This window comes from Liolophura sinensis, chromosome 6 (genome assembly GCF_032854445.1).
Source record: "Liolophura sinensis isolate JHLJ2023 chromosome 6, CUHK_Ljap_v2, whole genome shotgun sequence".
NCBI lineage: Eukaryota > Metazoa > Mollusca > Polyplacophora > Chitonida > Chitonidae > Liolophura > Liolophura sinensis.
The window spans coordinates 81,885,020-82,029,198 of NC_088300.1; the positions used below are offsets into that span (position 1 = coordinate 81,885,020).

The following is a 144,179-nucleotide window of genomic DNA, read 5'->3' on the forward strand; positions in this document are numbered from 1 at the left end:
AACGCTTCATAATTAAAAGAGATGGAAACCTGATAAAAACGAGCACTTATATAATGACTTTTAACAGACCTTCCCTTCCGTCATCTATATTTGTCGGACCGTATAGTGTACGAGTGGAGTTGTTTATACCTAACCCCACCCGGTGTTTCTCCTGCCAGCGGTTTGGCCATGGCAGGAGTCAATACCGCAACACACTGGTCTGCTTTAGATGTGCGGAAGCAGGTCACGAGGGCTTTGACTGCACAAAAACAACAAAATGTTTCAATTGTAGCGGAGCCCACATGGCCTCTTCCAAGGACTGCCCTCTTTTCAAAAAAGAAATTATAACCTTAAAATGTTAAAATAATATATCCTATCAGGACGCGAGCGTATGGTCTCTGTCACGCATGGCCTTACAACATCTACATTTGCCAATGTTGTAAGGAAAACCACTGTTTCTGTGGGTGTCCAAACGACTTTTACTTGGCCCATTGGCAAAGAACAGCCACAGAAACTCGTTAAGAAACCCGTAAATAAGACATCCAGCTCCTCATCTCAGACTGATATCAACCTATCCAAAATACCTAATACGTTACCTGATTATCCAGCACTTTCTTTATCTGACAACACATCATGTGATAATCAATCTAAATCTAATAAACCCGTTGATTCTTCACAGAAAACGAGTGACAAAAATAAATCTGAGAAAAATCATAAAAAGGATAAACCTAGTGGCCCCCTGGAGCGTCCCTCTAAGGCCACTAGGGACCCAATCCAAACTTATAATAAGTTTGGATCGTTGGAGGACGTTGATCCTTCAACTTCATGTGCAGACCTGATGGATACATCATCTGCACCTGGGAGGTCTCCTAGTAGATCTCCCAAAAAGGGTCGTCCTCGGTCACGACATAAATCCCCAATACGTCTTCCTCCATAATGGCGATATATGATAAAATTATACAATGGAATTGTCGAGGTCTTAAGGTAAATTTTATTGAAATAACACAGCTAGTTCAATCTTTAAATCCAGTAGCCCTCTGTTTTCAGGAAACTCACTTGAAGACATCTGACAAAGATACAGTAGCCCTTAAAAATGATTCATTATATAGTACTTATTCAAATGAAGAAGAGCGAGCTGCAGGCGGCTCCTCGATATTCATAAATAACAGTATTATCCACAGCCCTGTTGCTCTGCATACAGAGCTTCAGGCTGTGGCCGTTCGTGTTTCATTGTGTAAAACAGTCACATTATGTTCGGTGTATATACCTCCGAACACTTCTTTGTCAGCTTCTCAGTTACATAATCTTACAAAACAATTGCCTAAACTGTTTATTATAATGGGAGATTTTAATTATCATAACCCTCTATGGGGCAGTAATAACATAAATAATAAGGGCAAGATAGTCGAAGACTTCTTTTGTAAGGAAGAACTGTGTTATTTCAATGATGGTTCTAATACCTATTTACATCCGGGTAATGGCACTTATTCTGCTATCGATCTCACTATCACGGATCCATCACTTCTCACAGATTTTTCTTGGAAGGTGAATGACGATCTTTGTGGTAGTGACCATTTTCCTATTATCCTAGAGCATATCACTTCTAATTCTTTAGAACGTGTAGCTAGGTGGAAATTCGATAAAGCAGATTGGATCGCATTTGAGATGTTCTGTAAGGCTGATATCACTCCAGAGACTCTCTATGTAGCAAATGATCCTATATTAAAATTTAACGAGCTTGTTTTATCAGCTGCCGATAGAACTATCCCTAAAACCTCGACAAATCCAAAATCCGGAAGCAAACCCCGGTATGATAAGGACTGTCGCAAAGCCATTAAAGACCGCAAAAAGGCCGAGCGAAATTTTAATATATGTCCTACTGATAATAATTTAAACTAGGTTCGTATTTTTAGAGCTAAGGCTCGTCGATTACTCAAGTCCAAGAGACGATCTTGTTGGCGGAACTTTGTTTCGGGCATTACGTCAAAAACACCCATGCGTAAGGTCTGGAACATGGTTCAGAAACTTAAGGGCAAAAATAATAAAGCAAAAGTTCAGCATTTAAAGGATGGAGATAATATATTAACTTCTCCACCCGATATAGCTAATAAACTAACTGAAACAATTTCAAAGAAATCTTCTGAGAATTATACTAAAGAATTCCAACGTATTAAAAATCTGAAGGAGAAAATTAAATTGCCCTTTTCTTCTAAGAATTTAGAAGATTATAATTGTCCTTTTAATATCGAGGAACTTAAGACTGCATTAAAAAAGGCCCACGATACTGCTTGTGGTCCTGATAATGTATATTATAAGTTTCTGAATCATTTACCACCTGAGCCACGGGAGACTCTCTTGGACTTGCTTAATAATATTTGGATAACTGGTAATTTTCCACCGTCAAGGAGGGAGGCGTGTATTATCCCGGTTCCCAAACCGGGTAAGGATCATAATGATCCAAATAATTACCGTCCCATAGCTCTTACCAGCTGTGTCTGTAAGACTATGGAACGGATGATTAATGATAGACTTGTTTGGTTTCTTGAAACCAACAAGTTACTCTCTAATATTCAATGTGGTTTTCGGCAAGGTAGATCTACCATGGATCACCTTGTTCGATTCGAAACCTTTATTCGCGATGGCTTCATCAGTAATGAACATGTGGTGTCCATATTTTTTTGACCTTGAAAAGGCCTACGACACCACATGGAAATATGGTATTTTAAAAGATCTCGCGAATATGGGTCTTAAAGGTCGCTTACCTATATTTATATCCGAATTTTTATCTGATCGTCAGTTTAAGGTACGGGTGGGTTCCACTCTTTCTGACTCTTATGAGCAGGAAATGGGTGTACCCCAGGGCAGCATTCTATCACCAACTCTGTTCAGCATAAAAATAAATAGCCTAGCAAAAACATTAACATCTGGCACAGAGGGTTCTTTATACGTGGATGATTTCCTTATATGCTACCGAGCTAAGAATATGAATAATATCGAACGTCAGTTGCAGCTTTGTCTCAATAAAATCGAGAAATGGGCAACTGAAAACGGTTTTAGATTTTCAACGTCTAAAACCGTCGGTATGCATTTTTGTAACAAACGGAAACTTCATCTTGATCCTCAGCTTAATTTTTGTGGTGAACAGGTTAAAATTGTTGGAGAAACAAAATTTTTAGGTATAATATTTGATAGTAAACTATCTTTTATACCTCAGATAAAAATGCTTAAGGCTAAATGTACAAAGGCTCTCGATATAATTAAGGTCGTGTCTAGCACCGATTGGGGTGCTGACCGATCAGTTTTACTTAATTTATATCGTTCTCTGGTGAGGTCTAAATTGGACTATGGATCCATCATTTACGGTTCCGCTAGAAAGTCGTATATTAAAATGTTGGACCCTGTTCATCACCAAGGTTTGAGGCTCAGCCTTGGTGCTTTTAGAACCTCACCAGTAGAAAGTTTATACGTGGAGGCTAATGAGTTTTCCTTATATAACCGACGTATAAAACTGAGCCTTCAATATGCTACAAAGCTTAAAGCACATCCAACAAACCCTGCCTGCGACTGTGTTTTCAATCCATTATATGTAGACAAATATACTAAATGTCATAACAAGATCCCATCGTTTGGTCTTCGCACACGGGACCATATTGTGGGAGCTAACATCAAGCTGGAGGATATAGCTTCGGTGTCTTTCCCGGAGTCTCCTCCATGGCTTCTTCCACAACCTAAACTAATATTTGATCTACGTAAATATAATAAATCAAATACAAATCCTCTTATAATTCAGCAAATTTTTGCTGAAATCAATTATATTATATGGACTATAAATTTATATATAGTGTCGGGTCAAAGGATGGGGACAGGGCTGTCTTAGAGCAGCGGGTCACTTCTATACGTCTGCCACCTTCATCTTCTATCTTTTCTGCAGAGGCCAGGGCTATACTCCTGGCCTTATCATATGTTTCCTCTGGGCATGCCCAGAGGGCAGTGATATGCAGCGACTCGCTGTCTTGCCTTTTGGCGATTCAGAATAATAAATTTAAAAATCCATTTATACTTGAGATCATAGCCAAACACCGAAAACTAATTAAAAGAGGTAAAGATATTATATCCTGCTGGATACCAAGTCACACTGGTATCCATGGAAACACAGTCGTGGACAGGGAAGCGAAAGCTGCCCTATATAAACCTGTATCTCGAGTTAAAATCCCTTATACTGACGTGAAGTCTAATATTCTTAAATATATTCGTCGCCTTTGGCAAGGTGAATGGGACTTGCAGATCCACAATAAACTACATGCTATTCACCCGGTCATTGGCTACAATGCCTATACTTGTCAAATGTCTCGCAGAGACCAAATAGTTTTAACGAGGTGTCGTATTGGGCATTCTCATCTGACACACAATTTCATCTTAGATGGGAGCAGTGCTCCAGAGTGTGTTGGATGTGATCTGAATATGGCATCAAACATATCTTGGTTGACTGTGTAGACTTTGCCCATGTTAGGCAAAGGTTCTACACGGCCAACTCCATGAATGATTTATTTGACAGCATCGCTGGCGATGTTGTCATAAAATATTTGAAGGCCATTGGCCTATATCATAAAATATAAATTTCAATTGTCTGAAATATTTATAGATAAAAGTTATATACATACAGCTTTCCAGATATACTATTTTTAAATATGATGGTTTTCGAGTTTTAACTGTTTTCGTTTTTTTTATCTGATTTTAAACATGTCTGTACTTTTTGTTTTATTTTTGATGTTCTCACCATCATTTCGAAAACCTTAACCGTCTCCTGTTTTCACCTTGTTCTCGCCACGATATGGCTGAAATATTGCCGATGTGGCGTTAAGCCATAATCATTCATTCATTCATTCCTTAGGATTGGTGGAAGACGGACCGATATAATAAATTGATAAACCACTCTTAGGCTGGGTGGATGACTAGCTGATATAATACGTTGAAAGGCCATCCTAGTGGATGTAATTAGTGGATTACAGACCGATATAATACTTTTATAGGCGTTCCTTAAAATGTGTGGATATAATATGTTGATAAGCCATCTTTAGGATGGGTGGATGAGGAGCCGTACATTACAGAGGTCAAGTTTATGGGCGCAGAAATTAAACCCTGATGATCGGAGTAGGCCTACATAACTGACCGCCGGGTATATACAGATTTCCAGGCTTCATGTCGCAGTCGAAACACAGACCCTGGTGGAGGTAACGCATATATAAGTCAAGACAACCGAGCACATAAAACATGTTAACGGAATCCCCAGCACGGTGGAGGTACCCCGTATATAGGACACGACAACCGAACATATAAGGCATGACAAAGGGAGGTACCGTGCATATAAGACACGGCAAAGGTTCCCCGCATGGTGGAGGTACCCCGTATAAAAGGCACGACACACGAACATAAAAGACATGACAACGGGGTCCCAGCACGGTGGAGGTACCCTGTATATAAGGCATGACAACGGGATCCCAGCACGGTGGAGATACCCCGTATATAAGACACGACAACCGAACATATAAGACATGACAAAGGGATCCCTGCACGGTGGAGATACCCCGTATATAAGACATGAAACAGGATCCCAGCACGGTGGAGGTACACCGTATATAAGACATGACAACGGGATCCCAGCACGGTGGAGATACCCCCTATATAAGACACGACAACCGAACATATAGGACACGAAGACGGGATCCGACTTGGTGGATGAACTGTGTATATCAGGCACAACGGGATCCCTGGGTGGTGGAGATACTGTGTATATAGGAGACGACAGCGGGACCCTCTCACGGTGGAGGTATCGCGTATATATTTGTTAATTTATTTATTTGATTGGTGTTTTACGCCGTACTCAAGAACTCATTTATTCGACGGCGGCCAGCATTGTGGTGGGTGGAATCCGAGCAGAGCCCGGGAGAAACCCACGCAGATCTTTCCACGTACGACCGGAGAGGAAGCCAGCATGAGATTGAACTGGACTTGAACTCACAGCCACCGCATTGGTGAGAGGCTGCGCTAGGGCGCTAACCAACTGAGCCACGGAGGCCTCGCGTATGTAAGACACGACAAGGAGATTCCCGCATGGCGGAGGTAAAGTGTGTATAAGACACGACAACGGGTGCCCCTCAGGGTGGAGGTACCGCATACACAATATACGACAACGGGATCCCCACATGGTGGAAGTACCGTGTAAATAGGGCACGACAACGGGATCCCCACATCGTGGCGGTACCGTGTATCTAAAACACGACAACAGTATCCCTGCATGGCGGAGGTATCGTGTACATAAGACACGACAACGGGATCCTCGCAGGATGGCGTTACCGCGTATATAAGACACGACGACGGGGTCCACGCATGGTGGTGGTATGTACAGAGCATATAATACAAGGCAACGGGATCAGCGCATGTTTGAGGTGCACCGTGTATAAGACACGAGAACGGGAGCCCGGGCATGGTGCATAGATGTACCTCGTAACGCGTATATGAGACACGTATATGACGCTTGTCTTGTACGATTTCGCACAGTTAGATCACACGGGTCAGGGATTGTAGTATTCAGTTTTCGAAGTCTATGTTTAATTGACAACATGATTAAACGAAAATTGATTTCATTATATTGATCTTAAGTTCTAATGTTTTATTTGGATAAAAAACAAGTTAAAACTGACATTTGATATGCAGTCATGCTAGTCTACCGTCCCATTCAGACGATGGCGCAAAAAGGACACAGAGGCAATCTGATTGGCTCGACCAGAACGAGGCAGCAGAAGACAATATGGCCGAATGTAAAAGCTAAACGTGAACAAACGAGTTTTATTTACTTTTTGTTTAGGCCTTTGTGCTTCCAAATAACTTGTAATCATGGCAGAGGCGAGCCAAGATGAAGAATCCATCGTGTCCGACAAGATCTGCAGAGTTTGCAAGCAGGAATATTCGGCTGAGGCGTATCCGAAGTTGTTACCGTGCCTGCACACGGTATGCGGGCCGTGTGTGTCGGACCTCCCTAGTATTGAAGGTAAGGGCTCAGGCTTCCCGATTTTCTGCGTCCTCACTCAAACCTTGGCCGTCAGCCCTCTCAATAAACATCGACCATAGCCTGTAAAACACAAAGCCATCCTCACGTAACTCTGTCAATCTCAGGCTCAATTTGCAGTGGCTGTGTAGATCAGTACTGGTTAACGTCCAGCCAATTTTGTCTCGCAGAATGTGTCGCATGTACCCCGAATTCTTAGCAAGAACTTGACAAGCAGCAAGATTACGTGCCATTGTTACGCTGTCGGTATCACAGCCTTGAGCAGACAAGTTCTAGTATTAGTCTTTCTAATTTCCATATCGGAAGATCACTGCAGTCTGAAAAATGTTCACGCCACCCACAGGAAAGACTGCTTTGTGGGTGGAAGCGAAGTTTTATACCATTTGTTTGCCTACAAGCCGTAACACATTGGTAGTTTAGTGTACTGCTTTGATAAAGTGCACATTAGTTAAGGGGTCAGCACATACCACAGATGCTACATTGGCATTCCTAAATGCCAGGTCAGTCTCAACCACCCCATGTTCTCCTTAGTTAAATAGATTTGGCCAAAAACTGTAAATCTTCTTCACTCATCAGAGTAGCACCAGCAGTGGGTTTAAACATTACTTTTCATAATATCGGTACCGATATGTGAGTTAGATTTTGATTTTTTTGATTGTACTGGAAAATTAAAGTATATGTTACTAACTTATTAGTATCACTCACAACTTTATCATTTCTTCTTGATCCATTCTATATGAGTTATACGCTGTGATTAGGCAATAATCTTGCCTGTTCCTGAGTATTGTAGCTCCCATGTTATACTTCAAACTGCTTTGCAGTCGCAAAATTTAATATGAATGTCCGTGACAAGGCTTCTCTCTACATGCATGTGGATAATCATCTCAGCTCCCTCAATTCCCATAATCACCTTAAATCCTTCAAAACTGGGATGACCATGTCAAAAAATTGGGAATTAGTTGAGCTGGGGTTGCAGTCATCTCGTAGAGTGCCATCTGTTCATTGAAGAATTTTACGTTTGCTTTTTCATAGTTTCTAGTAGACTTCCCAATTTTCTACCCCCAAAAAATAAAACAGCAACCTGGCAAAGAATATGGCAGTAGATTGTGATCTTTTCTGTCTGTACAACAGAACTCTCTCATAAATTTAGCCAGGGTGAAGTATATTGGTGTAGTTGTGAGCTCTTTGTTAGCATTGTCTGAAAATGACACAGTATTTACTGTACTGTACAATTTCAGCATCAGGCTTCTACATCAAAAGTTTACACCCTCTGTACATATCTTCTGTGCTACACATATAACATGAACTGTTACCATCTTACATGCCTTACGTCATCACATCACCAGTTTGACATCTCCTGTCCTACATGTATAACCTGAACTGTTACTATCTTACGTGCCTTACATCATCACATCACCAGTTTGACATCTCCTGGGCTACATGTGTTATCTGACCTGTTACCATCTTAACATGCCTTATGTCATCAAATCACCAGTTTGACATCTCCTGTGCTACACGCATAACATGAACTGTTACTATCTTACATGCCTTATGTCATCACATCACCAGTTTGACATCTCCTGTATTATGCGTATAACCTGAACTGATACCATCTTACATGCCTTACGTCATCACATCACCAGTTTGACATCTCCTGTCCTACATGTATAACCTGAACTGTTACTATCTTACGTGCCTTACATCATCACATCACCAGTTTGACATCTCCTGGGCTACATGTATTGTCTGATCTGTTACCATCTTACATGCCTTATATCATCACATCACCAGTGCTACACGTATAACATGAACTGTTACCATCTTATATGCCTTATGTCCTCATATCACCAGTTTGACATCTCCTGTGCAACAGGTATAACCTGAACTGTTACCATGATACATGCCTTGCGTCATCACATCACCAGTTTGACATCTCCTGTGCTATACGTATAACCTGAACTGTTACTATCTTAGATCTTAAATGCCTTATGTCAGCATAATACCGGTTAGACACCTTCTGTGTAATTAATGTTTTTAACTCTTTACACATAAGTGCATATCAGCAGTTTTACACTAAGACGACAGATCATATTTTTACCCTTTTACTTATGTTACTTGCCTATGGGTATATTACTTTATTAGAGTAACCCACACAAGGTTGGCAGCCATCCTCAGCTACCACAAAACAGAAGTCGTGTTAATTGGTAGAGCTGCCGCTTCCCAGGTTGTTTAAATATATGTCCATTGGGAAACAACATAATGCTGGCCGCCCCCAGAATCTGCCCGGCTTCCTGCCACCATAATGCTTCCCGTCACGGGATCTGCCCGGTTTCCTCCCACCATAACGCTGGTCACCCCGCGGATCAGCTGGCTGCATCCAGGGATTTGGCCGGTTTCGTCCCACCCTAATGCTGACCACCGTCATATTAGTTTAATATTCTTGAGTACGACGTAAACATCAATCAAGTCTATCTCTTACTTTAAGGAAGTCACACAGTCTAGTCAGGACTGATAAATAATACATGTATGGTTGGGATTTCTCATCTGCAGTCAGACGTTGCAATCGATGAAGGTATTGCCAATATTCGATACAAAGTAAACATTACAAATATTGTAATTCCATATCTCTGTGCAACGTTGCGATATCTCATCTGCAGTCAGACGTTGCAATCAACGAAGGCATTGTCAATATGCGATAAAGTAAACATTACAAATGTTGTAATTCCATATCTCTGTGCAACGTTGCGATTTCTCATCTTCAGTCAGACGTTGCAATCAATGAAGGTATTGCCAGTATTCGATACAAAGTAAACATTACAAATATTGTAATTCCATATCTCTGTGCAACGTTGTGATATCTCATCTGCAGTCAGACATTGCAATCAACGAAGGCATTGCCAATATGCGATAAAGTAAACATTACAAATGTTGTAATTCCATATCTCTGTGCAACGTTGCGATTTCTCATCTGCAGTCAGACGTTGCAATCAATGAAGGTATTGCCAATATTCGATACGAAGTAAACATTACAAATATTGTAATTCCATATCTCTGTGCAACGTTACCTGAAATATAGCATCTAAACTTACACTGAATAATAAGCAATGCTTACAATTCAACATATCTGAATATCTTTTAAGAAATAAACAACACAATCGGCTACACTAACATTAGCAGGTAAGTGTTAGTATGCTTTTCACTGAATTTCAAGGGAAGTTAGTCTTGACACAGCATGACTACAAAACAGCCTTACCAAGGGGAACAACTCTGACCATTACTGTTATGGTTATGCATAATTCGAGTAATCTTCACATTTTTAGTACTTTTGGACACAGTTTGCCGTAAAACTACATATCATCAAGATTCTAGGAGCATGTCTTTTGATGACATAACCCATAATACTCCCGTGCTCAAGTGGCCTAAAGAGGTCTGAAATCTGATCATTGCTCATCTGCATAATGTTCATGTCTGGGCAACCTAATTCTTAAGCCACTTTTATAAAAATACAAAAAAACACATAAAGAAGAATGCTATGACAATCTTAATACATTGTTCACTGACCAGTTTAGAACTTTATGCAAAAGAGATTCCAAGTAACAAAAGACATTTGAATGGCTGGTACAGTAATGCTTAAACACTTATGATTTTCTTTTCATTCTTGTTTTTTAAATAAAGTTCATGGTCCGTATAGCTGCTGTTGTATTTTCAGGGGAGAAGCTCAAGTGCCCAGAGTGTGGTGTCGTGTTTAACAGAAAGGATGTGATCAAACACTTGTTCATGATGGAGACCTTAAGCGAGGTGGGCAAGAGTGAAGAGCAGGCAGGCGTGGAAGAGAAGGCACACACGTGCACTGCCTGCGAGGAGAACCAGGATGCCACCTCCTTCTGCACTGAGTGCATGGAGTGGTTGTGTGAGCAGTGTGTGCAGGCTCATCGCCGCGTCCGTGTCACCAAAGACCATTTGATACAGGCCAAAGAGAAGGTGCAGGCGCAGGGCAATGGGCATAGCAGTCTGCAGGGCAAAGATCGCTTCATGGCATGTAAGCTGCACCAGCATGAGCCGTTAAAACTGTACTGTGAGACGTGTGACACGCTGACTTGCAGGGACTGCCAGCTTCTGGAGCATAAAGAGCACAAGTACCAGTTTGTGCATGAGGCATCAGAACTGTGTAAGCAACAGCTGCTTCAGTTTACAAACAAACTCCGCGAAAAGCGCAAGTGTATAGAGAACTTCAAACAGCTGATCGCCAAACGACAAGAGGAGATAGTCTCTCGAGAAGAAGTAGTAGGTGAGGAAATAAAAAAGACAGTTGACAATCTGGTGGAAGAGTTCAAGAAACGTGCGCAGGCTATATTGACAGACCTGAACCTGGTGTGTACAGCGAAGAAAGCTCAGCTAAGTCAGAAGAACCAAGAGGTGACAGAGCTGGTTACCCGGCTAGACCACTGTGTGGACTTTGTCCAGTCTCTAGTGGACAGTGGCTCAAATCTCTCCATCCTTCACACTAAATCCATTATCATCAGACACATGCGCTCAATGGCGCAGACTAGGTGTGAGGTGCCCAACCCCAGCCATATTGTTGACATCCGCTACAGCCAAGATTGTAATATATTCCTCAAAAACATGCACCACCTTGGTTTTCTCTACGTGGACGGTGTTCCATATCGACCCAGTATGAAACCTGGATCTTCCGCAGGCTCTAACCCAAATCTCCATCCTGAAGTGAATGGTTCTCATCCTGGTAGGAACTACCTGCAGGAGCTGCAGAAGTTGAGTTCTGAGCAGCGCAATGCCGTGTTTGTGCGCATGATGCAGATGCAGCGTCGTCAGGCAGGCCAACAGAACCAGATAGGGAATCCCACAGGGAGCCCTCAAGTGCCAGGTTCTCTTAGCCAGCCACCCCCTAACAGAGTGGTCAGCGGTCACAACCAGGTAAACTCTGCAATGAATCGCCCTCCGTACAGCCAGAACAGCTTTCCAGTCCGCTACAGTAACGGCCCCATGGACCAGATCCCTCCTGTGTGCTCCGCACCATCCGGGGGAGGAGCTGGCTACGGGCCAGCCTCAGTGAATCAGCTGTCTAATCAACCCCCGTTGATTTCTCTGTTCCAGTTACAGAACCAGCGTGGGAATGGCCATCCTGTACCTGCAGGACGGCCTATGCCGCCATTGATGCCTCGACCCACGAACAACAGTATTCCACAGCCAGGATCCATACAAGCCACACCTCTTCATCCGGGTCAGCCCCGGCCCTCAATGGGCAATCACCCAGTCCAACCATCACAGCAGCAGAGGGAACGACAGTGGCGCTGGAACTACGTAAACATGCAGAACATGCAGTCCCACCCTCAGCCCACTTCAGGTAAGGTCCTAACTAAATAATCATGCAGAACATGTGGGTCACTCTCTCAGGTAAGGTCTTAACTACATAAACATGCAGAACATGTGGTCACACCTTCAGGTGAGACCTTCACCACATAAATGTGCAGAACATGTGCGTCAATTCCTCAGGTAAGGTCCTAACTACATAAACATGCAGAACATGTGGTCACACCTTCAGGTGAGGTCTTCACTACATAAACATGCGGAACATGTGGGTCACCCCATAAGGTAAGGCCCTAACCACAAAAACATGCAGAACATGTGGGTCACCCCCTAAGGTAAAGTCCTAACTACATAAACATGCAGAACATGTGGGTCACACCTTCAGGTGAGGTCTTCACTACATAAACATACAGAACATGTGGTCACTCCCTCAGATAAGGTCCTGACTATATAAACATGCAGAACATGGTGTCACCCCCTCACAGACCCGTAGCTAGGATTTGTTGGAGGCATGGGGGAAGAGCATTTCAGCCAAATGAGCCGGGCGTCCGGGGCTGCATCCACCGGAAAACTGGCATTGCTGGAAATGTTTTTGTCGCGTCAAAGCGTAATTTTATATCTAACTTGAGGATAAGTTAAATGGCCTAAAATATTGTATTTTAGTAAGATTTGTATTCCTCATAGTCAAACGGGATCCTTAATGGCAGAGACTTGCTGCTGTACCCGATTCAATAGATATGACATCTAACCATAATTACTCCCGCGGGTTGTAGTGCCAGACTTCCATGCCGGTGACCAGGGTTCGACCAGGGTCACCATGGCAGGGAATTTTCCCATTCCACCGCAGGCAATTTAGTGGTTAATTTAATGGGATTTGGTTATTCTTGAGTACGGCATAAAACACCAATCAAATAAATAAATAAATCATGGGATTTGGTTGCGAGGTGGACGCCGCCGCTTGTAGAACTGTTCAAACGGGGCTGCTGTAAGGCAAGTGGGGAAGTAGTGAAGTAGATGATCAGTGGTTTACCCCGGTTTCTTCCAGGGGATACCTGCACCAACCTGACAATACTGAACCACTGTCATATGAGTAAAATACTCATGAGTATGGCATAAAACAACATTCAGTCAGTCAGTCAATCAAATATCTTACAGGATAATAAAATGTTAATTGAAACTGATTTTTGAAGCCCACCATTTGAGTAGTTGCTGTGACAACAAAATCTTTCATATATTATCATTCCAGCCTTAAAAAATGTATTTTAACTAACTTCTGTTTTCAACTTTCTTTAGTTCAAAAGAAACAGGATCTGTTACTTTTTAAAGTAAATCGGGTTCGCCATCCCTCCAAAGCAGCAAAAATTCCCGTAACAGAAAGCAGACTGTTTATCAGGGGTCATGCACTGTGGGTGGACTGAAAATAACTTCATACATCAAAATTGTGTAAGGTTTAATGGTAATCTGGGACTCAGTATTAAGCTGCAGTAAAAGTCAGTGCACCGGCATATTTGACAAACTTTCACTTGAAAACACCCATTTTCAAAGCCAATTAAAAGGCTGAAATATTGCCTCTGGAGGTTAAACTGAAATTTTACATTGGGAAATCACTCTGCCTTCAAAACACTGTTCTAAGATGAACTGACGCTTCCTGGACAGAATATCTGAACTCAGCATGTTACTATGTCAAGTGCATCGCCATTCTAGGTGCTACATGCGTAATTTAAGATTTAATAGACCATAGACTGCCATTAATTTTTCATAAGAGACAGTGTAAGTTCAGCCCCAAACATGCTGGGGCCAATAAGTTTTGGTTCATACCTGGCCCAGCCTGTGAGAAAGAAGCCATAAAAATCTTGACATAGGTTGACCGTCAAACTCCGGACCTTTCTATGCCGGCAGCTGGGAGGGGTGCCTAGCAATGTCAAGGGGACGTCACTCGCAGCCTCGTCACATCCTTGTGTCTTCTCGCCTAGAATTTCAAACTTTCATCATTAAAACTCATACATGCCCAAAGCTTAGACAATTTCCATCATTTTGATACCAAGCATGAACCTGTACACCAAGAACGGCAGGCTGGCAGCAAAAAAAGACTTTCCACCCTGAAATGCACAGAATTACATTCCAGAAAAATGGAAGTTGCAATGGGGTCTGTGTCCAGTAAGCAATGGTTTGGCCAGGTCACAAAATTTGAGCGTTTGCACAGACATTTGTGCAGCCATTTGTGCAGCCAGCCTTTTTCTGGCACATCAGAAATCATGCATCAGGCATTCAAGATGTGTTAACTAACAGGTTTCCAATTTGAAAGTAATTCTCGGGAATTGGAAGCGAAAAATAACTGCACGTATGTACGAGATCATATTCCGATGGAATTATAGTGCATAGCATTGTTTTATTCGACAGAAAATTAAAATACGGAACAAAAAGTACTTTACAAAGGACATTTTTAGGCATGGCGCTAGGTACTGCGGATTCAAAGAGGCATGGCGGAGTGCCACTCAATAAAATGCTAGCTAGGGCTCTGCCTCAGGTAAAGTCCTAACTACAAAAACATGCAGAACATGGGGTCACTCCTTCAGGTAAGGTCTTACATACGTAAACGTGCTCAACATGTGGGTCACTCCCTCAGGTAAGGTCCTAACTACATGAACATGCAGAACAAGGGGTCACTCCTTCAGGTAAGGTCCTAACTATGTAAACATGCAGAACAAGGGGGCACTCCTTCAGGTGAGGTCCTAACTATGTAAACATGCAGAACATGTGAGTCACTCCTTTAGGTAAGGTCTTACATACGTAAACATGCAGAACAAGGGGTCACTCCTTCAGGTAAAGTCCTAACTATGTAAACATGCAGAACTTCGGGTCATCCCCTCAGGTAAAGTCCTAACTACAAAAAAATGCAGAACATGTGGGTCACTCCCTCAGGTAAGGTCTTCACTGCATAAACATGCAGAACAGGGGGTCACTCCTTCCGGTAAGGTCTTAACTACATAAACATGCAGAACATGGGGTCACTTCCTGAAGTACTGTCTTATCTGCAAAAACGTGCAGAACATGGGCTCACACCTTCAGGTGAGGTCTTCACTACATAAACATGCAGAGCATGGCATCACTTCATCAGGTAAGGTCCCAACTACATAAATATGTAGAACATGTGGGTCACTGTCTCAGGTAAGGTCTTAACTACAAAAACATGCAGAACATGTGGTGGGTAACTCCCTCAGGTTAGGTCTTAACTACATAAACATGCAGAACGTGGGGTCACTGTCTCAGGTAAGGTCTTAACTACGTAAACATGCAGAACATGGGCTCACACCTTCAGGTGAGGTCTTCACTACATAAACATGCAGAACATGGGGTCACACCTTCAGGTTAGGTCTTCACTACATAAACATGCAGAACATGTGGTCACACCTTCAGGTGAGGTCTTTACTACATTAACATGCAGAACATGTGGTCACACCTTCAGGTAAGGTCTTAACTACATAAACGTGCAGAACATGTCACACCTTCAGGTGAGGTCTTTACTACATTAACATGCAGAACGTGGTCACACCTTCAGGTGAGGTCTTTACTACATTACCATGCAGAACATGTGGTCACACCTTCAGGTGAGGTCTTAACTACATAAACATGCACAGCATGGTGTCACTTCATCAGGTTAGGTTTCAGCTACATAAATATGTAGAACATGTGGGTCACTGTCTCAGGTAAGGTCTTAACTACAAAAACATCCATAACATGTGGTCACTTCCTCAGGATAGGTCTTAACAACATAAACATGTAGAACGTGGGTCACTGTCTCAGGTTAGGTCTTCACTACATGAACATGCAGAACAAGGGGGCACACCTTCAAGTTAGGTCTCAACTTCATAAACATACAGAAGATGGGGTCACTCCCTCAGGTAAGGTCCAAACTACAAAAACGTGCAGAACATGGGGTCACCTCCTCAGGTGAGGTCTTAACTACATTAACATGTGGAATATGTGGCCATCCCCACATGTCAGACTTTGAGGTCTTGGATTAGCTCCTCAGTATGGTGTTTTTGGCATTTCTGTTAGACATTTTACCTGCCATGAGGTTCAGTTTGCAGCACATTTTTAAATGTGATTTATCTAAGATTGTGCCTTGATGAAAAGTGCTGGTTTTTGCACCGTCATCTTGTCTGTGTAATTAACAGGTCCTGCTGGCGCAGAGCAGCGACCAGGTTCTACAAACTCTGCTCCTGACACCTGTAGAACATCCCCTGCAGGAAACACAGTCCGACCCTCAAGTGCCGACAGGTAAGGCCTCGTAGAAATAAGGTCACACACAAAATACCATAATTTATTATGGATTGCCACAACTTGTCATGTAATGTCATGACATGTATTACATTATATTGTGTTGTGTAATGCCATATTTATTTATTTATTTGTTTGATTGGTGTTTTACGCTGTACTCAAGAATATTTCACTTATACAACGACGGCCAGCATTATGGTGGTTGGAAACCAAGCAAAGCCCGGGGGGAAACCGATGACCATCTGCTTACGGCCGGAGAGGAAGCCAGCATGAGCTGGACTTGAACTCACAGCGACCGCATTGGTGAGAGACACCTGGGTCATTATCCTGCGCTAGCGCGCTAACCAACTGAGCCACGGAGGCCCCTGTGTAGTGCCATTACTTGTTTTACCATATTGTGTTGTGTAAAACCACCACTTGTATTACCATATTGTGTTGTGTAATGCCATACCTTACTGTGTATAATACCGTAAATAGTCCTACACATCCAGATATGTGAATTACCTACAATATTGTGCAGCAGTATCCACTGTAAGGAATTACATGTGATGATATTCCAGGTTCTGTGCAAACCATGCATGCAACATTTGTCCAGCTTGTTTACTGTCCTATGTCTGTCTGTCCAGCCTGTTTACTATCCCCTGTCTGTTTGCCCAGCTTGTTTACTGTCCCATGTCTGTTTGTCCAGTGTGTTTACTGTCCCATGTCTGTTTGTCCAGCCTGTTTACTGTCCCATGTCTGTTTGTCCAGCGTGTTTACTGTCCCATGTCTGTTTGTCCAGCGTGTTTACTGTCCCATGTCTGTTTGTCCAGCCTGTTTACTGTCCCGTGTCCCAATTCTGTGTCCCAAAAGCAAAATCTAGCACATGGACATGTGGAAAACCAGCTGTATACACACTGTATGAGTTAAGTCTGAACCATTGCTGAACTATGGATGAGCATAGTGAACACCAGCACCTCTACAAACTGACATCTTATTGATATAGACCTTGCCGCTTGGTACATTTCCATTTACAACCTATGTTGCTTTTATTAAGTTACTTTTATTAAGATGGGAGTAATTTTTCCTTGGCGAGTATGAAACAAGTTCCTGTTACTATAAACAGCACTTGAGATGTGCTAGTGCTGCTACGTCATACTCACCTGTCCACTGTCAAAGACAAATTAAATTTTATTTACCTTAAATTATTAATGACATTTGTACAACCTATACATGGAAGTGACTCTTGTTGATATTGTTGTTGCAGAGGAAGTCTTCCATAAACCCACATCTTGTCAAAAACGACATTTTCTCGTGATATTTAACATGGTCAGTTCACGCAAGTTTATTACATTACACAGAACTCAGTGGGCTTACAATGGTTTTGTTTTACCTATCTCAATATGAACATGTAGTTTGCTGGTCATCTCTTCCGGGTGTAGGAGAAGTTTGCCACGTCATGTCAGCTACATGTAGGTGGAAATTACAATGAGCTGTAGCCAAGTCAGGCTTTCCAACTGCAGTGAATAGTTTTTCTTTGTCATCAAAAAGAATTTCTGCATGAGTTTTTCCTCAAAGGCTGGGGATCATTACGGTAATTTTTAGTTGATACCTGTATGTTGTTTTTTTTTTCTCCACAGTGTGCAGGTCAAAAAAGAGAAGGATACTGATTCTGATGGTTATGGGGCATTTCCCGCCTCCTGTAGTTTCGCAGAGAAACAGAATTCTGTGGTAAGACAGTCACGTATCTTGTAAAAATAATTTTATAATACTGGATTTCAGCTAAAGCTTGGTACATAAAAATGTGCTTTTGGAAACATGTAAGACCTTAAAATAATACTTTTGATACCAACACTCAAGTTTTTCTAATAAGTAATTAATCAAACTTCATAAAGACCTTCTTAAGTGGCCCATACACATACAGTCAAACCTGTACCTACGGCCACATGTAATCTGCCGCGACGAAACAATTTTCCATGTTCAACGACCTGTAATATGCAGGCACCTGTCCAACGCGTCCAGCGGCCAATATATTTCTATATCCAAATTCTATATCAGCCTGTCCGGAGCGGCGAAGACTTTCAAAAGTAATGATGATTGCCGTATCGGACATTCAAAAATTTCAAAATGGCGACCACCCGATTTCAATAGTTTATGTAGTGATTAAAAGTTACAACCTGCCACTTTGTGATGACAAGTGAAGTGTGAACATTATTGGTCAGTAGCAGTGACTATTGTTCTTTAATCAGGTGTAGCTGGTTATTGTCCGGACACCCCTGCACTGTGGCAGTGGTTTAGCTCCATGCTGAGGTCCGCGCTATGAATGCCATAAACATCGGGCAGACTCCGATATAATCAGATATAATCTGACCTCCTGTGGCTCCTCCCATGAATGGTTTCTTTGACAAATTATCTGGCTTGCTTGTCCATTGTCTTTGCAGGCAAATGGTGCTGTGTTTTCATTTCGCGTGGCCAAAATATTGCCTGTACCGAACACATGGAGAAATTCTTCCTTCATTTGTACATGTTGTTGTTGTTGTTTCACTGATAATGGCAGATATGATTGAACTTCTCAGCAGTCTGCCATTTACAACCCAAAACTTTGTTAGAATAGTCATCTATAGCTACGTAGGCCAAACTAGCACATGGTTTTTTAGAGCTTGACAATGATGGGAAGAAAGTTCTCCTGTCATGCGTTCCCTCACCTGAAACTCTTTCTGTAACTGGCTGTTAAATGCGTGAGATCCATAGGTCTGCCCCACAAAGCTTGAAATTATTGAGTTATTATTTTACTACAATTGTTGTATTTCTATGAAATTTATGTAGCTGACCAGATTAGTGCTTAACAATTATGTATAAGATTATTATGTAGGCCTACATGTGTACATCTCCTGAAACTTAATTCAGTTGTGATTTGGCTTGGTCTTCACAACCTGTCTTATGTGGCCAACTGTCATATGCGGCCACTTTTTACGTGTCCCTTCACTGGTCGCCTACAACAGGTTTGACCGTATATATATGGGTGTAAAAGTAAGATTTTCCTGCTGTGGAGAAATGATATAATAAAAAAACAAATAAACCTTCTCAACTTTCTATATCTTTGTATTCCGAGTGCTGATTTGAACATCTTGTTCTTATCAAGGATTGAAGCATAACAGTTCGACAGGCTTTATATACGGAGATGTTTCCAGGGAGTAAATCGTCACTGGGACTAACAGTTAGACAGGCTTCATATATTCACATGTTTCCAGGGAGTAAATCGTCACATATATATATATATATGTATGTATATATATATATATATATATATATATATATATATATCCAGAGTTAATGTTCATTTTGGCTGTTGTGATGTGTATTGTGATCTTTTTCTGGGATCTTTACCGACAGTAGGCCTAAAATCTTGGGTTCGTTGGATACATTGAGTGTATCACACATCAAAACATGTCTGTTTTAGCCTTCAGAAACCTCCAGTCACAACTCGCATGGTGAATCTCAACCAAATGTCCCCTGGCGAGTAAACAATACCACTGACCACCTACCATCAGCTTTACTCCCTGAATCTGTAAGTTTCATATACTTCTGAATTTGATTTCCAGCTTTGAAAAAAACATAGAAAGTATATTATAAACCACCATGATTACTGGTATAGCTCATGCTGTGTGAGGTAGATTTGTACTGGCATAGCTCATGCTGTGTGAGGTAGATTTGTACTGGCATAGCTCATGCTGTGTGAGGTAGATTTGTACTGGCATAGCTCATGCTGTGTGAGGTAGATTTGTACTGGTATAGATCATGCTGTGTGAGATAGATTTGTACTGGCATAGCTCATGCTGTGTGAGATAGATTTGTACTGGCATAGATCGTGCTGTGTGAGATAGATTTGTACTGGCATAGATCATGCTGTGTGAGATAGATTTGTACTGGTATAGCTCATGGTGTGTGAGATAGATTTGTACTGGTATAGCTCATGCTGTGTGAGGTAGATTTGTACTGGTATGTGAGTTGATGCTGTGTGAGGTAGATTTGTACTGGTATATGAGATGATGCTGTATGGGGTAGATTTGTACTGGAATGGATCGTGCTGTGTGGGGTAGATTTGGACATGTACTGGTATGTCATGAATATGATGTCATGCTGTGTGAGATATATTTGTACTGGTATAGCTCATGCTGTGTGAGATAGATTTGTACTGGTATAGCTCATGGTGTGTGAGATAGATTTGTACTGGTATAGCTCATGCTGTGTGAGATAGATTTGTACTGGTATAGCTCATGGTGTGTGAGATAGATTTGTACTGGTATAGCTCATGCTGTGTGAGGTAGATTTGTACTGGTATGTGAGTTGATGCTGTGTGAGGTAGATTTGTACTGGTATATGAGATGATGCTGTATGGGGTAGATTTGTACTGGAATGGATCGTGCTGTGTGGGGTAGATTTGGACATGTACTGGTATGTCATGAATATGATGTCATGCTGTGTGAGATATATTTGTACTGGTATAGCTCATGCTGTGTGAGGTAGATTTGTACTGGCATAGCTCATGCTGTGTGAGATAGATTTGTACTGGCATAGCTCATGCTGTGTGAGGTAGATTTGTACTGGTATATGAGTTGATGCTGTGTGAGGTAGATTTGTGCTGGTATATGAGTTGATGCTGTGTGAGATAGATTTGTACTGGTATAGATGATGCTGTGTGAGGTAGATTTGTACTGGCATAGCTCATGCTGTGTGAGGTAGATTTGTACTGGTATAGATCATGCTGTTTGAGATAGATTTTTACTGGCATAGATCATGCTGTGTGAGATAGATTTGTACTGGTATAGATCATGCTGTGTGAGGTAGATTTGTACTGGTATAGATCATGCTGTGTGAGGTAGATTTGCACAGGTACTGGTATGTCATGTATATGAGTTGATGCTGTGTGAGGTAGATTTGTACTGGTATAGATCATGCTGTGTGGTGTAGATTTGCACATGTACTGGTATGTCATGTATTCGAGTTGATGCTGTTTGTGGTAGATTTGTACTGGTATAGATCATGCTGTGTGGGGTGTGTATATGAGATGACTAGTATGTCATGTGTACGAGGTGATGCTGTATGAAGTAAAATCATTGTCGTAGATATTCTGTCAGATGGAGGCTTATATTGGGATACTGTGTCCAGTTGTAGGAAATTTGCCTGGTTGTAATATTGTTAAGTACTGTGAAATCATTTTCCAGTATAGACTTTTCTTTTCTAGTCAATAAAGCTTCTATGAAGTATGTATTCAGTTTGGAAGTTCACTGGGAGGCAAGTGCTGGTAGAGTATGGGTAATATTAGCAATCTGCAGTGTTTACAACCAATATCTATCCCATGCTTCGCATGTTTGTACAGATGTCGGAGGATAACCTAGAGGCAGCCTTGCGCTCCTTGTCTGAAGATGGGCTGTCATTCGGTATGGCAGGCCCTGGTGGTGGAGGGACCCAGGCCATGCCCCACCACCTGCCGGCCCCTTCCAAACACATGGACTCGCCAGACCCCAGTGAGGATTACTGTGCCTGCTGTCATAATGGGGGAGAGCTACTGTGTTGTGACTACTGCCCCAAGGTGTTCCACTTCCAGTGTCACATACCTGCTGTTACTGTGGCACCCAGGTAAATCAATCTCATTCCAGTGTCAAATACATGCTATTGCTGTAGCACCTAGGTAACTACATCATTCCAGTGTCACATACCTACTGTTACTGTGGCATCGAGGTGACTACATGTACCTCATTCCAGTGTCACATACCTCCTGTTATTGTGGGGCCTAGGTAACTACATATACCTCATTCCAGTGTGACATGCATGCTGCTACTGTGCCATCCAGGTAATTACCGCATTCCAGTGTCATATACCTGGTGTTAATGTGGCACCCAAGTAACTACCTCATTCTAGTGTCACATACCTGCTGTTACTGTGACACCAAAGTAATTACCTCATTCCAATGTCACATACCTGCTGTTACTGTGGCACCTAAGTAATTACCTCATTCCAGTGTCACATACCTGCTGTTACTGTGACACCTAAGTAATTATCTCATTCCAGTGTCACATACCTGCTGTTACTGTGGCACCTAAGTAATTACCTCATTCCAGTGTCACATACCTGCTGTTACTGTGACACCTAAGTAATTACCTCATTCCAATGTCCTCAGTCGGTTAGCGCGGTAGCGCAGCGTAATGACCCAGGAGCCTCTCACCAATGCGGTCGCTGTGAGTCCAGCTCATGCTGGCTTCCTCTCCGGCCGTAGGTGGGAAGGTCTTCAGCAACCTGTGGATGGTTGTGGGTTTCCCCCGGGCTCTGCCCGGTTTCCACCCACCATAATGCTGGCCGCTGTCGTATAAGTGAAATGTTCTTGAGTACGGCATAAAACACCAATCAAATAAATAAATCATTCCAATGTCACATACCTGCTCTTACTGTGGCACCTAAGTAATTACCTCATTTTAGTGTCACATACCTGCTGTTACTGTGACACCTAAGTAATTACCTCATTCCAGTGTTAAAAACCTGCTGTTACTGTGGCACCTAAGTAATTACCTCATTCCAGTGTTGAATACCTGCTGTTACTGTGGCACCTAAGTAATTACCTCATTCCAGTGTTAAATACCTGCTGTTACTGTGGCACCTAAGTAATTACCTCATTCCAGTGTTAAATACCTGCTGTTACTGTGGCACCTAAGTAATTACCTCATTCCAGTGTTAAATACCTGCTGTTACTGTGGCACCTAAGTAATTACCTCATTCCAGTGTTAAATATCTGCTGTTACTGTGGCACCCAAGTAACAACCTCATTCCATTGTCACATACTGGCTGTTACTGTGGGGCCTAGGTAACTACATATACCTCATTCCAGTGTCACATGCATGCTGTTACTGTGACACCTAAGTAATTACCTCATTCCAGTGTCATATACCTGCTGTTACTGTGACACCTAAGTAATTACCTCATTCCAGTGTCACATACCTGCTGTTACTGTGACACCTAAGTAATTACCTCATTCCAGTGTTAAAAACCTGCTGTTACTGTGGCACCTAAGTAATTACCTCATCCCAGTGTTAAATACCTGCTGTTACTGTGGCACCTAAGTAATTGCCTCATTCCAGTGTTAAATACCTGCTGTTACTGTGGCACCTAAGTAATTACCTCATTCCAGTGTTAAATACCTGCTGTTACTGTGGCACCTAAGTAATTACCTCATTCCAGTGTTAAATACCTGCTGTTACTGTGACACCTAAGTAATTACCTCATTCCAGTGTTAAATACCGGCTGTTACTGTGGCACCTAAGCAGTTACCTCATTGCAGTGTTAAATAATTACCTCATTCCAGTGTTAATTACCTGCTGTTACTGTGGGACCCTGATAACACCTCTGATATGTAACCCAGACTGTCCCCTGATCATGCTTCTCTCCTTTGTTACAGTGGCAGCTGGCGATGCACCTTAAGTGTACCAGACTGATAACTCTTCTGATATGTAACCCAGACTGTCCCCTGATCATGCTTCTCTCCTTTGTTACAGTGGCAGCTGGTGATGCACCTTAAGTGTACCAGACTGATAACTCTTCTGATATGTAACCCAGACTGTCCCCGATCATGTTTCTCTCCTTTGTTACAGTGGCAGCTGGCGATGCACCTTAAGTGTACCAGACTGATAACTCTTTTGATATGTAACCCAGACTGTCCCCTTATCATACTTCTCTCCTTTGTTACAGTGGCAGCTGGCGATGCACCTTAAGTGTACCAGACTGATAACTCTTCTGATATGTAACCCAGACTGTCCCCTGATCATGCTTCTCTCCTTTGTTACGGTGGCAGCTGGCGATGCACCTTAAGTGTACCAGACTGATAACTCTTCTGATATGTAACCCAGACTGTCCCCTGATCATGCTTCTCTCCTTTGTTACAGTGGCAGCTGGTGATGCACCTTAAGTGTACCAGACTGATAACTCTTCTGATATGTAACCCAGACTGTCCCCGATCATGTTTCTCTCCTTTGTTACAGTGGCAGCTGGCGATGCACCTTAAGTGTACCAGGCTGATAACTCTTTTGATATGTAACCCAGACTGTCCCCTTATCATACTTCTCTCCTTTGTTACAGTGGCAGCTGGCGATGCACCTTAAGTGTACCAGACTGATAACTCTTCTGATATGTAACCCAGACTGTCCCCTGATCATGCTTCTCTCCTTTGTTACGGTGGCAGCTGGCGATGCACCTTAAGTGTACCAGACTGATAACTCTTCTGATATGTAACCCACACTGTTGCCTGATCAAGCTTCTGTCCTGCATTACATTGACAGCTGGTGATGCACCTTCAGTGTACCAGACTGATAACTCTTTTGATATGTAACCCAGAATGTCCCTTGATCATGCTTTTTTCCTGTGTTACAGTGGCAGCTGGCGATGCACACTCAGTGTACCAGACGATCAGGTCCGCATTGAGAAGGAAGAGTCCCGACAGATCATTAATGCAGGCAACAAGCGCAAGTCCCTTGTGGGGCTCACAGATAAGGAGCGTAGGGTGAGACTTTCACAACCTCACAATTGTGGGTAATTTGTGCAAATAGATATAACAAATTTGAAAAATACTATTTTTAAACTTTTATTTTTTGGGGTCTTCAAGTCATCTCCTTGAAGGGTAAAAAAAAATGAGATCCAGAAGGCTTTCTGTGAGCACAAACCACCACCGCAGCCAAGTAAAAAAATGTGTCAAGGGGACAATGTGGTGATACTGTCCATTACTGATGTGTCTGTCAGTGATGGGAGTGGTACTAAAAATTAAGACAGAGGAACAATACTCTCTGTTACTGTCTTGTCTGTCAGTGGTGAGGAATGGTGCTAAAAGTTAAGACAAAGGAACAATACTCTCTGTTACTGTCTTTGTCAGTGATGGGAGTGGTGCTAAAAATTAAGACAGAGGAAAAATGCTCTCTGTTACTGTCTTGTCTGCCAGTGGTGAGGAATGGTACTAAAACTTAAGACAAAGGAACAATACTCTCCATTACTGTACTGTCTGTCAGTGGTGAGAAATGTTGTTAAAAATTAAGACAAAGGACAATACTCTCTGTCACTGTCTTGTCTGTCAGTGGTGAGGAGTGGTACTAAAACTTAAGACAAAGGAACAATACTCTCCATTACTGTCCTGTTTGTCATTGGTGAGGAATGCTGTTAAAAATTAAGACAAAGGATCAACACTCTCCATTACTGTCAATGGTGGGGAGTGGTCTTAAAAATTAAGACAAAGGGACAGTACACTCCATTACTGTCCTGTCAATTGTGAGGAATGGTGCTTCAGACTTCTGGATCCCAGTCCAGATGACCCCCAAAATTGGATGGATTGGTCCTTAACCCAAGACTAACCTGTGCACAAAACTTCATCCAAATCTCTTCGTCATGTAAAGCAGACAGTGGTAGATACAGCATACAGATTGATACACACAGACAGACAATGGCAAATACAGCATACAGATTGATACACGCAGACAGACAGTGGCAGAAACAGCATACAGATTAAAACACAGATAGTGACAGATACAGAATACCGATTCATACACACAGACAGACATTGGCAGATACAGCATACAGATTGATACACAGACAGACAGTGGCAGACACAGCATACAAATTGATAGACACACAGACAGTGGCAGACAGCATACAGATTGATACACACAAACAGTGACAAATACAGCATACAGATTGATACACACAGACAAACAGTGGCACATACAGCATACAGATTGATACACACAGACAGTGGCAGATACAGCATACAGATTGATACACACAAACAGTGGCAGATACAGCATACAGATTGATACACACAAACAGTGGCAGATACAGCATACAGATTGATACACACAAACAGTGACAGATACAGCATACAGATTGATACACACAAACAGTGGCAGATACAGCATACAGATTGATACACACAGACAGACAGTGGCACATACAGCATACAGATTGATACACACAGACAAACAGTGGCAGACACAGCATACAGATTGATACACACAGACAGACAGTGGCAGATACAGCATACAGATTGATACACACAGACAGTGGCAGATACAGCATACAGATTGATACACACAGTGGCAGACACAGCATACAGATTGATACACACAGACAGACAGTGGCAGATACAGCATACAGATTGATACACACAGACAGACAGTGGCAGACACAGCATACAGATTGATACACACAGACAGTGGCAGATACAGCATACAGATTGATACACACAGACAGACAGTGGCAGACACAGCATACAGATTGATACACAAACAGTGGCAGATACAGCATACAGATTGATACACACAGACAGCGGCAGATATAGCATACAGATTGATACACACAAACAGTGGCAGATACAGCATACAGATTGATACACACAGACAGACAGTGGCAGATACAGCATACACATTGATACACACAGACAGACAGTGGCAGATACAGCATACAGATTGAAATACACTAACAGTGGCAGATACAGCATAGAGATTTAAACAGACAGACAGTGGCAGACACAGCATACAGATTGATACACACAGACAGACAGTGACAGACACAGCATACAGATTGATACACACAGACAGTGGCAGACACGGCATAGAGATTTAAACAGACAGACAGTGGCAGACACAGCATACAGATTGATACACACAGACAAACAGTGGCAGACACAGCATACAGATTGATACACAGACAGACAATGGCAGACACAGCATACAGATTGATACACACAGACAGACAGTGGCAGACACAGCATACAGATTGATATGCACAGACAGACAGTAGCATATACAGCATACAGATTGATACACACAGACAGACAATGGCAGATACAGCATACAGATTGGTGCATACAGAAAGTGTAAGACACAGCATACAGATTGATACACACAGACAGTGGCAGACACAGCATACAGATTGATACACACAGACAGACATGAGCAGATACAGCATACAGATTGGCGCACACAGACAGTGTAAGACACAGCATACAGATTAATACACACAGTGGCAGACACAGCATACAGATTGATATACACAGTGGCATTCACAGCATACAAATTGATACACAGACAGACGAGCAGATACAGCATACAGGTTGGCGCACACAGACAGTGTAAGACAGCATACAGATTGATACACACAAACAGACAGTGACAGGCACAGCATACAGATTGATACACACAGACAGTGGCAGATACAGCATACAGATTGATACACACAGACAGACAATGGCAGACTCAACATACAGAATGATACAGTCAAACAGAAAATAACATACAGCATACAGATTGGTGCACACAGACAGTGTAAGACACAGCATACAGATTGATACACACAGACAGACAGTGGCAGACACAGCATACAGATTGATACACACAGACAGTGGCAGATACAGCATACAGATTGATGCACACAGGCAAGATGACGTAAAGCTGAGGGACAGACCCAAAGAGAGATAAATACAGAGACCCCCAGATGTAAAACTGAGGGACAGACCCAAAGAGGGTTAAAAAAAAGAGACCCCCAGACGTAAAGCTTAGGGACAGACAGCCAGAAAGATGGAGACACAGAAGAACCAGATGTAAAGCTTAGAGACAGGCCCACAGAGACCCAGACCTATAGGAGAGGGACTGGCCCACAGAGAGATGAACCCATATGATGAGACACCAGACCTAAAGTTGAAAGACAGGCCCACAGAGAGATGGGCACACAGAGACACCAGACATAAAACTGAGAGACAAACATACATGCACATACAGAGACAGCAAGTAACACATAACCTTGGCACCTTTGCAGCTTCTTGAGGCCAGTTCTGTTTCCACACGTCTGTGATCTCTGTGTACAATTAAAAAATGGTATGTAAAGCATATGCATATATTATATGTCTAAAGTTTACCAAAGGGCAAATAATGCCCTCCATGTACATGTACTGTCAGCTGAGCACTCAAGGATCTGAGTAATCCTCTGTTCCTAGGCCTGTGAGAGAATCCTGTTAGAGTTGTTTTCCCATGAAGCAAGTACACCCTTCCATGAGCCAGTCAGTAAATCGGTAAGTCATTCAATGGTGGATATTACAAGCTCTCAGCAAATCTAAATTTAACATTTCTGTCCCATGTATTATTAGTGTGTAGTGCTCTGATCAGTCAGCTCACTGTTGATCATACATGCATTTGCGTTTTAATAAAGGAACATCATCATTCAGGAAGGCTTTGACTCGGGAATTACAATGTAAACTGTTTCACAAGCATATAAAAGCCTTGAAATCATACTTTTGAAACCAACATTTGTGTTTTTTTGATAAGAAATCAATCAGAATTCAAAAAAAATAAAAAGAAAGTGGTGGATGAATCCATCATAGTAAAGCAAAATGTGTCACTTAACTTCTCTAGCTGAAACTAGCTGAAACACATTATCTCAGTTATTTTCATTTTGCTTTGAGATGCAGTTCATGTAATGGGAAGTTAAGCCTCTCGGAATTATAAGACTGACATGAACTTGAGCCTATCTGAGAAGATGCAAATCTCTGCAAAGTGTAATTTTGCCCAGCATGAATTTTACATCCTTGTCTGAACCTCCTTGTCAGCCTGTTCACCTGTGAGGGTTTTCTCTTGGCAGATCTCGGGTTGTTCACTTGTGAGAGTTCTCTCCTGGCATAGAACCAAAATGTCACTTGGTCACTCATGAGAGTTGTCTCCAGTCATAGAGCCAATATGTCAACCTGTTCACTTGTGAGAGTTCTGTCTTGGTATAGAGCCAAGATGTCATCTTGTTCACTTCTGAGGGCTCTCTCCTAACATAGAACCAAAATGTCACTTGGTCACTCATGAGACTTCTATCCTGGCATAGTGCCAAGATGTCAACCTGTTCACTTGTGGGAGTTCTGTCCTGGTATAGAGCTAAGATGTCATCTTGTTCACTTCTGAGGGCTCTCTCTGACATACAGACAAGATGTCTGTGTGTTCACCTGTGAGAGTTCACTCCTGGTATAGAGCCAAGGTGTCAGCCTTAACAATCTGTGAGGGTTCTCTTGTGGCATAGAGCCAAGATGTCATTTGTTCATCTGTGAGAGTTCTCTCCTGGCAGAGGGCCAAGTTGTTGTTTGTTCACTTTTGATTTATTTATTTGATTGGTGTTTTACGCCGTACTCAAGAATATTTCACTTATACAACGGCGGCCAGCATTATGGTGGGAGGAAACCGGGCAGAGCCCCGGAGAAACCCACAACCATCCGCAGGTTGCTGGCAGACCTTTGTTCACTTTTGAGGGCTCTCTCTTGGCATAGAGCCAAGATGTCATTTGTTCACTTTTGAGGGCTCTCTCATGGCATAGAGCCAATATGTCATTTGTTCACCTCTGAGGGTTCTCTTGTGGCATAAAGCCAAGTTGTCATTTGTTCACCTCTAAGAGGTCTCTTGTGGCATTGAGCCAAGGTGTTGCTTGTTCATTTGCAGAGTTTTGCAGTCTGTCTAACACATACATTTTACCTCTCCTTTGCAGGTTCCCAACTACTACAAAATCATCACAAACCCAATGGATTTCACCAACATCAAGTGTAAGCTCTCCCGTCAGCACTTCAATCATTACTCGACAGTGGGCGAATTCTTGTCCGATGTCAAACTAGTCTTCACCAACTGTGCTATTTACAACTCTGTAAGTATCTGTATGTGCTGTTGTATATTTATGTTGGCGGTAGATGCCTCCAGTTTATCCTGTGATAAACATAGGTGTCAGTTCAAGCTAGACAGGTGAGAGGGACTTCCCCAGCTCTGTTTGTGGGGCCTTGATGGTCGATGAGGCTTGTGTGGCTATTTCCACATTTTATGTTTGTTAAAGGCCATTTGTGCATACTTGAACATGTATATGTAGGTTACACATGGAGGAGTAACTTGCTAAAGGCTGGTCATCTGTACTTAACACTCTTGCTATTACTGATCTTATGATGACCATTGACTGATCTTGTGATGGCTATTAACTGATCATGTGATGACTATTAACTGATCGTGTGTATTTGTAACTATTGTGTTTGGTTATGTGACAGGAACTGTCAGAGGTGGGACGTGCAGGGAAGACTGTGTTTGCATTCCTTGAGAAGCTGGTGGATCGGTTCCTACCTTACTATGTAACCATGTTGAAGAGTGACCAGATGTCAGAGCCCTCTGTACCTGCTCAACTATCAGCCACGCCCCTCTCCTCAGCCCCAGTTCTCGCCTCTGCACCGCCTTCCACACACACTCCGCAGGCAGAGAGCGACCAAGTCAAGGGGGCCAAGAGGCGCAAGATGGACAAGCAAAATGTCATTCATTACCACTGATATAGGGTGCTGCTGTACACAGCCAGCTTCTTGTACAGAAGTTACTCTGACAGATCATCCACACTGCAATCATTCTGTCTGGTAGGTCATGCTAATCATTCAAACTGCAATCACTCTGTCTGGTAGGCCGTGCTAATCATTCACACTGCAATCATTCTGTCTGGTCAGCCATGCTAATCATTCATACTGCAATCACTCTGTCTGGTAGGCCATGCTAATAAGTCACACTGCAATCATTCTGTCTGGTGGGCCTTGCTAATCAGTCACACTGCAATCATTGTCTGGTAGGCCATGCTAATCATTCACACTGCAATCATTGTCTGATAGGCCATGCTAATCATTCACACTGCAATCATTCTGTCTGGTGGGCCATGCTAATCATTCACACTGCAATCATTCTTTCAGGTAGACCATACTAATTACTCTGACAGATTATTCATGCTGCAGCCATTCTTACTGGTAGGCTATGCTAATCATTCACACTGCAATCATTCTGTCTGGTCAGCCATGCTAATCATTCATACTGCAATCACTCTGTCTGGTAGGCCATGCTAATAAGTCACACTGCAATCATTCTGTCTGGTGGGCCTTGCTAATCAGTCACACTGCAATCATTGTCTGGTAGGCCAGGCTAATCATTCACACTGCAATCATTGTCTGATAGGCCATGCTAATCATTCACACTGCAATCATTCTGTCTGGTGGGCCATGCTAATCATTCACACTGCAATCATTCTTTCAGGTAGACCATACTAATTACTCTGACAGATTATTCATGCTGCAGCCATTCTTACTGGTAGGCTATGCTAATTATCTGACAGATCATTCACGCTACAATCATTCTGACTGGTAGGCTATGCTATTGACTGTGACAGATTTTTCACATTGCAGTCATTCTGAGTGGTAGGCCATGCTAATTCCTCTGACAGATCATTCACGCTGCAATCATTCTGTCTGGTAGACCATGCTAATTTCTCTGACAGGTCATTCACGCTGCAATCATTCTGACTGGTAGGCCATGCTAATTACTCTGACAGATTATTCACGCTGCAATCATTCTGACTGGTAGACTATGCTAATTGCTCTGACGGATCATTCACGCTGCAGTTATTCTGACTGATTATTGATACCTTCATTGGTGTGCTGGTATTTTATTTTTCTCCTACAGTTGACAGTGAATCCATTATTAGAGTTGATAGTTCATGCTTGTCACTGCGATGGATGGACCATACATCTGTAATTTCCCAAATGGTCTATACATCTGTCGTTACCACTAATGGCCCATACATAATCACTAGTGGATCCTACATCTGCCATTATCACTAATGGTTCATACATCTGTCGTTATCACTAATGGTTCATACATCTGTCATTATCACTAATGGGGGCCTCCGTGGCTCAGTCGGTTAGCGTGCTAGCGCAGCGTAATGACCCAGGAGCCTCTCACCAATGCGGTCGCTGTGAGTTCAAGTCCAGCTTATGCTGGCTCCGTCTCTGGCCGTAAGTGGGAAGGTCTGTCAGCAACCTGCGGATGGTCGTGGGTTTCCCCCGGGCTGTGCCCGGTTTCCACCCACCATAATGCTGGCCGCCGTCGTATAAGTGAAATATTCTTAAAACACCAATAAATAAATCAATATCGCTAATGGTCCATACATCTGTCATTATCACTAATGGTTCATACATCTGTCGTTATCACTAATGGTCCTTACATCTGTCATTATCACTGATGTCCATACATCTGTCATTAGCACTAATGGTCCGTACATTATAACTTATGGTTCATATATCTGTCATTATCACTTATGGTCCATACATCTGTTACTATCACTAATGGTCCACACATCTGTTATTATCACTAATGGTCCATACATCTGGCATTTATCTCTAATGGTCCATACATCTGTCATATCCACTGATGGTCCATACATCTGTCATTACCGCTAATGGTCCATACTTTATATCTGTCATTACCCTAAGTATATTTACATATATATGCCCATTTTTTTGTTTCCTTTAAATTCCTCTAAAAAGAGTGGGAGTTGTTGTACGATGCAATTATGAATTATCTTGTAAATTTATACATTTAATTGGTATCACAAAGAAAATGGATAAATTATGGCTTAGTTGATGTGTAAGAAGCCAATTGTACAGTGGTAAATCGGAGATGTCTGATGCTGCATTGAGCTGACAGTCTTTGTTTCGCCTTAGTTTACTCATCATTGACAAAGATGTACTGGTAGTTCTGTACAAAGTTATTTTCAGTTGTTTACTTCAGTTGCCTTCTTGTTATTAGTGAGTTGTGTTAAGGTTTCAGTTGAGAAGTCCCATCTGGCTATTGCCACAAACCTCGGTCTACAAATGTACATGTACTGTAACCGTCAGCAGAAACTCATGGTCATGATCAGAAGTTGTATATTGTTACCTGTATGTATAGGTATGGCTGTCCTTTGTATGGTACTGGGGAGGGTTATGACTTCTATTGACTTATGGTGGCATCATTCTGAGGCAGGTACATGTACTTGAATTATGTGACCCAACAGTCTGCCCATCTAGCCACTCCCTCTCACCACCCACTCCTGCTGCCACCTATGGGCAGGCTATGTCTAACCTGAATAGGCAATAGGTCACCAACCTCACCAGAATATTTCCTGTACCCAAGAGTGTAACTGCTGTAGTGTGACAGGGAGGTAATTCAGTGAAGCCCTGTGGTCACTAACCCTATCAGAATATTTCCTGTATCTAGAGTGTAGGCTGTGGTGTGACAAGGAGGTAATTCAGTGGAGCCGTCTGGTTACTAACCCCATCAGAATATTTCCTGTATCTGAGTATGGTCTGTGGAGTGACAAGGAGGTAATTCGGTCAAGCCCTCTGGTCACTAACCCTATCAGAATATTTCCTGTATCTAGAGTGTGGGCTGTGGTGTGACAAGGAGGTAATTCAGTGGAGCCCTCTGGTCACTAACCCCATCAGAATATTTCCTGTATCTAGAGTATGGGCTGTGGTGTGACAAGGAGGTAATTCAGTGAAGCCCTCTGGTCACTAACCCTATCAGAATATTTCCTGTATCTAGAGTACGGGCTGTGGAGTGACAAGGAGGTAATTCAATGGAGCCCTCTGGTCACTAACCCCATCAGAATATTTCCTGTATCTAGAGTATGGGCTGTGGAGTGACAGGGGAGGTAATTCTGTGGGGCCCTCTTGTCACTGACCCCATCAGAATATTTCCTGTATCTAGAGTATGGGCTGTGGAGTGACAGGGGAGTTAATTCTGTGGGGGATTAAACACCAGTTAACTCATTGGCTCATCTCTGTCTTGAGGGAAGTAAACTGCCAGTAAGCAGGACATGGTAAAGATGACTCGTTTATAATGCTTCCTTTCTTTCCTTTAGCAATCTTTCAAAAATGACATCAGGAGAAACAGTATGCACAGGTATCATGAACAATAAAACCACCTTTGTGTGAATATATGTATATACTTATGACTATATTTAAGCCATATATGATTATATATTTTTAAACCACAGTGTACCAGCATGTGTTTTTAGTATTTTATGTGTAATCCTTATGAGGTGAACCTTGTTGTATTTAAGTCTGCTGCAGTTAGTATTAGTATACATGTAGAACATCTTAATTGAGCAAGATTGTTTGACCCTTCATGTGTGCCTGGGTGTGTGTGCGTGCAGGTGTTTGCAGTTGTATGACCAGCTTCATATATGTATTTATTTGATTGGTGTTTTGCGCCGTACTCAAAAATATTTCACTTATATGCCGCCGGCACATCCCAGGGGAACCAGCTTCATATAAAAATTCCCTCCAGTGATAACTTAGACACTGTTAAGCTAACTTCAATGCATTCAGCCAGCGAAGTATGTCTGTTACGACCAGCAGAACCATTTCCAAATTTGGTGAGGATCCAGAGGCCTGCCCTAGAAAAAAATGTGTTATATGGGACACTACATGTACATGTCCACATTGAGTTGTGCGACACAATGTATGTCCACGTCTAATTTTGAGATATCGGTACACAGAATCTGTATAATGCCATGCATGATTCAGGATGTTATAACCATTCAGAAAAGTAGGATATTAGTTTTGACCAAAAAGCCAAGGACTTCTCTAAACTAAATGTAATGTGCATATTAGAGTGAAATCTGTGTACACATGGCATTATGGGACAATGGGGCTAAGTGGTTCCATTTGACCACATCAACTTCAGATTTTTGAGCACATAAAAGACTCGTCTTCAAATATCATATAGTGTTGAGGTTTTCCAGAAAACCAGGCTGTAGATGATAGACTGTCTGATTGACTGTTAAGATTTTGGATGTGTGACTTCAGTATGGGCGTGTTTTGTCTGTAAATCTCTCAACATCTGTAAGATGTTAATATTTGTGACTGCAGACCACTGGAGTGAGGGTGGGTAATAGACTGACTGTAGGAATGGAGTGTCCGTGCAGGCTGTGTAAGAGTATCGAGATAGGAGTAATTTCTCAGTCAGCAGGTTATGTTTGTACTAGAGCTACATTTGTCTGCTGTACACACACTTTGATCACTTAGATGTATAATCTATATTGTGGACTTACCAACAGCTTTGCTTTTATTAGCCATGAATATATATTTTGAAGCCCCCATTCCTCAAACACACACACAAATTCAAAACTGATATGATATTTTGTAAGGAACTGTGTATATACTTTTAATTGTACCGTATGCAGTTTGGTCACGAATAAAGTTTCACCTTCTCTGTACAAAGCTATGTTGTTTTAATAAAAAGATTGGGAGCCAGGCCTTAAGAGCTGTTGTTCTGTGGGTTTCATACCAGCTGGGCATAACCTAATTCTTCAACCTATTTCCACCGCCTCTGCAACCACTAGTCTGAAACATTATGAAAGAACATGGAACGTAGAGAAATAGTTTCATGAACCTTACATCTTTAGTGACACAAACAAATCATTTTAGACATGTCAGCTGTTCAAGCTAAGATAACACTTAATGGACAGTCCATGACATTTCAGCTGTTCAAGCTAAGATAACACTGAATGGGCAGCCCATGACATGTCAGCTGTTCAAGCTAAGATAACACTGAATGGACAGCCCAGGACATAAGCTGTTCAAACTAAGATAACACTGAATGGACAGTCCATGACATGTCAGCTGTTCAAGCTAAGATAACACTCAATGGACAGTCCAGGACATCTGCTGTTTAAACTAAGATAACACTGAATGGACAGTCCAGGACATCAGCTGTTCAAACTAAGATAACACTGAATGGACACTCCAGGACATGTCAGCTGTTCAAGCTAAGATAATACTGAATGGACAGTCCATGACATGTGAACCATTCAAGCTAAGATAACACTTAATGGACAGTCCATGACATATCAGCTATTCAAGCGAACACTTAATGGACAGTCCATGACGTCAGCTGTTCAAGCTAAGATAACACTGAATGGACAGTCCATGACATTTCAGCTTTTCAAGCTAACACTCAATGGACAGTCCATGACATGTCAGCTGTTCAAGCTAAGATAACACTCAATGGACAGTCCATGACATGTCAGCTGTTCATGCTAACACTCATGGACAGTCTATGACATGTCAGTTGTTCAAGCCAACACTGAATGGACAGTCCAAGACATGTCAAGCTAAGATAACAAGGAACTGACAGGCACAGCACTAGGCACCATAACCTAAATGAGGTCCTGACATCAAATGTGTTGACAAATCTGCACTGACATAAGCTGGTTTGCTGACTTATTTATTGATGTGAAGACATCACCCATAACACTGACTGCCATCGTAAGAGTGAGACAGAGTAGGACTTTAAACAACCTAATAAATAAAAACTAGGAGACAGCAGGCTGGTCTTATTAGATTTAAGCTGTGTAAGAATATCAAGAGGAGATTCATGTTCAACCTGGAATGTAAAGCTATATGTTTAACTGTGACAATAATAACATGTTTGTTATTTATCAGTGTTTCTGTCTTATGAAGACTTACATGTACTCAGCTGTATTAAAAAGTGTATTTAAAACTTAATCCAGGCATTAACTTTAGTCCAGATTAAAGTACTATGTCTGTTTTGGATTGGTAGACCAGTATTAAGATTTAATTCTGGATTAACTTTAATACACTGCTGAACAACTGGCCCCAGGTCTATTCCATTAATATCTACATTCTTACTTTTAGGCTTAGATTTGATGACTGATAGATTGCTACTGTTAGGCTTACTTTTGATGACTGATAGATCGTTACTGTTAGGCTTACTTTTGATGACTGATAGATCGTTACTGTTAGCCTTAGTTTTGATGATTGATAGATCGTTACTGTTAGGTTTAGTTTTGATGACTGATAGATCGTTACTGTTAGCCTTAGTTTTGATGATTGATAGATCGTTACTGTTAGGTTTAGTTTTGATGACTGATGGATTGTTACTTTTAGGCTTAGTTTTGATGACTGATAGATAGTTACTGTTAGGCTTAGATTTGATGACTGATAGATCGTTACTGTTAGGTTTAGATTTGATGACTGATAGATCGTTACTGTTAGGTTTAGTTTTGATGACTGATAGATCGTTACTGTTAGGTTTAGTTTTGATGACTGATAGATTGCTACTGTTAGGCTTAGTTTTGGTGACTGATAGATCGCTACTGTTAGGTTTAGTTTTGATGATTGATAGATCGTTACTGTTAGGTTTAGTTTTGATGACTGATAGATTGCTACTGTTAGGCTTAGTTTTGGTGACTGATAGATCGCTACTGTTAGGTTTAGTTTTGATGACTGATAGATCGTTACTGTTAGGTTTAGTTTTGATGACTGATAGATCATTACTGTTAGGTTTAGTTGTGATGACTGATAGATCGTTACTGTTAGGCTTAGTTTTGATGACTGACAGATCGTTACTATTAGGCTTAGTTGTGATGACTGATAGATCGTTACTGTTTAGTTCTGATGACTGATAGATTGTTACTCTTTGGCTTAGTTTTGATGACTTACAGATCATTACTGTTAGGCTTAGTTGTGATGACTTATAGATCGCTACTGTTAGGCTTAGTTTTGATGACTGATAGATTGTTACTGTTAGGCTTAGTTTTGATGACTGATAGATCGTTACTGTTAGGCTTACTTTTGATGACTGATAGATCGTTACTGTTAGGCTTAGTTGTGATGGCTGATAGATTGTTACTTTTAGGCTTAGTTTTGATGACTGATAGATCGTTACTGTTAGGCTTAGTTTTGATGACTTTTAGATCGTTACAGTTTGGTTTAGCTTTGATGATTGATAGATTGTTAATATTAGACTTAGTTTTGATGACTGATAAATTGTAATTGTTAGGCTTAGTTTTGATGACTGATAGATCGTTACTGTTAGGCTTAGTTTTGATGACTGATAGATTGTTACTGTTAGGCTTAGTTTTGATGACTGATAGATCGTTACTGTTAGGCTTAGTTTTGATGACTTTTAGATCGTTACTGTTAGGTTTAGCTTTGATGATTGATAGATTGTTAATATTAGACTTAGTTTTGATGACTGATAAATTGTAATTGTTAGGCTTAGTTTTGATGACTGATAGATCGTTACTGTTAGGCTTAGTTTTGATGACTGATAGATTGTTACTGTTAGGCTTAGTTTTGATGACTGATAGATCGTTACTGTTAGGCTTAGTTTTGATGACTTTTAGATCGTTACTGTTAGGCTTAGTTATAATGACTGATAGATCGTTACTGTTATGCTTAGTTTTGATGACTGATAGATTGTTACTGTTAGGCTTAGTTTTGATGACTGATAGATTGTTACTGTTAGGCTTAGTTTTGATGACTGATAGATCGTTACTGTTAGGCTTAGTTTTGATGACTTTTAGATCGTTACTGTTAGGCTTAGTTTTGATGACTGATAGATTGTTACTGTTAGGCTTAGTTTTGATGACTGATAGATCGTTACTGTTAGGCTTAGTTTTGATGACTTTTAGATCGTTACTGTTAGGTTTAGCTTTGATGATTGATAGATTGTTAATATTAGACTTAGTTTTGATGACTGATAAATTGTAATTGTTAGGCTTAGTTTTGATGACTGATAGATTGTTACTGTAAGGCTTAGTTTGATGACTGATAGATTGTTACTTTTAGGTTTAGTTTTGATGACTGATAGACAGATTGTTACTGTTAGGCTTAGTTTCAATGACTGATAGATCGTTACTGTTATGCTTACTTTTGATGACTGATAGATTGTTACTGTAAGGCTTAGTTTGATGACTGATAGATTGTTACTTTTAGGCTTAGTTTTGATGACTGATAGACAGATTGTTACTGTTAGGCTTAGTTTTAATGACTGATAGATCGTTACTGTTATGCTTAGTTTTGATGACTGATAGATTGTTGATCATCTAGATCACATTTGCCAGAAGATCATGACATTATTCTTATTTGCAGTCACTGTCTCTAGACCTGAATGGGTAGCTGTTGGCGCTACACTTACCCTGAGCACTTACACAATTTGTACGTATCTGTGAAGATGGCCCAAAAGAGCCACTATAGTTCTGTGACCAAATTCGCTTGACTTGTCATGAAAAAGAAAGAATAGGAGTTCCTGGAGAGTCTTGTTCATCAAAACATCACACTGTCCAAAATCCTGACAGGAACCCAGAGGGTCAGACTGTCCAAAATCCTGACATGAATCTAAAACATCACACTGTCCACAATCATTGCATGAATCAAGAACATCATACTGTACACAATCCAGAACATCATATTGTACACTATCCAGGACATCATACTGTACACTATCCAGAACATCATACTGCACACTATCCAGAACATCATACTGTACACAATCATTGCATGAATCAAGAACATCATACTGTACACAATCCAGAACATCATACTGTTCACTATCCAGAACATCATACTGTACACTATCCAGAACATCATACTGCACACTATCCAGAACATCATACTGTACACAATCATTGCATGAATCAAGAACATCATACTGTACACAATCCAGAACATCATACTGTACACTATCCAGAACATCATACTGTACACAATCCTGACATAAATGTAATCCTCCTAAACCATCAAGTTTCCGATTTTTGTCACTGTCTGTTGCCCCTGTTGCTGTGATCACTGAGAGTACAATGTGTAGCCAGTAGTCAATGGCACACTTTGTAACCAGGCTGCTTATCATGGCTGACTGTTCTGTCATCGGACTTGCTCATCAAAGAGTTTGTGATTACCAGCCCAGCGATGACCTCTGTCACAGTGTGCGGCATGTTTTCTGATATGAACATACATGTTTTTGTTTTTTTTTTCAGCTCTTTTCACATGAGGCTTACGCAATCCTTCCAGTTACATGAATACATGTATAGGATGTTAGTTAGATGTCACCTTCATACAAATGTGACAAATGGCAAGACATGAGCGTTAAGGATCACGCAGAGGCACAATCACACAAGACCCCTATGTGCCAGTGTTGGGGCAAGGTCCTAGGCAGGAAGTGCACGCTACTGCACATGCTTTATTCACCAGAAGGTCGCATTGGTTTGTGAAACTTATGCAAAGATTTGGCCAGTTTACTATAAAATAACCATGTCGCATGGTTCTATATGGCATATTATACATGTACATCAAACTTGGTGTGCTGAACAGAGACTTTCATCAAAATATTTATTCCCTTAAATTGATGAACCGATTTTGCTGTGCAGAGGTACAGAAGGTTCTATATTGCAAGACAAATTTTCCACTTTTCATGGCTAGTATATGTTCAAACAGCTGAAACACAGGGACTGCACCTTTGCTTGCAAACTAGGATAGGCCTATGTCCATAGACAGAAGTGTATGTATGTATTCACACCTTCCGACGATAAACCTGTGCGCCTCAGTGGGTCTCCAACACAGCTCAGTAAAGAGTTTGTCACACGCCAGTGGAACGTTACTCAGAATCTCGCACAGCCTCGCACAGAGTGCACAGCCTGGTGACTACATGTACTCTGTCACAGTGACATTCTGCTGTGATAGTGTGCAAGCTTCAGCCCCATATTGTGCCTCCACGATCACTGTAATCAAAGAGTGTCCAGCCAGGTGACTACTCTGCCATAGTGTAACCTATTCTGCTGTGATAGTGTGCATGGTTCAGCCCCATATTATGTCTCCACGATCACTGTAATCAAAGAGTGTCCAGCCAGGTGACTACTCTGGCATAGTGTAACCCATTCTGCTGTGACAGTGTGCATGGTTCAGCCCCATATTGTGCCTCCATGATCACTGTAATCAAAGAGTGCCCAGCCAGGTGACTACTCTGCCATAGTGTAACCCATTCTGCTGTGACAGTATGCATGGTTCAGCCCCATATTATGTCTCCATGATCACTGTAATCAAAGAGTGCCCAGCCAGGTGACTACTCTGCCATAGTGTAACCCATTCTGCTGTGATAGTGTGCATGGTTCAGCCCCATATTATGTCTCCATGATCACTGTAATCAAAGAGTGCCCAGCCAGGTGACTACTCTGCCATAGTGTAACCCATTCTGCTGTGATAGTGTGCATGGTTCAGCCCCATATTGTGCCTCCATGATCACTGAATCAAAGAGTGCCCAGCCAGGTGACTACTCTGCCATAGTGTAACCCATTCTGCTGTGACAGTGTGCAGGGTTCAGCCCCATATTGTGCCTCCATGATCACTGAATCAAAGAGTGCCCAGCCAGGTGACTACTCTGCCATAGTGTAACCCATTCTGCTGTGATAGTGTGCATGGTTCAGCCCCATGTTATGTCTCCATGATCACTGTAATCAAAGAGTGCCCAGCCAGGTGACTACTCTGTCATAGTGTAACCCATTCTGCTGTGACAGTGTGCAGGGTTCAGCCCCATATTGTGCCTCCATGATCACTGAATCAAAGAGTGCCCAGCCAGGTGACTACTCTGCCATAGTGTAACCCATTCTGCTGTGACAGTGTGCAGGGTTCAGCCCCATATTGTGCCTCCATGATCACTGAATCAAAGAGTGCCCAGCCAGGTGACTACTCTGCCATAGTGTAACCCATTCTGCTGTGATAGTGTGCATGGTTCAGCCCCATATTGTGCCTCCATGATCACTGAATCAAAGAGTGCCCAGCCAGGTGACTACTCTGCCATAGTGTAACCCATTCTGCTGTGACAGTGTGCAGGGTTCAGCCCCATATTGTGCCTCCATGATCACTGAATTAAAGAGTGCCCAGCCAGGTGACTACTCTGCCATAGTGTAACCCATTCTGCTGTGACAGTGTGCAGGGTTCAGCCCCATACTGTGCCTCCATGATCACTGTAATCAAAGAGTGCCCAGCCAGGTGACTACTCTGCCATAGTGTAACTCATTCTGCTGTGACAGTGTACAGGGTTCAGCCCCATATTGTGCCTCCATGATCACTGTAATCAAAGAGTGCCCAGCCAGGTGACTACTCTGCCATAGTGTAACCCATTCTGCTGTGATAGTGTGCATGGTTCAGCCCCATATTGTGCCTCCATGATCACTGTAATCAAAGAGTGCCCAGCCAGTTGACTACTCTGCCATAGTGTAACCCATTCTGCTGTGATAGTGTACATGGTTCAGCCCCATATTGTGCCTCCATGATCACTGTAATCAAAGAGTGCCCAGCCAGGTGACTACTCTGCCATAGTGTAACCCATTCTGCTGTGACAGTGTGCAGGGTTCAGCCCCATATTGTGCCTCCATGATCACTGAATCAAAGAGTGCCCAGCCAGGTGACTACTCTGCCATAGTGTAACCCATTCTGCTGTGATAGTGTGCATGGTTCAGCCCCATATTGTGCCTCCATGATCACTGTAATCAAAGAGTGCCCAGCCAGGTGACTACTCTGGCATAGTGTAACCCATTCTGCTGTGACAGTGTGCAGGGTTCAGCCCCATATTGTGCCTCCATGATCACTGAATCAAAGAGTGCCCAGCCAGGTGACTACTCTGCCATAGTGTAACCTATTCTGCTGTGATAGTGTGTAGGGTTCAGCCCCATATTTTGCCTCCACAATCTAGGGTTCAGTAGGGTTCAGCCCCCTGCTGTGCCTCCATGGTCACTGAGTGCACAGCCTGTTGACTCTTCTGTATCATAGTATAGCCCTTTCTTCTGAGACAGTGTGTAGGGCTCAGCCCCATGTTGTGCCTCCATGGTCATTCTGGTCATTGAGTGCACAGCTAGGTGACCATTCTATGTCACAGTGCAGCCCATTCTGCTGTGAAAGTGCGTAGGGCTCAGCCCCATGCTGTGCCTCCATGGTCACAAAGTGAACAGCTTCGTGAACTCTCTCTGTCACTGAGTACACAGCCAGGTGACTATTCTATGTCACAGTGCAGCCCATTCTGCTGTGACAGTGCGTAGGGTTCAGCCCCATTCTGTGCCTCCATGGTCACTGAGTGAACAGCTAGGTGACCTCTCTGTGTCACTGAGTACACAGCCAGGTGACTATTCTATGTCACAGTGCAGCCCATTCTGCTATGACAGTGCGTAGGGTTCAGCCCCATGCTGTGCCTCCATGGTCACTGAGTGAACAGCTAGGTGACCTCTCTGTGTCACTGAGTACACAGCCAGGTGACTATTCTATGTCACAGTGCAGCCCATTCTGCTGTGACAGTGCGTAGGGTTCAGCCCCATGCTGTGCCTCCATGGTCACTGTAGTCGCTGAGTGCACAGCCAGGAACCAGCGGTCACGGTGACTCTGCTCTATCATCAGGTTGCTCATTAGAGACTTTGTATCACAGCCAGATGAAGACGACATTTTTGAGTTGTCCAGACTCCAGCCTGTGGCATGCAGATACTCGCCCAGCTGTAAGCGGGTGTTACAACCATTCAGCTCCAGCTCCATGAACTCTGTCCCACTCTTCTTCAGCAGTTTCTCCTTACCCTCCTCCCCGATAATCAATGTAGGCAAGGACAACAACACGCGGGCCTGGCCAGACACCACAGTCTTCACTCGTGCGTTCTTCGTGGGAATTGTGGCCATTGAGCCCACACGAACTTCAATCACCTCAATGAAATGTCCACACCTCAAGTATTTCCTGTCCTGCTCAGACTTGAGTCTCTTCACCTCTCTCAGCAGCGGTTGTATTTGGTAAAAGTCGGCCTCGGTCAGCAGCAGGTCAAGGTCCTTAAAATCAGCCGGCAGAGACAGACGTGAAGAACGCAGAAAGTTCAGAACGTACCTGAAAATACTACCATCTCTGTCAATGAAGTAGTTGCCATTGGAGTCCTTTGAGGTGGGGAAAGCTCCGCTGAACATGGCTCCTATCATGGAATCTGGATATCGTGTCAAGGTTAACTTTGTGGTCATGTAAATACATCCTCCCACATTCAGGTGGATTATATCCTGGGCCATGGCACACTCTTCTCACACACACCTTGTCTTCAACAATCCACAGTCACAAAATTCATTTTTAAATGCTTTCATCTTTCAAACACATTATTAATGATGACTATTGTATGCACATGTTTGACCATTATTGTGAGAAACTTCCTGAACAGAGCAGACACAAGTAGTTCTGTACTTCCCATCATCCTCTGCCCTCTCCTGCAGCCATGCACTGCCTTGCCCTGACCAGCTGTGTGATCACCAGGTCCATGTGTCACGATGTGTCATCACCAGGTCCATGTGTCATGATGTGTCATCACCAGGTCCATGTGTCACGATGTGTCATCACCAGGTCCATGTGTCACGATGTGTCATCACCAGGTCCATGTGTCACGATGTGTCATCACCAGCTGAGTGATCACCAGGTCCATGTGTCACGATGTGTCATCACCAGCTGTATCATCACCAGGTCCATGTGTCACGATGTGTCATCACCAGCTGTGTGATCACCAGGCCCATGTGTCACGATGTGTCATCACCAGCTGAGTGATCACCACGTCCATGTGTCACAATGTGTCATCACCAGCTGTGTGGTCACCAGGTCCATGTGTCACGATGTGTCATCACCAGCTGTGTCATCACCAGGTCCATGTGTCACGATGTGTCATCACCAGCTGTGTGTGAATCTAGCTGTGTATTTACCAGCTGTGTGATAGTCCAGCAGTGTAACCACAAGGAGTGTGACAGTCCAGCAATGTAATCACAAGGAGTGTGACAGTCCAGCAGTGTAATCACAGGATATGTGACAGTCCAGCAATGTAATCACAAGGAGTGTGACAGTCCAGCTATGTAATCACAGGATATGTGACAGTCCAGTGGTGCAATCGCAAGGTGTGTGACAGTCCAACTGTGTAATCACAGGATATGTGACAGTTCAGCAATGTAATCACAAGGAGTGTGACAGTCCAGCCGTGTAAGCACAGGATATGTAACAATCCAGCAATGTAATCGCAAGGTGTGTGACAGTCCAGCTGTGTAACCACAGGATGTGTGACAGTCCACCGGTGCAATCGCAAGGTGTGTGACAGTCCAGCTGTGATCTACAATTCAAATAATGTTATAAATATATTAAAGGAATACAGTAAGATGTAAATGTGGACTAACTTGTGACCTCTATCATTGTAAAGGGTGTCATATCAACAAATGGCATCCACCCACTCTCACTATACTAACACCAGTCCCATTCACTCTTAGTATGCAAACACCAGACCTGAAGTCCCATTCACTCTTAGTATGCTATCACTAGACCTGATTGCCCATCCACTTTCAATATGCTAACACCAGACCAGAAGTCCCTCCCACTCTCAGTATGCTTACACCAGACATAATGATCCACCCACTCTCAGTATGCTATCACCAGACCTGAAGTCCCATTCACTTTCAGTATGCTATCACTAGACCTGATTGCCCATCCACTTTCAGTATGCTAACACCAGACATAATGTTCCACCCACTCTCAGTATGCTAACACCAGACCTTAAGTCCCATTCACTCTTAGTATGCAATCACTAGACCTGATTGCCCATCCACTTTCAGTATGCTAACACCAGACATAATGTTCCACTCACTCTCAGTATGGTAACACCAGACCTTAAGTCCCATTCACTCTTAGTATGCTATCACTAGACCTGATTGCCCATCCACTTTCAGTATGCTAACACCAGAGCAGAAGTCCCTCCCACTCTCAGTATGCTTACACCAGACATAATGTTCCACCCACTCTCAGTATGCTAACACCAGACCTGAAGTCCCATTCACTTTCAGTATGCTATCACTAGACCTGATTGCCCATCCACTTTCAGTATGCTAACACAAGACATAATGTTCCACCCACTCTCAGTATGCTAACACCAGACCTGAAGTCCCATTCACTCTTAGTATGCAATCACTAGACCTGATTGCCCATCCACTTTCAGTATGCTAACACCAGACATAATGTTCCACCCACTCTCAGTATGGTAACACCAGACCTTAAGTCCCATTCACTCTTAGTATGCTATCACTAGACCTGATTGCCCATCCACTTTCAGTATGCTAACACCAGAGCAGAAGTCCCTCCCACTCTCAGTATGCTTACACCAGACATAATGTTCCACCCACCCTCAGTATGCTAACACCAGACCTCACACTGTCCCAGGTCTGAAGTCCCACTCAGTCCCGGTATGCTAACACCAGACCCAAAGCTCCATCCACTCTCAATATACTAACACCAGACCTGAAGTCCCATTCACTCTCGATATGCTAACACCAGACCAGAAGTCCCTCCCACTCTAAGTATGCTTACACCAGACATAATGTTCCACCCACTCTCAGTATGCTAATACCAGACCTCACACTGTCCCAGATCTGAAGTCCCACTCAGTCCCGGTATGCTAACACCAGACCCAAAGCTCCATCCATTCTCAATATACTAACACCAGACCTGAAATCCCATCCACCCTCAGTATGTTAACACCAGACCTGAAGTCCCATTCACCCCCAACATTCACTCTCAGTATACTAACACCAGACCCAAAGTTCCATCCACACTCAGTATGCTAACACCAGACCTAAAGTCCCATTCATTTTCAGTATACGAACACCAGACCTGAAGTCCCATTCAATCTCAATATGCTAACTCCAGACCCAAAGATCCAACCACACTCAGTATGACAACACCAGATCCAAAGTTCCATCCGCACTCAGTATGCTAACACCAGATCCAAAGTTCCTTCCACACTCAGTATGCAAACACCAGACCTGAAGTCCCATCCATTATCATAAACAGCACTATACAATAAACATCAGACGTGAAATGGTCTGTTTTAAAACAACCATCTCTCCTGATCTCACTTCAAGTTTCAGCAGCTGGATTGATAATGCTGGATAACCTGGAACAGACTTTATCAATGCCAGTTGTCACAATTGTTTTAGAATTAGATAACTTACTCCTTGATTGGTGTTTGACACCGTGCTCAACAATGTTTCACTGATGTGATGGTGCTCAGGTTTGTTCTTTACAGTGTAATCAGATAAATCAGACTGGAGAAACCAATGTTGTAACACAGGCAGTGATTCATTTGCACGACTACAGCCAATTAACAGCAACTTGCCATCAATAATGGCACAAATCTATGGAAAAAACAAATGGGCCTCAGATGTATGAGTGCAGCACAGAGCGGTAGGATCATTCAGATGTATGAATACAGCACAGAGTGGTAGGATCACTCAGATGTATGAGTGCGGCACAGAGTGGTAGGATCACTCAGATGTATGAATACAGCACAGAGTGGTAGGATCACTCAGATGTATGAGTGCGGCACAGAGTGGTAGGATCACTCAGATGTATGAATACAGCACAGACTGTGGTAGGGTCACTCAGATGTAAATATGCAGCACAGAGTGGTAGGATCGCTCAAATGTATGTGTGCAGCACAGAGTGGTAGGATCACTCACATGTATGTGTGCAGCACAGAGTGGTAGGGTCACTCAGATGTATATGTGCAGCACAGAGTGGTAGGATCACTCACATGTATGTGTGCAGCACAGAGTGGTAGGATCACTTAGATGTATATGTGCAGCACAGAGTGGTAGGATCGCTCAAATGTATGTGTGCAGCACAGAGTGGTAGGATCACTCACATGTATGTGTGCAGCACAGAGTGGTAGGATCACTCACATGTATATGTGCAGCACAGAGTGGTAGGGTCACTTAGATGTATATGTGCAGCACAGAGTGGTAGGATCACTCACATGTATGTGTGCAGCACAGAGTGGTAGGATCACTTAGATGTATATGTGCAGCACAGAGTGGTAGGATCACTCACATGTATGTGTGCAGCACAGAGTGGTAGGATCACTCACATGTATGTGTGCAGCACAGAGTGGTAGAATCGTTCTTGTAGTAACAAACAAGAAATTTCCATGAGACAGAAATTATACTGCTTGGGAAAACTGATCAGCATAAAACTAAAAAATATTATTTGTGATGAGGAAGATGGTTAGGGTTACTTTTTCGATCACTGTTCAGCAACAGGATGCAAATGGTCATCTATTTGCAAAATTTGAGTATGAAGATTTCCACTGCACTTAGTTAAATTATCATATTCATTCTGGGACTAATATAACTGTTACGTTAGTGGCAGACTCTTTGTATGCAAATGAGCTGACTGGCCAATATACAGAACACGGTGGTACCATCGCTCAGATGTATGACTACAGAACAGGGTGGTACCATCACTCAGATGTATGAGTACAGCACAAAGTGATAGGATCACTCAGATGTATCAATACAGCACAAAGTGGTAGGATCACTCACATGTATATATGCAGCACAGAGTGGTAGGATCGCTCAAATGTATGAGTACGGCGCAGAGTGGTAGGATCACTCAGGTGTATCAGTACAGCACAGAGTGACAGGATCACTCAGATGTGTGTGAGCAGCAAAGAGTGGTGGGATCACTCAGATGTATGAGTACAGAACAGGGTGGTGCCATCGCTCAGATGTATGAGTACAGCACAGGGTGGTACCATCGCTCAGATGTATGAGTACAGCACAAAGTGGTAGGATCACTCAGATGTATCAATACAGCACAAAGTGGTAGGATCACTCACATGTATGAGTACAGAACAGGGTGGTACCATCGCTCAGATGTATGAGTACAGAACAGGGTGGTACCATCGCTCAGATGTATGAGTACAGCACAGGGTGGTACCATCGCTCAGATGTATGAGTACAGAACAGGGTGGTACCATCGCTCAGATGTATGAGTACAGCACGGAGTGGTTGGATCACTCAAATGTATGGGTACAGAACAGGGTGGTACCATCGCTCAGATGTATGAGTACAGAACAGGGTGGTACCATCGCTCAGATGTATGAGTACAGCACAGAGTGGTAGGATCACTCAAATGTATGAATACAGAACAGGGTGGTACCATCGCTCAGATGTATGAGTACAGAACAGGGTGGTACCATCGCTCAGATGTATGAGTACAGCACAAAGTGGTAGGATCACTCACATGTATCAATACAGCACAGAGTGGTAGAATCACTCAGATGTAAATATGCAGCACAGAGTGGTAGGATCGCTCAAATGTATGAGTACAGCACAGAGTGGTTGGAGCTCTCAGGTGTATCAGAACAGCACAGAGTGGAACGATCACTCAGATGTAAACTGCAGCACAGAGCGGTAGGATCACTCACATTTATATGTGCAGCACAGAGTGGTAGGATCACTCACATGTATGTGTGCAGCACAGAGTGGTAGGATCACTCACATGTATGTGTGCGGCACAGAGTGGTAGGATCACTCACATGTATGTGTGCAGCACAGAGTGGTAAGATCACTCACATTTATGTGTGCAGCACAGAGTGGTAGGATCACTTAGATGTATGTGTGCAGCACAGAGTGGTAGGATCACTCACATGTATGTGTGCAGCACAGAGTGGTAGGATCACTCACATGTATGTGTGCAGCACAGAGTAGTAAGATCACTCACATGTATGTGTGCAGCACAGAGTGGTAGGATCACTCACATGTATGTGTGCAGCACAGAGTGGTAGGATCACTCACATGTATGTGTGCAGCACAGAGTGGTAGGGTCACTCACATGTATGTGTGCAGCACAGAGTGGTAGGATCACTCACATGTATGTGTGCAGCACAGAGTGGTAGGGTCACTTAGATGTATATGTGCAGCACAGAGTGGTAGGATCACTCACATGTATGTGTGCAGCACAGAGTAGTAGGATCACTCACATGTATGTGTGCAGCACAGAGTGGTAGAATCGTTCTTGTGGTAACAAACAAGAAATTTCCATGAGACAGAATTTATACCGCTTGGGAAAACTGATCAGCATAAAACTAAAAAATATTATTTGTGATGAGGAAGATGGTTAGGGTTACTTTTTCGATCACTGTTCAGCAACAGGATGCAAATGGTCATCTATTTGCAAAATTTGAGTATGAAGATTTCCACTGCACTTAGTTAAATTATCATATTCATTCTGGGACTAATATAACTGTTACGTTAGTGGCAGACTCTTTGTATGCAAATGAGCTGACTGGCCAATATAGCCGCAAAAAAAGTCTACTGCCCAATTAAACCGTTCGGCCCTTGTCGGTGCGGAGTAGGCTGCCATATCCGATACAGAGAAGATGATCGTTCAGTGAACTACAGTGAATATTATTCATCTACATTCAGACTTCTCCAATAATGGATGCTTAATTGTAGTAGCCATTTACCTCGCCACAGCAAGCAACATTTAACAATTTGTTTTATGCTGAAAAGCAACAAAAACAAAAAAATTTTGCTGAGCATTGTAGTTCCCGGCCATCTGAAGTGTACATCCTTGCCCTTGCTGATTTGTTATACTATATAAGCAGACCAGCTATGGTTGTAAGCCTCTGTAGAGTGCAGTGACAAGTGATGATGGCTAGCCATGTACTTCAGTTGGCTGCACACACTTCTGTCATGTGTTCATAATATACCGGTACCGGTACATGTAAATCGGTGCTGACTGCGAGGGGTGTCAAGTCAGGCATAAAAAACATTGACAGAGTCATAGGGCTACAAGATTACCAGCTGTAAAGTTTTACGCCTCAGCCGACTGGTGACAAAACCTTTATCCAGTTTTTTGCAACTCTCCCCAAACTTACTGGACTTGCCATTCTCACTTTTACATGATCATTCGTCATACGGATCCCAAATTTCGTTAGGCCTATAAGGTCAAAAAATTAAAAGCAAAATAATAATCATTTTCTCGCGAACTTTGATATACATGTATTCAAAATAAGTTAATAGGTCATATTCTTACCATTAGTCTTTTCCAAAAACAGAGATTCTATCACCGACCACCGCTCCCACCGCTGTCGACACGGATACAAAAAACAACAACAACGAAATTCCAGCAGGACCAATAGCTCTTAATTGCTTCTTCTTAGCAGAGTAGCGTCCCTTCGACCACAATCCCATGATGTAAGAACGTTTGTATCAACTTCTGATATGCAAACAGCTCGACGTACATTCTATCCCGTTTCATCAGTTTGTATGGATGGATAACTTCTGATTTAGGCCTACTGGTTTGCAAATTTTCACCGCTGTGCCTTTTGACATCGTTTTCTCACAAACCTTTTAAATTTAATTGGCTTTCAAGAAAACAGGACTGGTTGGTCCTGCGTCAATATAAGATTGCTTGGGGTGTCATGCCTGGTGTCTTCATCATGAAATCATCATGAGCCAAGTGTGGTAACTACTAGGTAGTGTATCCATGGAAGCCTGGGTGTGGAGTAGAATACCAGATCGCATGATGGCACCCATGGAAGCCTGGGTGTGAAGTAGAATGCCTGATCTCATCATGGTACCCATGGAAGCGGGGCCTCCGTGGCTGAGTTGGTTAGCGCACTAGCGCAGCGTAATGACCCAATAGTCTCCCACCAGTCGCTATGAGTTCAAGTCCAGCTCATGCTGGCTTCCTCTTCGGCCATAAGTGGAAAGGTCTGTCAGCAACCTGTGTATGGTCGTGGGTTTCCCCCGGACTCTGCCCGGTTTCCACTCACCATAATGCTGGCCTCCGTCAAACAAGTGAAATATTCTTGAGTACGGCGTAAAACACCAATCAAAAAAAAAAAAAACCCATGGAAACCTGGGTATGGATCAGAATACCAGATCACATGACAGCACCCATGGAAGCCTGGATGTGGATCAGAATGCCAGATCACATGATGGCACCCATGGAAGCCTGGATGTGGATCAGAATACCAGATCACATGACGGCACCCATGGAAGCCTGGATGTGGATCAGAATGCCAGATCACATGATGGAAGCCTGGATGTGGATCAGAATACCAGATCACATGATGGCACCCATGGAAGCCTGGATGTGGATCAGAATGCCAGATCACATGATGGCACCCATGGAAGCCTGGATGTGGATCAGAATACCAGATCACATGACGGCACCCATGGAAGCCTGGATGTGGATCAGAATGCCAGATCACATGATGGAAGCCTGGATGTGGATCAGAATACCAAATCACATGATGGTACCCATGGAAGCCTGGATGTGGATCAGAATAACAGATCACATGATGGCACCCATGGAAGCCTGGATGTGGATCAGAATGCCAGATCACATGATGGTACCCACAGAAGCCTGGGTTTGGATCAGAATACCAAATCACATGATGGTACCCATGGAAGCCTGGATGTGGATCAGAATAACAGATCACATGATGGCACCCATGGAAGCCTGGATGTGGATCAGAATGCCAGATCACATGATGGAAGCCTGGATGTGGATCAGAATACCAGATCACATGACGGCACCCATGGAAGCCTGGATGTGGATCAGAATACCAAATCACATGATGGTACCCATGGAAGCCTGGATGTGGATCAGAATAACAGATCACATGATGGCACCCATGGAAGCCAGGGTGTGGATCAGAATACCCGATCACATGACTGCACCCATGGAAGCCTGGATGTGGATCAGAATGCCAGATCACATGATGGCACCCATGGAAGCCTGGATGTGGATCAGAATACCCGATCACATGACTGCACCCATGGAAGCCTGGATGTGGATCAGAATGCCAGATCACATGATGGAAGCCAGGGTGTGGATCAGAATACCAGATCACATGATGGTACCCATGGAAGCCTGGATGTGGATCAGAATGCCAGATCATATGATGGCACCCATGGAAGCCTGGAGGCGGATCAGTGAGCTATTTCTCAAAGGGATCGTAACGTTACACTGGTCACAAATGCCAAGGAGACGTATGCAATTGGCATGCGACGTCATGGTGATTAGGCCAGCGTAACGTTACAACCCCTTTAAGAAACAGCCCCCAGAATACCAGGTCACATAATGGCAATATTTATTTGATTGATGTTTTACGACATACTCAGGAATATTTCATACGATGGCGTCCAGCATTATTGTGGGAGGAAACTGAGCAGATTCTGGACGAAACCCATGACCATTCGCACGTTGCTGGCAGACCTTTCCACATACCCATGATGGCATTAGAATTCTATCAACTATACAAGTGAACACATTTTCTGACTTCTGAGTGACATGTTTTATTTTGTTCTCTTCATATTAATCATAAAATCCCATAATCAGCACCAATGACATCATGCCTCCACTATCATTAAGTTCCTGGGTAGATAGGAAGAGTAGTACTTAAAGACTGATGGAAGGGTAAAATCAATGTAAACCTCCAAACAAAATGCAGGAGACAGTTGTGACCGTGCATCAACCATAACCCATGTGTTTCACAACTGACAAATAACTACCGTCCCAACATCAGGTAACAAAGCACACTTTGCCAAGTTATAGACACAACCTGGGCAAAAATGTGGCCATAATCTGGGTTGTTCTATACCATATTATAAGACAAAGGTCAACAAATTAGGCTGTACAAGAGTAAAGGAAAGCAATGAACGCGATGACAAACACAAACCACCTGTACTCACAGAGCGATACAACACGGCTTGCCTGCACACATTTATGGATATATCAAAAATATATATAGTTGAATATTCAAAGGATAATGTAAACTCTAATACATATAATTGTGATCGCAAATTGATGAAAGTGACAACGAACGCAAACTGCATAGCAGGTATAAAGGCCCAAAAACATGCATAGCTGATAACACACAGTGATGTACATGTAGGCCTACCAAAGAGATAATTCACACTGATACACACTTGAGACCTCATACAATGACAAATTTGATACATACTTCCGTCATATATATCAACATTTAATAAATAATCACAGGTACAAATTATGTAAATTGAGTACAATGTATCTTAAAGGTGAGATATAAGCAGAAATTATGTCGAGGCCTTGGAATCCCCATAAATGATACGGTATTCACCATGGCTGAATAACTTTAAATATCATGTATAAGCATGTCATACAACCAGCTCATGCTGAACAGATCAGTCATACATGGTAACAGAGCATTCATGATTCAGGATCACGTATCTTGGGCACATGGTAACAGGGATCACATCATGATTCAGGATCTGATATCACCAGAACATGGTAACTGAACACACACAATGATTTAGGGCCAAATATCACTGGTACATCATAAATAGGAATTACATCCTGATTTAGGGCCTGAGACCACCAGTAAATGGCAAACAGGGAGTACATCATGATTCAGGTCCTGAGATCACCAGTACATAATAACAGAGACTACATCAGGTTTCATTGTCTGAGATCACCAGTAACCAGTAACAGGACATTCATGATTCAGGACTCGGATATCATGGGCACATGGTGACAGGGCATTCATGATTCAGGACTTGGAATCACGGGCACATGCTAACAGAGATAATGATTCAGGACTCAGATATCATGGGCACATGGTGACAGGGCATTCATGATTTAAGACTTGGAATCACGGGCACATGGTGACAGGGATCATGATTCAGGACTCAGATATCACGGGCACATGGTGACAGGGCATTCATGATTCAGGACTTGGAATCACGGGCACATGCTAACAGAGATAATGATTCAGGACTCGGATATCATGGGCACATGGTGACAGGGCATTCATGATTCAGGACTTGGAATCACGGGCACATGCTAACAGAGATCATGATTCAGGACTCAGATATCATGGGCACAAGGTGACAGGGCATTCATGATTCAGGACTTGGAATCACGGGCACATGATGACAGGGATCATGATTCAGAACTCAGATATCATGGGCACATGGTAACAGGGCATTCATGATTCAGGACTTGGAATCACGGGCACATGATGACAGGGATCATGATTCAGGACTCAGATATCATGGGCACATGGTGACAGGGCATTCATGATTCAGGACTTGGAATCACGGGCACATGATGACAGGGATCATGATTCAGGACTCAGATATCACGGGCACATGGTGACAGGGCATTCATGATTCAGGACTTGGAATCACGGGCACATGCTAACAGAGATCATGATTCAGGACTCAGATATCATGGGCACATGGTGACAGGGCATTCATGATTCAGGACTTGGAATCACGGGCACATGATGACAGGGATCATGATTCAGGACTCAGATATCATGGGCACATGGTGACAGGGCATTCATGATTCAGGACTTGGAATCACGGGCACATGATGACAGGGATCATGATTCAGAACTCAGATATCATGGGCACATGGTGACAGGGCATTCATGATTTAAGACTTGGAATCACGGGCACATGGTGACAGAGATCATGATTCAGGACTCAGATATCATGGGCACATGGTAACAGAGATCACATCATGATTCATGCCACAGCAAAGTTATTCTATGATACACTTCCTCAGGTATCAAAAATATACACCTAATTTCTTAACAGAAATATATACATAAATATATCCATATACATGTACATACAAATATACAACCGAGAAAAATGAAAACACTTCACTAACAAGCAACACTTTATGTGCCCCAAAACAGCATATGCATATCATCTTGTAATATTTATACATCACAGTTTCCAGGCCGCCACCAGCTAAAGGTGACAGATTATGCTGAAGTTGGACTTACATGTACAATGTATGTAGATACATGTACATGGATCTCCAAGAGTAACACTTCCCTCCTAGAGTAGCACACAATGGACAATAACCATCTGTGGAGACACAGATCTACACTTCTGCCAGAGTAACACACACACTGAACAAATCAAACCATCTGGGGAGACACAGATGTACACTTCTCTCCCAGAGTAACACACACATTGGACAGCACAGTTACAGTTATTCTAGTGCATCAATAAAGCATTTGTTAGGATATACCCTATAGAGAAAGCTGACCAATCCTGTTAAAAGGTTTCTTTATAAGACGGTGACCTGATGGCTACATGTAAATAGTACTACATGTAATAACGCCTATAACAACATCAACACAATTGTTCAAATGATGCTAATACACAGAGCAGGATACTTTAAAATATATACCAACCACCCAACAAGACTTATCCATCCTCAACCAATATGCCATAATAGGTACATAATGATATGTACATGAAATGTTAACCAACAAAACAGTGCAGTGTTACCTGTATCATAAGGCCTGATACAGCACAAGGCCAGATACAGCACATGGCCTGATGCAGCACAAGTAGCCTCCCCTTGTACATGTAGTGAGAGAAGTAGGAAGCGATACGATGCCTCATGTACTTATCCATCCCTCAACACACCTGAAATGATCTACTGATGTTGGCCAAATCACAAATCAAGGCTCAGGCAGCCAAACATAATCCTACTGTAAGATAACAAGCAATTACTCTGACTCAAAATCACTTTCAACAGACTGATATAAAATACATTAACCAGCTTGTGCTGCCTTTACTTGTATCCCAAATGTTCACTTGACACATCCATGGCAGGCTACAAGGCACCCACTACTTTGTCCTGTCTACCGTCATCTGACTTGGCATACCATAAGGTATCCAATGCACTGTCTGCTTTCTAGTGACCCATCTGTAGTCAGCGTAATGGGAGGTAAAGAAGGCAAACACGGTCAGATGGTCGTCCACCAGGGTTTTCTTGTGGTCAAAGTCTGGTCCAAACACAGTCACATGGTCATCCACCAGGGTCCCTTCTGGTCAAAGTCAAGTGAAGATCAGTGGTTGAAAGTTTTGAAGACACACTTGTCAAGTTTTGACTTCCAGGAGAAGTAGTGGTCAAATCTGCTTATGGAGTATTCCTGTTTAAAACCAAATACAATAATTCAGGAGAACACAATATACAAGTATGCCCCAGAAAAATAGATTTGTTTGTAATGTATGGGGTAAATGAATACCAGCTCAGCGTTGTGATGAGTATTATTAACTATGACGGAAAGTACTTCATGGGTTTTGATGATTGGTCTTCGTATAAATTGAAATCGAAAAAGTATACATGAAACATCACATCAGTATCTATGTATCCACCAAAGTATAAAATAATTTAAGATATAGTCCGGACACAATTACAGTGAGATAAAAACAGATAGAAAAAAATTACTAAAAAATTACCAAAATCTGCTTCGCCTGATGGCCATGGGTGTATAAAAATAGACCAATGTGAGGCGTGACACATTACATCTGTAAATACATTCATACATCAACCAAAAAACAAAACAGCTGGAGTAGTAGCCGGGACATCAAGTTCGAGCTCAAGCTTCTACAGAAGACATAACATGTGTAAAGTGCCGTGGAGACTAGCTATAGGAAAGTTGCATACTTCTAGATAATGGACTTCTGACAGAATATATAGGGAAACTGGTGATCTAGTAACCATGACAATTGTGGAAATGAACAAATGCAAGTTGATATCAGAGGAGCAGCCCTGCACAAATGCCCAAGTTCCTCACCAGAGCTTATCCCCTCCCTTACCACATCATCAAAGTTGATATCAGAGGAGCAAGCCTCGACGAGTACCCGGGTTCTCCATCTGAGCTTATCCTATCCCTTACCACTTCATCATAGTTGACATCAGAGGAGCAGGCCTTCACGAGTGTCCAGGTTCTCCAACAGAGCTTATCCCCTCCCTGATTACATCATCAAGGTTTATATCAGAGAAGCAGGCCTTGATGAGTGTCCAGGTTCTCCAACAGAGCTTATCCCCTCCCTGATTACATCATCAAGGTTTATATCAGAGAAGCAGGCCTTGATGAGTGTCCAGGTTCTCCAACAGAGCTTATCCCCTCTCTTACCACATTGCTAAACTTGGTATCAGAGGAGCCCTGGTTCCCCAACAAACCTTATCCCCTCCCTGATTACATCATCAAGGTTTATATCAGAGAAGCAGGCCTTGATGAGTGCCCAGGTTCTCCAACAAACCTTATCCCCTCCCTGATTACATCATCAAGGTTTATATCAGAGAGGCAGGCCTTGATGAGTGTCCAGGTTCTCCAACAAACCTTATCCCCTCCCTGATTACATCATCAAGGTTTATATCAGAGGAGCAGGCCTTGATGAGTGTCCAGGTTCTCCAACAAACCTTATCCCCTCCCTGATTACATCATCAAGGTTTATATCAGAGGAGCAGGCCTTGATGAGTGTCCAGGTTCTCCAACAAACCTTATCCCCTCCCTGATTACATCATCAAGGTTTATATCAGAGAAGCAGGCCTTGATGAGTGTCCAGGTTCTCCAACAAACCTTATCCCCTCCCTGATTACATCATCAAGGTTTATATCAGAGAAGCAGGCCTTGATGAGTGTCCAGGTTCCCCAACAAACCTTATCCCCTCCCTGATTACATCATCAAGGTTTATATCAGAGAAGCAGGCCTTGATGAGTGTCCAGGTTCTCCAACAGAGCTTATCCCCTCTCTTACCACATTGCTAAACTTGGTATCAGAGGAGCCCTGGTTCCCCAACAAACCTTATCCCCTCCCTGATTACATCATCAAGGTTTATATCAGAGGAGCAGGCCTTGATGAGTGCCCCGGTTCTCCAACAAACCTTATCCCCTCCCTGATTACATCATCAAGGTTTATATCAGAGGAACAGGCCTTCACGAGTGCCCAGGTTCCCCAACAAACCTTATCCCCTCCCTGATTACATCATCAAGGTTTATATCAGAGGAGCAGGCCTTGATGAGTGTCCAGGTTCTCCAACAAACCTTATCCCCTCCCTGATTACATCATCAAGGTTTATATCAGAGAAGCAGGCCTTGATGAGTGTCCAGGTTCTCCAACAAACCTTATCCCCTCCCTGATTACATCATCAAGGTTTATATCAGAGAGGCAAGCCTTGATGAGTGTCCAGGTTCTCCAACAAACCTTATCCCCTCCCTGATTACATCATCAAGGTTTATATCAGAGAAGCAGGCCTTGATGAGTGTCCAGGTTCTCCAACAGAGCTTATCCCCTCCCTGATTACATCATCAAGGTTTATATCAGAGAGGCAGGCCTTGATGAGTGTCCAGGTTCTCCAACAAACCTTATCCCCTCCCTGATTACATCATCAAGGTTTATATCAGAGGAGCAGGCCTTGATGAGTGTCCAGGTTCCCCAACAAACCTTATCCCCTCCCTGATTACATCATCAAGGTTTATATCAGAGAAGCAGGCCTTGATGAGTGTCCAGGTTCTCCAACAAAGCTTATCCCCTCTCTTACCACATTGCTAAACTTGGTATCAGAGGAGCCCTGGTTCCCCAACAAACCTTATCCCCTCCCTCACCATATCATCAAAGTTGGTATCAGAGGAGCAGCCCTGCATGAGTGCCCTGGTTACCCACCAAAGCTTATTCCCTCCCTCATCACATTATCAAAGTTGGTATCAGAGGAGCAGGCCTTCACGAGTGCCCAGGTTCACCAGTACAGCTTATCCCCTCCCTCACAAAATCATAAAAGTTTATATCACAGGAGCGGGCCTTGACAGGTGCTCAAGTTCCCCACCAGAGCTTATCCCCTCCCTAACCACATCATCAAAGTTGGTATCAAAGGAGCAGGCCTCCACGAGTGCCCAGTAACCCAATCAGAGCTTATCCCCTCCCTTACCACATAATCAAAGTTGATATCAGAGGAGCAGGCCTGGACAAGTGCCCAGGTTCCCCACCAGAAACTGGAAGCAAGAGCGAACATGTCCGTCTCCTGATTCATCTGGGCCAGTTCCTCCGTCTTCACCTCTGAGCTGCCATCCCGTGTCTGGATGTACTCACAGAAGAAAACATACTGTAAATAAAACACAGTAAGGTTGGTAAGTAAAGTGTCTGACAGGATGTGTGTGTGTGTGACTCAAACCCTGTTCAGATAACACATCATCATGCCATGTTTGAAGACACTCAAGCACAAGAATAATCAGAAAAACTGGTCAACAAACCATGTAGAAAGTAGCAAAAAGAGGAATTTTGACAGGTGAAAGCATGTTTCACACCATCGCTATGTGAATATCAAGTAACAAGTGTCCAAAAACATGCATAAAGAAGTGCCATGCACAAAACTTGTAAAACACCAGTAAACCATGTGAGAAAACAGAAACATGTATCCTTCAGTTGGGGATAGCTCACGGCCAATGACCGGTGCTTAGAAGCACTGTTGACATTTCTAGGCCAAAGCCAAATGCATGATCAAAATTCAAGTTGTCTTGTGAAGAGAGACCACATTATTCTTTTTTGGTTTGTTTTACTTGCAAGTCAAATGACACTAAAAAATCAAAAAATGGAATAAATCATAAAATTAAAAATACACCTTTCCATTTTGTGCAGTCTTAAGTTTAATGATTTTCCTACTGTCTTCAACAAGAAAAATTGCTGAGGCAGTACACTTTTCTCATAAATAGGTGAATTTTCACTTTTACTTCTATACCCTCCTCCAACATTTGAAAGAAAAATTCATTCTGCCAATAAAACAACAATTTTTAATTGGTGTGGCCATATAATGTGTTGGTCACATGACCTGTATTTTTCTCATGGTTTATGTGGTGGGCTGTGATCAGGTTGGTCACATCAGACAGCGATGAAAGTGGACAGTGGATAAGGCCATGATGACTGGTCCTAACATTCCCCCAGCATCCAGTGTTAAGAATCCACCATTCTGTTCACAGTTAGCCCAGGTATGTCCAAACACAAAACCAACAAAGCATGAAATGTTAAAAGAAATCATATGGAACGCATGTAATTTTCAAATACATGAAAATAAGTGCAGCCTACAGGATACCATGCTTTACAGCCATCCACTGTCAACTCTCTCAAACATGACCTTAACGGCACCCTATTCCTGGAGGACCCTGGAGCCAGCATCCTAATTCTCCTTAGGCTGGAATCCCAGGCGAGCTGAGGACATCTGGGACCGGCTGAGAAAAAAAAAGGTGTCAGTGATGGGTGCCTTCCGTCCATGTGTCTGGCTGAAGTGGCGGTTGTTGAAGTGGCAGACCTACCTTCTCCTCGAGGCTGGGGTAACTACACGGAGTGTATTTGAAATAAGGAGGTTGATCAACCGTGTAGTCATAGCACCACTCCATCATGTGATTGGCAAAATCAAAGCCCCTGTGGTAGAGGGAGAGAAATCAGAGATGGGCTGATCAGTGAAAGATTACTCTAAGTCAGGTCCTGATGCTTTTCCCAGTCCTACACCTCTCTGTCACACCATGCACATAGCTAACAAACACTTCTGTCTGCAGGTCATGCCCTTATGCCTTGCACTAGTCCTACACCTCTCTGTCACATCCTGCACAAAGCTAACATACATTTCTGTCTGCAAGTCATGTTCTGATGCCTTACTCAGTCCTACACCTCTGTCACATCCTGCACAAAGCTAACATACATTTCTGTCTGCAAGTCATGTTCTGATGCCTTACTCAGTCCTACACCTCTCTGTCACACCCTGCACATAGCTTACGTACACTTCTGTCTACAAGCCAGCATACATGTACACTTCTGTCTGCAGGTCATGCCCTTATGCCTTCCACTAGTCCTACACCTCTCTGTCACACCCTGCACATAGCTAACATACACTTCTGTCTTGTATATGCACACAATACTTACACTCTTGTCCATTCACACAATACTAACACTCTTGTCCATTCACACAATACTTACACTCTTGTCCATTCACACTATACTTACACTCTTGTCCATTCACACAATACTAACACTCTTGTCCATTCACACAATACTTACACTCTTGTCCATTCACACTATACTTACACTCTTGTCCATTCACACAATACTTACACTCTTGTCCATTCACACAATACTTACATTCTTGTCCATTCACACAATACTTACTCTTGTCCACTCACACTATACTTACTCTTGTCCATTCACACAATACTTACACTCCTGTACTCTTGTACACTCGCACAATATTTACACTTTTAATTGTATTACACAATACTTACACTCCTGTAGTATACAGTAGTCAGAAATTGATTTGAAGCCTTTCAGATACACTTGTACGTGTATCCTCAAACACATACTGTTTTTCAAGAACACATGAACAAGTGTAAGATAACACACAAGATGATTTTAAATTCCCAGACTTGTAAGCAATACATGTAAATCAAGCAATATATCATACATGTCTATTTACACCTGAGTAATGATATACAACATAACACAACCTACTTCATTAGTACACGTAATGTGTTAACAAAATAGATACTCCATTTACTACATAAAGTTTGTACAATCTCAAAAACTGCTGATGGACAAAGAACATTGTAACAGGTATATCTATGCTCTTATTGAAAAGAATCTGTTTGCTATCAGAGAATGTTTGCTTGATACCAAGCAGTAAATCTCATTGAAAGACTTTCAACACACAGATTAGTGATTAGTGTCTTACAAAGTACATGTAGTCCATTAGCAATTTTAGTCTTTAATCAATTATCCCACCACCCCAACCTCAGTCTGTAAGAGCTACCTGTAATTGTAGTTACAATAGTCCAAGTCAATGAAGGTCAACACAGGTTCCTCGTCATCTTCCTTCTTTTCAAGCAGGATATTACCTGAAACAATTATTACAGTCATGGTAAATTGGCCATACCTACACACCATGGTACAGTCACATGACCAGCACATTACTGCATGACATGTCAAAGACAAGTACTGTATGAGATGCTAAGAGTTGTTATGGGAGGGCAGGGAACAGATATCAACAGAGAAGAAGGTTCCCCATAGCTAGTACGGCATCAAATCATTAGGCACTGACAAGACAGGAAGACTTTGGACTTCCTGTGAGAGATTGCTCAGCTACACCAGCACACCAGCAGACTTGAGCTGTTTGCTGGTGTGTTTGGTATCACTGCTGACACACAACTGACACTTGGCTCATTGTCTACAGACTGATGTGAGAGATTGCTCAGCTATATCAGCACACCAGCAGACTTGAGCTGTTTGCTGCTGTGTTTGGTATCACTGCTGACACACAACTGACACTTGGCTCATGATCTACAGACTGATGTGAGAGATTGCTCAGCTATATCAGCACACCAGCAGACTTGTGCTGTTTGCTGCTGTGTTTGGTATCACTGCTGACACACAACTGACACTTGGCTCATGGTCTACAGACTGATGTGAGAGATTGCTCAGCTACACCAGCACACCAGCAGACTTGTGCTGTTTGCTGCTGTGTTTGGTATCACTGCTGACACACAACTGACACTTGGCTCATGGTCTACAGACTGATGTGAGAGATTGCTCAGCTACACCAGCACACCAGCAGACTTGAGCTGTTTGCTGGTGTGTTTGGTATCACTGCTGACACACTACTGACACTTGGCTCATTGTCTACAGACTGATGTGAGAGATTGCTCAGCTACATCAGCACACCAGCAGACTTGAGCTGTTTGCTGGTGTGGGAGGTATCTGTGAGGTGAACTACTGACACTTGGCTCATTGTCTACAGACTGATGTGAGAGATTGCTCAGCTTTATCAGCACACCAGCAGACTTGAGCTGTTTGCTGGTGTGGGAGGTATCTGTGAGGTGAACTACTGACACTTGGCTCATTGTCTACAGACTGATGTGAGAGATTGCTCAGCTATATCAGCACACCACCAGACTTGTGCGGTTTGCTGGTGTGGGAGGTATCTGTGAGGTGAACTACTGACACTTGGCTCATTGTCTACAGACTGATGTGAGAGATTGCTCAGCTATATCAGCACACCAGCAGACTTGTGCGGTTTGCTGGTGTGGGAGGTATCTGTGAGGTGAACTACTGACACTTGGCTCATTGTCTACAGACTGATGTGAGAGATTGCTCAGCTATATCAGCACACCAGCAGACTTGTGGGGTTTGCTGGTGTGGGAGGTGTCTGTGAGGTGAACTACTGACACTTGGCTCATTGTCTACAGACTGATGTGAGTGAGTGAGTGAGTGCTCGGGGTTTAACGTCGTACTCAACAATTTTTCAGTCATATGACAACGAAGGAATCATTAGGGTGCATGTACGTATAATGTGCCTCCTTGTTGCAGGACGGATTTCCACCACTCTTTTATTTAGTGCTGCTTCACTGAGATGACTTACCGAAGGCAAGTAAGCCGCCCTGCCCGAGCCATTATACTGATACGGGTCAACCAGTCGTTGCACTATCCCCTTCATGCTGAACGCCAAGCAAGGAAGTTACAACTTCCTCTTTTAAAGTCTTAGGTGTGACTCGATCAAGGATTGATCCTGGATCTACCGGTCCCGATTGATGTGAGAGATTGCTCAGCTATATCAGCACACCAGCAGACTTGAGCTGTTTGCTGGTGTGGGAGGTATCTGTGAGGTGAACTACTGACACTTGGCTCACTGTCTACAGACTGATGTGAGAGATTGCTCAGCTATATCAGCACACCAGCAGACTTGAGCTGTTTGCTGGTGTGTTTGGTATCACTGCTGACACACTACTGACACTTGGCTCATTGTCTACAGACTGATGTGAGAGATTGCTCAGCAATATCAGCACACCAGCAGACTTGAGCTGTTTGCTGGTGTGGGAGGTATTCGTGAGGTGAACTACTGACTCTTGGCTCATGGTCTACAGGCTTCAAGCTTTCAGTGCATATAGAGGGGAAATTTACATCTTTCAGTATAAATCTGCACAAGGTCACAAATATGTAAACGATTTGTCACAGCAAAATGTTGCCATGGTGTTATACATGGATGCTTTGTGTTCTGAAGGTTCTGTGTATGTAAGTTATACAGGAACACACAAGTACCACAGGTCAGTCAGCTACATCCACCACTACATATACATGTATACAGGTACTTATAGTTTTGAAAAAGTGATCGGTTGGTTTTGGAACAGGTTATAAGTGAAAATTGAAGTACACACTTAATTATCAGCCTACAATATGTGGATACAAGACACACGTCTCACACTTAATTATCTGCCTACACTGTGTGGATACAAGACACATGTCTCACACTTAATTATCTGTCTACACTATGTGGATACAAGACACATGTCTCACACTTATCTGCCAACTCTATGTGGATACAAGACACATGTCTCACACTTAATTATCTGTCTACACTGTGGATACAAGACACATGTCTCACACTTAATTATCTGCCTACACTATGTGGATACAAGACACAAGTCTCACACTTAATTATCTGCCTACACTATGTGGAAACAAGACACATGTCTCACACTTAATTATCTGCCTAAACTATGTGGATACAAGACACATGTCTCACACTTATCTGCCAACTCTATGTGGATACAAGACACATGTCTCACACTTAATTATCTGTCTACACTGTGGATACAAGACACATGTCTCACACTTAATTATCTGCCTACACTATGTGGATACAAGACACATGTCTCACACTTAATTATCTGCCAACTCTATGTGGATACAAGACACATGTTTCACACTTAATTATCTGCCTACACTATGTGGATACAAGACACATGTCCCACACTTAATAATCTGCCAACTCTATGTGGATACAAGACAGATGTCTTACACAGCACAGATGATTTACAAGCCACACAGGTGAAACCTGTTCTAACGTGTACTCAACAACAGGTACTTGCTATCATACACATCTCTGTCTCGTCTCAAAGATCTTATGAGACATCTGCATCTCTAATAGAACTGTAGAATGTCCAATCCATAAGACTTTAAGCTGGCTGAAATACGTCAGTGACAGACTTACAGGTGGATGTCATGGAAGTTCATCACAACAACTGCCAATAAGTCTTACCTTCCTGTAAATCATTATGACAGAAGAGCACAGGTGAGTTCTCATTCAAAAGTCTCTGCCTGTAAACAGAGAAACATTGAGTAAGGTACATGTAAGTTTATGACAGAAGAAAAACACGACAAATAGTGTTATCTCTGCAAAAACTAGTAATACACACAAAAAAATATCACATCTGAACAGGGCATACATGGATTTCAACCCAAAGAAAATAAACACCAACAGTTTGACAAAGAGGATGACTTACTTCAGTTCTCTAAACTCCATAAGCAGGTCAAAGGAGAGGTACTTGTGGAGTCTGTCATTGAGAGCCAGTTTGTTGTCATACCTCATGTTATCCACAGCCTGGTCCACCCACCTACCAAAAAGGCCAAACCAAGCCCTATATAGACTGTCAGACACTGCAGCTTACAAACATAGAAGTATTACACTCACACCACCTTTCTCCATCATTTGAACATGGCAAGTCACTTACACATCTCTCTTTTATTCTTCAAATATTGAGCTATGCTTCATTTTATGTTAGATCTGTCGCAGTACTGAACTGTCACAGTAGTTAGAACTGGTGAAATGTAGTACAGGCTATATCAAAGTACCTCTCTAGATTTGCGAAGAACCATGAGGGTTGTTTACATAGCGGCACGCTCAGGCTATGGAACATGGCCAGCTTTCTGGCAATCTGTCGCGAGATCTCTGGTTTGGCCAGCTCTTTGGTCAGGAGAGGGCGGGCCTGTACATAAAAACACACGTTCATAACTACAATAATTACATGGAATGCTTACACGTATATCAGGTATTATGTCTGTATGAAGGTGAACACAAAAACTCTCACCCATGTTCCCATAAATTTGACTGACCCTGTATGAGTTAAATATTAATGACATTAAAGACCACAGCATTAACCCTCATTAGACATGTGATAAGACACTATATTCTGGTGTAATCCATCCATAAGCTACATGTACTCACTGGCTGGGGGACGATTTGGTGTTTCTATAGGAGCCATATACACTGTAGGTGACATTTGGAGATGAAGAGGCTGACTGTCTACTTACCGGCAGGAACTCTTCAACCCTGCCCCTAGGAAAGACACCGAAGAGTTTGGGTCCTAGTTTGCGCTCTGCCAGGATGGAGAAGAGGACGGAGCTGTTGAGAACAAAGGCCATGGACTTCGAGAGTTCTCCGTACACACGGACCAGCAGCCTTCGTGGCTCGCTGCCCTGAAGCTTGCAGTGACTGGGTAGCGTGCAAATGTACATCATGTTTGTCAGGCCACCACTGAAAGAGTAACAGGGTTCATGCACTGACTCCTCAATAAGTCAGTCAGATGTACATGTAAATACGAAAAGATGGGTCTTCAGAATCTGGTGCGAATTTGTGTGCAATAATTAAACTAAAGTGTCAATCCTAAGCTAATTTGCACAGAGTGAAGTCCCTTTGTGCCATGACATAGTCGCTTTACAGCACAGTACGGCCTAACTGGCTTATGTTTGAATTATGTTCTTGGTGGATTTGGGTTCTCAGTACCGGTATTTGACAATAACTGATATTCTGCCTGAAGTCTGATCTATACGACTCGGAAACTAGGATGTTGAAAGATGTTCCAAGTAGTCCTATCCTGTTGTTAAATACCAACGTCACTCAGTTGTCATATAGTGATGTAACTCGAAAACAGCATACTTCAAATTTTGGGCACAACAAAGATTGAGTAAGCTGTATTTGTGCGACATTACTAATCTCAGGCAGGGCCTCCTTGGCTCAGTTGGCTAGCGCAGCGTTAAGACCCAGGAGCCTCTCACTAATGCAGATGCAGTGAGTTAAAGTCCAGCTCATGCTGGCTTCCTCTCCGGCCTGTGGGTTCCCCTGGTTTCCTCCCACCATAATGCTGGCCGCCATCGTATAAGTGAAATATAAGTGCATACGGATTAACACAACAATTAAATAAATAAATTAATTAATCCCAGGCTGGTTAAGGCTTTTCTGAAAAGAACAGAGAATCATTTTAACGCCTCTATGTGCTTCAGATGGTTCCTTGTTTGCTACTAAAAAAAAAAAACAAAAAAAACCCTGTGGTACGTTACCTGAGAGGTGATATTTGGAAGTCTTCCTCTGGCAGATTCGCCCAGGCTCCTCCCACACATGATGTACACCAGTCAAACACCATTTCCCTGATCAGCTTTGGTACCTGGTTAGCCATAGCCCGTGTGGATTGGGGCGGGGCCGGTGAGGGGGATAAGGGCGGAAGAGGGGGGCTTGGTAGAGCTCAGAGAGACTAGGGAGGGGACAGGGTATCTGTCACAGAGATATAACCTAACAACTTTCGTGTATTCTGTGTAGAACCCCTCACAAATGCTCCGAGCAGATGACCTGCGATTTGGCGTGGGTTAGACGACGTGAATGTCAAGCCTCCGTCACCACTAGCGGTACGATTCAAGGCTCAAAATTAGGAACTCTTGGAGTCAATTTGTAGCCTTGAATTTGTTGCTTTTGATCTCTGTGTCTATTACATGTACAGCCGAGGTGAAATCTGTCAGATAACTACAATCTATGGCAATGGTATGTAGCCGAGTTTTCTCCTTGAGCGTTTGTCAGCCTCCCGTAAATCGGCGCGTCTGACAGAATCAATGCCGTGATGATGAGTAGAGCCACCAACAGCGCCACGCGCTACAACTCGGTAGATGCTCGCTGCGTATTAGGCTACACGCTGGCAAAGAATAGGTCAATAAAATAGGATCTAAAAACACGTGTTAATGACGGGTGATAGGAAACAACGCTTAAGACCAGGGTCTAGGGACGAACGGGATCTGCTAATAGCAAACAGTTGGAGTGACTCGCTTCTTGTTGACAAGAGTGATGAACTATTTCAGAAATTATTTATATAGGCTAGTGTGATAGCCAGGCGATAACCGCATTTGGCTGAGTTGTATATAGGCCTACGGAGCGCCGTTTGGTACAAATTTATTTATTATGTATAGCAGTTAACCATTTAATGTGCACAGATGGCATCATTTCCGGCCATTGGCGAAAAATATCCATAAAACAGACAGGTTGTTCAACAATATAACGTGCCTCCAAAATGAAAAAAAAAAATAGTTTTTTTTTTGGCAAAAATGTCTCTCTCTTAAGGATGTTAGAATCCCTCAGGTGTGAAATTTGAATTCACATTTTGATTTTCCATTATCTTGACTTTCCTCTGACTTAAGATGAAAACCTAGTTCGAATCATAGCCTAAATACCTAACTAATTGTTCTGAACCAAAACAGTCAATGGACGATGTTTGCGGAGTTCGGGGATTAACTCAGTGACGTTGTGAACTGACAACCTCTGGTAAATGTTCACACGCCTCCTACTATTTGTCTGTAAACTGTGCTGCTTGTATGGGCTTTATATGCATGTTAACAAAATGAACAGGCTTTACAGTTGTGCCATCGGTGCCATCGGTGAAATCGGGAGAGGGGTTTATCAACACATTCCGACAGGTCTTGATCACCAGTTTAATTGCGCTTCCACGGAGCACCATAATTTTTAGAATTCTACTTAAGCAGGTTGATCTATTAAAAATCTGTGACACGGTTTTTTTGTTTTTGTTTTGTTTTGTTTTTTTAGTTTAAAGGGTAGACTGTGCCCTTTGACATGTAATACCGGTAACGTTTTGCTTTTTTTTAAATTGGTGTAAAAAAGCATGTTGATTAAAATTCATTTCTTTATTTTCACTAATATGAAAGTTAGCAGTAATTTTGACAGCAGCAGGCTTTCAGCTTTCGTAATAGCGACTCACAGGCTATTCGGTTACTGTTTTAGGCTACACAACATGCTTTGTGTACAGCACAACTATAGCTATTACTGTTTTGGCTACATAACATGCCTTGTATACAGCACAACTATATGTATTACTGTTTTGGGCTACACAACATGTCTTGTGTACAGCACAACTAGCTATTACTGTTTTGGCTACACAACATGCCTTGTGTATAGCACAACTATAGCTATTACTGTTTTGGCTACACAACATGCCTTGTGTATAGCACAGCTAGCTTTTACTATTTTGGGCTACACAACATGCTTTGTGTACAGCACAACTATAGCTATTACTGTTTTGGCTACACAACATGCCTTGTGTATAGCACAGCTAGCTTTTACTGTTTTGGGCTACACAACATGCTTTGTGTACAGCACAACTATAGCTATTACTGTTTTGGCTACACAGCATGCCTTGTATACAGCACAACTATATGTATTACTGTTTTGGGCTGCACAACATGCCTTGTGTACAGCACAAATATAGCTATTACTGTTTTGGCTACACAGGTGCCTTGTGTACAGCACAACTAGCTTTTACTGTTTTGGCTACACTACGTGCCTTGTGTACAGCACAACTATAGTTATTACTGGTTTGGGCTACACAACATGCCTTGTGTACAGCACAACTATAGCTATTACTGTTTTGGGCTACACAACATGCCTTGTGTACAGCACAACTAGCTATTACTGTTTTAGCTACACAACATGCCTTGTGTACAGCACAACTATAGCTATTACTGTTTTGGGCTGCACAACATGCCTTGTATACAGCACAACTATATGTATTACTGTTTTGGGCTACACAACATGCCTTGTGTACAGCACAAATATAGCTATTACTGTTTTGGCTACACTAGGTGCCTTGTGTACAGCACAACTAGCTATTACTGTTTTGGGTACACAACATGCCTTGTGTACAGCACAACTAGCTCTTATTGTTTGGGCTAAACAACAAGCCTTGTGTACAGCATAACTATAGCTACTACTGTTTCGGGTTACACAACATGCCTTGTGTACATCACAAGTAGCTATTACTGTTTTGACTACACAACATGCCTGGTGCTCAGCACAACTAACTATTTCTGTTTTTGTCTACACTACGTGCCTTGTGCTCAGCACAAGTAGTTATTACTGTTTTGAGCTATACAACATGCTTTGTGTATAGCACAACTAGCTATTCTGTTGTCCTTCAAAAAATAATCATTTAGGATTCCTTTCCATGTGTCCTTTCTGCAAATTAATTGAGTTTCAGCCAATGTAAATCATACAGAATTACATCAGGTAGACTAAATCTGGAATTTCACATCACATGCTGACTCATTTTGTAACAATCGGCCTCCCATAGTAGTCGCGAACTACACTGACCCACTTCAAGCAACTGCAAACTTTAATCTGGTCGACCTCAGTTTGAATTTGATTCATAATTGTGCTCGCTCGTATATATATATATATATATATATATATATATATATATATATATATATATATATATATATATATATATATATATATATATGATAATATAAGACATGTTAGATAATTGTGAAAGGGCGAAATAAATCTGTGGTCTATGTGCCTTGCTGATATCCTGTTGTTAAGGTTTCATGGATGTCGCCTGGGTGACGCCCAATTCCAGTTATTAAAGTGAAAACGATAAAAATATCTGTTATAATTCTAGTTTTGAGATGAAACGATCTATACACGTGTATTCTGACTCGCTGACTTGATATACTCTGTTATAATTTCCCCTTCGAATACACGCGCAGGCCATTTGGGGATTAAACAGCTCCTGCACCCTGCAGAACAAGACATTCGTATACCAAAGATCAACCATAGTGAACGTTCAAGGTCAATAATCCCTTGCCAATTTTCAAAACAACATTCATGACAAAGGCGCACCAAAGAACTAAGAAGGTAGAGCAGGGCATGGGGATTCAAGTGCCAGTCAACAAATTTCATCAATGCCGGAAAGACACAACGTTCGCGGTGCATAAATTTAGTCAGTATCCAAATCGTGCACTGTGTTATAGCATATATGTTGTTAATCAAATATATCTCAGCTGCGCTTTGAAGGGAGCTGTTCGCATATCCAACGTGGCGATTTTATTTAACACGATGCATATATCCCCCATGACCAAAATGTTGAAGGCGATGTTAAATAACATCTAAAACACAATCTACCCAGTATGTGAAGCCATGAGCCCGCCCACCCTTTTTTGGCTATATGCCCTCCACAGAATAATTAAGGCTATATATTTATGTGCAGGGAGACCGTTTCTGAATTTTAGCGGTTTATCATTGTGAACGAGGGCACACCATACAAACAGTCACACAAACTGACCTAAATGTAATTATAGCTGAGGAGATAAGAACACAATAAGTTCACCTAGGTCAGCCCCGAGCTATCTGCAATCTCACCACATAAACCCTCATCTATGTAAACATACTACCTCTCACAAAAGTTATCGCCACAAATTTCCTGCGTACTATATCTGTTTGAGAAAGGCAATGAACTGGCTCATAATTAGTTTTCTTACATAGACCTATATTAGTATGTCACACGAACTTGACAATGACAACTCATTTAAACATGTCTTATATTATCATGAATGTGTAAATGATGATCAGCACTTGCACCATCACGATCCATGTAGCGTGTCACTGTCTATGAGAGATGAGAACAGCACTATTAATATTTATTCTTATCCGGATATTTATACCCTACGACAGCCGGATGCGTCCATGTTATTATCTAGTACCATAGCTTAAATAACTTAAATAATAGAAATAATATTGATGTTTTGGGAGTCAAGCGGCAGTGTTACAGTTAATAGTTATGTTTGATGAGTTTAAAAAATTTAGGCCTTCGACCTCGCCCATCTCACTATACCTACCCACAGCAGGAGCGCCATCCATGTGTGTGTGTATGGGCAATATGCGTTTGAGATGTTTTGTGACACATATACTTATCACAATAAAACCAAATGTTTTGTCTCTTGTTCGGACAAGAAAGCAAATTAGCCTACTAGAAAGTTTGCCCAGAAAGTGCCCGTCCATACCATTATATTCCAAACCAGCCTTTCTGTCTTTATGTGTCTGTGATGCAGATTCGCAGGCATGCAGGTGAAGCAAGTGTGTGATGTGTTCTGATAGCAAATTGTTTGAAAGTTTGGATGATAGAAATGGTAATTTTGGCTGGTATCAATGGTAGCCAGACGCAGGCGGTAATCAACTCCAAAGCTTCCTTTAAGGGCATTCATTGTATTCATTGAGGGCATTCAGTCTCAGTCTTATGGACAAGTTAAAGTAATTGCTAAAGACGCAGGTAGCACATGCTTCAGATGGACAACTTCTCATGCAGGCTGAAATACAATCGACCCATTGGCGACAGCAACAGTTTTCAATATTCACTGTTATGGCATAGGCATGACATATTGTGATCATTTCAGATGTTAAAGAGCACGAAAAACGAGAAGTGTCAGCATATAATTGTGTAGCCTTTGAGCAGACAAAACAAAACATGCCCTTCCTAAAGACAGTGCTTTTCTGGGTTGATGGACCTTGTAGTCAGTTTAAAAACAGGCACATCTTTTCACTGTTTGAGAAACAGGAATTTGATCTCAAAATCATTTGCAACTATTCTATAACCAGCCAGGGCAAAGGCCTGAATGATGGACCCGGTGGAAATGTCAAACTTATTGTCCAGAGAACAAGCAGTCGTGACTGACGCAGAATCATTTGCCACAAAGGTTATGCCTGCCATCCAGCGAATTTATTTGACCATACAGACCCAGAAGAATATAGAGGACAGGTGTTCACAGCTCGATCTTGACAAGGTTTGGTCAACAATTCCGAAGGTTCCAGGCTCTATCAACATTCTTTACAAGTCAAAATTCTGCGCTTCAGCTGACTGTAGTAAAATACACAACATTGCAAAACGAGGTGAAACCGGACATGGGTCAAAGACAAGGGTCATTGAAGTAGAGTCGGCATCATCTGAATCTGAAGATATCACTCTGGCCCAAATTTCAACTAGAAATGTGGAAATCCGTGTGGAAATTGTGGCTCTATCTTCGGCTCTTCTGATGATCTCCACAAGGCAGAAGATTGGCTGAAATGTCTTTTTGATAACTGGTTTCACAGTTATCTAAAGTCTAAAGTTAGTGGCGCCATTGATGACAATGATTTATCTAATTAACGTTTTGCTCTACACTGCCAGCAACCTTGTGAGTTCCATGGGTGCAGAATGCGCTTCCAAGCCATGGGATTCCGTCACGGAGATTTGAGACCTCTGAATAATAAACAAGTTGTGATATATCACCGGTTTCTTTATAAAATATTCGATTATTCAAGTTTGCGTAGTGATCAGTAGTGATCGGGGGTGGGTGGGTGGGGGTGGGGGGTGTAAGCTAAGCTAACACACATATAATGATAGCGGATCGTAGGCCTATACTCAAATCATCATACATTCATGATATTAAGCGTCATGTCCGACATTCGTATACAATTCGTAGTCCGTAAAGGGCGTTCCAGGTCGATAATCGCAAGACAAAACAACCGGCTCCCAAAAATAAAGGTGTATAAGAAATTATACAAATAGTCCCAGCTATGATATTAGTCCCAGTCATCGTACACAGGCAGCAGTAGGCCATGTAAATTGCTGTAAAACACATCTAGACCGTTTATAAAGATGTATTACGGGTATGTTAGAATTAGCAGCGTAAATATTATAGCGCAGAAGTGAAAAAAGTACACGCGTTTGCCAGCCGGGTTTTAGGTCGTACCCAATAAAGGCTGACAAGATGACGCTGGGAGAAGTTTTTCAAGTTGTCTCCCTTGTTATGCACTCTCTAATTTGTGAAGAGAAGTTTGTGAAAGTTGTACATTGATGCCTGGACAAGTGGATTGGTAACACCCAGGTAAGTTGAGCGTAGAAGTGAACGGTTTGTTCTTTCTTTTTCAAGGACTGCATTTGTTTACATTCTCACTTGTATCACAGACGCCTATATACAGTACATCATCTGGCTTGTTTATGTTAACCCCAAGGGAATAAAGCACGTCATTTACATGCCTCATGGTTTCTCTCATGTAGGTTACCCCAAGTGGCTACTTCAACTCCTCTCTTAATACTGGGCTGGCGGAGTATCGTAGCCACAGGGGCAAACAATGGTAAACCATACACCGATTCACACCATGCCCTTTCTAAATAATGGTTGCGTTCCAGAACTGATGACAACTTTGACTCTTACCTCTCAGCTCGCCTGCACAAGCAACATCTCACGTATATTCCACATGGTTAGGGCCCAGGCTCAGACTCGCCTCACAGTCATTGCTAAAGCAGCAGCCATGTCGCCTTCACCGCAGTTATGGGTCCTGAAAAAGTTATTATTCCTGGATGGCGCATGCTCAATAAACCTGAAAAGACGAACCGAATGGTATAAAAATGGTCTGCCGTGTTGTGGATACAGGGCTGGTGTGCCATGACCGAATGGAATATACCTGGGATGTTGCATGTGAGTTGAGGGCTGAGAGGTAAGTGCCAAAGTCGACAGCATTTTTTGACCGCAGCCATCAGTTAAAAAGGACATGACATGAATAGGTGCATGGTTTATCATTGGGTTCAAAATGTGGTTACGAGGTTTTATTGTAGGTGAAAGACAGGAATTGTGATTTTATGCTTTTGAAATCGTTTACAAAGACTTTCAATTCAAATTTCAACTAAGGAATGCCTTTTTTCATGAATGTATACTATCACTTTTGAGTTATTTTTGGCCATTTGAAAAAGAAGAGATCGTTCCCAGAAACTGTCAAAATTTGTAGGATGTGACTAAGCGACTTTGCCTAAATGAATTAATCGCACAGACAACACCCTAACTTGCATGAGATTTGACAACTTTGTATCATTTCATAATCTGATGGACAGATTAAATCTCTGAACTGTCTGACATTTACAGCTGTTAATAACCCAAAAATTATAATAGTATGTAAGAAAGACATCGCTCCCCCCCCCCCCCAAAAGATAGGTTTTGACATTGTGTGTTGTGTTTTAAATCCCAAGTTATTTAGATAATAATTTCACCACCATGTCTGCATGAGTAAAGTGTGTTGGCAAGAGTAAAATGACAAATTCTATGATAATTGCATTGTTACATTTATACTATTTTTTCATAGTTCTAATGCTAATGACATGTAGGTGATGAAGGCATGTCATAAACACATGAAACACAGTGCAGGCTATTGCAATAAAAATGTAAAATGTTATGACATTTTTGTATATAAAGCAATCTCTGTTATGATAAAATTTGATTTGTCCTGTGAATCTACTTCTGTTGTGAATTATGTGTTCACATGAGAATCACATCTTTTTTGTGTTGAAGCATGTATGTTGTTTCTTCAATGAAAGTATATGCATTACAGATTTACAGATCTGTTGATAGTAGTGTTTCACGATGACACGACACGCTAAGAACTGCACAGCAGGTGCAGTGTATACATATCATGAAAAGAAGAAGGACACTTCAGCTTCAGGATATGGCAGCAAAAACATGCGGGTTGGCAGGGATTCCATCAAGGTAAGGACTCACCTTCTTTCCTACAGAGACATTCAGTGTGATACAAGTCCAGATTTTCACACCATCTTATTCTCTTCTGTGAAATTCATCTGTCGGAATCTGCGCCAGTGAGTACAAAAGCTTACCATGCAAGGTTTCATCACATGCCTACAACAGCTGTATGTTCATGTACAAGAGATACTTGTGACCACAGGACCTGCAAGCCAGTCTTTTTATTGGCATGTAGCGTTGCAGTGCTGCAAGTAACTTTTTGTCAAAGGGAGTATGGTACTTCCCACTTTCCAAAAATGCGGTACTGTAGAACGCATTTTCAAATACTCAACACTTTACTATTTTGGGTCACCAGTAATACACCTGGAAAGTATGAAGTTCATCAAGCGAAGCGGGGGTGAAGAAAAAACATAGGCCTACATGTGCATACATGTATGGATAGGCCGACATGTTCGGAGATTCTTCCCTTTGTAGTTATATAGGACTACCCAGTATACAAGTAGATATAGGCCTTACATATAAATTACCTCAAAACATTCTAGAATAAAGTGATTATTTCAGCTCTTCTCCAAAAGGAATGAATTTGAATGAGTTAATACATTTATTTTGCAACAGGCTGTGTGGGGTTTATTTCATTACCTCACTCACTAACAATTTGATTCTGTGTTTTCCATTCCTTGTGCTTTGCAGTATTATTTTTTATCTATGGTAACCTGCCTGATAGGAGAGGTAAATTTTCTTTTACCTGTCTAAACATTTCTTGGCCTGTCCTTGCTTGTCGTCTTTGAGTCAAAAGATGGTAAAACGATTGTTGATATAGGCTAAATCCAAATGTGGGGCTTACATTAGAAGACAAGAATTTATTATTTTGTGCTTTAATTATTGGCAGTATATAGTACAAATTTGAAGTGTTTCTGTGCTTATGTTGCAAGCTGTTCTCATGATATATTTTATTCCATTGCATTAGCTTCTCTCTTCACGAAATCATAGGTAGATGTATGTCAGGAACTGGACCCTCAATGATACTTTAACACTGCAGACTGACGATTCGTGGGGAATTGAAATCAGACAGCAATATTAGGATGATTTTGTGCAGTCTAGTAACGAAAAAGACCATTTTAAGCCTTTGCTACATCTTCTTTTTTGCAAACACTCGAGAATGCCACAAAGACAATATATCATGGTAGGCATTCTCTACAGCTGAGGGTGGTGACACAGGAGGCTTTGCTGTAGTCTAGAGTGTCTGAAACACATGGTGGAGAACATCAAGCACATGATTGTGCTGTGTATGTTTACTTTTGATTATGACAGGATTGTCTGCTTTAAATCTCGAATGTACACTAGCTTTCAGGAACTAAGGCGTGCACACAAACCTTTGGGCGTATACAGTGGGCTCTGTTTTAATATTAGATGCGTACAATATCATCTAATTTTCCTTACCTGTAGCACGGAAATGTTATGGATGTTATTTGTACTATATTGTCTTTAGTGAATGAAATTGGATTTTTTGTGTTTCTGCACTTCTACTTTTTTTTTTTTTGGAAACAGAAGTCTCTTGATCTGGCTTTACCAGGCAATGTCTTGCTGTCTGACTTAACAGGGCAATGTGTTGCTGTCTGACTTAACAGGGCAGTGTGTTGCTGTCTGACTTGACAAGACAAGACAATGTGTTGCTGTCCGACTTGACAAGAGAATGTCTTGCTGTCTGACTTCAGTGTTGTCAGAATTACTTCGTGAAGTTACATGTATGTTGCCACAATATACATGTGAATTTATTAACATAGATTGATCATAGATTCTTTCACTGTACGGTATTTTATGTTTATTTTCTTTTACATATTTAGCATAATTTTAATGTATGTAACTGACGGTATTGCCTTGTTCTGTTTCTCTTCTAGGAATTTGACTGCTGCTGTTTGTCACTTCAGCCCTGTAACAACCCTGTGGTCACGTAAGTACCTTAAACGCTGGCGAGATAATAAGTGACAAGTTTTCAGCGTGGCTTTGACCACTGTATACCAGTAAGTGACATGTACACACCAGTGTATACTAGTGACAGGTTTCCAGCATGGTCTTGACCACTATATACTAGTAAGTGACAAGTTTTCATCAAAGTGTTGACCACTGTATACTAGTAAATGACATGTACACACCACTGTATATAAGTAAGTGACAAGTTTGCAGCATGGCCTTGACCACTGTATACTAGTAAGTGACAAGTTTCCAGTATGGCTTTGACCACTGTATACTAGTAAGTGACAAGTTTCCAGTATGGCTTTGACCACTGTATACTAGTAAGTGACAAGTTTTCATCAAAGTGTTGACCACTGTATACTAGTAAGTGACATGTACACACCACTGTATACTAGTAAGTGACAAGTTTGCAGCATGGCCTTGACCACTGTTTACTAGTAAATGACAAGTTTCCAGTATGGCTTTGACCACTGTATACTAGTAAGTGATGAGTTACCAGCATAGTCTTGATCACTGTATGCTAGTAAGTGACAAGTTTCCAGCATAGTCTTGACCACTGTATACTAGTAAGTGACGTGTTTGCATCATAGTCTTGACCACTGTATACTAGTAAGTGACAAGTTTCCAGCATAGTCTTGACCACTTTATACTAGTAAATGACATGTACACACCTCTGTATACTAGTAAGTGACGAGTTTCCAGCATAGTCTTGACCACTGTATACTAGTAAGTGACGAGTTTCCAGTATGGCTTTGACTACTGTATACTAGTAAGTGACGAGTTTCCAGTATGGCTTTGACCACTGAATACTAGTAAGTGACGAGTTTCCAGTATGGCTTTGACCACTGTATACTAGTAAGTGACGAGTTTCCAGTATGGCTTTGACCACTGTATACTAGTAAGTGATGAGTTACCAGCATAGTCTTGATCACTGTATGTTAGTAAGTGACGAGTTTCCAGCATAGTCTTGACCACTGTATACTAGTAAGTGACGTGTTTGCATCATAGTCTTGACCACTGTATACTAGTAAGTGACAAGTTTCCAGCATAGTCTTGACCACTTTATACTAGTAAATGACATGTACACACCTCTGTATACTAGTAAGTGATAAGTTTTCAGCGTGGTGTTGACAACTGTATACTAGTAAGTGACAAGTTTTTAGCATGGCGTTGACCACTGTATACTAGTAAGTGACAAGTTTTTAGCATGGCATTGACCACTGTATACTAGTAAGTGACAAGTTTCAGCATGGTGTTGACCACTGTGTACTAGTAAGTGACGAGTTTGCATCATAGTCTTGACCACTGTGTACTAGTAAGTGACAAGTTTCAGCATGGTGTTGACCACTGTGTACTAGTAAGTGACAAGTTTGCATCATAGTGTTGACCACTGTATACTAGTAAATTACATGTACACACCACTGTATATAAGTAAGTGATAAGTGACGAGTTTGCATCATAGTCTTGACCACTGTATACTAGTAAGTGACGAGTTTCCAGTATGGCCTTGACTACTGTATACTAGTATTAGTAAGTGACGAGTTTCCAGCATAATCTTGATCACTGTGTACTAGTAAGTGACGAGTTTCCAGTATGGCCTTGACCACTGTATACTAGTAAGTGATGAGTTTCCAGCATAGTCTTGACCACTGTATACTAGTAAGTAATGAGTTTCCAGCATAGTCTTGACCACTGAATACTAGTAAGTGACGAGTTTGCATCATAGTCTTGACCACTGTATACTAGTAAGTGCCATGTACACGCCTCTGTATACTAGTAAGTGACAAGTTTTCAGCGTGGTGTTGACAACTGTATACTAGTGAGTGACAAGTTTTTAGCATGGCATTGACCACTGTATACTAGTAAGTGACAAGTTTTCAGTATGGTGTTGACCACTGTATACTAGTAAGTGACGAGTTCTTAGCATGGCATTGACCACTGTATACTAGTAAGTGACAAGTTTCCAGCATGGTGTTGACCACTGTATACTAGTAAGTGACAAGTTTTTAGCATGACATTGTCCACTGTATACTAGTAAGTGACGAGTTTCCAGCATGGTGTTGACCACTGTATACTAGTAAGTGACATGTACACACCACTGTATACTAGTAAGTGACGAGTTTGCATCATAGTCTTGACCACTGTATACTAGTAAGTGACAAGTTTGCATCATAGTCTTGACCACTGTGTACTGGTAAGTGACGAGTTTGCATCATAGTGTTGACCACTGTATACTAGTAAGTGACATGTACACACCTCTGTATACTAGTAAGTGACAAGTTTTCAGCATGGTGTTGACCACTGTGTACTAGTAAGTGACAAGTTTTCAGCATGGCATTGACCACAGTATACTAGTAAGTGACAAGTTTCCAGCATGGTGTTGACCACTGTATACTAGTAAGTGACAAGTTTCCAGCATGGTGTTGACCACTGTATACTAGTAAGTGACATGTGCACACCACTGTATACTAGTAAGTGACAAGTTTGCATCATAGTGTTGACCGCTGTATACTAGTAAGTGACAAGTTTGCATCATAGTCTTGACCACTGTGTACTGGTAAGTGACGTGTTTGCATCATAGTGTTGACCACTATATACTAGTAAGTGACAAGTTTTCAGCATGGTGTTGACCACTGTATACTAGTAAGTGATGAGTTTGCATCATAATCTTGACCACTGTATAATAGTAAGTGACAAGTTTTCAGCATGGTGTTGACCACTGTGTACTAGTAAGTGACAAGTTTGCCTCATAGTGTTGACCACTGTATAGTAGTAAGTGACAAGTTTTCAGCATGGTGTTGACCACTGTGTACTGGTAAGTGATGAGTTTCCAGCATAGTCTTGACCACTGTGTACTGGTCAGTGACAAGTTTGCATCATAGTTTTGACCACTGTGTACTAGTAAGTGACAAGTTTTCAGCATGGTGTTGACCACTGTGTACTAGTAAGTGACCAGTTTGCATCATAGTGTTGACCACTGTATACTAGTAAGTGACAAGTTTTCAGCATGGTGTTGACCACTGTATACTAGTAAGTGACAAGTTTTCAGCATGGTGTTGACCACTGTGTACTAATAAGTGATGAGTTTGCATCATAGTCTTGACCACTGTATACTAGTAAGTGACGAGTTTTCAGCATGGTGTTGACCACTGTGTACTAATAAGTGATGAGTTTGCATCATAGTCTTGACCACTGTATACTAGTAAGTGACAAGTTTTCAGCATGGTGTTGACCACTGTGTACTAATAAGTGATGAGTTTGCATCATAGTCTTGACCACTGTATACTAGTAAGTGACAAGTTTTCAGCATGGTGTTGACCACTGTGTACTAATAAGTGATGAGTTTGCATCATAGTCTTGACCACTGTATACTAGTAAGTGACAAGTTTTCAGCATGGTGTTGACCACTGTGTACTAATAAGTGATGAGTTTGCATCATAGTCTTGACCACTGTATACTAGTAAGTGACAAGTTTTCAGCATGGTGTTGACCACTGTGTACTAATAAGTGATGAGTTTGCATCATAGTCTTGACCACTATATACTAGTAAGTGACAAGTTTTCAGCATGGTGTTGACCACTGTATACTAGTAAGTGACAAGTGACACGTTTCCAGCATGGTCTTAATCACTAATCAATTAATCAGTCAAAAGGGACCAACCTTAAAGTGTGTAAGGTTATTTGGATGGGTGTAGTTGTGTGAATGTGGATGGGAGGTGAATGTGCAGGGGTTGAGGTCATGTGCGCATATCGGGGGGTGGGGGGTGGTGATAATCATCAGCATCAAATAACATTTTGGGATGTAGAAGAAATGAGATGTGTAAATGTACTGTATGTACCAAATAGTACATTGAGTATCCATTGTATAGTAACGCCCCAAACAGAGTATGTGTCAGGGAAACACGTCAGTGACTGTAGTTTGTAGTGGTCAGTGAAACATGTCAGTGACAGTAGTCTATAGTGGTCAGTGAAACACTCAGTGACAGTAGTCTGTAGTGGTCAGTGAAACACTCCGTGACTGTAGCCTAGTGGTCAGTGAAACATGTCAGTGACTGTAGTCTGTAGTGGTCAGTGAAACACTCAGTGACTGTAGTCTGTAGTTGTCAGTGATAGTAGTCTATAGTGGTCAATGGAATATGTCATTGACTGTAGTCTGTAGTGCTAAGTGAAACACTCAGTGACTGTAGCCTGTAGTGGTGAGTGAAATACTCAGTGAATGTAGCCTGTAGGTGTGAGTGAAATACTCAGTGACTGTAATCTGTAGTGGTCAGTGAAACACGTCAGTGACTGTAGTCTGTAGTGGTCAGTGAAACACGTCATTGACTGTAGTCTATAGTGGTGAATGAAACATGTCATTGACTGTAGTCTGTAGTGGTCAGTGAAACACGTCAGTGACTGTAGCCTGTAGTGGTGAATGAAACACTCAGTGACTGTAGTCTGTAGTGGTCAGTGAAACACTCAGTGACTGTAGTCTGTAGTGGTCAGGGAAACACGTCAGTGACAGTAGCCTGTAGTGGTCAGTGAAACACTCAGTGACTCTAGTCTGTAGTGGTCAGTGAAACACGTCAGTGACAGTAGTCTGTAGTGGTCAGTGAAACACTCAGTGACAGTAGTCTGTAGTTGTCAGTGAAACACGTCAGTGACTGTAGTCTAGTGGTCAGTGAAACACGTCAGTGACAGTAGCCTGTAGTGGTGAATGAAACACTCAGTGACTGTAGTCTGTAGTGGTCAGTGAAACACTCAGTGACTGTAGTCTGTAGTGGTCAGGGAAACACGTCAGTGACAGTAGCCTGTAGTGGTCAGTGAAACACTCAGTGACTCTAGTCTGTAGTGGTCAGTGAAACACGTCAGTGACAGTAGTCTGTAGTGGTCAGTGAAACACTCAGTGACAGTAGTCTGTAGTTGTCAGTGAAACACTCCGTGACTGTAGTCTAGTGGTCAGTGAAACACGTCAGTGACAGTAGCCTGTAGTGGTCAGTGAAACATTCAGTGACAGTAGTCTGTAGTGGTCAGTGAAACACGTCAGTGACAGTAGCCCGTAGTGGTCAGTGAAACATGTCAGTGACAGTAGCCTGTAGTGGTCAGTGAAACACGTCAGTGACTGTAGCTTGTAGTGGTCAGTGAAACACTCAGTGACTGTAGTCTGTAGTTTTTGGTCGTGACTGAACATAGGTGAAAGCAGCACAGACTTTGCATGGTCCATGAACTAAAACGAACTCAGATGAAAAAAATAAAAGACAAATGTTTTGACGATTCTCAAGACTTAAGGAATGAAATAGCTCTTGATTGGATAAACTATCTTTACTTCTTACTTGACTAGTGTAATATAGGATCATGTTAATCCAGTGCTATGGGATGAAGCTCTCTGTGAGCATCTCTTATGTTGGGAAAGAAGATGGGAGTTTAGGCTGAGAAAGTTGCCTTTGTTATTTTTGTAAGTGTATTACAAGCTTGGTGTTTATGTTTAGGCCTGATGGATACCTATTTGACAAAGAAGCTATTCTGGAGTACATTCTGCATCAGAAACGAACCATTGCCAGGAAGCTGAAAGAGTACGAGAAACAGACAAAGAAAGAAGAGGTAATATGTAACAGTGATCAGAGGTCACAATAACGCCTGTCTACCTGTCAGAGGTAGGCAATTTTTCTCAGTGAAAGGTCACAAAAATATTCACTGTCGCAGCAACAGGTAGGCTGCACATTTTCACATTTAATTTTCACATCACATTTAAGTCAATATTCATGCATGTGTATGTTTCTAAAGTCTGTACATTTATTTTGTGTTACAATTATCAAAATGTTGTTGTAAGACTGGTTGTCGCCAACGATACTGTTATATTTGCCCTTTCATTTTCGAGACCAAACATACCTTCAGCGCTGTAGAACACACTTTGGTTATCATAGCAATTGGATCTAGAAGAAGCCATTTTTGTGAGGAAAAATGCTTTAGTCCTGGCCTCTTCATGTCCCTCTAAAAGGGATATTTGGTCATCAAACATCAGAAAATCTACTCAGCTACGATTGAGTCATCGTTGGCCTTGTGACGTCACAGCAGTACATTCACTGCAGGCATGTGAGGCTTCTCTATGTGTACAACCCAGACCACAGGAAACAATTGGTATAATTTTACAGATAATTTGGAGAGTATTCCATGCTTAAGTGTTGCTTGTGACTGCAGTAACACAGCACAGGATACAGTAAAGTTACACACTTGGCCTAAAAATGGCACAGATTTACAAAATTTGGACCAGATCTCTTCAAAAACATCCTTTCATTTTGGGGGACTTGATGGTAGTCATATGAAATTTGTCAATCCAGCCATAACTTCTAAAAGAAAAGGCCGAAGAACAAACCTTATGATATCCCCCCAAAAAGCCAAACGGAAAAGACGTCCAGATTTTCACCCCCTGAATGCAGAAGTTGTTAAGCTGTTTGCTTGTTTGAAACAGCATGCTGTGAGATGAACTGTAGGGAGGCACAAACATTTGCCCTACAATGATCACGAGGGCGGTCCTCCTACTCAGTTCCCATCTCACGTACATGTCGCTGTGCGCACATGATACTCCACAGCCTCCCTACCTCAAAGCCCTTAAGTTTCAACTCACAATCAATCGGCAGGTCCTTGTGCACGGAACCTTGTGTCACAGCTGGTGTCGCTCTTTTTGGCTGTCAAAATTTATAGTCTGTTAATTGTGAAACCATGCCAAATTCTTAACATGTACTACCATAATTCGGTGGAGGTCCAATTCCTGTCAGGCAGACTGAACGGGAGCACATTTGTGTCATCTATGAGGTTGATGGGTGAGCAAAAATTGGTCATCGTTTTGCCCAGTTCCTATGTTGTATACATGTTTTTCCCGGATCTAATAGGCCTACAACTCAGGTAGACTATCTTTCAAAATTTTTGTTGTAAAACTGTTTTACTTGTATTACTTTGAAGGTGCTAATAAAGAGGTGTACACGTAGGGGTAATTATAGATTAAGTCACACGATAACTTCTGGAAAACTACGGAGTGGGTAGGCCTAATGCATGGATTTAGCTATGCTCCTCAGGGCTTTTCATTATATAATCCCCGAGGGTATTCACTGCATGATGTCACCCAGCCCAAGCTCCGTGGTCAACAAGATGGGCAGAAGGGCCAACTTTAATAGTTTTTTTTAAATGGAATTAGTTAACGTAATAGTTTTTTAATGCGGCTTGCAGACTAACATAGCACAACTTTTGTGTTTAATGAACACTTAGTGTGAAAATAAAGTCGTTGGGTTTCTCCTTTAAACCAATTATTTTTGTAGACTGATATTGCTTCGTCAAGGTGGTAATGTTGATGGAAAATAATTTTGACAAACTGAAATTATAGTCGCAAGTACTTGTACAGAATAGACTTTCTAAAAGTCAGACTGGGGACAGGTACAAAAAATCTACCTGTCTCTGTGAGAGGTGGTTTTACAAAAAAAAGCTCAAACACTTTGGTTCAGTCTTATCATGGTTGACATTGTGTTTAGTTTATACTTTACTGTGTGATTCTTGTAAGAATTACCAGATCAGTTTTCATATGCGCAGGATAATAACATTCTTATGTTTGATAGTAACACAATGCTAATTGTTTTTGGATAGGCTGAATTACAGGAGCTGGCAAAAGCTGAGCAAGAGTCGCAGAAAAACAACTTCATCCAGACAGAGGCAACCTTACCAGGGAAATACATCAGTCAGGAGAAATCAGCTACAGCTGGTAAGGGAAGAGGGAGAGATGGGGTGGATGGGTCTTATAGCCTGGCTGGCATAGGCAGTAGGAATGAGTTTATGTACATGTAGCTGACTGGCAGTAGGAGTCAGTAAGGTGTGTGTTTGTGTGGGTGGCTGGCTCAGGCAGTAGGAGTCAATAAGGGGTGTGTTTATGTAGCTAACTGGCATTGGCAGTGGGAGTTAGTAAGGAGTGTGTTTATGTAGCTTGCTGGTATAGGCAGTAGGAGTCAGTAAGGGGTGTATTTATTTAGCTGACTAAAAGGCAGTAGGAGTCAGTAAGAGATGTGTTTATTTAGCCTAGTGACACAGGCGTTGGGAGTGTGCAAGAGATATATTTATTTGGCTGGCTAGAATAGGCAGTAGGATTGAGTTAAGGGTGTGTTTATGTAGCTGGCTGGTATAGGCAGTGGGAGTTAGTAAGGGGTTGACACAGGCAGTGGGAGTCAGTAGGAGTCAGTAAGGGGTGTGTTTATGTGGCTGGCTGGTATAGGCAGTGGGAGTTAGTCAGGGGTTGACACAGGCAGTGGGAGTCAGTAGGAGTCAGTAAGGGGTGTGTTTATGTGGCTGGCTGGTATAGGCAGTGGGAGTTAGTAAAGGGTGTAGGTGACTGACACAGGCGTTGGGAGTGTGCAAGGGGTATGTTCATGTGGCTGGCTGGAAGAGGCAGTAGAAGTGAGTAAGGGGTGTGTTAATGTAGCTGGCTGGTATAGGCAGTGTGAGTTAGTCAGGGGTGTGTTTATGTAGCTGACATACACAGGCAGTAGCAGTCAGTAAGGGGTGTGTTTATTTAGCTGACTGACACAGGCGTTGGGAGTGTACAAGGGGTAGGTGTACGTGGCTGGCTGGAAGAGGCAGTAGGATTGAGTAAAGAGTGTGTTTATGTAGCTGGATGGTATATGCAGTGTGAGTTAGTCAGGGGTGTGTTTATGTAGCTGACATACACAGGCAGTAGTAGTCAGTAAGGGGTGTGTTTATTTAGCTGACTGACACAGGCGTTGGGAGTGTACAAGGGGTAGGTGTACGTGGCTGGCTGGAAGAGGCAGTAGGAGTGAGTAAGGGGTGTGTTTATGTAGCTGACTGACAAAGGCATTCTGAGTGAATAAGGGATGTGTTTATGCGGCCGACTGGTATAGGCAGTGGGAGTTAGTAAGGGGTATGTATATGTGGCTGACTGACACAGGCATGTGAGTGAGTAAGGGGCGTGTTCATGTAGCCGACTGATACAGGCAGTAGGGCTTAGTAAGGGGTGTGTTTATGTAGCCGACTGACACAGGCAGTGGGATTCAGTAAGGGGTGTGTTTATGTAGCTGACTGACACAGGCAGTAGCAGTGAGTAAACGGTGTGTTTATGTGGCTGGCTGGTATAGGCAGCAGGAATCAGTTAGGGATGTGTTTATGTAGCCGACTGACACAGGCAGTGTGAGTGAGTAAGGTGTGTGTTTATGTAGCTGATTGACACAGGCAGTAGGAGTCATTAAGGGGTGTGTTTATGTGGCTGGAAGGTATAGGCAGTAGAAGTGATTAAGGAATGTGTTTCCACAGGCAGTGGGAGTCTCCACTGGCTATGTCTTCCCATAACACAGTCATTTCCCCCCAGTATCTTTCCTTGAGTCTTTGTCGTCTCATGGCAGTCATTTCCCCCCTCCCCCAGCATCTTTTCCAGTGCCTGTGTGTTCTTATTGCAAAGTCTACCCCCCCCCCCGTGTCTTCCCCAGTGTCTGTGTATTCTCATGGCAAAGCCCCCCCCCCCTCCCCAGTGTCTTCCCCAGTAACTCTGTACTCTCATGGCAAAGTCTCTTCCCACTCAGTGTCTCCCCAGTGTCTGTGTACTCTCATGGCAAAGCCCCCCTCACCAGTGTCTTCCCAAGTATCTGTGTATTCTTATAGCAAAGTCTCCCCCCCCAGTGTCTTCCCCATAACAAAGTCTCCCCCCCAGTGTCTTCCCCATAACAAAGTCTCCCCCCCCAGTGTCTTCCCCATAACAAAGTCTCCCCCCAGTGTCTTCCCCATAACAAAGTCTCTCCCCCCCCCCCCCCCCCCCCCCCACACACTCAAGAGTCTTCCCCAGTTTCTGTGTATTTTAATAACAAAGTATCGGTGGCTTTGTCTCTTGATTGTCTTTCTCTTTGTCTCTAGATTGTCTTTCTCTTCCTCACATGACAAGGATGACCCACATGCCAGTGTCTTGCCTCTTGATTGTTTTTCTCTTCCCTAGATGATAAGGATGACTCCAGTATAAGCAATGTGAAGGATGACCGAGCGAAGAAGCTGCCCAGTTTCTGGATTCCAACACTAACTCCAAGTTCCACACCAACACTGCTCAAGAAGCCTGTAAGTCTTCTGTGGTCAGCGGTTAGGATGGGGATTTCATTTTCATGTTCTGATACATTCCTTTTAAGGATGAGGTCACACTTATGCTTTCCATGGTAATGTTGTAGTACTAACAGTGAAAAAGATCAAAGTCATACCATTTCATATGGGTTTTAAACACATTGCCTAAACATGTTGCTATTTAATTTATGGTTAGGTGTGTCCTTTCCCCTCCATGTCTGCATGGTGTCACTGTACAAGTTGTACAAAACCTGACCCACCAGCCCACTTGTTGTCTGCATGGTGTCACTGTACAAGTTGTACAAAACCTGACCCACCAGCCCACTTGTTGTCTGCATGCTGTGCCTGTACAAGTTGTACAAAACCTGACCCACCAGCCCACTTCTTGTCTGCATGGTGTCACTGTACAAGTTGTACAAAACCTGACCCACCAGCCCACTTCTTGTCTGCATGGTGTCACTGTACAAGTTGTACAAAACCTGACACACCAGCCCGCTTCTTGTTTGCATACTGTTACTGTACAAGTTGTACAAAACCTGACCCACCAGCCCACTTCTTGTCTGCATGGTGTCACTGTAACAAGTTGTACAAAGCCTGACCCACCAGCCCACTTCTTGTCTGCATGCTGTCACTGTACAAGTTGTACAAAACCTGACCCACCAGCCCACTTCTTGTCCGCATGGTGTCACTGTACAAGTTGTACAAAACCTGACCCACCAGCCCACTTCTTGTCTGCATGGTGTCACTGTACAAGTTGTACAAAGCCTGACCCCCCAGCCCACTTCTTGTCTGCATGGTGTCACTGTACAAGTTGTACAAAACCTGACACACCAGCCCGCTTCTTGTCTGCATGGTGTCACTGTACAAGTTGTACAAAACCTGACCCACCAGCCCATTTCTTGTCCGCATGGTGTCACTGTACAAGTTGTACAAAGCCTGACTCACCGGCCCACTTCTTGTCTGCATGCTGTCACTGTACAAGTTGTACAAAACCTGACCCACCAGCCCACTTCTTGTCTGCATGCTGTCACACTGTACAAGTTGTACAAAACCTGACCCACCAGCCCACTTCTTGTCTGCATGCTGTGCCTGTACAAGTTGTACTAAACCTGACCCACCAGCCCACTTCTTGTCTGCATGGTGTCACTGTACAAGTTGTACAAAACCTGACCCATCAGCCCACTTCTTGTCTGCATGCTGTGCCTGTACAACTTATACAAAACCTGACCCACCAGCCCACTTCTTGTCTGCATGCTGTCACACTGTACAAGTTGTACAAAAGCTGACCCACCAGCCCACTTCTTGTCTGCATGCTGTGCCTGTACAAGTTGTACTAAACCTGACCCACCAGCCCACTTCTTGTCTGCATGCTGTGCCTGTACAAGTTGTACAAAACCTGACCCACCAGACCCCTTCCTGCCTGCATGCTGTCACTGTACAAGTTGTACAAAACCTGACCCACCAGCCCACTTCTTGTCTGCATGTTGTCGCTGTACTAGTTGTACAAAGCCTGACCCACCAGCCCATTTCTTGTCTGCATGGTGTCACTGTACAAGTTGTAGAAATCCTGACCCACCAGCCCACTTCCTGCCTGCATGCTGTCACTGTACAAGTTGTACAAAAGCTGACCCACCAGCCCACTTCTTGTCTGCATGCTGTCACACTGTACAAGTTGTACAAAACCTGACCCACCAGCCCACTTCTTGTCTGCATGCTGTCACACTGTACAAGTTGTACAAAACCTGACCCACCAGCCCACTTCTTGTCTGCATGCTGTCACTGTACAAGTTGTACAAAACCTGACCCACCAACCCACTTCTTGTCTGCATACTGTCACTGTACTAGCTGTACAAAACTACATATATTCCATACCAGTGTAACACTGCCATCTCCAAAATGTAATAGATAAAGGAGGTTAGCTTGTCCTGGCACATGCCTTTTCAAACGGAAATAGGCTTATGTCCAAGGGTTTAAAAATTAATGGGCGAAGCTTACGCGTACATGTATAATTAGCATTATGCATTTCACCTGTGGGTTGTGTGCAGGATGAGAAAGTGCGCTGTCCAATGAGTGGCAAACCTCTACGACTGAAGGACCTCATAGACGTGGAGTTCACCCCTATCAAGGATGGAGATCCAAAAACAGCCCTCATATCCAAACAGGTGAGCAGAGCACACGAGTGTGTGCCTGGGATAGCCACAGTCACATCTTGATTGGGAGGGCGATACTGCTTGACTTAGTGTCTCACAGGCACATCATGATGGGAAGGGGATACTGGTTCATCAGTTAGTGTTTTACACTCACATGGTGGGAAGGGGATACTGGTTCATTAGTTAGTGTCCCATTGGCACATCATGATGGGAAGGGGATACTGGTTCATCATTTACTGTCTGATTGGCACATCATGGTGGGAAGGGGATACTAGTTCTTTATTTAATGGAAAAGATACTAGTTTTATAAAGTCACATGATGAAAACAAGGGGATACATGTCAGGGTCAGATCAGACAGGTTGTAGGCTAGTCAGGATGATAACTATGGTGGTATTTGTACGGCCACCAGTCACATGTCAGAGTCAGATCAGGGAGATTGTGGACAAGTCAGGATGATAACTATGGTGGTGTTTGCGCAGTCACATGTCAGGGTCAGATTGCAGAGGTTGTGGACTAGTCAGGATGATAACTATGGTGGTGTTTGTACAGCCACCAGTCTCGTCAGGGTCAGATCAGGGAAATTGTGGACCAGTCAGGATGATAACTATGGTGGTGTTTGTACAGCCACGAGTCACATGTCAGAGTCAGATACGGGAGATTGTGGACTAGTCCGGATGATAACTATGGTGGTGTTCGTACAGCCACCCGCCACATGTCAGGGTCAGATCGGAGAGATTGTGGGCTAGTCAGGATGATAACTATGGTGGTGTTTGTACAGCCACCAGTCACATGTCAGAGTCAGATACGGGAGATTGTGGACTAGTCAGGATGATAACTATGGTGGTGTTTGTACAGCCACCAGTCACATGTCAGGGTCAGATCAGTGAGATTGTGGACTAGTCAGGATGATAACTATGGTGGTGTTTGTACAGCCACCAGTCACATGTCAGGGTCAGATTCGGGAGATTGTGGACTAGTCAGGATGATAACTATGGTGGTGTTTGTACAGCCACCAGCCACATGTCAGGGTCAGATCAGGGAGATTGTGGACTAGTCAGGATGATAACTATGGTGGTGTTTGTACAGCCGCCAGTCACATGTCAGGGTCAGATCAGGGAGGTTGTGGGCTAGTCAGGATGATAACTATGGTGGTGTTTGTACAGTCACATGTCAGGGTCAGATCAGGGAGGTTGTGGACTAGTCAGGATGATAACTATGGTGGTGTTTGTACGGCCACCAGTCACATGTCAGGGTCAGATCAGGGAGGTTGTGGACTAGTTAGGATGATAACTATGGTGGTGTTTGCACAGTCAAATGTCAGGGTCAGATCGGGGAGGTTGTGGTCTAGTCAAGACGATAACTATGGTGGTGTTTGTACAGCCACCAGTCACATGTCAGGGTCAGATCAGGGAGGTTGTGGACTAGTCAGGATGATAACTATGGCGGTGTTTGTACAGCCACCAGTCAAATGTCAGGGTCAGATCAGGGAGGTTGTGGGCTAGTTAGGATGATAACTATGGTGGTGTTTGTACGGCCACCAGTCAAATGTCAGGGTCAGATCAGGGAGGTTGTGGACTAGTCAGGATGATAACTATGGTGGTGTTTGTACAGCCACCAGTCACGTCAGGGTCAGATACGGGAAATTGTGGACAAGTCAGGATGATAACTATGGTGGTGTTTGTACAGCCACCAGTCACGTCAGGGTCAGATCAGGGAGATTGTGGACTAGTCAGGATGATAACTATGATGGTGTTTGTACGGCCACCAGTCACATGTCACGGTCAGATACGGGAGGTTGTAGACAAGTCAGGATGATAACTATGGTGGTGTTTGTACAGTCACATGTCAGGGTCAGATTGGGGAGATTGTGGTCTAGTCAGGATGATAACTATGGTGGTGTTTGTACAGTCACATGTCAAGGTCAGATCAGGGAGATTGTGGTCTAGTCAGGATGATAACTATGGTGGTGTTTGTACAGCCACCAGTCACGTCAGGGTCAGATCAGGGAGATTGTGGACAAGTCAGGATGATAACTATGGTGGTGTTTGTACAGCCACCAGTCACATGTCAGGGTCAGATAAAGGGATATTGTGGACAAATCAGGATGATAACTATGGTGGTGTTTGTACAGTCACATGTCAGGGTCAGATCGGGGAGTTTGTGGACTAGTCAGGATGATAACTATGGTGGTGTTTGTACAGCCACCAGTCACATGTCAGGGTCAGATCAGTAAGGTTGTGGACAAGTCAGGATGATAACTATGATGGTGTTTGTACAATCACATGTCAGGGTCAGATCAGGGAGGTTGTGGTCTAGTCAGGACAATAACTATGGTGGTGTTTGTACAGCCACCAGTCACATGTCAGGGTCAGATCAGGGAGGTTGGTGACTAGTCAGGATGATAACTATGGTGGTGTTTGTACAGCCACCAGTCGCGTGTCAGGGTCAGATCAGTGAGGTTGTGGACTAGTCAGGATGATAACTATGGTGGTGTTTGTACAGCCACCAGTCACATGTCAGGGTCAGATCGGGGAGATTGTGGACAAGTCAGGATGATAACTATGGTGGTGTTTGTACAGCCACCAGTCACATGTCAGGGTCAGATCAGGGAGGTTGTGGACTAGTCAGGATGATAACTATGGTGGTGTTTGTACGGTCACCAGTCACATGTCAGGGTCAGATCGGGGAGGTTGTGGACTAGTCAGGATGATAACTATGGTGGTGTTTGTACAGCCACCAGTCACATGTCAGGGTCAGATCGGGGAGATTATGGACTAGTCAAGATGATAACTATGGTGGTGTTTGTACAGCCACCAGTCACATGTCAGGGTCAGATTCGGGAGATTGTGGACTAGTCAGGATGATAACTATGGTGGTGTTTGCACAGCCACCAGTCACATGTCAGGGTCAGATCAGGGAGGTTGTGGACTAGTCAGGATGATAACTATGGTGGTGTTTGTACAGTCACATGTCAGAGTCAGATCAGGGAGATTGTGGACTAGTCAGGATGATAACTATGGTGGTGTTTGTACAGTCACATGTCAGGGTCAGATCAGGGAGGTTGTGGACTAGTCAGGATGATAACTATGGTGGTGTTTGTACAGTCACATGTCAGAGTCAGATCAGGGAGATTGTGGACTAGTCAGGATGATAACTATGGTGGTGTTTGTACAGCCACCAGTCACATGTGAGTGGCAGATCAGGGAGATGATGATAACTGTTGTGCTGTTTTGCAGGCGCGGTTTGTTTGTGCTGTGACAAATGATGTGTTGGGAAACTCTGTTCCTGCAGCAGTCCTCAGACCTACGTAAGTTTCCCTCTTTCTCTCATTGGATGAGATTAGGTAGTAACAAGATAAGACCAGTAATATGTACTTACTACCAACATGTTGTCATGTCATTCTGGTGACAGCTTAAGTGAGCATTTGATCAGTCAGTGCAGCCACACAGAAACATGTCCACAGGGGATGACATCAAAGTCTTCAGTACAAAACAGTTTAATATAACAGACCACAGTCAGTACAGCCACACAGAAACATGTCCACAGGGGATGATGTGAAAGTCTACAGTACAAAACAGTATAATATAACAGACCACAGTCAGTACAGCCACACAGAAACATGTCCACAGGGGATGATGTGAAAGTCTACAGTACAAAACAGTATAATATAACAGACCACAGTCAGTACAGCCACACACAAACCTGTCCACAGGGCAGGACGTGAAAGGCTACAGTACAAAACAGTATAATATAACAAATCACAGTCAGTACAGCCACACAGAAACATGTCCACAGGGCAGGACGTGAAAGGCTACAGTACAAAACAGTATAACAGACCACAGTCAGTACAGCCACACACAAACCTGTCCACAGGGCAGGACGTGAAACGCTACAGTACAAAACAGTATAATATAACAGACCACAGTCAGTACAGCCACACAGAAACATGTCCACAGGGGATGATGTGAAAGTCTACAGTACAAAACAGTATAATATAACAGACCACAGTCAGTACAGCCACACAGAAACATGTCCACAGGGGATGATGTGAAAGTCTACAGTACAAAACAGTATAATATAACAGACCACAGTCAGTACAGCCACACAGAAACATGTCCACAGGGGATGATGTGAAAGTCTACAGTACAAAACAGTATAATATAACAGACCACAGTCAGTACAGCCACACAGAAACATGTCCACAGTGAATGACGTGAAAGTGTTCAGTACAAAACAGTATAATGTAACAGACCACAGTCAGTACAGCCACACAGAAACATGTCGACAGGGGATAATGTGAAAGTCTACAGTACAAAACAGTATAATATAACAGACCACAGTCAGTACAGCCACACAGAAACATGTTCACAGGGGATGACATCAAAGTCTTCAGTACAAAACAGTATAATATAACAGACCACAGTCAGTACAGCCACACAGAAACATGTCGACAGGGGATGATGTGAAAGTCTACAGTACAGAACAGTTCAACATGTGTATAGCAGTTAACTCTTTGTCAGGATGTTTACAAATGCTGTCCTAGAAGTAACAAGTGTGTTTGCCGTACAGGTACATATAGATATCTCTACTGTGAGGTGCGGTTAGCGCACTAGCGTAGCATGATGAGTCTCTCACCAATGCGGTCGCTGTGAGTTCAAGTCCAGCTCATGCTGGCTTCCTCTCCAGCCGTATGTGGGAAGGTCTGCCAGCAACCTGCAGATGTTCGTGGGTTTCCCCCTGGCTCTGCCCGGTTTCCTCCCACCATAATGTTGGCTGCCGTCGTATAAGTGAAATATTCTTGAGTACGGTGTAGAACACCAATCAGATAAATAAATAAATATACTATGAGGTGCTCTGAAGAAGATGTAGCGAACGTAAATTTGGTGAAACATTAAACTCTGTTAAAATGCTCTGCTTTTGTTTTTAGTGGAAAAGTCGTCACCATGGAATGTGTAGAAAAAATCATTAGGAAGGACATGATTGATCCTCTGACTGGGAAGAAGCTAACAGAGAAAGACATTGTTCAATTGCAGAAGGTTTGTAATTACAACATGTTATAACTGCCCACTCAATAACACCTTCAAATGTCACAGACCAACAGAGTTGTTGTTTATATTGTTGGAATGTGTACATGTGCTAGTGTAGATTGGTTTTCTTCCTCTTCATTATCTGCCTGACTTCACACGAATCACAGGGTTTTGACATCTCCCACTGTCTTTTACAGGGATATTTTAGGGTTTATATTATGTGCCTCGTAGTTTTACAGGAATCTTTTGGGGTTTTCACTGTGCTTCTGAGGTTTACATGGATCTTTGGGGGTTTTATCATGTGCCCCTTAGTTTGACGTGGATCTTTTGAGGTTTATATTATGTTTCTCATAGTTTTACAGGAATCGTTTGGGGTTTTCACTATGTTCTTCTCGTGTTTAAATGGATGTTTTGGGGTTTTATCATGTGCCCCTTAGTTTGACGTGGATCTTTTGAGGTTTATATTATGTTCCTCATAGTTTTACAGGAATCTTTTGGGGTTTTCACTATGTGCTTCTCAGGTTTACATGGATGTTTTGGGGTTTTATCTTTTGCATCTTAGTTTTATAGGGATTTTGGGTATTTTACCATGTGCGTGTGACTTTTACAGGGATCTACGGGGTTTTCAGGATCAGGACATGAGCTGGAGGCAAAGATTGCTGGACCATCCATGCAGTCATAACAACCTGATGGAAACAGCTGATGAACTTTCCTGTATCCATATTATGTGGTTGCTGGAAATCAGATGGCAATATCCTAGAAATCGTCAAGAACCATTTGAGAGTAACCTAGAAACTGTGAAGAACAATTTGTGTTTTCCTCTGAACCCTGACATTAACCTAGAAACTAGGGCAAACCAGTTGTGTTTTCCTCTGAACCCTGACATTAACCTAGAAACTAGGGCAAACCAGTTGTGTTTTCCTCTGAACTTGGACAGTAACCTGGAAACTGGCGCAAACCAGTTGTGTTTTCCTCTGAACTTGGACAGTAACCTGGAAACTGGCGCAAACCAGTTGTGTTTTCCTCTGAACTCAGACAGTAACCTGGAAGCTGGGGCCAACCAGTTGTGTTTTCCTCTGAACTCAGACAGTACCCTGGAATCTGGGGCAAACCAGTATATAATTTACGATTGGATGTAAATAAGATATATCTGTACATGTAATATATATTTGATGTTCCTGTAGATCTAAGAAGTGACCTGGAAAGAGTGTGGTATGGTGTTTGTCAACTGTTGTCAGAGAAATCTGATATATCAACTGCTGCTCAACAAAAAGGACGCCTCTTTTCTCTTGCACGATCTTCAGGCTACATGGTCCATATGTTTCAGTTCAATGCCAGTGTTTGGCTTTATGAACATTTAATATTAACACTGAAGAAAAGCACTACCAAAGTGCCTGCACTGAAGGTGTGAAAAAAGGTTTCCATATCAAAGTTCAAATTGGTAGTCCATGAATGCATTCCAGGTCATATAACAATTAAACAAGGTATCTAGGTCGCGCTTTGATTGCAACTGTTCATAAAGGCATCATGCAGATGTAATGAACATGGCTGCCTTTACAGCCCCTAGCTCCAGACTAAGCCCTATTAGATACAGTTCGAAAATGACCAGCGTTACAGACCTTTATCAAACAGATTGTGATTCAAAAGTAATGGATCATTACATCTTTCCCATTAATGTGTAATGATCTCATACTACAAGAGGTGCCATCTATGATGTTACACATGACATGCTGGTCTGTATAAAAGCTGTCTACAAGATACACGGTTACATTCGGCAAGCAGCGCCATCTGGGTTGTTAAATACCATTTACACGATAGATATGTACATGAGGTCTATGTGGGTGATCACAATGTAGATCGCCAGAGATTCTGAACTGTCTGTCCATACCTGCCAACGAGAGTGTTATACTCATTGTAAAATTTGAGAAACTTAGAATGAAGGCGTTTGATTTAGTATCCCTGACAAACTAGTTTTTGAACTAACAACTTTTGACACAGATTTAAGTTATCACAATTTACGCAAGATCTGACAAATGCTACAAGGCGAGATATGTATGCGCCATATGCCGGACCCTTTGGTATATTGCTGTCCAAATAAGGATAATTTACAATATCAAGATTGAAATTATCCCTTTGTCGTAAAGGCGGCATGACAGGAGACCTTGTTCGTCTTTGTACAGGTACAGATATAGATCCCAGTAAGATGTACCATCAGGACTATCTGTTGTCTCCTTTAAATCCATTGAAGGCGGATAGATTTCCTTCACCGCTTCAGCAATATGAGGGTTATTTAAGGCCAGTAGATCATCAATATACCACTTGGTAAATGAAAAGGATCCAGCTATGAAACAGGTATAGGTCTGCCAAAGATGCGCACAATTGGTAGCAGTTGGAATACCTATGCAATGTTGGTAAATGGTATCCCCGAATTTCACATAGATGTTATTAATGAGAAATTCAAGTAATTCAATAAATAATGTAACATCCCATGAGTGGTAACCTTTATAAAGAGTAGAACTAAAGAAAGCCTTATTGCTCCTGATGTTAATGTAACGGTGACCTGTTTTAGTAAATACCGAGACAATTAACCACGATATTCTTTCAATAAGACTCAGGCTGCCCTTTTATAACCAGACTGAGGCTGCCCTTTTATAACCAGACTGAGGCTGCCCTTTTATATTCAGACTGAGGCAGGCCTATTATAACCAGACTGAGGCAGGCCTTTTATAAAAAGACTGAGGCTGTCCTTTTCTAACCAGGCTGATGCTACCCTTTCATTACCAGACTGAGACTGCCCTTTTCTAACCAGACTGATGCTGCCCTTTTTAAACCAGACTGATGCTGCCCTTTCATTACCAGACTAATGCTGCCCTTTTATATCCAGACTGAGGCTGTCCCTTTATAACCAGACTGAGGCAGGCCTTTTAAAACCAGGCTGAGGCAGTCTTTTTATAGCCAGACAGGTAGTCCTTTCATAACCAGACTGAGACTGAGCATTTAAAACCAGATTGAGACTATCCTGTTATAGCCAGAATGAGACAAAGTATTAAAACCAGACTGAGACTCCTTTTAAAACCAGACTGTCAGTTAATAACATGATTGGGTCTGTCATTTCATAACCAGACTAGCTGAGACTGTCCTGTTGTAATCAGAATGAGACTATTCTTTTACAACCAGGCTGGGACTGTCCTTTCATAACCATGCAGGCTGGGGCTGTTCTTTTATAATCAGATTAGGACTGTCTGTTTATAACCAGGCTGAAACTGTCCTTTTATTACCAGGCTGTGACTGCTCTTTTATAACCATGCAGACTCGGGCTGTCTTTTTATAATCAGACGGAGGCAGTCTTTTTATAACCAGACTGAGACTGAGCGTTTAAAACCAGGTTGGGACTGTCCTTTCATAACCAGACTACCTGAGACTATCCTGTTATAACCAGAATGAGACTATCCTTTTATAACCAGACTGAGATTGTCCTTTTACAACCAGGCTGGGACTGTCCTTTTATAACGATGCAGGCTGGGGCTGTTCTTTTATAATCAGATTAAGACTGTCTGTTTATAACCAGGCTGAAACTGTCCTTTTATTACCAGGCTGTGACTGCTCTTTTATAACCATGCAGGCTGGGGCTGTCTTTTTATAGTCAGATTGAGACTGTCCTTGTATAACCAGGCTGAGACTGTCCTTTTATTACAGACTGAGGAAGTCCTTTTATGACTCAGGCAGTCCTTTGCAGGCTGAGGCTATCCTTTTACAACCAGACTGAGATTGTACTTTTATAACTAGGCTGAGACTGTCCTTTTTCATCAGGGACAGAGACTAGCTGTCCATTTATAACCAGGCTGGGACTGATCTTTGAATCTTTATAACCAGTCTCAGACAGTCCTTTTATAACAGGCTGAGACTATTATAACCAGACTAAGATTGACCTTTTATAACCAGTCTGAGACTATCCGTTTAGAACCAGACTGAGACTGTCCTTTTATAACTAGAATCAGGTAGTTCTTTTATAACCAGACCGGGACTTTCCCTTTATAACCAGGTTGACTGAGCTTTTAAAACTAGGCTGTGACTGGTGTTTGAATCTTTATAACCAGTCTGAGACCGTCCTTTTATAACCAGGCTCAGACTGTTCCTTTATAACCAGTCTCAGACTGCTCTTTTATAACCAGGCTCAAACTGTTCTTTTGTAACCAGACGGAGACTGTCCTTTGGATCGTTTATAGCCAGTCCAAGACTGTCCTTTTATAACAAGGCTGGGACTGTCCTGATGGAAGACTTGAGGACAAGCTACACAGAAGGTCCAAATGACCATTTTCTTCTGTGAAATCTACACAGGCAGTCCAAATGACAGCAGAAAGTTTAGTTTTCTGTGGCGTTGCAGTGCGTGTGTACTCCATATATGTTTTATAACACACGTACACTGCTAATTATGGCGTAATAGAGGAAAGAACAAATGAGTTCACAGCTTTGGACCATCTTGATACAGGTGGAAAGGCGTTTTACGAGTTCCCTGTTGCATTGCTCTAGATATACACACTAAACTAAGTTAGTGCTGCTGCTCTCGAAGTAGGTCTACCCCACAGAGACGAAATAGGTAAATAGAACATGTAATTGTCCGTAAATAAGGCGCATAAAAGAAATTTGACAGGTTTATGAGCTGTGGTTTTCCAGTACTGTCAGTAAAATTTCCCAGTGGTATAGGTAACTTGAAATCAAACAAACCAACTGGCGTTTGCTGAAGGTTACATCAAATGTAGAACTTCACACCCACGTTAAGGAAGGAATAGAGTAAACAGGGATAGTCTTGGGCCGTACTTGGGAAGGTCTTTCAACAACCTGCAGATGGTGGTAGGTTTTGTAACTTTCTTGTTTGGTAGCCGAGAGGGGTAAATGATGACCAGACACTGTGATTGAGAACGACAACTGTATCGACAAGAGGCCATGATGCTCGACTGTCAAGCGTCCTACTTTGTACCCCCAGACACTGGAGAGCGGTGCGGGTACATGTAAATGTAGAATCTAAGACAGCATCGTTACAGGTTTCCCCTGGTTCAGCCCGGTTTCCTCCCACCATAATGCTGGCCTCCGTCGTATAAATGAAATATCCTTGACTACGGCGTAATGCACCGATCAAATAAATAAATAAACAAACAAGAGTCGCGGTGTAGCCTCCAATAATAGTCTATGTTGGGACTCTTCAGCAAGTCCGTTTTCGTCTATGAAAGCCATTTGGCTGTAACCAAAGGAAATAAAATTAGGAGTATGGCCGCCGCCACATGATAACGCAGGATACACGATTTGCGCAAATATTAGTAGCACTCAGTCATGATGAGGGTCTTTTCCGGCATACATCACAAATGACATTGGACGGGAAAAAAACAAACGTCAGTAATCGTCAGAATTCTGAAGGATAGCGGCCATAAACTGTTGAACGAAGTTTGGATAACAACAACAACACCTTGAGCGCTTGAATGCACACGTGGGGTAGCCTATAGTCTGACGTACGTTATTTCTGGGTATGTTATTGATGTCTGACGAATTTGGCGTCATCTTGGGAATACATTACCTGAATGAGAAACACCTTGATCATGGCCAGAAAGAGGTTTACGGAGAGGATAACGAGATGGTTGACTTTTGGGCAGGCGAAAAAAAAGCTGGGTGATTCACTATCAAGTTTTGTGTTGTTCCGATGCAAACGTCACGTGCTACTGCCTCCACGGTTTCTAGGCCGCGTTCACGAGGGCATCAGCGAATGGCTGAATTCGGAGCTGAGGATGTTCAGTACAGAGTAAGTATAGTCTTGAAAATTGAAATGAATGCTATACCATAAACATAAACCCCACAATTAAGAAACTAGTACCGACTGCATTTTCTCGACATCTAATAGCCGTGCATGACTATGTTCGCATTTTATATTTTGACGGGGCTCACATATTCAGGGCTCAATCATATCAAAGTTAAGTATCCATCCATACATCATGAAGTTCAACTTGTCTGCTCCCTTAAACTTCACAAAAGATGACTGCGCATCCTATACACCAACTGGGTAAATCCCTTGGCCACACATTCCCACCATCTACAGTTCATCTACAGTTTATCGAGACCCGGTAATAACCACCATACCCAGAATACGACAGACAGTTCCCATTTTGGGAATGTGAAATCTGCTGACAGGTTGAGCTTGATAAAATAAGGATGGATATTTACCTTTGGGGTGATTGACAACTTGGGATTTAATCTCTCTGGTGGCCTGGGTCCCTGAACATTGTGAAAACAGTAACTGGACAAGCCTAGGAGGTCAGTAATCCAAGCGTTTTCCAAAATTTTACTAAGTATCCTACAGGGGTGAAGTCAGTGAATGGCACTAAGCCAGTCACTCCCATCAAAATATTGAAAAAAGTTCAGACCTAGTCATCCTTGGGTAGCTCATGATCAGGTTATAAATTTTGCTTCAGTACAAATTAGTTTTTGGGCAAGCATTAGTCCTACAAAACTCCCAGTTTCTCTGCGACATATTTTAGTGTCACTGAGGAGTTAGTCCTGCCATCTCGCACCTCAGGCTCTTATCACGTGTGTCTCCTGTGAAAGTAAAGACCTTCACATATATACGCAATACATTTTGGATGGCCTTGCCTTTATTCCTTAGGCAATTCTCCCTCGCCCACTTTAAAACTAAAATGGCAACCTTTTTCAAAGCATTTGGCTCCATTTAAAATTTTGTAAAACTGAACTAGCACTTAAGTTTTGATCACATAGGTGAAGCAGGTGTTTTACTACAAGTTTACATCAGTTATATTCAGCAGTTATATTCTTCAGAATGTTGACATCGCAAAATTGTGGCTTGGATGAGAACTCCACTAATGGGAGGCAAGATTGTTTATTCTCACTACGGCCATCATGATGGGTAGGTCTTGTTTTAACATTTGGCAATGGTCAAAAGACCGAGAAGCTGCTAGGGAATAAAGGTGAAGCCGCAGAAATTGTATCATGCATATTTGTGGAGGTCTTTAATTTCACAGAAGACACATGATATGCAAGGGTTGTGAGATAGCACTACTACACAAAAAGTAAATGCAAGAATGTATGACTCCACGTAGTGACAATAAAATATCAGCGAAGCTAGAAGTTTTGCATTACTAGGCATACATAGCATTTGTCAGTGTTTTGTACGATACGAACGATGCAACAGAGGCCTCTTCCCAAGGCCTTGGGATACGACATCTAACAGAGGCTCCTTACCAAGGTCTTGGGATACAACGTCTAACAGAGGCCCCTTCCCAAGGTCTTGGGATACGACATCTAACAGAGGCTCCTTACCAAGGTCTTGGGATACAACATCTAACAGAGGCCCCTTCCCAAGGTCTTGGGTATGTTCCTGCCTGCACTTAGAACCTCTGTATCATTTCCTACCTGATATTTTATTAACGGGCAATCCATGATTAAGGGGATCGTACTTTTGTTGGACAAAAATCGGCTTCTGTTCTGATCAAGTCGCTCATTTGTGAGCCAAAAACCAACATATTTTGGACAGGCAGCCATGCTTGCCTTTTCAATGCTGTGCCAAGTATTCTCCGCAATGGAGACTTTTTGGAATGCTCATGGCTGTTTGCTGGACAAATGAAAACTCCACATCATGGAGAATAGACTGTCCTGCTCCACCCTCAGCACCACTCTCAGCACCACACTCAGCACCACTCTTAGCACTACACTCAGCACCGCACTCAGCACAGCACTCAGCACATCTCTCAGCTCCATTCTTAGCAAAGCTCTCAGCACAGCACTCAGCACCCCACTTAGCATCACTCTCAGCACTGCACTCAGCACCGCACTCAGCACAGCTCTCAGCACCACCATCAGCATCACCATCAGCACAGCTCTCAGCAATACACTTAGCACTGCACTCAGCACAGCTCTCTGCATCGCACTCAGCACCACTCGCATTATCACTCTTAGCACCGCACTCAGCACTGCAGTCAGCACAGCTCTCAGCACTGCAGTCAGCACCGCTCTCAGCACCACTCTTAGCACCGCACTCAGCACAGCTCTCAGCACCACACTCAGCACACAAGGTTAAAGATGGGGTCATGACTAAAGATGGGGTCAGCACACAAGGTTAAAAGATGGGGTCATGGCTATTAAAGTATTCAGTTGAAATTATACATAGGTTTTTCTTACGGATAGGAAATTATGCAGCCTGTTGGACCTTGGCTACACATTTTAAGCATGTATGTCTCATTCATTTTATCATACGCCAAATTCATTAGGCTTAACGTTTGTAACAGTTGGGAATAACCACAGTCAGACAGGGCTCTTACTTACACAGAGCCCTGGCCAGCTCGCTGCAGGCTGTTTGATTCAGAAAGTTTTACTAACCTTTGCAGCTCAAACCCGTCCATATAATAGGTATACACTGAATCAGTAAAGCATCTTTTAACAGTAATCTGCTATGTGTTGGTTGTTGTTGAAAATTTCTTCCATGGAGACTTTTCGTTGAGAATTTGGTTATGATGATGTAGGTTTCAGATGATGATTTGTGTTACTGTTGACAGGTGAAACACTGATGACATTGTGTGTTTCTTTTGACAGGTTGATTACTGTGTTTACTGTGATGACGTGTTTCTGTTGACAGGTTCAAATGTTAATTGATGGTGTGTTTCTGTTGACAGGTTAAAATGTTGATTACGATGATGTGTGTTTATGTTGACAGATTGAAACATTGATTATGAAGGTGTGTTTCTGTTGACAGGTTAAATGGGTAATTACAATGAGGTATGTTTCTGTTGACAGGTTATTATGATGGTGTGTTTCTGTTCACAGGTTGAACCGGTTGTTATGATGGTGTTTCTGTTCACAGGTTGAACCGGTTATTATGATGGTGTGTTTCTGTTGACAGGTTGGACCGGTTATTGTGATGGTGTGTTTTTGTTGACAGGTTGGACAGGTTATTATGACGGTGTGTTTCTGTTGACAGATTGGACCGGTTATTGTGACGGTATGTTTCTGTTGACAGGTTGAACCGGTTATTGTGATGGTGTGTTTCTGTTGACAGGTTGAACCGGTTATTGTGATGGTGTGTTTCTGTTGAAAGGTTGAACCGGTTATTGTGACGATGTGTTTCTGTTGACAGGTTGAACCGGTTATTGTGATGGTGTGTTTCTGTTGACAGGTTGAACCGGTTATTGTGATGGTGTGTTTCTGTTGAAAGGTTGAACCGGTTATTGTGACGATGTGTTTCTGTTGACAGGTTGAACCGGTTATTGTGATGGTGTGTTTCTGTTGACAGGTTGAACCGGTTATTGTGATGGTGTGTTACTGTTGACAGGTTGAACCGGTTATTGTGATGGTGTGTTTCTGTTGACAGGTTATCTGGTGTAGTGATTGATTACAACAATATATCTATGGCACAGACAACTGGAAGCATATATGATGAATCACCTTACCTTCACTTTGACATAGAAGCTGATTTTGTTGTGTTCCGACCAACAGTCGGCTGTTCCCTGAGGGGAAAAATCAACAAGATTGGCGACGACCATATTGGCTGTTTGGTTCACAATTGTATAAACGCATCAATTCCGCTGCCAAGCCACCTGGTGGAGTCGGGTAAATTTTCAGGATCAGACAGTTCGGTGGTGACTTCAGATGTGGAACTCGAGTTTGAGGTCACAGACTTGGCCAACCACAACCGAATTCTCACCATCACTGGGAAGCTTAAGACCAACAGGTTAGTGGCCGCTTAATCACTGGGACGGTTTCCTCCCACCAAAATGCTTGCCGCCTTCGTATATGTGAAATATTCTTGGGTACAATGTAAAACACCATTCAAATAAAAAAATAAATGTATAAATCAGTCACTGGGAAGCTTAAAGCCTCCCTGTCACAGGTATTAGAAAGTCTGCAGTTCGTCTTTCTTTGCCATCTCTTAGTTTAGGTAGTGTAAGGGACAGAGTAACTTCTGTAGGCTTCTGTTCAGAGTATTCCTCTCAAAACTGGACATGCAGATAGAGCAATCGTCCATCTTGTCTGCAGGGGTCAAAATAAAAGGGTGTTCACCTCACCTGGACAGCTAATTTGGCTATGAAATGAGAGATGAAAACAGATTATCTATTGCGTGCAACAGGTCCGTTTTATTTGATTGATGTTGAGCATAAGTTGAAAATTTTGTTACTGCCTTGATTTGTGCTCAGCAGATTATGGCAGTCATGTTACTGCCTTGATTTGTGCTCAACAGATTATGGCAGTTTTGTTACTGCCTTGATTTGTGTTCAGCAGATTATGGCAGTCTTGTTGCTGCCTTGATTTGTGCTCAGCAGATTATGGCAGCCTTGTTGCTGCCTTGATTTGTGCTCAGCAGATTAAGGCAGTCTTGTTGCTGCCTTGATTTGTGTTCAGCAGATTATGGCAGTCTTGTTGCTGCCTTGATTTGTGCTCAGCAGATTAAGGCAGTCTTGTTGCTGCCTTGATTTGTGTTCAGCAGATTATGGCAGTCTTGTTGCTGCCTTGATTTGTGTTCAGCAGATTATGGCAGTCTTGTTGCTGCCTTGATTTGTGTTCAGCAGATTATGGCAGTCTTGTTACTGCCTTGATGTGGTGTGACATTCCAGTGAATTAGAACAATAGCTATTGGCATTGAGACAGTCCTGCTTCTTGTAACTAAAGTCTTTGTTTTTCGTTCTTTCAGTTTACAGCACATCAATCTGACAGAGTTACAAACTAAGCAGGATCCCACTGAAGGGTTGAGTATTAGCAGTTTTAAGATGGAAAACTCAGAGTTTGAGTTTTTGAGACTGACGAGTAAGAGCAGAGAAAGAAAAAATGGTGGTGATGAGAAAGCAGAAGCTGAAAGCAGTAGCGGTGGGAAAGCAGAAACTGAAAGCGGTGATGGTGGGGAGGCAGAAATCACACTCTGTGGTGATAGTAGGCAACGAGAGAAAACAGATTCTGATTTGGTATCCCTTAGTAATTCTAACAGTGGTAGGAATAGAAAGCGAAAAAAGAAAAAGGAGACAAGTGCAGATGCGAAGAAGACCGAGTTATTGGATACGGTAACCAGCTCTGGTCTATCCTCCAGTTTCCTTGACTCTGGGGTTGACATGTCATTCCTCGGGGGACGTTTACCGGAGAAAAAACACAAGAAACAGGAACAAACTTCTGCCTTTGGTAACCCTGTGAACAGTAGCACGCCCCTGTCAACCCAAAAACACAAATCCTCTTCTCACAAAAAACACAAACGTAAGAGAAACTTGCAAGTTGAACAGAAAGCATTGTGAGTCTATTCACCATCTTATGAATAAAGGTATATATTTAGATGAACTGAATTTGCTACAGCGTCCATCTGTGTGATTGAGTACTGGTCTGGATTATTTGGCTGCGGTTTTAAGTAGGGAGCTTTGTCAGCTCGATGCCTGGGCTGTCCTCTGGACTTTGCCGTGGCATCTGAGAGCTTTGTCAGCCTGATGCCCGGGCTGTCCTCTGGACTTTGCCGTGGCATCTGAGAGCTTTGTCAGCCTGATGCCTGGGCTTTCCTCTGGACTTTGCCGTGGCACCTGAGAGCTTTGTCAGCCTGATGCCTGGGCTGTCCTCTGGACTTTGCCGTGGCACCTGAGAGCTTTGTCAGCCTGATGCCTGGGCTGTCCTCTGGACTTTGCCGTGGCACCTGAGAGCTTTGGCAGCCTGGTGCCTATGCTTTCCTCTGGACTTTGCCGTGGCACCTGAGAGCTTTGTCAGCCTTGATGCCTGTGCTGTCCTCTGGACTTTCCCGTGGCATTTGGGTTACCGTACTCCAGTTTGCTCCACCCATAAAAGTGACCACCAGGTAAAAGTGGAAAATGTAAGTATGACATGAATATCCAATCACATAAACCCCTAATGAAATGAATTCATTATGAACGACAAAACTGTTGTATTAGTCTTAATAAAGCTTTCCTTCCGAGAAGACATTGGCTAAAACATGTAGTAGTATGTACCTATGTTAACGTGCAGTCATTTTCAGTTGTTGCTAATAATAAAAATCTTTGGTTAGAAGTTAACTTGTAACTAAATGTCTCTAAATGTTAAGAAGAAAGCCGCCCCTGATATGGCAGTTATATGTATGTGTATATGCCCAGCTATTCTTTAGCTCCGTGCAGACTACCCAACATCACTCAACTTTTGTTGACTCAACAAGAGTCAACTAGAAGTTGAGTGAACAAGTTGAGCCGTGTTGAGTAGTCTGGACGGGTTTTTCAACAACACTCAGCACTATCGGACTTTGTTGAATCGGAAATGTTCATGTGTATTTTTTGTCAAAAAGTTGAGTCGAGTTGAGTGAAAGTAGCCAACCAGCGGGCGTGTAGAAATAACGTGAGCGTCTTAGGGAAAAGAGAGAAACTGGTCTTACGATGAGAGTTTCGTTGATACATGGTTCAACGCATGACAGCAGTGTTGGACAATGTGGACCTATCTGATTTGTAATGTGGACGGGACACTCGACTTACCTCAAACAGCATTCAACTTGCTGTTGAGTAGTCTGGACGGGGCTTTATTGTGTATCACCCAGCAGGAAAAGTTTGTTCGCCATTACAACCGAAGTCCATCTTAATGCTGGGTATACACTGAATCCACAAGTTGTCCGAGTTTAAAACGTGTCAAAACTTTCCCCGGCTAATCCTCTACTAACAACAATCGATCCATCGAAAATTTTAAATCAGGAAGTGAAACTGACATCCACCATGTATCATGCTCCAACCTGATGCAAGGTACAGTTCTGGTTGTCCAAACTTTCTGTCATCTGGGCGTTTTATTCGGAATGTGTTTAGTTCGTGTGGTTTTGTTTCCTTTAAATATTAGGGTAGTCTAGTCAATGGATTGTGTTTACAGCAGACATGTATCTTGCCTGAAGTTAGAGGCGAGTCTGCTGTTGCAGATTTCAACATCTTTCAGACTTGTGTAACTCGTGTGTTCAGTATCTGAATATATACCCAAATTTAGGGACCCGAGTTGTAAGGGTTAGTGGAATTCTCCTGCTGGTTGAACACGAGGCTAACTACTTGCAATTAATGTAACACGGCCTGATGGGCGAATCTGAGGTTAAACACCGCAGCAGTTTTGCCCTGTACACTTCTGAACAACTAAATCGGATTCTGTCAGTTACATTAGTCAGCACTGAGAGTTCTGGGCCGAGTGACTTCTGCCTGTCAGTACACACTATATGTATTGTACACTACTGAACACCTAAATCGGACTTTGTTACATTGGCCAGCGTTAAGAGTTGTGGGTCGAGTGACTTCTGCCTCTTAGTACATACTATGTATTGTACACTACTGAACACCTAAATCGGATTCTCTCTGTTACATTAGTCAGCATTGAGAGTTCTGGGCCGGGTGACTTCTGTCTGTCAGAGCATTGTATTAGTCCGGGAGCTAGCAGAGGTTTATCAGTGTTGTAGCGTGCGAAAGGTTTGGCACACTGAACATACAGAACTATGTGTGAAAACGCTAAAGCAGTGATTCTTAAGTGCGGTAGACGTGCACAGCCCTCTAGGCGTGGGGTGGACAGTACCACATAATTAACGTTAATTAGGACTTTTATCGGTGACGATCGCGCACGAGGATGAGACTCATACATTTTATGTGACAACCTGAACACTAAAAGCCAGTTCTTACGTTCCCAGACCACGCACTACGCCACTTAAGGACGGCTTAATTAACGCTAATTATCACTTTTATCTGTTATGTCGCACACGAGGAAATTTTTTTTTTACCAGAAGATACCTTATGTGCTAATTATAAAATGTTAATCCTAAAGTCCCCACTCCATTCTAAAAACCAGTTAAAAGAGCGGATCAAAGGTCAATATTTGGGCTAAATTACCTTAAAACAAGGATATTGGTCACAATTGAGTACAAGGATGAAACTTACACATTCCTTAAGACAACCTGATCACTAATAAGCAATACTTAAGTGTTCAGCTCGTACTAGACTGTTAAAGTTTTTTGATAAACGTTTACGTAACTCGCGCCACACAGATGCGTTCAAATAAGTAAAACTTCAAGTGCTGCTGGGGGAGGAGTACAACTTTCATTCACGTTTTCCCTTTTCAAGGAAAAAGACAATTTGACATACACTACTCTTGTGGGATTTTTTTCGCTGTCTTGAATGTCTAACAAACACTTCTAGATAAATGTAAACGTACTTAATACACACTTCTAAATAAATGTAAACGTACTTTTCACCTTTGCAGGATAATGAATGTTAGGCTATAGTATAATGGAAACATTACAAACATGGCATGCATCATGTCCTGGAAATCCAGTTAATGCGTTAAGGTGCTGAATTTGTACTTGTGATCTCCTTCTTAAGCTAAATCAGGCTTACAAGCTAGAAGCACTCACTTTTGACTACTTTTCTTGTGGAGTTTCAGTACTATAGTCGGCAAAACACGCTGAAATAATATACATACCTCCAACCTTGTAAAGAAAACTCCCCCAGCTCTTGAACGTCCTACTGTAGAATTTTGTGACCTTTATGATCATTGTCAGGTTTATGAGGGGAAGCATCAATAGTGCCAAGGATAACCCCCATTGGTCAAGTGATATTATTTAACTAAAACTTTAACTTAAAGGCATCATGCGCTCCGACTTTCGCTATGAAGCAGAAAACAAAAAAGTGCCTTTAAGTTGTCTTTATTAATAGTTCAAATATTTTGTTCATTGCTGTATTAATAACACCATCCAATTAAGAGGCTAAAAATGCAGGATATCAAGATGAAGTTACAATCCTCCAAGCACCTGGCAATATGTAAACCCTACACCTACCTTTGTTACAAGATATGGTAAAATGCACCATATGGTGCACAGAGTACAATAATCAATTTCATACATATAAAATGTTATTTGAATGAATTATGTTCGTTGTGAACTAAAAGGAAAAACAAAGGGAAATTCCATGCTGTATTGAATTTTAAAGGACTGACCCACCTATCAAGAAGATCCAGAATTTTAGCGCTGTATTCTGACCTTTTTTGCTTCTAGTCTTGGTTATTAACTTAGGAGCCACTCAAGGGTTTAGCCAGCCATACGTCTCCCCGTCCGTGCGACGGGCAAACCTCGCGTGCGACAGTGAGACGGGTTGAGCGGATTTGAGACGGGAGCCAAATTATTTTCCAGCTAAATAGGTATATGTTGAGACGGTCTACAAATCAATAAAACATGAAATGTCCATACCGTCTTATCCTGTCTTTATTTCTTGTCAGGCGGTATTTTAAAAACCATTTAGCTGAACACTACGATAGTTTAAGAAGGCCTACCGAGCCGAAATGTTAAAATCGACCCTTCGATCAACGTGACCTAGTTATCCAACCAGAGCCGGTTTTAGCCGGACAAGGAGTTGTCTCCCTTTGCTGAAGTACGAAGAGCGGCGAAATTGTCTTAAAACTCCTTCCCTGGATAAAACATTATTTCCATAAACTTTTGGGATATTAAAATGTATTTTAAGTCTATCGAAAGATTTAATACTTTTGGAATTCCCATCGTTAGTACACTCAAACTCGATACACGCACGCGGCACGAAACATCAAACCACGTGGAGTCGGTCTGTGTAGCCCACTTGTATTTAAGCGCTGAAATTGGAAGATGTCAAAACGTGGCTCTGAGAAATCAGGCAAGATAACGTCTTTCTTCAACAAAGCTTCAACTAGTGCTAGTGTACACTCAGACACTGGAGAGGATTCTGATTTGGAGCTTGATGTTGAACTCCAGGCACACGCTAGCGTTGACATGAAGAGTGATGGCTCCAGCAGACATGTTGAAAGCGGACCGTCGAGCCAGTGTTGGGAACGGGCCAAAGCGCCGAAAAAAAAGGCGGACCGAAACCAAAAAGTTTTCTCTAGGCTGGACGAAGATGTTCCCGTGGCTAACTTACTGTCAGGCTGACAACACAATGAAATGTAAAGTGTGTAGTCAGAGTGGGCGACCCGGAGTTTGGACTGAGGGCACGAGAAATTTCAGGTCTGGTTTACTTTCAGTTTTGTTGACACTCGATTGATTGCTTGATACTGGTATTGTTATACAAAATCATCATCCACATTGTGCTATTAACATTGCAACTACTGTGACATAAATTTTCAACATGAATGTATTGTTGTCTAAAACAATGGCATTTTAAGATCAAAAATTGTATTTAAAGTACATTTTACAATTTGCTTTTAAATCGCTTTTAAACACCAACTAATAATTCCAGTTTGTCCATTTTTCAGGCTGAAATCAATTAAACAACATGCAGTCTCAGAACCACATATGCTTTCACTGGCAGGAGCTGACAGCCACCAAAGGACACTTAATCAAGCTAAAGCACACAGAGACAATGCATTGAAGGTTGCACTTAAAACAGTTCTATGGCTGAGGACGCAGCTAACTGTAGAGCATCTGGATCAGCTGATCAGGATGTCTTATGCATCACACGGAGACCTTGATATAAATGTGGCGCTGGAGCACTTTTTGCAGAGGCCAAGAAGGCTTTAATGGCATTCGATCAATGTACAAAGGCAACTTTCATACAACAGGGACATGTAAAATTTTCAGAGGAAATAACAAAAATGATGATAACATAAAGAACAGTTGTTTGACTAAATTTTGTCCTCTATAGACCTCTGAACGCCTCTAGATTGCATCTCCGGCAATCTAGGGTCCTGGAGTTTTGGGGGCCTAGGCAGCCCTTCGACCCCAGCCTATTGCTCCTGGGTCACTCTAGTGAGACACCCTCACCTAACATCCTGGGTAAACCCCTGGAGCCACTAGTCGTAATTTTTGTGCCATTACTGCTTCCAGGCCGACTTCCATAAACCCCAGAAAGTTTCCATCCATCTGCTCTTGTAGGAACATAGTCGGGTAGACCTGTTACCCTACACCTGCTGTTGTAGCACCATAGCCGGGTAGACATGTTACCATACACCTGCTGTTGTAGCACCATAGCCGGGTAGACCTGTTACCATACAGCTCCTCTTGTAGCACCATACTCGGGTAGACCTGTTACCATACAGCTGCTCTTGTAGGAACATAGCCGGGTAGACCTGTTACCATACAGCTCCTCTTGTAGCACCATAGCCGGGAAGACCTGTTACCATACACCTTCTCTTGTAGCACCATACCCGGGTAGACCTGTTACCATACAGCTGCTCTTGTAGGAACATAGCCGGGTGGACCTGTTACCATTATCTCCTCTTGTAGCACCATAGCCGGGGAGACCTGTTACCATACACCTTCTCTTGTAGCACCATAGCCAGGTAGACCTGTTACCATACACCTGCTCTTGTAGCAGCCGGGTAGACCTGTTACCATACAGCTGCTCTTGTAGCACCATACTCGGGTAGACCTGTTACCATACACTCCCTCTTGTAGGAACATAGCCGGGTAAACCTGTTACCATACAGCTCCTCTTGTACCATCATAGCAGGGTAGACATGTTACCATACACTCCATCTTGTAGAAACCATAGCCGGGTAGACCTGTTACCATACACTCTTTCTTCTAGGAACATAGCCAGGTAGACCTGTTGCCATACAGCTCCGCTTGTAGCACCTTAGCCGGGTAGACCTGTTACCATACACCTGCTCTTGTAGCACCCTAGCCGAGTAGACCTGTTACCATACAGCTCCTCTTGTAGCACCATAGCCGGGTAGACCTGTTACCACACAGTTCCTCTTGTAGCACCATAGCCGGGTAGACCTGTTACCATACACCCCCTCTTGTAGCACCAAAGCCGGGTAGACCTGTTACCATACACTCCCTCTTGTAGGAACATAGCCGAGTATACCTGTTACCATACAGCTCCTCTTGTAGCACCATATCCGGGTAGACCTGTTACCATACACCTGCTTTTGTAGCACCATGGCCGGGTAGACCTGTTACCTTACAGCTGGTCTTAAAGCACCAAAGCTGGGTAGACCTGTTACCATACAGCTGCTTTTGTAGCACCATGGCCGGGTAGACCTGTTACCATACAGCTCCTCTTGTAGCACCATGGCCGGGTAGACCTATTACCATACAGCTCCTCTTGCAGGAACATAGCCGGGTAGACCTGTTACCATACACCTGCTTTTGTAGCACCAAAGCCAGGTAGACCTATTACCATACAGCTCCTTTTGTAGGAACATAGCCGGGTAGGCCTGTTACCATACACTCCCTCTTGTAGCACCATGGCCGGGTAAACCTGTTACCATACACCTGCTCTTGTAGGAACATAGCCGGGTAGACCTGTTACCATACAGCTCCTCTTGTAGGAATATAGCCGGGTAGACCTGTTACCATAAACCACCTTTTGTACGCCATAGTCGGGTAGACCTGTTACCATACACCTGCTCTTGTAGCACCATAGCCAGGTAGACCTGTTACCATACACCTGCTCTTGTATGAATATAGCCAGGAAGCCCTGTTACCATACAGCTGCTTTTGTAGCACCATGGCCTGGTAGACCTGTTACCATACAGCTCCTCTTGTAGGAACATAGCCGGGCAGACCTGTTACCATACACCTGCTCTTGTAGCACCATAGCCAATTAGACCTGTTACCATACACCCCCTCTTGTAGCATCATAGCCGGGTAGATATGTTACCATACACCCCCTCTTGTAGCACCATAGCCTGGTAGACCTGTTACCACACAGTTCCTCTTGTAGCACCATAGCCGGGTAGACCTGTTACCATACAGCTCCTTTTGCAGGACCATAGCCGGGTAGACCTGTTACAATACACCCCTTCTTGTAGCACATTAGCCGGGTAGACCTGTTACCACACAGCTGCTCTTGTAGCACCATAGCCGGGTAGACCTGTTATCATACAGCTCCTCTTGTAGCACCATGGCCGGGTAGACCTGTTACCATACACCTGCTCTTGTAGGAACATAGCCGGGTAGACCTGTTACCATACACCTGTTCTTGTAGCACCATAGCCGGGTAGACCTGTTACCATACAGCTCCTTTTGTAGCATCATAGCCAGGTAGACCTGTTACCATACACCTGCTCTTGTAGCACCATAGCCAGGTAGACCTGTTACCACACACACCCTCTTGTAGCACCATAGCCGGGTAGACATGTTACCATACACCACCTCTTGTACAACAATAGCCGGGTAGACCTATTACCATACACCTGCTCTTGTAGCACCATAGCCGGGTAGACCTGTTACCATACAGCTCCTCTTGTAGAACCATAACCGGGTAGACCTGTTACCATATACCACCTCTTGTAGCACCATGGCCGGGTAGACCTGATACCATACACCTGCTCTTGTAGCACCATGACCGGGTAGACCTGTTACCATACAGTCACTCTTGTAGGAACATAGCCGGGTAGACCTGTTACCATACACCCCCTCTTGTAGCACCATGGCCGGGTAGACCTGTTACTATAAAGTTCCTCTTGTAGCATCATGGACGGGTAGACCTGTTACCATACAGCTCCTCTTGTAGGAACCTAGCCGGGTAGACATGTTACCATAAACCCCCTTTTGTAGCACCATATTCGGGTACACCTGTTACCATACACCTGCTCTTGTAGCACCATAGCCGGGTAGACCTTTTACCATACACCTGCTCTTGTATGAATATAGCCAGGAAGCCCTGTTACCGAACAGCTCCTCTTGTAACACCATGGCCGGGTAGACCTGTTACCATACAGCTGCTTTTGTAGCACCATGGCCGGATAGACCTGTTACCATTCAGCTCCTCCTGTAGCACCATGGCTGGGTAGACCTATTACCATACAGTTCCTCTTGTAGCACCATAGTAGGGTAGACCTGTTACCATACATCCCCTCTTGTAGAACATAGCCGGGTAGACCTATTACCATACAGCTGCTCTTGTAGCACCATAGCCAGGTAGACCTGTTACCATACACCCCTTCTTGTAGCATCATAGCCGGGTAGACATGTTACCATACACTCCCACTTGTAGCACCATAGCCGGGTAGACCTGTTACCACACAGCTCCTTTTGTAGCACCTTAGCCGGGTAGACCTGTTACCATACACCCCCTCTTGTAGCACCATAGCCTGGTAGACCTGTTACCACACTGTTCCTCTTGTAGCACCATAGCCGGGTAGACCTGTTACCATACAGCTCCTTTTGCAGGACCATAGCCGGGTAGACCTGTTACAATATACCCCCTCTTGTAGCACCATAGCCGGGTAGACCTGTTACCACACAGCTGCTCTTGTAGCACCATAGCCGGGTAGACCTGTTACCATACAGCTCCTCTTGTAGCACCATGGCCGGGTAGACCTGTTACCATACAGCTCCTCTTGTAGGAACATAGCCGGGTAGACCTGTTACCATACACCTGTTCTTGTAGCACCAAAGCCGGGTAGACCTTTTACCATACAGCTCCTTTTGTAGCATCATAGCCGGGTAGACCTGTTACCATACACCTGCTCTTGTAGCACCATGGCCGGGTAGACCTGTTACCATACACCCCAGCTTGTAGCACCATAACGGGGTAGACATGTTACCATACACCACCTCTTGTACAACAAAAGCCGGGTAGACCTGTTACCATACACCTCCTCTTGTAGCACTATAGCCGGGTAGACCTGTTACCATACAGCTCCTCTTGTAGAACCATAACCGGGTAGACCTGTTACCATATGCCACCTCTTGTAGCACCATGGCCGGGTAGACCAGTTACCATACAGCTGCTCTTGTAGCACCATGACCGGGTAGACCTGTTACCATACAGCTCCTCTTGTAGGAACATAGCCGGGTAGACCTGTTACCATACACCCCCTCTTGTAGCACCATGGCCGGGTAGACCAGTTACCATACAGCTCCTCTTGTAGAACCATAACCGGGTAGACCTGTTACCATATGCCACCTCTTGTAGCACCATGGCCGGGTAGACCAGTTACCATACAGCTGCTCTTGTAGCACCATAGCCGGGTAGACCTGTTACCATACAGTCGCTCTTGTAGGAACATAGCCGGGTAGACCTGTTACCATACTCCACCTCTTGCAGGAACATAGCCGGGTAGACCTGTTGCCATACAGCTCCTCTTGTAGCACCATAGCTGGGTAGACCTGTTACCATACAACTCCTCTTGTAGCACCATGGTTAGGTAGACCTGTTACCATGCAGCTCCTCTTCTAGGAACATAGCCGGGTAGACCTGTTACCATACAGCTGCTCCTGTAGCACCATGGCCGGGTAGACCTGTTACCATACAGTCGCTCTTGTAGGAACATAGCTGGGTAGACCTGTTACCATACTCCACCTCTTGCAGGAACATAGCCGGGTAGACCTGTTGCCATACAGCTCCTCTTGTAGCACCATAGCCGGGTAGACCTGTTACCATACAGCTCCTCTTGTAGCACCACGGTTGGGTAGACCTGTTACCATGCAGCTCCTCTTCTAGGAACATAGCCGGGTAGACCTGTTACCATACAGCTCCTCCTGTAGCACCAAAGCCGTATAGACCTGTTACCAGACACTCCCTCTTGTAGGAACATAGCCGGGTAGACCTGTTACCATACAGCTCCTCTTGTAGCACCAAAGCCGGGTAGACCTGTTACCATACACCTGCTCTTGTAAGGAACATAGTCAGGTAGACCTGTTACCATACACCCTCTCTTGTAGCATCATAGCCGGGTAGACCTGTTACGATACACCTGCTCTTGTAGGAACATAGCCGGGTAGACCTGTTACCATACAGCTCCTCTTGTAGCACCATTGTCAGGTAGACCTGTTACCATACACACCCTCTTGTAGCATTATAGTCGGGTAGACCTGTTACCATACAGCTGCTCTTGTAGCACCATAGCCGGGTAGACCTGTTACTATAAAGCTCCTCTTGTAGCATCATGGTCGGGTAGACCTGTTACCATACAGCTCCTCTTCTAGGAACATAGCCGGGTAGACCTGTTACCATTCAGCTGCTCCTGTAGCACCAAAGCCTGGTAGACCTGTTACCATACACTCCCTCTTGTAGCACCATAGTCGGGTAGACCTGTTACCATACAGCTGCTTTTGTAGCACCATAGCCAGGTAGACCTGTTACCATACAGCTCCTCTTGTAGCACCATGGCCGTGTAGACCTGTTACCATACAGCTCCTATTGTAGGAACACTAACGCCCACCTGGTTACAGTGTGCCATCTTTCTTCAATATCATCATTCTCCAGTGAGAGTTCGTTGACCTAGCAACCCGGGGGACTGTTCTAGAACTCAGTCACGTGTAATGGAGACCTAGTACTACATTCATCTGAAGGCTCAATAAAACTTTGTGGCGGTATCAAAACAACCTTAAGTTTCTGCCTGTCCATCAAATGTTCCTCAGGTTTAATAGTGACCCATTCATTCCAGTCACTGTCATGTCTTTGGATGTGGAATTTCCCAGTGGGACTAATATTTACAACAGCTGCAACTGCTTCACAAAATGCTGTGTCATTGACCGAATTTTACGTGAATAACTCTTCACGACTCTCCAAAAAATTCAAGGAGTTTCTTTCTGAAATGAGCCAGAACGAGAGTAACATTAGATAAAACCCTCCTACAACATATATACATGCAGACATATGCAGACAGACCCAGAAAAAATTTGCAATGCACAAATCATGTACAAAACCTCAGTAATTATATTTAATATTGCTACACACACAAAAAATTGAAAAAAAATAAATTGAATATATATAAGCCTTAGTATCTGTATTTGTGGCAAATATTTTTCATATTTCTAAAACCTCTATATTGAAAACAGGCTATCATACAATCAGTTGTCTGTTTAAACAATCAATTTCTTGGCCACACTTAGTGCCAAATCATCATTGTGATTTCATCAGAATATAAATTTTCGTTCAATAATACATGTATATGAGTGTACACCTACATAACAACAAAAATTGCTCTTCTCAATATTCAACCTAGATTAACCATTGATGACGCTAAAATACTTATGTGGATAATTGTTCCTTAGTCTACACACCATTAATAAGGTGCTTCAGGGTGAAATGTGTTCTTCTGTTCACCTCATGCAAAGATAATTGGCAGTCATCGTGAAATGTGTTCTGTTGTTCACCTCATACAAAGATAATGGGTAGTAATCTTGAAATGTCTTCTGCTGTTCACCTCATACAAAGGTAATGGGTAGTAATCGACCAGTTCATTAACATGCACAAAGATATGACCGAACTCAGCGGACAAGGTTTTATTAACAACGAATGAACAGATATCCCAGTAAAAAGATGTGGACATTTTCTGACAAACCATCCAGGCATTTCCCTGATGCAAAAGAATCAAAGAGATTTTGCCACTTACATCTTGATAATCAAGGCCAACCACCATTTTAACACTGCATGTAATTCCCCTGTATCTTTCGCTGTTGCGTGCACTCAATCCCTCATTTAATTTACAAGCCCTTAACAGCATATGTACAATCATGAAATAAATCTACCTCATCATTATTTGCTGTATTTACCTCTAAATCTGACGTCTGACAGCAACCTGCGGATGGTCGTGGGTTTCCCCCGGGCTCTGCCCGGTTTCCACCCACCATAATGTTGGCCGCCGTCGTATAAGTGAAATATTTTTGAGTACGGCGTACAACACCAATAAAAAAATCTAAAACTTGTCTAAAAAAAGTCTGCTTCGTGAGCGGTAGATCAAGGGTCAATCCTGGATCGAGTCTCACCTAAGACATTAAAATAGGAAGTTGTTAATTCCTCACTTGCCGTTCAGCATGAAGGGGATAGATGAAAGGGGAAGTGCAGCCCGTATCAGTGTAATGGCTCAGGCGGGGCGGCTTACTTGCCTTTGGTAAGGCGTCTCTCTGAAGCAGCACTAGATAAAAGAGCGGTGGAAATCCGTCCTGCAACAAAGGAGGCCCATTACATGCACTCTAAGGATTCCTTCGTCGTCATATGACTGAAACATTGTTAAGTTAAACCCCAAGCACTCTGCCTTCAAAAATTTGCCAGAAACAGCATTTGAGCTATCATACGCTGATGTCTTCGAGCTAATTTACATTCTTAAAGTTCTTGATTCTTGACCAAAGGACCATATTTCATCAGTAGAGCAGGATAATGTAGCATGAAGTGGAACTTTGGCTCCAAATGCATCTCTGGGAAGAACTGTAGATAGAGGCTATGGTGATCTTTAAGTAAATGATCTAAATAAGCAATCCTTCCTACACATATTGAAGGTGCAAACATGTGTTCAGCGATTTCCTTTAGTAAACTGAGGCGAAAATATTTATTTTCTGGCGAAACTTTCTCGCCATCCATCAATGGGAAAATATGAAAAAGCGCCACATTCTGCCAGCATTGACCACAACCTTGTTGTTAAAAGACAGTGTCGCTGGAACTTCAACTGGTTTGTTTCTGCCGTCCAACGGGCCATACTTGAGACCTCTTATTTTCGAGATCAGAAAAGTTAATGTGAAGCAGCCATCCCTTACCAATCGACAGATAACAGCACTGGAAACATACTGTGCAACCCCCTCCAAAGTATCATGCATGATGTCAGGAGGTAATCTAGCCACAGCATGGAAGTATTTAAGTTTGAATGCTGAGTCTGCTTTTATTTCAAAATATTCTGACATTTCTCGGTAAAGCGAAGACAGTTCACAGTTACAAAACCTGCATAACCTGGATTCAGCTGATCCTGTAAAGGTGATCGTGAAACCCACCACTCAAATGGCTCCCTAAATTGTCAGCAGATATGAGTGCAACCGCGCCTTGACATGTTTCATTAGCATTTGGAATCCTGTCAGATTCTAGCTTTTGAATATCCATGATTAATGGTTCAGAACCTTGTCCCAGCTAAAATATTTCAAACCCTTCACTTTTACCATAACAGCTAGTTGTATAGAATGTAGAGAATATCGCTTGGCAGGATCTAAATTTCCTAGAACAAAGTAAAATGCAGCTATTTCGTGCTTCTTCTTACGACTTCCTGGTTCAACATGCCGGAGAGAGTTCCTGAAATATTTGTTTCTCTTCCAATCAGAGCCAAGGGAAACATTTGATGTTTGACAAAATTTCACATCTGAAAACTTGACCAACTATTTTCTCTCCAGTATCAGTAGCCAAACCAAAGTCTTCAACGGATTTGAGAAAGTTTGATTTAAGATATTCTGTATGGTCCGCGAAAAGTTTACGAGCTTCAGATGCAATACTTTGAACGGTTCTTCCCGGTAACATATGCTTCTTCTGTAATTTCAAAAAAAAAATACTGTACCATGACCTTTAGTTATATCTTCTTTCAAAGAATATTCAGAATCTGCTGAAAGTTCCGCTGTGTCTGAGCATCCATTATAACCATCATTTGGTTGTTGTTCACTTTCAGGATACCAGCCATCAGTAACCATCATTTGGTTGTTGTTCACTTTTAGGATGCCAGCCATCAGTAACCATCATTTGATTGTTGTTCACTTTCAGGATACCAGCCATCAGTAACCATCATTTGGTTGTTGTTCACTTTCAGGATACCAGCCATCAGTAACCATCATTTGGTTGTTGTTCACTTTTAGGATACCAGCCATCAGTAACCATCATTTGGTTGTTGTTCACTTTCAGGATGCCAGCCATCAGTGACCATCATTTGGATGTTGTTCACTTTTAGGATGCCAGCCATCAGTAACCATCATTTGATTGTTGTTCACTTTCAGGATACCAGCCATCAGTAACCATCATTTGGTTGTTGTTCACTTTCAGGATGCCAGCCATCAGTGACCATCATTTGGATGTGATTCATTTTCAGGATGCTAGCCATCATCTGTATCAAGAAGTTTCTGTGTGCCTTCTAGAACAATGTGATGTATGTGAACTGTGTACATGGTATGTGTTGACACATCCTTTGTAAGGGCATTGAACAAATTCCTGAATTTCCATACGTATTCGAATAAGGGCAGATACACTTGACAATCCCTGAACAACTGTCTTACACTGTGGACATACTGGGTCAAAGGAAATACCAGAAGAGGAATCTCCACAGAGCTCTGACCCATGCTCCCTGTAGACATGAGAACGATAGGATTCATAATTCCGATATGTAACCAGGCAACCATGGATTCCACGAACAATAAAAAAGTCTGGAGCGTGCCCATGATGGCGACCTATGTGTTGTAATACTGGATATTATGAGGTTGCTCTGATTTCTGCACAGAGAGGACAGGAAAACATGGCCAGTGTTATCTGGCAATAAAGAAACATCTAAAATAGATATTACACAATAATTAACTACCACGCAGAAAGAAATTCACAGCTTGATTTCTGAGCCTCCACAATGCATGCGGGCACATGTACAGTTGAAACTGAAACCAAATATTCACAGCAATTAGTTTAGTTTTTAATACAGTCCTATTGATATTACTTCAAAGAAATGCGTATTTCAAGATTTATAATGCAGGCAATGCATTGCATGGGTTTCAGAAAAGACATTGTAAATATCATGAACTTCAGGTCCGTTTTTGAATTCACAGTGTGTTACCATCAAACTTCGTGAATCCAGTGATGAGGATTGCAGTCAGACTGATGTATGACGATAGCATTTGAAATTTGTGTTGAAAATCTTGCAATAGTACACGCCTGTAGAATATATTAAGGATATTAAATATATTGTATACATTAATGTTCTTTAAAATAAATTTGGTCGTACCCTACCCCTTGTTTACTTTCCAAACCTTACAACTCTGTCCTTACCTGGGAATGAAAATGTATGGCTTTATTGTTGCTTAGACTCATTACAGTTTACAGCTACTTTTTTTTATCTGCTTGTTTAACGTCCTACTCAAGAATGTTCACGTATACCATGGTATTCAATTTTATGAGTAAAGGAAACCCGACACCGATCTTTGGGCATATTATTCATACTGAAGAATCTTCCACCTGTGACATACAGATATGCGGATCATGTTGCTGGAAGAAAACATTTACTGAAAGTGTCTATGTTGAGGAATCTTCGGCGGGTTACCATAGTATAATGTACCCGTTTATGTTCCTACTTGTATGGCGTAATTGGTTGGAAAATTATGATTGGGTCAATCGCGCACAAAAATGTGCTGTTCATAAAGTCGTCAGTCAACACTTTTCTAACAATTATACATAGGGCCTACACAAGTCATGCCCACATCAAAGTGCGGTACAAATATCGGCGCTCACGGTTGATATTACATGTTCAAATATAAACATATATAGCCATCCTGGGTGCACACATCAAAGTGCGGTACAAATATCGGCGCTCACGGTTGATATTACATGTTCAAATATAAACATATATAGCCATCCTGGGTGCACACATCAAAGTGCGGTACAAATATCGGCGCTCACGGTTGATATTCCATGTTCAAATATAAACATATATAGCCATCCTGGGTGCACACATCAAAGTGCGGTACAAATACCGGCGCTCACGGTTGATATTACATGTTCAAATATAAACATATATAGCCATCCTGGGTGCACACATCAAAGTGCGGTACAAATATCGGCGCTCACGGTTGATATTACATGTTCAAATATAAACATATATAGCCATCCTGGGTGCACACATCAAAGTGCGGTACAAATATCGGCGCTCACGGTTGATATTACATGTTCAAATATAAACATATATAGCCATCCTGGGTGCACACGTCAAAGTGCGGTACAAATATCGGCGCTCACGGTTGATATTACATGTTCAAATATAAACATATATAGCCATCCTGGGTGCACACATCAAAGTGCGGTACAAATATCGGCGCTCACGGTTGATAATACATGTTCAAAAATAAACATGGAAAGCCATCATGAGTCCACCTTTCCGACGTTAAAAGAATACACTTCCTATCTGATGAAGTACTCATCTTTTCAAGTTCATGTTGACTTCGGTATTTAGATTTGTTGACTTTTAGTGGGTGTATCAGAACACCAAGCTCTGGCTAATGTTTTATTTGTAATAATGGGCTATATATTGGACTATTTTAGGGCCTGTGCATCGCGCTTATCATTTGAGTAGTCATTGTAAGGACGATATATAAGTACACATGCCGAGTAGTATACACACTATAGGTTCTGGACCACCTCCCCTGGGGGCCCTCCCCAGAACAAATAGAGGCTCCCAGCTACCTTTCCCCCCATAACACCCCCCCCCCCTTGGGCGCCCCCCTAGCCAAGGGGTACACGTTTATTTACAAGTCTAGCCTACATACACACATTGATACGAGGCGACCTAGTTGGCATTTAACAGATAAGTCATATGGCCTATATGTAAACCGGATGTGTTGCACAATAGGGTGATTCAGCTGATTTTCTCCCCAGGATAGGGCTTAAACTACGGGTTTTCATAAAAAAGAAATGTGGCAGTCTTTTTCAGCGTGTCTTGTTTGATAAGATCCAGTATTTTTGGGAGGATTGGAGATATTGTGTTTATGCGGAAAAGTCCTTCCAATTTAGCCCATGTTTCGTGGGTCTGGGATATAGCTCAATCGGCTGACAGAGGTGTGAATGGCGCTGTATGTAAGGGGTGTATTCATATACTGCGTATATAAGGGGATGTTTGCTAGCTCAAATCCGGATTTGGTCTCCTGTATATGTAGTATATGAATACATTACCTGCATATAACGCCAGGCTCTACGCACTTCTAAGGAATCTCTGCAACTTTCGACAGTTTCGGAAGCAGAGAGACCTTACCAAGGGGTGTTGTAGATGGCCCATGGGTGGGATGTGTCAGCGCCAATTAACCCCCATAACGGCGGGTCGCTAGCGCAAAAAATCCAGAGCCCGCCGTTAGGGTAGTGATTAATTGGTAACAGGTTGAGCTATAAACCAGGCCTTTTGCTCTTTTGGACCATGAGTTCGAGCCCCACGCTGGGCAGATTTTTTTTACCCCCGGGCCTCTCGAGACATAGCATGGGGGTTTGCTCTGGTTCCAAACAAGTTCCCCTGGGCACCTCCCCAGAACATCATTCGGAAAGAGCGTTTTTCAGCTCTTGCCGAGCCAGTTTTCGGCCGCGATCTATAAGCTGTCTTTTCGTGCTTTCATCGATCTCTACGGCGTTGAATACCTTACGAGACTTGGCGCATATCTCCTGCTTCAGATCAGAGTAGTTCTTGAGCTCCTGAACGATTTGCTTGAACTCTACGTCTGAAATAACACCATCAGATAATGCCGTAAATACCTGCGCACGAATGCTGTTAAGTTTGGCCTCAGCCAACAGCCGTATATCGTTATGTTTCTTGGCCTTTGCGTGAAGTCGGCGGCTAACGAATTTTCCGGCGACATTTAAGACACCGCAAGCTAGGGCCGCAGCTTCCATGGCCAAGACAGCAGGGGTTGCAATTATTGTTGTGAGTAGTCCAACGCCGGCAGCCCCTAGTCCCAAACCGGCCGTGAGCATGGCTGAATCAAGGGCCTCGGTGGCCAAGACACCACGCCGGTACTTTTTGTACAGGGCTCGGCGGAGATCTCGCTCAGATTCAAGCTGCCTCTGTATTTCGCTGATATACTGCAGGCGATGGGCGTGCGCCACGCTCTCCGGCGGCGCGGTCGGGGCCAAGGGGTTTTCAACCATACTCGTCGGCGCGGTCGGGGCCAAGGGGTGGTCATCCGTAATCGTCGGCGCCGCGCCCTCCGGCGGCAAGGGGTTTTCATCCAAGATCGTCGGGTACAGTCGTCCCATATTGTCCGTCCTACGAATCAATAACGTCGGTCAGCTCTAAATTGTCCTCGGGACTACTAACATGAAAGCGGCGAAGGCATATGACGCACTCTAAATAGATTTCATCGAGATTTAAAATGCCCCCTGTGACGACTCGTATATCCTCGAGAGAGCTCCGGATGACTGGGTCGCCTTGGGCCGGTAATTTGATCATAAGTCTGAGATCCTTTCCATTGTGCTCTACAGGCCATCTTATTTTCAACCCGGTAATCAAGGTGCAACGGCGACTGCCCGCGCCAAGTATGAGGTCGAAGATAAGTATAGATCCAGAGTTTAGTGGTAGTGCGGCCTTAAAATCGGTTTGCGCGGTAAGACGCACGGTCTCTCCCACCGGCGACGCCATTAGTACGAAGGGGCCTCTTCTGTCTCAGTCTAGAAACCAGCCGCCGGTTGGTACGTACGACACGAAATAGGTTCCGGAGTTGAAAACTTTTTTCACATCGAGCACGGTGGTCTGGACCGACATCTGGGTCACCTTCACATCTATTCACCAATCGGGGTCGCAAGCTCTGATAAGAACAAAGCGGTCTTCAAAGCGAATTAATGAGAGTTTTTGTTCTTCATTCACCTCAGACGGCGACCTGCGCTCTTGTTCTGCAGTGGATGAGACATCTTCAAGGGAAGCAAACGTGGCAGGTTCTGCTTGCCCCCCCGTAATCTTTTTGTGGTTGATACTTGCCACTTTGAAACTGGAAGGCGTAGATTTTACCTTCCTGGCCTGGAAGTTCGAACTCCGACACATCTGCCAAGTCGCTTAAAGACAGGCACGCAGACCTGGGACCGGCTGCGTCCACCATACTCATTGTATTTCTAAGGCAGCATTGAGGTACCCTACATTCATATACTTGCCGTCTTTGTCTAAAAGCGCCACGGTCAAGTGCGTTATATAGTCGGCGCGCAAGGCTTTGTACTGTGGGTTGGGAAATGAAACCGTCTTCCCGCAGTTAATCCCTTCGCCAGTCGGCGATGGCCTTAAGTAGTGTGGAACCGCCACCAAAATCTGAGGTTATTCTCACCTTTTCTAAGGTGCTCAGTTCATCTAAATGCACGAAGACTTCTTTGTGTGAGACCAAGTTAGGCAGCGTGTCACCTTCCGCAGTCCCCCCTATGGGCGTAATCCCGTCGGAGAACCCTAACATGGGGGCAAGCTCTTGGAGTATTATGAAGGTATTTCTAGGGAGGGTAAGGACTAAGCGGCCCGTGGCTTCATTCAATCCCAGAGAAACCCCATGCGGGCGGAATATGTCCTTGTCCAGCGTACAGACATTGTAGTAGCCCGTCGACACTTCAACACGTTTGCCCTCAAGCAAGAAGCCCGCTCCGGAGGGGATATTCACCCAGGCCAGGTAGAAGGTTATCTCGCGAAGGGCGGTTTTAAGGTGGCCGTCGAGGTTGTTAAGGGCATGAGGCAGCGTGTACTGTGCCCCATTTAGAATGTCTGTCAATGTGATGAACATCTTACGGAATAGCCACGAAGAACAGTGAGGCTTATAGATTCAATTAAGAGGCCACTTAGAAGGCCGGGGCATTTCATAGTTTCCAAACCCACACAGAGCAGCTCACGCGATTTGACATCTACATCGATGAAAAGAAGGCCTTTTCAGTCCAGTTCACAGATGTGTTGGCCAAGTACTGGCTGCCAAAGATAACCAGCAATTCCATTGTTCAGGCCTGGAACACCAATCCTATGCAATTCTGGCAGAACCAAGTGAACTTCGCGGTCTGGTGCGCAACCACAGGCTGTGGCGTCTCTGCAAAAGACCATCTTCTCGCCCCCGACCAACGAATAAGGGCCCTGTACACGTTCCATGTTTATTACCAAGTTAGGCGGATCTTGGAAGAGATAAAGGCCCCCTTGCCGCAAGACAGAGCGTGGGTGACATTCGAAAACCCCTACGACAAGAGGGCCTATGAGAGGATTTGTAGGGAGTTCCACGTAGATACGCACACAGACTGGAGGCGAAGTGGGGTGAATCACGGCCTCGGAGTGGCATATTACTTTATCACGGGAATGGACTACAGCCCCAATGGCGATGGGACCTTCGATCCGAGCAGGATGTCGTTCTCTAGAAAGCCTACAGCGCTGCACGTCGACTACATCAAGCAGGACGCCGAGGAGGCTTGGGCGTCGTTCATTGTCGGCACATCCCAAGGACGCAGCCAGGCGTAGAGCGCCTCAAAGATTCCATCCGGACATACGTGTGGGCTATTTTAGGCGCCCAAGCGCAAACAAGGGCGCGTATTCTAGGCACGGGCACAGCCTTCGACGCGCAAAAACAGTTTATCGCGAACGTTGAAGACGCTATTTCCTCTCCGATCGACCTTCCGTCTGCTATCAAACGCTACCAGCACGTGCTACAGTATGCCAGGAGCGCTGTGAACTTTGTGTATGGCATAGGCCTATATATGGCCCCCAGCGACATGCTTCTTCAGATCGGCCATGTGGCGAACTACAACAAAATCGTCGTGACAACAGAGGACCAGAAGCTAGGCGCCAATGAGGGTGTGAACACTAAAGTGCCGCCCACTTTGCACAAGCGCGCACCTGACCACGGGATCGTAAAGGCACAAGAAAGCGTCCCACCACCCACCGCGCGCGTTCAGCATGTTGTAGTTCGCCACATGGCCGATCTGCGCCCCAAAGCGGCTAAAGAACCCCTATTTCCAGACCAAAAGAATCACGATGCGGAGAAGACAGCTATCATCGTCGCTGGGGTTGGTGTCGGCTTACTGCTGCTGTGGACTATACGTTAAATACTTACGAACAGCCACGAGCAATAGGCAGCCTACTGCGAAGACTAGGGCCCAGACATTATCGGCCAGCCACCCAGCCGCTTTCCCGAGAAGATTCAGTAGCCAGGACACGATACTGCCAATAATACCCGGAATCGCAGCGGCAGCCTTCCCAGCCAGCTTGCCAAGGGCGCGCGCCAAGGACGGGAGATGCTTTTTCACCCATTCTTTAAGACCACGCCCGTCGGATGGAGGTGGTGTTGGCTGGATGCCCCCGCCGGACCCGCCAGTCAGCGCCAACTTTATCGCTAACCCCAGTGTCGAGATCGCCATCCCAATTGCCGTGAGAATGGAGACCACGGATATTCCCTGCTCCCGGAAGAGGGTGCGGACGCGCTCGGCCAGAGTAGAATCCTTGTGTAGGATGCGATCACTCGTCTGCTTGATTCGGCGTATTTGCGTGCGCAGGGCTTCGGCCGTTAAAGAGGCTGCTTCGAGCCGGGCCACCCTCTCGTCCTCGAGATTCCTTATCCGATCTGCGATCCGACGCCGGGAAAATTCATCAGGGGCCTCCTCCAACTTCTGTTTTTGTTTTGCGATGTCCTTATCGAGACTTGACAGCTTGACGAGGTTATTCGCGTGTTCGCCTTCCGAGGTCTGCAGTGCCTTGCCAAGCCCCAGAAGTTCTCGCATGGGAAGAGGAGGGTCGTTTATCGTTTCAAGAGCCCGCCCGACCTCACTATCCGTCAAGCTTGTTTCCAGCGTGTGGACAGCATCAGCGTCCTTTCTCGCTGGTTGGCTTAAATCCTCCAGCTGCCTCGCCGGCCGCGGCACCGAGTTCTGAACTCGCTGTCTCCAGGGCTGCGACTGCTGCCGGGTGCAACGATGTTTGTTCTTTGCTTTTGCTTTTCCAATCTATAAAGCCCAGCTCCCCTTCCCCGCTAACAACATTAACCCCTCCGGTATTGGCGACTGTTGAGAGGGCTAGCGGTTCACCTGTTCGTTTTTTGATGATGTCCAGATTGGGGTGGGCCACGAGTCGCAGACGCCCTTGGACAACTTCAAACTTAGTGTAATCGCGAAAGAGGGGGGTAAGGCTGGGATCCGCCTTCGCCAAGGCATCGTAATAATCATTCACGGCGGCCTGCGTCAGCTCTTGTTGAAGGTTTCTGGCGGTCGCACCCCGGCTTTGTTGCTCGAGAACATCATCACCTGCAAGGAGAGGGGTCTGCTCGTCGCCGTTTTCCTCTCGGGCGTCGTCGAATGCCGGGTTATCAAAGTCATAGTCTGCCATAATCCTCGTATTGAACTTTCAAGGTACGCCTTCAATACAACAATGGATGCATACGGACGCAGGCTAAACCCCTTCAAAACACTCCGTAAGCATCTCGGGGTACAAGGTGTACGGCAGTCCTTGGTCGTCACCAATAACCCGAGTACGATCGACCGGAATCAACAACTTTTGGTCCACTTCCCCAACCTCGGCCCAAATGACGTCATTGTGCCCGGTACCGTGCGCTTGGCCTTCTCGATCACGATCAATTCATCCGACCCGAACGCCACAGTGGTCGGGAATCTCGGACGCGCAGTAGTCAAGAAAACCACGATCAGAATCAGCGGGAATGAGGTAATGTCCATCGACGACTCTGATGTGTTTCATTGCTACGGCGACTTATAGCTGACCAAAAACGAACGGCAGAATGCGGCCTACCAAGGCATCGGCAGCGAAAGTATGCTTAAACTTCGAGTCGGAGCGGAGGACGCAAGTGACGACGATGCTGGAGAAAATGCCATCGCTCACGCCTTTGGCAACCGGTTCCACATCCCGCTAGACTTTGAGCTTCTAGATAGCCACATGCCATTCCACCAGAGTGCCTTGGCCGACCGACTGGAGTATGAACTGACGTTCAACGATTACGGCCGGGTTATAAAGACAACAGACGATGCCGACGCGACTTACACCATCGACAACATCAGCCTGGAGTTCGATATGGTCACCGAAGAGGAGCTCGCTAGACATATCCGTACCCAGCTTGCCGGGGGCGTCTCCATACTGTATGATCGCGTCCTCCGCCACTGAAAGTTTGTGAAGGACAAGTCTGATACTCTCTGGAGCATAAACCTGAACACGCCCGCGAGAGCAATGAAGGGCATCCTCATGCTGTTCGAGGCTAAAGGAACCCCGTGGAGGAGGAGGTCGGAATCCTTCTACAACCCGAAGATCACCAAAGTAGAAGTCACAATAGAAGGGGTCCCCAATCAGCTGTACAGCCAGGGCATGCGGGCGTACCAGCAATGGGGCGAGGTCAACAAGTTCTTCGTCAACTCACCCCTTAAGAAGCGGGACCCTGAGGTGGCCAGGGTCGTAAGACTTAGGCCTGGTAAACGTGTCCCTGGAAGAGTTCTTGACGTCCAAGCACGCCTTCTGGCTTGACCTGAGGACAAGCGACGATGACGAGCTGCATGGCAGTGGGAGGCGCGTGATGAACGCCAGCGAGGGGATTACGATACAGGTGACAAAAGAGAGAGAAGAGCCCGGCGTGTTGAACGTATATCTGTATGTGATCATGGACGCAAAGCTTTACATCCAGAATGGTAGATTACCGGTTTATTAAAAACGCCCACTGCGCAATTATCAGTGGGCAGACGGGATGCGGCAAAACAGTCTTCATGCTGGACCTGCTTGAGGGCCCTTACCGCGGTTTCTTTCATCACATTGTGATCCTGTGTCCCACTCTTAAATATAACAAGGTGTACCGGCGGCGATGGATACTGTCTGACCCAGAGGTCTATTGTTTGGACCCCGGCAAGCGGCTCAACGACTTTCTGAGAGCTTTCTACAGCTTCTTCGAGGGGGAACCCACCTTATACATCATCGATGATTGTAGCGCTTTGAAGGCGATGACGAAGAAACAAAAAATGCTGTCATTCATGGCTTTTTCAGGCCGTCATGCAGAGCAAAGCGTCTGGGTCCTCATTCAGAAATACAACGCCATCCTCACAGACTTTCGCGAGCAGACAAAGTGGGTGGCTTTCTTCAACTGCAAAGATCGGCACTCGTTCAAAAAATGCCTGGAGGAGAACGACGTCATCGAGACCGAGAGCGAAAAGGCAGAGGTTCGACAGTTGCTCAAGGACAATCTGCATTCTAAGCTCCTGCTAAAGACTGATTTGCCTAGCACATATCAGGTTTTATATTAGACGTAGGCGACATTATTCCAATGAAGCATGGATACCGACGAGCTTATAGACGAGATTCTGGGCGCAGATAAGATGCCCGACCTCAGCCAACAGCCCGGCCTCAGCCAGCAGCCCGGCCTCAGCCAACAAGATGATGCACGGCAGCTCAGGGATAGGCTGGCGGCACTTGCGGCGGGTGGGCAGGCCAAGCGATATCTGGGAAAAGACGTAACGGCCGCTGAGATCGACGCCATGAGCGACGAAGACGTTGAAAGGTTGTACTCCCGGTACGAGGCTAAGCTCGGTGCGCGGATGGTTAACGGTCTCGGAGGTATGTTCTTGAGATCATATGTAAGGGCGGCCAGCTGGCTCCAACCTATCCCACCCGAGAATCGACCAATGCTAATGGCACAGCTCGCCACCGACCCATTTGTTGAACAGGCGATTAGCAGTGCTAGCTGCTGGCTGTACTACTGCTATGGTAAGTGCTTAGCTCCGTTAACCATGGCGTTGACCACTGCTGAGCACTGCTCATTTAAACACCACTGCTGTCCTAGAAATGAGCCGTATGATCCAGAGGAACATGAGTACAACGAATCCGGAAGGCCCGAAGGAATTGGAGAGGGTGACAGCGGATTCTACGAATGACAGCCCTGCGAAGAATCCCCAAAAAGTCGCTGCGGGTCGAGCGGGTGCTGCAGCGAGAAAGGCCAAGGCTGAAAAGCTCCAGGACGATCTTCGCGAAGCTAAGGCTGCTTTGCTTGGCGCAGCTGATTCTACTAAGAAACAGCCGAAGGAACCGGATTCTACGAAGGAGTGGGAAGCCACAGATTTTGCGAAGGGACTTGATTCTACGAAGGAACGGGCACACCAAATCACCCACTGGACGACACTGGATGGCGTTATTAGGCGTTGGCAGCCTTGCAGTGTTAGTGTTGCTACGCGTGTGGCGCAGCCGCGATACAGCACAAGAAGATATTACGCCTGTTCCATCGCAAGAACAGAAACTCCATTTAAATACACGTCGCGACCCTTTCTATATAGAGCGACATGTCTACTCCAACCAGTGACGGAAAAGTGCTAGTCAACGCGGCCTACCACGCCGCTGTGGTCTCTCTCCTGGCTACTGGGTACGCTCGTCTCGGCCAGATGTTCCTGAAAGGAGCCCTCCCGAAGCTGGACTTAACACCCCGTGACGTCGGCATGGTCATTGCAGATGTAGGCCTGGCCATGTTTTCGAAGGAGTTGCTAATTAAACAGGGGCTCCTTCCTCCCAATATAATCAAGTAGTAATGGCCTCCATGGCAATGATGATGGGCGGTGCCACCGTAAACGCTCTGGCCTTCAGCGGGAGCAACTATATGTTTTCGATGCTAAGGAATTCCGGTGTCGACGAAGAGCGGAGGCGCCATGACCGCGCTCTAGAGCAGCTCCAAGCCGCCCAGGAAAAATAGGCCCGAAAGCGTACTGAGCGCTTGGACTGGATCAGTGATGAACTCCGCCGCCAGGGCCACGCTGTCCAAACGTTCCGGGATGTCGACGCTGCAATCCGCGAGTATTCTAGGGTCACAGGCAAAACTCTTAAACGCGACGCGCTTCTGGGCTCAGGGCCACAGCCCTCCGATTTCTATGTGCCTAGTGAAGACAAAAAACACCGCGAGATAACCTTCGTCATCCTGGGAATGTGTGTGGTGGGGGGTGTGAGTTACGGAATCGCAAAACTCACCAAGTAATCCGAACTGACTGTGCCGGACTCGCCATCGAGCTCCTCGCCGTATGGCAGGCACGACCTTAGTAGTGAGGTGGTTCTGCGCACGCAAATACGCCGGATGATTAACATCTTTTTCGTCGCAAATCTGTTAGAGGGCTGCTAGAATACCTTGATGACATGGCTAGTAAGGTGTCTGCTCGCCTGGCAAATATCTACTACAGCCCTCGTGGGTACTGGAAGGGCCGCGCGGCCATCCAGAAACTTGCCACTGCGGCTAAAGTCTCCGAAGATGTGGCCCGGGCCTGGCTGGAAAAGCAGGCTATCTGGCAGATTTACTTGCCCCCTCCCAGAAAAATACCGACGCCTATGTTCGATGTTTCCACGCCGAATGACCTCCACCAAGCCGATCTTCTATTTCTACCACATCATCGGCGAGGCCGGAAGCTGTATAAGTACGCGCTGACAGTTGTTGATGTCGCTTCTCGCTTTAAGGAGGCGGAACCTCTGGCTACTAAAGATTCCAAAGAAGTCGCTGATGCTCTCTCTCGCATTTACAAGCGGGGACCCCTTCGATGGCCGAAGCTTCTCCAAGTTGACCCTGGGCGCGAGTTCATGGGTGCAGTCAGCCAAATGCTGGCCAAACACGATGTCACAGTCCGCCGAGGCCGCGTGGATATCCACCGAGACCAAGGCATAGTGGAGCGTTTCAACCGTACTCTGGCTGAGCGGCTCTTTGGACATCAGTACGCCCAGGAGATGCGCCTCCCTCCCGAACATCGGTCTACTGAATGGGTGGTTCGGCTGCCCTTTGTTGTGGCTGCTCTGAATAACGAGACAACGAGACTGATCGGTAAAAAGCCGAAAGACGCCATCCAGGCAAAAGAGGTGCCACAAAAGCCTTCCTCGACGGTTCCAGGTCGTCCCGTTGGACTTAATGAGCGGAAGATCCCCGAGGGTGTTGACGTTCGTTATCTCTATCAACCTGGAGAGCTGGAGGGCGGTCGCCGTCGCGTGGTGGTCTGTGTGGTCTCTAGAGATGTATCGGCTGGGGCGCTCTGTCACAAAGCCTAATGAGCCCGTGCTGTACTATCTAGACGATACGTCGGATGGCCCGCAACGGGGATTCGTTCGTGAGGAGTTGCTTATAGTGCCTCCCGATAGTCAGCTTCCCCCGGATGGGGTTCTACAACGCTAGTAGTTCCTCGAAGTGGATGTCCATTTCAGCCCATCCTGCGGGCGCCGTCAAGGTGGCGCATCTGTATGGCCATAAGCCAAGGTGTGGACACCATCTTCGGCGATCCAGCGCTTACTATCGAAGGGGGACAGTGAGACCTTATTCAGGTGGTGCCCATAGATATGGTGGCGCTCTGATCGCCGTCCATACCGTGGCCGAAGATCTTCTTCTCGAAGAGGTCCTCCTTGTACTGCTTATGGCGGATGCGCTTTTTTTCACGCCCTTGGCCTTCTTAATGTTGGCTCCACCTGCCTCCAGAATAGAGTACATCTTGGGACGCAGACCAATGTATTCGGCGATCGGCCGCCCCGCGCACTCGTCCTTCATTTTCCCCCAAGACCTTCATATTTGCTACGCTGTGCAGGGGGTGGTCTTGTGGGTAATCTGAGGTGTCGTACAGGTTTGCATTCTCAGCCATATCCCTATAAACATCCTCAGTCTGAATCTCGAGTAGCAGACTATCCGTGTCAGTGTAGAGGAGCTGGCAGCGCTGTTCGTACTGGGCCTTCATGTGGTTGTAGTAAAAGTCGTACATCAGGTGCTTGGAGAGATCTAGAATGCTCATGCCAACATAGATAGGTCGGTTTAGGACTAGACGGGTCTTGTGCATCTGAATCGCTGCGAGGTCATCATCAAATATGTTTGCCCGTGCGAAGCTCGGGCTGGCTATCAAGCGTCGGAGCTTGTCGTCTCTCCGGAGCGTACCAGCTTGACGTCCACACGCTTCCGGAGGTTCTCCATAGTTTTTCCGAAGACCGAGTTGTTCATTAGCTTGTACAGGTCCTTCTCGAATTTACTCGCGGCCGTTTTTCGGAGCTCGGTGTTCATCCTGATATAGGGTTCCATCCAAGGGCTCTGGGCGAATCTCAGGGCCCGGTGAACCTTTGTCAGGCACATTCCCAGAGATAGATACAGCTGTAGGTTCCGGTAGTGCAGGACGTACCGTTCCTTGTTGCGGAGGTTGGGGACCAGCTTTACGACCTCGGTAGGCGCTTTCTTACCGAGAAGACCATGCTGATAGTCGGACATTCACTCCTTCTGGAGCACCAGACGCTCCGGGGCTAATGGGTAGCCGTTATGTGCGTTATGTAGGTCGGCCGGATACTCTAGGTCGACCTTGAGGATGTAACCCTCAGGACTATCGTGGGGGTGGGTAGCAATCGTTTCACCGAGAGGCTGCGCGCCACCTACCCACTTGAAGCCGCCCGCTGGAAGGAACTGACTCATAGCCCAGCCATATAGGTTATTGGCGTCTAGGTATTGGATGTAGCTGTTTGGACTTTCGGGGTTGTATCCCTCCACCTGCGGATTATTGGCTTTGGCGTATCGCTTACTTACGATGGAGATACCTCCTCGCCACCCTTTCTCAAGGAAGAGATGTTGGTCATAGTCCGTCAACAGCTCCAGCTCTACCCTGGTCTTCTTGAACAGCGCATCCCACGAGAGACCTGGGCTCGTAAAGTAGTGAGCAGGGTCCGATCCATACTGCCGTAAACAAGTCTTCCGGAAGGCCTCAAACACATCGGCCAACAGGAGCACGTCTGTGCGGCAGTAAAGGTCTGTGTAGTCTCCCAGATTGGTGCAGTCAAATACCTTCCAAACCTGCTGAGCATGGGTGTAGTCCTCAACGCTAATGCCTGAGACTTTGGGCTTACTGTAGAAAGCTTCTTTAGTTGGGAGGCTGGACTCGTCGAAGCGCTCCCAGGGGTCCATATACTCAAAGGGGTAGACACCCTTGCACATGAGTAACTTGCGTTTTTCTTCGGGAGGCTCATACCGGGCTGTGATGTGGAAAGCCTCAGGTTTGTTGGCCTCTACCAGATTGTCAAGGGAAGTCGGTAAGAATTGAACGCTGTCGATGAAGCGGAGCTGCCCCAGCGAGAAGGAGATGTACTTTTCCGTGTTGTTGGGGATGCAGGAGGTGCGGCCCTCCACCTTACTTATGGCTTGCATCAAGAGGTGCCCGTCGTAGCCCCGTAGGTTGTGGAAGACTACTGGTATGGCTGTTTTAGGTCCCAGCCGCAACTTTAGGTTGCATACGTTATGGGCCGCGCCTCTGTACTTGCCGATGATATGGTAGTGATCGCGCACAGAATCGGCGCCTAGAGGCTTCTCACACACGTGACAGGTTGTGGCGTTGTTGTGGGCCTGCCAGTCCTGGGGAGTCATCCTCATGGCTATAGGGTTAGCTAAAACATCTTTGATTTCCCGCTCCTCCTGCCGGAGAGCTCTGAGGAAGTGTTCCGTCGCTTCAGAGCCTGTGTATTCCACTGGGTATTTTGTGTGGCCGTCACAACGCACCACAACATAGCAGTAACTACATGGCTCGTGGTGCTGAGTCTTTTGAGTGTTGCTCTCTGTAGGTGACGCGGGTGGGCCTTCAACCTTTTAGGTCAGAGCCTTAAAGTCGGCATATATGATGAACGGAGCCGGTAGCTGTTTGTGGTGGTTCTGAAAGGTGAACTTGTTTTCCCCCTCCTGGGGCATTTCCACCCTCACCGCCGTCTGGCCAATCCCACGGCATTCCGGCTTATGCGCCTCGAGCAGGTCCTCCCTTGTGTAACCGTGTAGACAACGCCCGCAGAAGTGTTTGCGATCTGGCGCCTTACTTTCTTGGAACAGGAGACGGTTGAGATCTTTTATCCACGTATAATGGAATTTGCCTGCCTTCCCAATCCGCAGCAGATTGATTCGGGGCGTGTCGCCGGGCTGCTTGCTGAGACGATGCACGATCACACCCTTGTCCCACCAGAACACGTTGATGGCGAGGTCGTTCTTTTCCTCCACTTTAGGGATCTGAGAGATGGGCGTGGGGGCGTCGATCCCCCCACAGTCAAGACCATCATTGCTGGGATACTTTGTTGGTCTTTTAGGGTGCCCGGCGGCTGGAAATAAGGCAGACCGGAGTGCCCATCGGAGGCAGTCGTCGTCTTTGTTCTTCACATTGATGACTGCTTTCTTGTTACTCACAGCTGCAGGTAGGGGGATGTAGGACCCGCCTCTCAGGGGCTGATACCTTGCAATGTCAAGCCAGAGTGTTTGCACGCTATTGACAACCCACCCTGACCCTCGCTGTGTCCATTTTTCTAGCACCTCCTGGATGGTGGGGAAGGCCTTATCTAGGGCCCCGTCAATGTCACCAGCCCCTAGGAGGGCCTCCTGTTTGCTGTGGACTACTGGACTGGTATACTCTTCACTGCCATCGGTGTTGTCCTTTCGCAACTGAACCCTGAGGCCTAGTTGGGACTTAACCCCGTTGAGTGCCAGGATCTCTTCTTCTAGCTTCTGGCGAATAATGGTTCGTATTTCTTCTAAGAAGGCTACGGGGTTCGTCCAAACACCTTCGGGTAAGTCCATCTGCCAGACCCGGAGGAGATTCCTTATGGCCCTGCCGGTGTTAGTGAATTCTAGTTTCTTTTCACCTAGCACTTCATCCAACTCCTCGTCACTGAGGAAGTTCTTTTCACCTAGCACTTCATCCAACTCCGCGTTACTGAGGAAGGTCTTGTTTGTCTTGCTTCCACTTAGCCTTCCACTTGGCCCCAGCCGTTTTATACCTGTCGAGGATCCCCTGCAATTCTTCCAAGGCAATGCGGGACCGTGGGTACTTGGGCCGCACACCTATGAGCGTCTCAAACTCCTCCCGTAGTGCTCGCGCTTTTTGATGATGCCTCATTGTACGCGTCGTATGCATAATTACACCGACTCTCTAATTGTAAATGTCGATAGCCGCCAGCCGTTTGAACTTGTCCAAGAAAGCCTTGAGCCTCCGCTTCCTTTCGCACGTCTGGACCCTATTATGTCCGCAGGCCATGCAAAGCCGAAACCGGGTTTTAACGCCCCGGCCACAGCTAATACATGGCTGGGTGCCAGGACCCTTCCGCATGCGGTATAGGTGAACCCCGCAGTACTCCCCCAGACAACTCTTACCACAGAGCTCCGTGGAGCCGATGAGAAGCCACCGGCAATTATTGTAACCCTTTGGCATGTTGTATACACAATTAGTGTAGAAGCATATCTGATGCAATTGGTATGTCTAATAGAACCCCAGAAGCAGAGAAGGGGGCTAGGAGCCCCTATTTACCGTAGGGGGAGGGGGTGTTATGGGGGGAAAGGGGGCTGGGAGCCTTTATTTGTTCTGGGGAGGGCCCCATATATACCCATGTATACTGTGTATACTACTTGCCGTTATGTCTGAAAATTGTGTGAACAACAATAACAAACTATGGCTCTCGGACACACTGGTTCCAGATTGAATATAAGGTGTTTCGGATAACGAGGAAAGACATCATATAAAGTCTCGTCATCAGATTTAGAGGAGTATAATTAAGACGCACAACATAGAGAGAAAAACCAGAGCAGCGACAACAGACTTGTAGCTGTCAAACCGGTAACCGATGAAATATGCCATCTTGTCAGTTTACCTAAGTTATGGTTTTATTCTAACTGATCGTGTAAATGCATAAATAGCAGTAAATTACACGGCCCCAAGATGACTGTGCACCTTATGGTTTTGTATGTTACAGTTGGAACTCCATCTCCATTCTTGACAAATCCAGAAGGTAAAGCAAATAAACATTCAAAAAATAATTGCAGACTTCACATCTCTTTCTGTTGGAGTGAGTGAGTGAGCGAGACCTTGGGATTTAACGTCGTACTTAACAATTTTTCAGTCAATTGACGACGAAGGAATCCTTAGAGTGCATGTAATGTGCCCCCTTGTTGCACTTTTATCTAGTGCTGCTTCACTGAGACACCTTTTTTTGTGGAGCCCTGGACTACCTACTGGGCATTAATTGCATTTCTGACCACGCTTTTACACTGCACCGCACATTGCCACGTAGTCTTAGCGAAGAGGGCGGACAGTATTATAAAGTTGTAACATGAAATAGATAACTCCCAGTGCTGGTCTGACAGCAGTTATCTTTCTTGAACCACTACATACGGTTGGCCTGTACAAGACCGGTATACATCTGTCTTATGGTTTTATATGTGCCGTATACATTCGATGTTTGATTATTTTGGTTGTACTATCTTATTGTTGTGCCATGTTTAGTACAAAGCACGATGTGATCAGAAATATATTTGCACATCTGATACCCGACATCAGGAATTTAAAGATGAAGCAGGACAGGAAGAAACTCATACACCCAACTGTACATGATAGGGGCCTACTATTGTGGTAGAGGACAAAGAGAAACTCACACATCCAACAGTACGTGATAGGGGCCCACTGTGAGGTACAGGGCAAGGAGAAACTCATACACCCAACAGTACGTGATAAGGGCCCACTGCCTGGTACAGAAAAAGGAGAAACTCATACACCCGACAGAACATGATAGAGGCCCACTGTGAGGTGCAGGGCAACGAGAAACTCATACGCCCAAAAGTACGTAATAGGGGCCCACTGTGTGGTACAGGACAAGGAGAAACTTATACACCCAACAGTACATGATAGGCGCCCCTGCGTGGTACAGGACAAGGAGAAACTCATACATCCGACAATACATGATAGGGGCCCATTGTGAGGTACAGGACAAGGAGAAACTCATACACCAACAGTACGTGATAGGGGCCCACTGTGAGGTACAGGACAAGGAGAAACTCATACACCCAACAGTACGTGATAGGGGCCCACTGTGTGGTGCAGGACAGGGAGAAATTCCATAAACCCAACAGTACATGATAGAGGCCCACTGTGTGGTACAGGAAAAGGAGAAACTCATACACCCGGCAGTACAGGATAGAGCTCCACTGTGTGGTACAGGCAAAGGAGAAAAATCATACACCCGACAGTACAGGATAGGGGCCCACCGTGAGGTACAGAGCAAGGAGAAACTCATACACCCGACAGTACAGGATAGGGGCCCACTGTGAGGTAAAGGACAAGGAGAAACTCATACCACCCCACAGTACATGATAGAGGCCCTCTGTGAGGTACAAGACAAGGAGAAACTCATACACCCGACAGTACAGGATAGGGGCCCACTGTACGGTAAAAGACAAGGAGAAACTCATACACCCAACAGTAGATGACAGGGCCCAGTATGTGGTACAGGACAAGGTGAAATTCATACACCCTACAGTACATGATGTGGTACAGGATAAGGAGAAACTCATACGCCCCAGTAAGTGATAGGGTCCCACTGTGGGGTACAAGACAAGGAGAAACCCATATGCCCAACAGTAGACGACAGGGGCCCAGTATGTGGTACAGGACAAGGTGAAATTCATACACCCTACAGTACATGATGTGGTACAGGATAAGGAGAAACTCATACACCCAACAGTACGTGATAAAGGCCCACTGTAAGGTACAGGACAAGGAGAACTCATACGCCCCCAGTACATGATAGGGGCCCACTGTGGGGTACAAGACAAGGAGAAACCCATACGCCCAACAGTACATGACAGAGGCCCAGTTTAGAGGTACAGGACAAGGAGAAACTCATACGCCCAAACGTACGTGATAAGGGCCTACTGTGTGGTACAGGACAAGGAGAAACTTAAACACCCAACAGTACGTGATAGACGCCCACTGGGTGGTACAGGACAAGGAGAAACTCATACACCCAACAGTACGTGATAGGGGCCCACTGTGTAGTACAGGACAAGGAGAACTTATACACCCAAAAAAACATGATAGAGGCCCACTGTGTGGTACAGGACAAGGAGAAACTCATACACCAACAGTACGTGATAGAGGCCTACTGTGTGGTACGGGACAAGGAGAAACTCATACACCCGACAGTACGTGATAGGGGCCCACTGTAAGGTACAGGACAAGGAGAAACTCATACACCTAACAGCACATGATAGGGGCCCACTGTGTGGTACAGGACAAGGACTGCCGTTGTACAACAGACTGACATCCAACACGCAACAACTGCTGTTGTACAAAAGACTTATTTCCACCACCTATGAAACTGACCACTGTACAAGAGACTGATTTTCACCACCCATGAAACTGACCACTGTAGGACAAGAGAATGATTTCCAACACCCACGAAACTGACCCCTGTAGTACAAGAAACTGATTTCCACCAACAGTGAAACTGACAGCTGTTGTACAGTAGACTGATTTTCACCAACCATGAAACTGACCACTGTAGGACAAGAGAATGATTTCCACCAACCATGAAACTGACTGCTGTTGTACAACAGACTGATTTCCACCACCTATGAAACTGACCGCTGTAGTACAACAGACTGATTTCCACCACCCATTAAAATGACTGCCCTTGTACAAAAGAATGATTTCCACCACCCATGTAACTGACCACTGTTGTACAAGAAACTTATTTCCACCACCTATGAAACTGACCACTGTAGGACAAGAGACTGATTTCCAACAACCGTGTAACTGACTGCCGTTGTACCAGAAACTTATTTCCACCAACCATGAAACTGACTGCTGTTGTACAACAGACTGATTTCCAACACCCATGTAACTGAGTGCCGTTGTACAAGAGACTGATTTCCACCAACCATGAAACTGACTGCTGTAGTACAAGAAACTGATTTCCACCACCCATGAAACTGACCACTGTAGTACAAGAGACTGATTATCACCAACCATGAAACTGACCGCTCTAGTACAAGAAACTGATTTCCACCAACCATGAAACTGACCACTGTAGTACAACAGACTGTTTCCCACCACCCATGAAACTGGCCGCTGTGGTACAAGAGAATGATTTCCAACACCCATGTAACTGACTGCCGTTGTACAAGAAACTGATTTCCAACACCCAAGAAACTGACCGCTGTAGTACAACAGACTGATTTCCACCACCCATGAAATTGACTGCCGTTGGAAAACAGACTGATTTCCACCAACCATTAAACTGACCAATGTAGTACAAGAGACTGATTTCCACCACCCATGAAACTGACTGCCGTTGTACTACAGACTCATTTCCACCAACCATGAAACTGACTACTGTAGGACAAGAGAATGATTTCCAACACCCATGTAACTGACTGCTGTTGTACAAGAAACTGATTTCCACCAACCATAAAACTGTCTGCTGTTGTACAACAGACTGATTTCCAACACCCATAAAACTGACTGCCGTTGTACAACAGACTGATTATCACCAACCATGAAACCGACTGCTGTTGTACAACAGACTGATTTTCACCACCCATGTAACTGACTGCCGTTGTACAACAGACTGATTTCCACCACCCATGAAACTGACTGCCGTTATACAACAGACTGATTTCCACCACCATGAAACTGACCGCTGTAGTACAAGAAACTGATTTCCTCCACCCATGAAACTCACCGCTGTAGTACAAGAGACTAATTTTCACCAACCATGAAACTCATCGCTGTAGTACAAGAGATTAATTTTCACCAACCATGAAACTGACCACTGTAATACAAAAAAGTGATTTCCACCAACCATGAAACTGACCACTGAATCCAAGAGACTGATTTCCACCACCCGTGAAAATGGCCGCTGTGGTACTAGAGGCTGATTTCCACCAACCATGAAACTGACTGCTGTTGTACCAGAAACTGATTTCCAACACCCATGAAACTGACTGCCGTTGTACAACAGACTGATTTCCACCACCCATGAAACTGACCATTGTAATACAAGAAACTGATTTCCACCACCCATGAAACTGACTGCCGTTGTACAACAGACTGATTTCCACCACCCATGAAACTGACTGCCGTTGTACAAGAGACTGATTATCACCAACCATGAAACCGACTACCGTTGTACAAGAGACTGATTTCCACCACCTATGAAACTGACTGCCGTTGTACAAGAGACTGATTATCACCAACCATGAAACTGACTACCGTTGTACAAGAGGCTGATTTCTACCACCCATGAAACTGACTGCTGTAGTACAAGAAACTGATTTCCTCCACCCATGAAACTCACCGCTGTAGTACAAGAGACTAATTTTCACCAACCATGAAACTGACCACTGAATCCAAGAGACTGATTTCCACCACCCATGAAAATGGCCGCTGTGGTACTAGAGACTGATTTCCTCCAACCATGAAACTGACTGCTGTTGTACAACAGACTGATTTCCACCAACCATGTAACTGACGCCGTTGTACAACAGACTGATTATCACCAACCGTGAAACTGACTGCCGTTGTACAACAGACTGATTTCCAACACCCATGAAACTGACTGCCGTTGTACAACAAACTGATTTCCACCAACCATGAAACTGACTGCCGTTGTACAACAGACTGATTTCCTCCACCATGAAACTGACCGCTGTAGTACAAGAAACTGATTTCCACCACCCATCAAACTCACCACTGTAGTACAAGAGACTAATTTTCACCAACCATGAAACTGACCACTGTAATACAAGAAAGTGATTTCCACCAACCATGAAACTGACCACTGAATCCAAGAGACTGATTTCCACCACCCATGAAAATGGCCGCTGTGGTACTAGAGGCTGATTTCCACCAACCATGAAACTGACTGCTGTTGTACCAGAAACTGATTTCACCACCCATGAAACTGACTGCCGTTGTACAAGAGACTGATTTCCACCACCATGAAACTGACCATTGTAGTACAAGAAACTGATTTCCACCACCCATGAATCTGACTGCCGTTGTACAACAGACTGATTTCCACCACCCATGAAACTGACTGCCGTTGTACAAGAGACTGATTATCACCAACCATGAAACTGACTGCCGTTGTACAAGAGACTGATTATCACCAACCATGAAACTGAATACCGTTGTACAAGAGACTGATTTCTACCACCCATGAAACTGACCGCTGTAGTACAAGAAACTGATTTCCTCCAACCATGAAACTGACCGCTGTAGTACAAGAGACTAATTTTCACCAACCATGAAACTGACCACTGAATCCAAGAGACTGATTTCCACCACCCATGAAACTGGCCGCTGTGGTACTAGAGACTGATTTCCTCCAACCATGAAACTGACTGCTGTTGTACAATAGACTGATTTCCACCAACCATGTAACTGACCGCCGTTGTACAACAGACTGATTATCACCAACCGTGAAACTGACTGCCGT

General features: G+C 43.9%; 7 protein-coding genes across 8 annotated transcripts; 4 read left to right on the forward strand and 3 right to left on the reverse strand.

Moving 5' to 3' along the window:
* The first annotated feature begins 6,796 nt into the window (after positions 1–6,796).
* On the forward strand, positions 6,797–36,250 carry LOC135468866 (E3 ubiquitin-protein ligase TRIM33-like). 2 transcript variants are annotated; one of them, XM_064747327.1, is made up of 11 exons: positions 6,797–7,027; positions 10,755–11,977; positions 12,158–12,407; positions 16,549–16,651; positions 18,271–18,361; positions 20,091–20,198; positions 22,011–22,270; positions 25,049–25,178; positions 28,653–28,727; positions 30,176–30,328; positions 30,717–36,250. In XM_064747327.1, exons 1-11 carry the CDS (start codon positions 6,874–6,876, stop codon positions 30,987–30,989), a joined length of 2,820 nt encoding a protein of 939 aa, XP_064603397.1. In that variant the 5' UTR covers positions 6,797–6,873; the 3' UTR covers positions 30,990–36,250. The 2 variants fall into 2 exon arrangements, with proteins under 2 accessions (XP_064603397.1, XP_064603396.1); XM_064747326.1 differs by having other exon boundaries at positions 10,755–12,407.
* Positions 36,251–38,008: 1,758 nt separating this feature from the next.
* On the reverse strand, positions 38,009–40,194 carry LOC135467605 (putative uncharacterized protein DDB_G0282133). The gene is made up of 2 exons (XM_064745379.1): positions 39,479–40,194; positions 38,009–39,095 (listed from the first exon to the last, which is right to left on the reverse strand). Exons 1-2 carry the CDS (start codon positions 40,192–40,194, stop codon positions 38,018–38,020), a joined length of 1,794 nt encoding a protein of 597 aa, XP_064601449.1. The 3' UTR covers positions 38,009–38,017.
* Positions 40,195–43,370: 3,176 nt separating this feature from the next.
* Positions 43,371–51,227, reverse strand: LOC135468867 (BTB/POZ domain-containing protein KCTD15-like). The gene is made up of 2 exons (XM_064747328.1): positions 51,181–51,227; positions 43,371–45,424 (listed from the first exon to the last, which is right to left on the reverse strand). The coding sequence occupies exon 2, from the start codon at positions 44,349–44,351 to the stop codon at positions 43,572–43,574; it is 780 nt and encodes a 259-aa protein (XP_064603398.1). The 5' UTR covers positions 44,352–45,424; positions 51,181–51,227; the 3' UTR covers positions 43,371–43,571.
* A 787-nt stretch (positions 51,228–52,014) lies between these two features.
* Positions 52,015–53,094, forward strand: LOC135467606 (uncharacterized protein DDB_G0290685-like). The gene has a single exon (XM_064745380.1). The coding sequence runs from the start codon at positions 52,015–52,017 to the stop codon at positions 53,092–53,094; it is 1,080 nt and encodes a 359-aa protein (XP_064601450.1).
* Positions 53,095–53,438: 344 nt separating this feature from the next.
* Positions 53,439–68,820, reverse strand: LOC135466348 (choline kinase alpha-like). The gene is made up of 9 exons (XM_064743783.1): positions 68,108–68,820; positions 67,082–67,304; positions 66,623–66,756; positions 66,274–66,384; positions 66,030–66,088; positions 62,748–62,832; positions 61,261–61,369; positions 59,883–60,056; positions 53,439–57,100 (listed from the first exon to the last, which is right to left on the reverse strand). The coding sequence occupies exons 1-9, from the start codon at positions 68,221–68,223 to the stop codon at positions 57,017–57,019; spliced, it is 1,095 nt and encodes a 364-aa protein (XP_064599853.1). The 5' UTR covers positions 68,224–68,820; the 3' UTR covers positions 53,439–57,016.
* Positions 68,821–74,694: 5,874 nt separating this feature from the next.
* On the forward strand, positions 74,695–98,486 carry LOC135466804 (nitric oxide synthase-interacting protein-like). Its single transcript, XM_064744506.1, has 10 exons — positions 74,695–74,746; positions 76,245–76,399; positions 78,289–78,341; positions 83,832–83,943; positions 85,978–86,092; positions 88,322–88,437; positions 90,483–90,599; positions 93,825–93,895; positions 95,516–95,624; positions 96,226–98,486. Exons 2-10 carry the CDS (start codon positions 76,277–76,279, stop codon positions 96,295–96,297), a joined length of 888 nt encoding a protein of 295 aa, XP_064600576.1. The 5' UTR covers positions 74,695–74,746; positions 76,245–76,276; the 3' UTR covers positions 96,298–98,486.
* A 2,392-nt stretch (positions 98,487–100,878) lies between these two features.
* LOC135468767 (DNA-directed RNA polymerase I subunit RPA43-like) lies at positions 100,879–106,915 on the forward strand. Its single transcript, XM_064747181.1, has 3 exons — positions 100,879–101,406; positions 104,980–105,339; positions 106,297–106,915. The coding sequence occupies exons 1-3, from the start codon at positions 101,189–101,191 to the stop codon at positions 106,883–106,885; spliced, it is 1,167 nt and encodes a 388-aa protein (XP_064603251.1). The 5' UTR covers positions 100,879–101,188; the 3' UTR covers positions 106,886–106,915.
* Positions 106,916–144,179: the final 37,264 nt, after the last annotated feature.

What these genes read in the sequence shown, in the direction of transcription:
- LOC135468866 (XM_064747326.1), top strand. Translation starts at nt 6,874, where the DNA reads ATGGCAGAGGCGAGCCAAGATGAAGAATCCATCGTGTCCGACAAGATC. An exon ending in CCACCCTCAGCCCACTTCAG is followed by an intron (nt 12,408 to 16,548) that starts GTAAGGTCCTAA and finishes TGTAATTAACAG; the next exon opens with GTCCTGCTGGCGCAGAGCAG. An exon ending in TCACAGATAAGGAGCGTAGG is followed by an intron (nt 25,179 to 28,652) that starts GTGAGACTTTCA and finishes CTCTGTTCCTAG; the next exon opens with GCCTGTGAGAGAATCCTGTT.
- LOC135467605 (XM_064745379.1), bottom strand. Translation starts at nt 40,194, where the DNA reads ATGACAGAACAGTCAGCCATGATAAGCAGCCTGGTTACAAAGTGTGCC. An exon ending in CACAGATACGTACAAATTGT is followed by an intron (nt 39,096 to 39,478) that starts GTAAGTGCTCAG and finishes ACAATCTATCAG; the next exon opens with TCATCAAACTAAGCCTTACA.
- LOC135468867 (XM_064747328.1), bottom strand. Translation starts at nt 44,351, where the DNA reads ATGGCCCAGGATATAATCCACCTGAATGTGGGAGGATGTATTTACATG.
- LOC135467606 (XM_064745380.1), top strand. Translation starts at nt 52,015, where the DNA reads ATGGATCAGAATACCAGATCACATGACAGCACCCATGGAAGCCTGGAT.
- LOC135466348 (XM_064743783.1), bottom strand. Translation starts at nt 68,223, where the DNA reads ATGGCTAACCAGGTACCAAAGCTGATCAGGGAAATGGTGTTTGACTGG. An exon ending in TTCCAAATATCACCTCTCAG is followed by an intron (nt 67,305 to 68,107) that starts GTAACGTACCAC and finishes TTACTCTTTCAG; the next exon opens with TGGTGGCCTGACAAACATGA. An exon ending in ATATCAACTTTGATTATGTG is followed by an intron (nt 57,101 to 59,882) that starts GTAAGGGAGGGG and finishes GGTTTTAAACAG; the next exon opens with GAATACTCCATAAGCAGATT.
- LOC135466804 (XM_064744506.1), top strand. Translation starts at nt 76,277, where the DNA reads ATGACACGACACGCTAAGAACTGCACAGCAGGTGCAGTGTATACATAT. An exon ending in TTGGCAGGGATTCCATCAAG is followed by an intron (nt 76,400 to 78,288) that starts GTAAGGACTCAC and finishes TTTCTCTTCTAG; the next exon opens with GAATTTGACTGCTGCTGTTT. An exon ending in TGTAACAACCCTGTGGTCAC is followed by an intron (nt 78,342 to 83,831) that starts GTAAGTACCTTA and finishes GTTTATGTTTAG; the next exon opens with GCCTGATGGATACCTATTTG.
- LOC135468767 (XM_064747181.1), top strand. Translation starts at nt 101,189, where the DNA reads ATGAGAAACACCTTGATCATGGCCAGAAAGAGGTTTACGGAGAGGATA. An exon ending in CTGAGGATGTTCAGTACAGA is followed by an intron (nt 101,407 to 104,979) that starts GTAAGTATAGTC and finishes TTCTGTTGACAG; the next exon opens with GTTATCTGGTGTAGTGATTG. An exon ending in GGGAAGCTTAAGACCAACAG is followed by an intron (nt 105,340 to 106,296) that starts GTTAGTGGCCGC and finishes TCGTTCTTTCAG; the next exon opens with TTTACAGCACATCAATCTGA.